This window comes from Nerophis ophidion, linkage group LG03 (genome assembly GCF_033978795.1).
Source record: "Nerophis ophidion isolate RoL-2023_Sa linkage group LG03, RoL_Noph_v1.0, whole genome shotgun sequence".
In the NCBI taxonomy this organism is placed as follows: Eukaryota; Metazoa; Chordata; class Actinopteri; order Syngnathiformes; family Syngnathidae; genus Nerophis; species Nerophis ophidion.
In genome coordinates this window covers 19,957,377-20,101,555 of record NC_084613.1, presented here as the reverse complement: position 1 = coordinate 20,101,555, position 144,179 = coordinate 19,957,377, and the positions used below count along the sequence as shown (strand labels likewise).

At 38.7% G+C, this 144,179-nt stretch overlaps 2 protein-coding genes, 1 long non-coding RNA gene and 26 other non-coding genes across 29 annotated transcripts in view; 3 read left to right on the top strand and 26 right to left on the bottom strand.

Annotated features, from left to right (window-relative positions):
- LOC133549285 (uncharacterized) overlaps nucleotides 1–2,551 on the top strand; it is a 5,770-nt gene extending 3,219 nt beyond the window's left edge. The window contains exon 2 of the mRNA XM_061894532.1: nucleotides 936–2,551. Coding sequence (XP_061750516.1) covers nucleotides 936–2,015 — 1,080 coding nt within the window. The 3' untranslated portion in view covers nucleotides 2,016–2,551. The remainder of the gene's footprint in view (nucleotides 1–935) is intronic.
- A 9,507-nt stretch (nucleotides 2,552–12,058) lies between these two features.
- Nucleotides 12,059–12,130, bottom strand: trnad-guc (transfer RNA aspartic acid (anticodon GUC)). Its single transcript has one exon. It is a non-coding gene; the product is annotated as a tRNA-Asp (tRNA).
- Nucleotides 12,131–18,701: 6,571 nt separating this feature from the next.
- Nucleotides 18,702–18,773, bottom strand: trnad-guc (transfer RNA aspartic acid (anticodon GUC)). Its single transcript has one exon. It is a non-coding gene; the product is annotated as a tRNA-Asp (tRNA).
- Nucleotides 18,774–34,491: 15,718 nt separating this feature from the next.
- On the bottom strand, nucleotides 34,492–34,563 carry trnad-guc (transfer RNA aspartic acid (anticodon GUC)). The gene has a single exon. It is a non-coding gene; the product is annotated as a tRNA-Asp (tRNA).
- A 604-nt stretch (nucleotides 34,564–35,167) lies between these two features.
- trnad-guc (transfer RNA aspartic acid (anticodon GUC)) lies at nucleotides 35,168–35,239 on the bottom strand. The gene has a single exon. It is a non-coding gene; the product is annotated as a tRNA-Asp (tRNA).
- A 6,066-nt stretch (nucleotides 35,240–41,305) lies between these two features.
- Nucleotides 41,306–41,377, bottom strand: trnad-guc (transfer RNA aspartic acid (anticodon GUC)). Its single transcript has one exon. It is a non-coding gene; the product is annotated as a tRNA-Asp (tRNA).
- An 839-nt stretch (nucleotides 41,378–42,216) lies between these two features.
- trnad-guc (transfer RNA aspartic acid (anticodon GUC)) lies at nucleotides 42,217–42,288 on the bottom strand. The gene has a single exon. It is a non-coding gene; the product is annotated as a tRNA-Asp (tRNA).
- Nucleotides 42,289–49,474: 7,186 nt separating this feature from the next.
- trnad-guc (transfer RNA aspartic acid (anticodon GUC)) lies at nucleotides 49,475–49,546 on the bottom strand. The gene has a single exon. It is a non-coding gene; the product is annotated as a tRNA-Asp (tRNA).
- A 1,012-nt stretch (nucleotides 49,547–50,558) lies between these two features.
- trnad-guc (transfer RNA aspartic acid (anticodon GUC)) lies at nucleotides 50,559–50,630 on the bottom strand. The gene has a single exon. It is a non-coding gene; the product is annotated as a tRNA-Asp (tRNA).
- A 154-nt stretch (nucleotides 50,631–50,784) lies between these two features.
- Nucleotides 50,785–50,856, bottom strand: trnad-guc (transfer RNA aspartic acid (anticodon GUC)). The gene has a single exon. It is a non-coding gene; the product is annotated as a tRNA-Asp (tRNA).
- Nucleotides 50,857–51,245: 389 nt separating this feature from the next.
- trnad-guc (transfer RNA aspartic acid (anticodon GUC)) lies at nucleotides 51,246–51,317 on the bottom strand. The gene has a single exon. It is a non-coding gene; the product is annotated as a tRNA-Asp (tRNA).
- Nucleotides 51,318–52,147: 830 nt separating this feature from the next.
- trnad-guc (transfer RNA aspartic acid (anticodon GUC)) lies at nucleotides 52,148–52,219 on the bottom strand. Its single transcript has one exon. It is a non-coding gene; the product is annotated as a tRNA-Asp (tRNA).
- Nucleotides 52,220–58,291: 6,072 nt separating this feature from the next.
- On the bottom strand, nucleotides 58,292–58,363 carry trnad-guc (transfer RNA aspartic acid (anticodon GUC)). Its single transcript has one exon. It is a non-coding gene; the product is annotated as a tRNA-Asp (tRNA).
- Nucleotides 58,364–59,961: 1,598 nt separating this feature from the next.
- Nucleotides 59,962–60,033, bottom strand: trnad-guc (transfer RNA aspartic acid (anticodon GUC)). Its single transcript has one exon. It is a non-coding gene; the product is annotated as a tRNA-Asp (tRNA).
- Nucleotides 60,034–67,552: 7,519 nt separating this feature from the next.
- trnad-guc (transfer RNA aspartic acid (anticodon GUC)) lies at nucleotides 67,553–67,624 on the bottom strand. The gene has a single exon. It is a non-coding gene; the product is annotated as a tRNA-Asp (tRNA).
- Nucleotides 67,625–67,778: 154 nt separating this feature from the next.
- On the bottom strand, nucleotides 67,779–67,850 carry trnad-guc (transfer RNA aspartic acid (anticodon GUC)). Its single transcript has one exon. It is a non-coding gene; the product is annotated as a tRNA-Asp (tRNA).
- Nucleotides 67,851–69,453: 1,603 nt separating this feature from the next.
- On the bottom strand, nucleotides 69,454–69,525 carry trnad-guc (transfer RNA aspartic acid (anticodon GUC)). Its single transcript has one exon. It is a non-coding gene; the product is annotated as a tRNA-Asp (tRNA).
- Nucleotides 69,526–78,211: 8,686 nt separating this feature from the next.
- On the bottom strand, nucleotides 78,212–78,283 carry trnad-guc (transfer RNA aspartic acid (anticodon GUC)). Its single transcript has one exon. It is a non-coding gene; the product is annotated as a tRNA-Asp (tRNA).
- Nucleotides 78,284–79,295: 1,012 nt separating this feature from the next.
- Nucleotides 79,296–79,367, bottom strand: trnad-guc (transfer RNA aspartic acid (anticodon GUC)). The gene has a single exon. It is a non-coding gene; the product is annotated as a tRNA-Asp (tRNA).
- A 1,603-nt stretch (nucleotides 79,368–80,970) lies between these two features.
- On the bottom strand, nucleotides 80,971–81,042 carry trnad-guc (transfer RNA aspartic acid (anticodon GUC)). Its single transcript has one exon. It is a non-coding gene; the product is annotated as a tRNA-Asp (tRNA).
- A 6,102-nt stretch (nucleotides 81,043–87,144) lies between these two features.
- LOC133548724 (uncharacterized) lies at nucleotides 87,145–89,075 on the top strand. Its single transcript, XR_009805923.1, has 3 exons — nucleotides 87,145–87,235; nucleotides 87,312–87,365; nucleotides 88,664–89,075. It is a non-coding gene; the product is annotated as an uncharacterized LOC133548724 (long non-coding RNA).
- A 652-nt stretch (nucleotides 89,076–89,727) lies between these two features.
- trnad-guc (transfer RNA aspartic acid (anticodon GUC)) lies at nucleotides 89,728–89,799 on the bottom strand. Its single transcript has one exon. It is a non-coding gene; the product is annotated as a tRNA-Asp (tRNA).
- Nucleotides 89,800–89,953: 154 nt separating this feature from the next.
- Nucleotides 89,954–90,025, bottom strand: trnad-guc (transfer RNA aspartic acid (anticodon GUC)). The gene has a single exon. It is a non-coding gene; the product is annotated as a tRNA-Asp (tRNA).
- A 2,376-nt stretch (nucleotides 90,026–92,401) lies between these two features.
- On the bottom strand, nucleotides 92,402–92,473 carry trnad-guc (transfer RNA aspartic acid (anticodon GUC)). Its single transcript has one exon. It is a non-coding gene; the product is annotated as a tRNA-Asp (tRNA).
- A 2,029-nt stretch (nucleotides 92,474–94,502) lies between these two features.
- On the bottom strand, nucleotides 94,503–94,574 carry trnad-guc (transfer RNA aspartic acid (anticodon GUC)). The gene has a single exon. It is a non-coding gene; the product is annotated as a tRNA-Asp (tRNA).
- A 154-nt stretch (nucleotides 94,575–94,728) lies between these two features.
- Nucleotides 94,729–94,800, bottom strand: trnad-guc (transfer RNA aspartic acid (anticodon GUC)). The gene has a single exon. It is a non-coding gene; the product is annotated as a tRNA-Asp (tRNA).
- A 1,997-nt stretch (nucleotides 94,801–96,797) lies between these two features.
- On the bottom strand, nucleotides 96,798–96,869 carry trnad-guc (transfer RNA aspartic acid (anticodon GUC)). Its single transcript has one exon. It is a non-coding gene; the product is annotated as a tRNA-Asp (tRNA).
- A 4,020-nt stretch (nucleotides 96,870–100,889) lies between these two features.
- Nucleotides 100,890–119,139, bottom strand: oaz2a (ornithine decarboxylase antizyme 2a). Its single transcript, XM_061893663.1, is given in 7 exon segments — nucleotides 100,890–101,652; nucleotides 102,019–102,104; nucleotides 106,205–106,377; nucleotides 108,524–108,604; nucleotides 108,606–108,672; nucleotides 118,926–119,050; nucleotides 119,107–119,139. Coding segments are annotated over 7 exon segments (696 nt in total). The 3' UTR covers nucleotides 100,890–101,521.
- A 24,978-nt stretch (nucleotides 119,140–144,117) lies between these two features.
- Nucleotides 144,118–144,179, top strand: part of trnad-guc (transfer RNA aspartic acid (anticodon GUC)) — a 72-nt gene continuing 10 nt past the window's right edge. The window contains exon 1 of the tRNA in view: nucleotides 144,118–144,179. This exon is cut by the window's right edge and continues 10 nt beyond it. This is a non-coding gene — a tRNA (tRNA-Asp).

Here is a 144,179-nt window from a genome sequence, read left to right as displayed (position 1 = left end):
CTCTCGTATTACCACTTGCACGGCTCCGCTCGCATCACAGGCAACGTTACCCATGATGCTACCTCTCTGCTCCGCGAGGGTGTATACGTATGTGACGTATGACGTGACAGTATGTGACGTATGTATAAAGGTGCGCTTACACTCTGTGAGAAGGAGAGACAACAAAGAACACAAAGAGCCTGTAGTGTAATGCCAGCAGCTAAAAGCAACTGCGTGAGAACGTATACTCGAATATCACGATATAGTCATTTCTATATCGCACGGAGACAAACTCGCGATATACCGAGTATATCGATATATCGAGTATATCGATATATCGCCCAGCCCTAATGGTTCGGTTAATTTTCGGTAGAGTAAGAAAAGAACAAAATATAAATTTTCTGGTTATTTATTTACCAAATTTGCAAACAATAGCTTTATCCTTTTAATGTTGGGAACACTATAATTCTGCCCAAAAATATAAATAGCTCTATCTGTGATGGATGTGAACCACCACTAGGCTTTGGAAGTGGGAGGAAGCCGGAGTACCCGGAGGGAACCCACGCAGTCACGGGGAGGACATGCAAACTCCACACAGAAAGATCCCGAGCCCGGGATTGAACCCAGGACTACTCAGGACCTTAGTATTGTGAGGCAGACGCATTAACCCCTCTTCCACTGTGCTGCCCGAAACTGGATTAATATACATAAATTAAAGATGCATCAATAATCTAATTTTAATCGATTCACAGGACCTGAATTGTAATCATAATCAAATCGTGAGGTGCCCAAAGATTCTGTTGTCTTGCGGGCCAAATTGAAGATGCCGGTGGTCCGCATTTGGCCCGTGAGCCGTGGTTTGGACACCTCAGCTCTAAGCAAACCAGATATACATTTTTAAAAAATTCTAATCAAATGGCTCGATTAATTGTCGCGGTATGTTTGTTGTCTTCCAGATGCTGTCGATGCTGCTAAAGAGCCGCCGCAGACCGAGCATCTGGGCTGTCCGTCGCTCCAACGAGTGGTGGGACCAGGTGGTGCCGGGCTTTACGCGCACGGAGTGGGTGCAACACTTCAGGATGTCGGAAGAGACCTTCCTCCACATCTGTGCCGAGCTGCATCCCGCCATGCAGAAGCGGGACACCAACTTCCGTGTGTGCGTCCCCGTGAAGAAGAGAGTGGCCATCGCTCTGTGGAAGCTGGCCACAAACAGCGAGTTCAAGAGCATCAGCCATCTTTTTGGCGTCAGCAAGACGACGGTATGCCGCTGCGTGCGGGAATTCTGCTCGGCCGCGTGCGCGCTGTTGCTACCGGAGCAGATCCGCTTCCCCAACGCGGACGAGCTCCGAGAAATGGCGGCCGGCGTGAAACAGAGTTGGGGGCTTCCGCAGTGCATCGGCGCCATCGACGCCGCCCACATTCCAATCATAGCTCCTACGGAGAGGCACGGCGACTACGTCAACGAGGCAGGCTGGCATTCCATCATCCTCCAAGGCGTCGTGGACGGACGAGGGCGGTTTTGGAGTGCTTGCGTCGGCACGGCGGGGAGTTTGGACGAGGAGGAAGCACTGAGGATGTCGTCCTTGTGGCAGGTGGCCGAGCAAGGGACCTTTTCCCCGCCATGCGCCAGGAACGTCGCCGGCGTGTCCGCGGGCTACTACATCCTGGGAGACGGCGCCTACCCGTCAAAGAGTTGGCTCCTGAAGCCGTTCCCCGACGACGATGGGCAGCTGACGGCGGCGCAGCAGACGTACAACGAGAAGGTGTGCAAGGCGCAAACGATGGCTACCGGCGCCTTCTCCCGACTGCGAGGCAGGTGGCGTTGCCTGACCAAGCGCAACGACAGCGACATCGAAGTGGTGAAGTCCATGGTCTTGACTTGCTGCGCGCTGCACAACCTGTGCGAGCGCCGCGAGGAGGAGTACTGCCAGGAATGGGATGCTCACGTGGCCCGCGCCCGCTCCTGCGCGAACGGCGGCAAGCGACGACGAGGAAGAAGGCGAGAACGTACGTGTTGCTCTGATGCGCTTTTTTAGCAACGCGTCACTTTAAAAACAACAAACATTGTTGGATTACGTCAGTGGTTTTAACCATAGGGCCGGGGTCCAAATCTATGTTTCTGCATTATTATTTAGTTAGAATTGATTTAATTTAGCATTGCTTAATTGTATGTGAATGTATTAGTCATCAGTTTTTATTGTTCTTTTCTTTTAAAGTATATTTAATTAGTATTAAATCTTCTAATTAACCTGACTTAAGCTTTGATGATAATCTTTGTGATGAACACATTCTTAAAAATAATTTGACAAGGTTTATCCTGTCAAACTGTAAGTAGGTTAGATATACTTATTGAAGGTTAAGAACCCGGGGATTACGTAACCTCCTGAGAGCCAGTTTATAGTAATTTTGTCAGCAAAACAACGCACAAAATGTCCGACAGATTACTGACTCAACATCAACGCGGGCTTGGGGTTGTTTTTGTTTTCAAAAATAAGATAATGTGCTTTTGTCTTCTAGTGCCCTTTTTTGCCACGGGAACGTATTTTTTGGAACTAAAACATTTAATGCTGTGCTCCTGCTGTGATATTGTTTTCAATGGTTGAAAAACAACATTTAGTAGAACCTCGATTTACGAAACGTCTCTATTTGCCAACTTTTCTATTTACGCCTCTGTGTGCAAATCATGTCTCGGTTTTACGAACGATTCATTCGTTCATTTCCTGTCACGCCTGGAGGCAAAAAGCAGGGCCCAGCAGTTTTGGGGAGGCGGAGCTGTCACGCCAAATTTCTTCCCCCTACAAAAACCTTCCCCCCGGCAGACATTTGGCGTGACAGCCCCTCTAATGCCTGAAGGACCCCAATGAGGGTGGAAGGACCTTAAAGCAGCCCACACAGCTGCCTGTTTTAAAAGCATTATAATTGGCTGATTGTCATTGGTGAAAAATAACGGTGAGGAAAAAATATTAGCATTCCAGCATGCTAACCTTTCAAGCTATTTTTGCTTCGCTAATTTGGCAGCTGTAACCCTTAAGAGTCATATAACTTGCTTAAAGCAGCCCACACAGCTGCCTGTTTTAAAAGCATTATAATTGACTGATTGTCGTTGGTGAAAAATAACGGTGAGGATAAAATATTAGCATTCCAACATGCTAACCTTTCGAGCTATTTTTGCTTCGCTAATTTTGCAGCTGTAACCCTTAAGAGTCATATAACTTGCTTAAAGCAGCCCACACAGCTGCCTGTTTTAAAAGCATTGTTATTGGCTGATTGTCATTGGTAAAAAATAACGGTGAGGAAAAAATATTAACATTCCAGCATGCTAATCTTTCAAGCTATTTTTGCTTCGCTAATTTTGCAGCTGTAACCCTTAAGAGTCATATAACTTGCTTAAAGCAGCCCACACAGCTGCCTGTTTTAAAAGCATTATAATTGGCTGATTGTCATTGGTAAAAAATAACGGTGAGGAAAAAATATTAGCATTTCAGCATGCTAACCTTTCAAGCTATTTTTGCTTCGCTAATTTTGCTGCTGTAACCGTTAAGAGTCATATAACTTGGTATTATTACGCCCTCATTGGGGTCCTTCAGGCATTAGAGGGGCTGTCGCGCCAAATGTCTTCCGGGGGGAAGGTTTTTGTAGGGGGGGAAGACATTTGGCATGACAGAGCCCTCCACGTGGCTTGCTGCTCAGTACAGTACTAGTCGCTTCTCAGCGCTTCAGCGTGCGTGTCATCTCTGTGTTTTGTCTACTTTGCTAACTCATGAGTCCCAAAAAGACAACAGACCAGCGTCGAAAGACAAAGGGAATTGCTGTGAAGTTTAAAAAAAACAAAAAAAAAACAAGACTATTTCAAAGGAGTACATTTGAAGAATTTCAAGAATTTACAAGCAGGCTTTGTACCTAATTGTGATGAGTTTTGACATTTCTGAAAAAATACGCCAAAGAAGTATTATTTCAGAGCGGCGGTGAAGACTACCTCTCGTTCAGTGGTGTGTCTGTCAAGGTGCACACGGACCTTCCCCCTGATCCCTCCCTCTCTCTGCTCCTTTCTCGTCAGCTATTCCTCCGCCGATGGTAATGTAAGTGGATTTTAATGGTTGTTCCAGGTACTGATTTTTGTGATTTGTGATTGTTTGTGAGGGCACCAAAGGGACGGCTGTGTGTGTGTGTGTGCGTGTTGGCAGAGCAGTGCCGAACATACAGGACAGTTTGGCTTGTCGTTGTTGTTTTGGCTCGTTAATAAAGAGAAAGTTGATCCATTACACCCTTGTTTATGTTTGTTTGATATGCAGTACTGTATATCACTTTATATTGTGTTCTCTAAGTATACACACTTTCACTAAAATATGGACTTTCGTCAAAGCCAGAACCCATTATTCATATTTACATTGTTTTCTTATGGAGAAGTTTGCTTCACTATACAAACTTTACGATTTTCCTCATTAAGATTAATTGTAGAATTTTGATGACATGTTTTAAATACGTTAAAATCCAATCTGCACTTTGTTGGAATATATAACAAATTGGACCAAGCTATGATTCTAACTAAGACAAATCATTATTTCTTCTAGATTTTCCAAAACAAAAATTTTAAAAGAAATTCAAAAAATATATATGAAGATACAGGTGATGGAATTCCTGCTGGGCATTGCTGCCTGACGCACCTCCTCCAGTGCCTTTGACAGGTGTGCTGTGACACCCCACTGAACACCTCTGTGGGCATAAATGGGTCATCAGCTGGGGACCACCATTCATTAACGTTTCGCTCCTTTAACCCCAGAACGTCTCATGGTGGCGGAGCGATGGCAGGGATGTCTCTCTGCCACCCCCTGCTGACGCCCTAGTTGTTTGGACCCCAACTCTTATTGTTCCTCCTTAGCCACAGCCAGAAGCTGCCTTTGTCCGCCTCCTCCGCCAGCTCTTTCATGGCTTTCCGATGCCCCGCTCCAGAAGCTGCCTTTGTCCGCCTCCTCCGCCAGCTCTTTCATGGCTTTCCGATGCCCCGCTCCTGTGCATCCAATGTCTCGGAGAAGGCGGGCAGTTGAGGAACCAACGAAGCCCCTACACCCCACTTCCACAGGGCAGATGATGGCTTTCCAGCCAGCCTCCCTGCACTCTGCTGCCAGGTCAGAGTACTTGGCTCGCTTCCGCTCATAAGCAGCCTCCAACCCTCCCTCCCATGGGACAGTGAGCTCGACCAGAAGAACCGTCTTGCAAGCCTCTGACCAGAAGACCAGGTCTGGCTGTAGCGATGTTTCGACGATCTCCCTGGGGAACTGGAGCTGCTTCCCCAGGTCAACCCTCATGCTCCACTCATTTCCTGGTGAGAGAAGTCTCGCTGTAGATCTCTGGTGGGGGGGTTTGGCACCCTCTCCAGCCCTTGCGAACTGGATCCGATGTTTGGCTGGAACGGAAGGTCTGCTATTCGCCTCCTTTCTGCAGGTCTCTGACACCTCTGCCAGCTTCCTCAAGACTTGGTCGTGTCGCCATCTATAGCGGCCTTGCGATAACGCTGTCATGCAGCCTGACAGGATGTGCTGGAGGTTTGCATTGATGGTGTTGCAGAGGGGACAGGTCTCCTCGGCACCAAACCATTGGTGGAGGTTTTGGGGACAAGGCAAGGTGTCGTACGTTGCTCTGATCAGGAAGCTGAGCCTGGCTTGGGGGATCTTCCACAGGTCAGACCAGGACATCGACCTGTCTGTGAGACATTCCCACGATGTCCAATGACCTTGCTGGCCCTGGGACACCGCTTTGATGTTTAGGCGTTCCTGCTCAGTTCTTGCCACCACCATGGCTCTCCGGTCTTTTTTGGAAGCTTTTGACCAGAACAAGGGAGCCTTGCCACTACCAAGGCCTGCTCTGCCTTCCTGAACTCTGCCGACCACTTCACGGTCCTTCAGCCTGCAGATTACCGTGTCGACCTCTTCTTGGGCTTTACACTTTCTCCCTGTTCTTATCTGGGTGCCCGCTGCTCTCACCAGCTGGTCAGTGGATTCCCTCAGCTCCAGCACCAGCCGAGCCTTCTCTTGCTTGTATCCCAGGCGGATGGATCGCAGTGGTAGTTGAAGCGAGTTCCTACCAAAGAGGCCTACGTCTGAGAGGCACCTTAGTAGTCCCAGCCACTTTCTGATGAACAAGTTTGCCAGTCCATCCATCTTGCTTACCACTGAGGAGGGGATTTCGCTCATCTTCAGTGGCCACATCACCCTTGGGTACAGAATGAACTGGTAACACCATAGCTTGTACTTCCCAGGGAGTTGGCTTTGGTTGATCTTGGCCATGCCATCTGCAAGCTGCTTCCTCACCGTCTCCCCCATCTGCCTGTCAGAGAGCTCTGCTGTGTAGGTGCGACCCAGGCTACGAAGAGGTTGATCTGCCAGCAATGGGATGTTCTCACCACCTGCGACAAAGATGGTGTTGTCACTTCTGACTCTTTTCCTGATCGACAGACTACGTGATTTGGAGGGTTTGATCTTCATCCTCGCCCAGCCCACAAGCTCGTCGATCCTCTACAGCAGTCTTGTTGTACATGCTGCTGTCTGAAGTATGTTGGTGATATCATCCACGTAGCCTCTCACTGCTGGTAGCCTCTTTCCGGAAGGCAGTTTCACTCCTCCGACCATCTTCCTAGCCCCTATGAGGATGATCTCGAAGACTGCAACGAACAGGATGGGCGAGATTGAACATCCCATGGCGATGCCTACTTGCAGCTGTTGCCAGCCTGTTGTGAAGTCCTGATGAGTGCAGCACAACTGGAGGTCTCCAAAATACTTGGCTACCAGGGCTCTGATGGAGACTGGTACATGGAAGTAGTCCAGGGCAAACTCGATGAGATGGTGGGGGACAGACCCGTATGCGTTGGCAAGGTCCAACCACACGACATGCAGGTCACCTCTCTCTCTCTTCGCCCTTTGGATCTGCTCCCATATTACTGCAGAGTGTTCCACACAGCCTGGGAAGCCTGGCACGCCTGCCTTCTGGCAGCTGGTGTCAATGTACCCGTTGCTTGTGAGGTAGCTGATCAACCTCTTGGCCAGGATGGAGAAGAAAATATTTCCCTCGACATTTAGGAGGGAGATGCTCCTGAGCTGGCTGATCGTACTGGAGTTCTGCTCCTTTGGGATGAAAACTGTAACTGCTCTTTGCCATTCTGAAGGGATGCCTTGTTTTTTCCAGGCCACTCTCAGCAGGTTCCAGAGATGTTTCAGGACCCCTGGGCAGTACTTGTACAGCTTGTATGGTATTCCATTGGGGCCTGGGACTGAGGCAGCTCTTGCTTTCCGGACAACATCTGCCACCTCGCTGAGTTTGGAGAGGGCAGCATTAAAGAGGAAGGCTGGGGGAGCTGGGCGAGGAACATAACCAGGGGATCCCAGCGGAGTTGACTTTACTGGGTCACTGTACTGTTCCTTGAAGTAATTTTTCAGCTCAGGTTTGGTAATAACCAGCTTTCCGCGTCTCTTGTCCTCTAACAGCTGTCTGGCATTCTTGAAGGGATTTTTGAAGAAGTTGCTCCTCTCTTTCTCCTTCCGCCTTCTGCGTATGCGAATGCGCTCAGCCCTCCGTAGGCTGGCAAGATCTTTCCTCACCTCATCCCACAGTGGCTTCAGGCCCTCCTTCTCCTCCTTGCTTGCCTTCCTCCACTGGTTCCGGAGTTGACGCCGCCTCTTCACCAACTGCTCGATTTCTCTCTCTCTCCTTCTTTTCTGCCTTGGGCCAGGTTTTCGCTTTTCAGCAGCTACTCCAAATCTGCCTCTGCATTCGTCGTACAGGATGTCTCCAATGCGGTTCAGCTTGGTTTCTACCTGGCCACGCAATGAGTGCTCCAGGATAAGGCTGATATCCTTGTCCAGCTTCTGCCAGACCGCAACTTCGTTTGCTTTAGGCCATTTGACCAGCTGCCTCCTTCCAGGTTCTTTCCTCTCTGTTCTCTGGCTTTGCTCCTGGTTGTTGGGGTTGCTTTGTGTTCTGTGTGCGTCTTCGTCAGTGCCACTCTCAGAGGCATTGGTGTCCACCAAGGGCCCTCCTGTGTCCTCCGCCTGCCTTTCCTCAGCAACGGTGGATCCCTCAGCACTGTGGTTTGCCACCTGGCTTTGGGTTCCTCTTGTCTGACCTGCGGTTGCAGTGCAATTTTGCTGATGGCGTCCCTCTTTGCACTTTTTCCTTCCCTGATGGATACGCAAACCTCTGAAGGTGGTCACCTTCTCCCACCCACACCTGCATCTTCTCATGATCCTATACTCTTTGTCGGTGTCCGTTCCAGTCGTTACCAAGAAATCCGTCTGATTTGGCCTTTCTTCCACCCCGCCTCTCGTAGGGCCATCGGGTTGTTTTTCCTTATTTGTCTTCGTAGTAAGTTTAGGGTGTCCCTTTTACAGGACTAGTGGGTGAGGTAACTAACCTTCCACTCCCAGTGCAGACTTTCCTGCAATCATCCAGTCTTTCCTGGTTGTCTTCCAGACTTCCCTGGATGCCAACTGCCCTTTCACAGTAGTCACTGGATGCTTCCAGATTGAAATATGAAGATACAGGTGATGGAATTCCTGCTAGGCATTGCTGCCTGACACACCTCCTCCAGTGCCTTTGACAGGTGTGCTGTGACACCCCACTGAACACCTCTGTGGGCATAAATGGGTCATCAGATGGGGACCACCATTCATTAACGTTTCGCTCCTTTAACCCCAGAACGTCTCATAGTGGCGGAGCGATGGCAGGGATGTCTCTCTGCCACCCCCTGCTGATGCCCTAGTTGTTTGCACCCCAACTCTTATTGTTCCTCCTTAGCCACAGCCAGAAGCTGCCTTTGTCCGCCTCCTCCGCCAGCTCTTTCATGGCTTTCCGATGCCCCGCTCCTGTGCATCCAATGTCTCGGAGAAGGCGGGCAGTTGAGGAACCAACGAAGTCCCTACACCCCACTTCCACAGGGCAGATGATGGCTTTCCAGCCAGCCTCCCTGCAGTCTGCTGCCAGGTCAGAGTACTTGGCTCTCTTCCGCTCATAAGCAGCCTCCAACCCTCCCTCCCATGGGACAGTGAGCTCGACCAGAAGAACCGTCTTGCAGGCCTCTGACCAGAAGACCAGGTCTGGCCGTAGCGATGAATGAAATAAGATTTAAATTTGATTCTACAGATTTTCCCGAACATTTTTATTTTTATTTTAATCATAATACATTTGACGAAATAGTTCACAAATATATTTCGTCGAAAAAACAGAAGCTAAAATGAAGAATTGAATTAAAATGTATTTATTATTCTTTACAATAAAAAAGATTTGCTTGAACATTGATTTAAATTGTCAGGAAAGAAGAGGAAGGAATTTAAAAGGTACATGTGTTTAAAAATCCCAAAATCATTTTTAAGGTTGTAAATTTTTCTCTAAAATTATCTTTCTGAAAATTATAAGAAGCAAAGTAAAAACTAAATTAATTTATTTAAACAAGTGAAGACAAGGTCTTTAAAATATTTTCTTGGATTTTCAAATTCTATTTGAGTTTTGTCTCTCTTTGAATTAAAAATGTCGAGCAAAGCGAGACCAGCTTGCTAGTAAATTAATCCAATTTAAAAAATAGAGGCAGCTCACTGGTAAGTGCTGATATTTGAGCTATTTTTAGAACAGGCCAGCGGGCGACTCATCTGGTCCTTACGGGCTACCTGGTGCCCGCGGGCACCGCGTTGGTGACCCCTGATGTAAACAAACTACGGTGAGTTCAAGGACCGCCAAAATTAGTAGGACAAAACGGCGCTCACCAAATACTGGAATCAGTGAAGCATGTTTAATATAAACAACAGTGTGCTTTATAACAATTAGGGATGTTTGTGTCATTCTTGTCCTACAGAAACCATATTAAAACAAAATATGTGTTTTTCCATTTGTCATATGGAGAGAGCCGACCCCCGACCTATGTGAACCGCCTACTTCCGGTTGCCAACCGTTTAAGTTTCCCCCACTTCTGTGTTCAAACTATCTAAGATTACATCTTTCTGAGCTGCCGCACAGAGAAAAGAGGCAAGTTTCAAAAGGGATGTTTTGGTGGGATGTGTGGTGTCACTCACCTGGTAAGTAGCAGCACGGCAGCCACTCTATCTTTTCCTCAATCGTTGTGTTCGCGCTCGTGTGTGGGCACGCGCAGTGGGCAGGTCCAGCCGTGATTGACAAGCAGGAAAGCCAATCAGAGCAACGCAAAATTGTTTTGCAAAGCCGAAGTAGTTTATTTATTTATATTTATTTATTTATTTTTATTGAACAACAAACATACACTTGTAATTCACACAAGAGTCGAGGCACTTTCAACAAAAAGGAAAGAAAACAAAATCAAATACAGTATTGAATATTAATAAATAATAATAAAAAACTTTAAATTGTTTCAACAAAGATATCAATATAAGGGCTTTTGTACTCTTAATCATTCTCCAGGATTTGATTGCTCATAATAAACCATTAAGCCAATTAGAAAATGTAGGCCTTACTTTCATAAATTCCAAGGCTGCACTTGTATTTAGTGGTTAGAGTGTCCGCCCCTGCCCTGTGATGAGGTGGCGACTTGTCCAGGGTGTACACCGCCTTCCGCCCGATTGTAGCTGAGATAGGCTCCAGCGCCCCCGAATTGAAAAATGGATGGATGGATGGAGTGTCCGCCCTGAGATCGGTAGGTTGGGAGTTCAAACCCCGGCCAAGTCATACCAGAGAATATAAAAATGGGACCCATTACCTCCCTGCTTGGCACTCAGCATTAAGGGTTGGAATTGGGGTTTGAATCCCCAAAAATGATTCCCGGGCGTGGCCACCGCTGCTGCCCACTGCTCCCCTCACCTCCCAAGGGGTTATCAAGGGTGATGGGTCAAATGCAGAGAATAAAGACGAGACATGTTTATGTTAAACATATTCAGTGGGGTTTTTTTTTGCTTATATTTTTGGTTTAAGAAATTAAACTTCAAGCAAGCTGCAAAACAGCGTTTTTATATCAGCGCTCTGTTTAAAGGCCTACTGAAATGAGATGTTATTATTTAAACGGGGATAGCAGGTCCATTCTATGTGTCATACTTGATCATTTCGCCATATTGCCATATTTTTGCTGAAAGGATTTAGTAGAGAACATCGACGATAAAGTTTGCAACTTTTGGTGCTGATAAAAAAGCCTTGCCTGTAGCGGAAGTAACAGACGATATGCGTGTGACGTCACGGGTAGTGGAGCTCCTCACATCTGAACATTGTTTACAATCATGGCCACCAGCAGCGAGAGCGATTCGGACCGAGAAAGCGACGATTTCTCCATTAATTTGAGCAAGGATGAAAGATTCGTGGATGAGGAAAGTGAGAGTGAAGGACTAGGAAAAAAAAAAAATACTATACAGTGGGAGCGATTCAGATGTTATTAAACAAATATACTAGGATAATTCTGGAAAAACCCTTATCTGCTTATTGTGTTACTAGTGTTTTAGTGAGATTATATGGTCGTACCTGTACAACCTGAAGGTCGGCCCCGTACCTTTCTTCAGCACCAGTCGACGGGTGGTGGCGATGCCCATCTCTGCCCTTTGAAAAGGACCCTCTTCAAAACAAGATCTTTCGAATTGATCGCTGCATAATACACTGTAATTTGTATGTGTGGTCCAATCCAACCGTGTTCTTCTTTGACGTCTCCACTATTCATTGAACAAACTGCAAAAAATTCAGCAACACAAATGTCCAGAATAATGTGGAATTATGCGATGAAAAGAGACGACTTATAGTTGTGACGGTGCTGGAATAAAATGTCCTCTACAATGCGTGACGTCACGCGCACGCATCATCATACCGTGACGTTTTAGCATGATACTTCCCCGCCAAATTTAAAATTGCAATTTAGTAAACTAAACCGGCCGTATTGGCATGTGTTGCAATGTTAATATTTCATCATTGATATATAAAGTATCAGACTGCGATGATCGGTAGTAGTGGGTTTCAGTAGGCCTTTAAGTGGCCAAAGCCACCAAATCCTGGTCTTTTTATTAATTCTTGTCGTCACAGTGCGTCAAACTTAAAGGATCAAAGATTGTTTATTTTGTCTATACATGCAAGACTAACGGAAATAAAAAGACTCCCCGTCGGGGAATCGAACCCCGGTCTTCCGCGTGACAGGCGGAGATACTGTCCACTATACTAACGAGGACATGATGAACTTTATGAATATGTAAATAGGACACATGTTTCTTTTAAACATATTTATAGTATGTGTTGTTTCTTATAATATTGCCTTAAGAGATACAACTTAACAAATTATGTTTTATTATTTATTCTGTTTATGTAAGACGTTCAGAAAAGAACTTCCCGTCAGGGAATCGAACCCCGGTCTTCCGCGTGATAGGCGGAGATACTGTCCACTATACTAACGAGGACGTGATGAACTCTACGAATGCGTAAATAGGACACATGTTTCTTTCAAACATATCTATAGTATGTGTTTTTTCTTATAATTTTGCCTTAAAAAATACAACTTAACAAATGATCTTTTATTATTTATTCTGTGTATGTAAGACGTTCAGAAAATAACTCCCCGTTAGGGAATCGAACCCCGGTCTACCGCGTGACAGGCGGAGATACTGTCCACTATACTAACGAGGATATGATGAAGTGTACGAATATGTAAATAGCAGTCATGTTTCTTTTAAACATATTTATAGTCTGTGTTTTTTCTTATAATTTTGCCTTAAGAATTACAATTGAACAAATTATATTTTATTATTTATTCTGTTTATGTAAGACGGTCAGAAAAGAACTCCCCGTCGGGGAATCGAATCCCGGTCTTCCGCGTGATAGGCGGAGATACTGTCCACTAGAGGTGGGTAGTAAAGCGCTACAGTTACTCCGTTACATCTACTTGAGTAACTTTTGGGATAAATTGTACTTCTAAGAGTAGTTTTTATGCAACATACTTTTACTTTTACTTGAGTATATTTATAGAGAAGAAACGCTACTTTTACTCCGCTCCATTTATCTGCAATCAGGTCGCTACTCACTACTTTTTTTTAATCGATCTGTTAATGCACGCTTTGTTTGTTTTGATTTTGTCAGACAGGCATTCAATGTAGGAACTATGCATGCCTGGGTTTCACCAATCACATGCAGTCACTGGTGACGTTGGACCAATCAAACAGAACCAGGTGGTCACGTGACCGTCATACGTAGAACCCGACATGTTGAAAAACGTATTGGAGTGTTACCATTTAGTGGTCAACTGTACGGAATATGTACTGTAATGTGCAATCTACTAATAAAAGTTTCAATCTATCAATGAATCAATCAAAAGTGTAAACGAAAAAAGACACTTTTTATTTCAACCGTATATCCAACCCTAAGCCTAAAGACTGATCGCACAGTTCCTGTCTTCACAATAAAAGCGCCGCTCCATCGCGCCTGCGCTGACAAAATAAGAGTCTCCGAAAGCCAGAGCAAACAAGCTAGCAAGCTACGGAGTTTGCCGCCAATGTATTTCTTGTAAAGTGTATAAAAACGAATATGGAAGCTGGACAAATAAGATGCCAAAAACCAACGACTTTCATGTGGTATTAGACAGGAAGGAAGAACTTTTTTTCTCCTCCATTTGAAAACCGGGACGTTATATGCACTACTGTCAGGTAATACACCAACTTATATTTTTGTCTTCATTAAAGATAGGAATCTATATGTTAAACATGCATGTATATTCATTAAAACACATTTAACATGTGAACAAAAAAGGCAAAATAAATAAATATAAATTATATACTGTATATATAAAGGTATGTATATATATGATATGTGTGTATGTATATATGAGGTAGATCACCTCGACTTGGTCATTTATTAAGTAATTGATAAACGTTGAAAATCTTATTGGGGTGTTACCATTTAGTGGTGAATTGTAGGGAATATGTACTGTACTGTGCAATCTACTAATACAAGTTTCAATCAATCAATCAATGCCTACTGAGCCTATGGTGCTGTTAAGTTATCGTGGCTCAATTTGCCTTAATTTTTATTTTATTTTAATTAGATTCGATTAGATTAGATAGTACTTTATTTATTCCGTCAGGAGAGTTCCTTCAGGAAAATTACAATTTTCAGCACAATCCCATTCAAGATCAGACAAACATTACAGGTTACAGGGAGACAGAACAGGATCGCTGGCGGGTCTGCCGGCTTCCAGCGCCCCTTACAAAAAAGATGACATACAGGTAAACAAGTGTGTGTGTGTGTGGGAGGGGGGGGGATAGAAGATTAAAATAAGATAAAAAAAATAAAAAATCGGTCTTAGCCTAGGCCCTGGAGTGGGGGTGCAGACTGAGGCCAAGGGAAAAAAACAACTCATAGCCATAGTACACATCCCTCTTACATGTGTGTAAGAGAGAAACATCAAACATCAAAGAAGACAGAGGACATTAAAGACATTAAAGCAGCAGATACAACCAGACACTTCTAAATACAGCTATGAATAAAAAGTAAAAGAAACATATCCACTGTGGTGGCCTCTGCGGTGTTCCACGCCATCGTCCGCTGGGGAGGAGGGAGCATGGCCAGAGACAGAAGCAGATCCAACAAAGCAACCAAGACAGCCGACTCCACTCTCGGCCAGTGTCCAGTCCGCATGGATGAGCGAGGATACGTCCAAGGTGACTGAGGTGTCCGACACCTGCTCACCCAGTCAAGACACCGCGGAGCCTCTCCGTCCCAGCGCTCAGTGCTAGCTCCGCAGCCCTGTACCCTCATCCGCATCTCCTCCAGTCCCTCCAAACAGACTCTGGTGTAGCAGAGACCCTGCAGCTGGTCTCCATGGCCAAAAGGCTCCCGGGAGGCAGATCCAGAAGTCCACAAAAAAAGCACCACAGAGGTCACGAAAGTGCCACCCCTTGTCACACAGTCCCAAAGGGTCCCAGACCAAAATGCAAAAAAATATAATAACACATGAAAACAAGAGGGAAACACAAGAGCACAGAGCTCCTGCCTACAGCAGCCACTACAGCAGCGCCATCTTGGAAAAAAAAAAGTTTTATTATTTAATATATAATATTGTTTTAGTTGCTTAAGAGATACTCCTGGCTGTGAATTTGCTCATTGCTATTTTTATGTTTTTGTGCATTATTTGTTGCCGTAATCATTAAACAAACAGGTTACTCATCAGTTACTCAGTACTTGAGTAGTTTTTTCCCAACATACTTTTTACTTTTACTCAAGTAAATATTTGGGTGACTACTTCTTACTTTTACTTGAGTAATAAATCTCTAAAGTAACAGTACTCTTACTTGAGTACAATTTCTGGCTACTCTACCCACCTCTGCTGTCCACTATACTAACGAGGACATGATGAACTTTATGAATATGTAAATAGGACACATGTTTCTTTTAAACATATTTATAGTCTGTTTTTTCTTATAATTTTGCCTTAAGAATTACAACTTAACAAATGATCTTTTATTATTTATTCTGTTTTTGTAAGATGGTCAGAAAAGAACTCCCAGAAGTCCCCGTCGGGGAATCGAATATAATTTTGCCTTAAAAAGTATAGCTTAACAAATGATCTTTTATTATTTATTCTGTAAGACGTTCAGGAAAGAACTCCCCGTCGGGGAATCGAACCCCGGTCTTCCGCGTGACAGGCGGAGATACTGTCCAATATACTAACGAGGATGACGAGGCTTCCGTGTAAAATTAGTCATATTTTTGGTATCACCGCAAAACAGGGGTGTCAAACTCTAATACAGAGTGGGACAAAATTTAAAACCGAACAAAGTCGCGGGCCGAGGTTGAACAAATGAACCTTTTAATAGGGACCCAAACAAGATTAGTCACATGTAATGTTTTCAATGTAGGTGTAGAAATAATGTATTTATATATTTATTTTGTATTTTATGTCATTCTCTTGTTTTGTTTGCATGGCTCAAAATAAACCATTCATTCATTCATTCATTCATTCATTCATACATAAAATAGACAACAGCGCACATACTACTTAGTATGGTAATTGATTGCTACTGTATTCACTCCATTAACAATGAGCACATGGCTAATTAATATGGTAATTTATTCACGTGTGGATCGAGACTTCAGTTGAGAGAGAGAGAGGGAGAGAGGATGAGAACCACTGCGTGAGGCAGGTAACGTTAGCCAACAACAATTTGTTAATTATATTATTTTGATTTTGATTTGACTCAAACTGTAACTCCTAGATGGATATCAGAAAGTTATTCGCCCGCAGCAGAGAAGCAGCAGGAATGAGAGATGTAAGTGAAGTCCTAGCTAGCTAGGCAACATCATTGTCTTAAGTTGATGCTAAGTTAGCTAACTTTATTCCTTGTATCAAGACAAACATATTCATTTGCTGTACGAGCTGTCGGGGGAATTTCCAATGAACATCAATCAATCAATCAATGTTTACTTATAAAGCCCTAAATCACTAGTGTCTCAAAGGGCTACACAAACCACTACGACATCCTCGGTAGGCCCACATAAGGGCAAGGAAAACTCACACCCAGTGGGACATCGGGGAACATGAAACATCATGTTGGTTATTGTCTGCTGGTTCTGCATCAATGATGATTTGGAGTCAGCATGTGTGAGTTGAGTGCTTCTCAAATGGTTTATCTTCAGGAAGAAAAACATTTTTCCATATCATCAAGTCGTGAGCCAAATGTTTAAATCATTCAAGTTTATTTCACAGAAAAATAGCACAGTAGACTTGTCCTGTTAATCGGTGTGACTTTGACTAAAATAATCTTGTTTTGTCACCAGAAAAATGGCTACAGCTAAAGCATCTGGTTTTGTTTCCAGAAAAATATTAACATTTCTGTATTTGTTTTCAGAAAGATGGCTGAAAATATCGGGGTTTTTTTGCCCCATTTAGATTTTAAAAAAATATATTTCCATGTCTGTCCTGAGTCCTCCTCCAACTTGTTAGTCGGTTTGCCTTTTGCTAAAATACACACTAATAGTGACTAGAAAAATGGCTAAAAATATCTGTTTTTGTTGCCACAATTGTTTTTTTTTCCCCCTAAACTTTTTTTTTTCATGCACACATCTGACTGCGACTCACTGAAAATGACACACAATCCACTTTTATGTCACGACCCAGCAGTTGGGAACCACTGGTCAACTGTATAACAGTTACTGTAATATTTCCATGTCTGTCCAGAGTGATTGACCACTTTGCAAAAATGAAAAGGAGACGTTACAGTTTACTTCTCAGAAAATGATTCCCTGAACAGACACACAACAGTTGTTCATTTATTCTACTACTGTGGCTTTATTGTTTTGTGTATATTTTATAGTTTTGTGTATCTGAAATAGGATTAGCCACATTGCCATAAATGGAAATTAAATAATATAAAAAACCCAGAGATGTAGGAGTGCTTTATTTTTTGTTTTACTTTTGTAGATGTTATATTTGCAGATGATTACTGCAATATATATTTCAAAAAGATTTTTGCTTTTACCAGTAGCAGTTTATAAGTCTGGAGTAAAAAAAAGTGCACAAGTAGGTCAAATGCATTAGTTAATTTCAGGTGGTTCATCAAATATCCATACAACATAATCTGATATGATTTCATAGTTTAAAGCACTATTTATGTATTTTTTATGATAAATAAGTGCTAAAAATGTTTTTGCTTGCGCGCTTTGCATGCTCACATGAATAATTTTTGCCCCAGGTGTGCCCCAGTACAGTATTAGGTCTAGTGACGCCCCTGGTGTGACGTCATGGGTTGTGGAGCTCCTCACCTCTGAACATTGGTTACAATCATGGCCACCAGCAGCGAGAGCGATTCGGACCGAGAAAGCGACGATTTTTCCATTAATTTGAGCGAGGATGAAAGATTTGTGGATGAGGAATGTGAGAGTGAAGGACTGGGGGAAAAAAAAGACTATATAGTGGGAGCGATTCAGATGTTATTAAACAAATATACTAGGATAATTCTGGAAAAACCCTTATCTGCTTATTGTGTTACTAGTGTTTTAGTGAGATTATATGGTCGTACCTGTACAACCTGAAGGTCGGCCCCGTACCTTTCTTCAGCACCAGTCGACGGGTGGTGGCGATGCCCATCTCTGCCCTTCAAAAGGGACCCTCTTCAAAACAAGATCTTTCGAATTGATCGCTGCATAATACACTGTACTTTGTATGTGTGGTCCAATCCAACCGTGTTCGCTTGACCGCTCTGTTCCATAGTAATGCTTCACTGTCATCTTTCGGGACTGTAAACAATGAAACACCGGCTGTGTTTGTGTTGCTAAAGGCGGCCGCAATACACCTACAGCTTTCTTCTTTGACGTCTCCACTATTCATTGAACAAACTGCAAAAAAATTCAGCAATACAAATGTCAAGAATACTGTGGAATTATGCGATGAAAAGAGACGACTTATAGCTGTGACGGTGCTGGAATAAAATGTCCTCTACAATGCGTGACTTCACGCGCACGCGTCATCATACCGTGACGTTTTAGCATGATACTTCCCCGCCAAATTTAAAATTGCAATTTAGTAAACTAAACCGGCCATATTGGCATGTGTTGCAATGTTAATATTTCATCATTGATGTATAAACTATCAGACTGCGATGATCGGTAGTAGTGGGTTTCAGTAGGCCTGTAAGTGGCCAAAGCCACCAAATCCTGGTCTTTTTATTAATTCTTGTCGTCACAGTGCGTCAAACTTAAAGGATCAAAGATTGTTTATTTTGTCTATACATGCAAGACTAACGGAAATAAGAAAACTCCCCGTCGGGGAATCGAACCCCGGTCTTCCGCGTGACAGGCGGAGATACTGTCCACTATACTAACGAGGACATGATGAACTTTATGAATATGTAAATAGGACACATGTTTCTTTTAAACATATTTATATTCTGTGTTTTTTCTTATAATTTTGCCTTAAGGAATACAACTTAACAAATGATCTTTTATTATTTATTCTGTGTATGTAAGACGGTCAGAAAAGAACTCCCCGTCGGGGAATCGTCCGCGTGACAGGCGGAGATACTGTCCACTATACTAACGAGGACGTGATGAAGTGTATGAACATGTAAATAGGACAGAGGTTTCTTTTAAACATATTTATAGTCTGTGTTTTTTCTTATAATTTTACCTTAAGAAATACAACTTAAGAAATTATCTTTTATTAATTATTCTGTGTATGTAAGACAGTCAGAAAAGAACTCCCCGTCGGGGAATCGAACCCCGGTCTTCGGCGTGATAGGCGGAGATACTGTCCACTATACTAACGAGGATATGATTAAACCCATGAATATGTAAATAGGACACATGTTTCTTTCAAACATATTTATTGTCTGTGTTTTTTCTTATAATTTTGCCTTAAGAAATACAACTTAACAAATGATCTTTTATTATTTATTCTGTGTATGTAAGACAGTCAGAAAAGAACTCCCCGTCGGGGAATCGAACCCCGGTCTTCCGCGTGACAGGCGGAGATACTAGAGAATTTAAGGGGACACGTTTAGTCAAAAGTGATTTATGACCCCTCATAAATCAATGATTTATGACCCCTCAAGGTCAAAGGTCAATGATTTATGAGGGGTCAAGTTCAAAGGTAAATGATTTATGAGGGGTCAAGGTCAAGGGTCAAAGTCAAAGGTCAGGGTCAAGGTCAAGGGTCAAAGTCAAAGGCCAGGGTCAAGGTCAAGGGTCAAAGTCAAAGGTCAGGGTCAAATGTCAAGGTCAAGTGGGTGTGGCTTACCCGGAAGAGGGTGGAGTTAAGACCTGCGGTGGGAGTGGTTAAACCAGGAAGAGGGTGGAGTTTTAAACAGAAAGAGGGCAGAGTTAAGACCTGCGGTGGGAGTGGTTAAACCAGGAAGAGGGTGGAGTTAAGACCTGACGAGGGAACAAAGGAGGGTTCAGTTTTTTAAGAAAGCAATGTCATCTGAGCAGCATGTGACCATATATTTGATAGTTTAAATGTTTACGATCGTTTGAAACAACTTCCAGATTTCGATGTATTGATGGCTGGGAATGTTACGTGTGGAGATGTGGACACGCACGCACTTCACACACACACACACACACACACACACACACACACACACACACACACACACACACACACACACACACACACACACACACACACACACACACACACGTAGAGGAGGGGTACAAAAGGGCGGTGTAAGGCTTAGTCATTATTTGGAGCTTTATACGTTAGCATAAAGACTTTGTTCGATTCGGTCATGATTAGTGAAACGCCTGTGTCGATTTATAAAAATAATAAAACTTACATTGACGCTCCGCAAAAAAGTCGAGTGTTTCTGAATCGTATTCAGATGCCGCCGACCGAGTCTTTGCGTGAGAAATGGGACTTGGAAGCGTACGGGATGGAGGGATCTTTTGGATTTGTATTCAGATACGAAATGGGGGATATCTGCTTATTTCAGCTAAAAGAAAGAAGAGACGGAAGCCCTTTCTCGATATTTTCATCGTTATCTACCGTGGATTGGGAAGTTTTTGTTACGTGTGGAGATGTGGACACGCACGCACTTCACACACACACACACACACACACACACACGTAGAGGAGGGGTACAAAAGGGCGGTGTAAGGCTTAGTCATTATTTGGAGCTTTATACGTTAGCGTAAAGACTTTGTTCGATTCGGTCATGATTAGTGAAACGCCTGTGTCGATTTATAAAAATAATAAAACTTACATTGACGCTCCGCAAAAAAGTCGAGTGTTTCTAAATCGTATTCAGATGCCGCCGACCGAGTCTTTGCGTGAGAAATGGGACTTGGAAGCGTACGGGATGGAGGGATCTTTTGGATTTGTATTCAGATACGAAATGGGGGATATCTGCTTATTTCAGCTAAAAGAAAGAAGAGACGGAAGCCCTTTCTCGATATTTTCATCGTTATCTACCGTGGATTGGGAAGTTTTTGGTGGACACGCACACACACGCACACACACGCACACACACGCACACACACGCACACACGCACACACGCACACACGCACTCACGCACACACGCACACACACACACACAGACACACACACACACACACACACACATTCGTACGCACACATCGTTAAGACCAGAAGAGGGGACAAAGGAGGGTTCAGTTTTTTAAGAAAGCAATGTCATCTGAGCAGCATGTGACCACCCATCTGACAGTTTAAATGTTTACGATCGTCTGAAACAACTTCCATACCTCACGAAAACATATTTAAACAGATGGAAAAAACTATCGCAGAACACAGTGTCACGTAGCAACTGGTCTTTACGGTCGTTTGAAACAACAGGTCAGTTTGGGGGACAAAGGAGGGTTCAGTTTTTACTGACTACCCATCTGACAGTTTAAATGTTTACGATCGTCTGAAACAACAGGACACGCACGCACGCACACACGCACGCACGCACGCACGCACACACACACACACACACACACGCACATACACACACACACACACACACACCATTACCTCTGCTTTACCATGTTATTAGACATTGGTTTAACTCCATTTAAGCATTTAAACGTTAAAAGCATTGCACTTGTACGACGTTGTAATACTTTTTTTTTTACAGCCGATGACGACGAAGTGAAAGACGATGAACTTTGCTTAAACGATCTTACAAAGTTGGAAGATGATTATCGAGGTGTGTTTAAACCTTCAAATTATTTAATATTATGTGTATTCATTATTTAGTTTCATAGAGGATTTGCCGTAAGATCCTAACGCGATCGTTTTAACACAATCGCAGTCTGGTGAGTCAAATGATTCTCATTTTACAAGAAAAAAAACATGCGGTATACAATACATATATACATATATTTACTTACAGATTTTCCGTTTACATCTCCGGCTCGCTCGTCTCCCTTAAAGCTGGCGGGTCCGTCAACGGCCGTTCCAGGCAGAGGAGAAGGCTTGATTGCGCCAAAGACTCCAGACATCGAATCCTTGCTCCGAGGGGAAATCATCGAAAACGACGGTGAATGTCCGACAGGCACCCGCTGTAAGTTTTTCTCGTTTTCTGTAAGCTTTTTAAGATTCTCAGGAGCTTTAAAGAGCTCCTCTCACTCTAATGTCTTTCGCTCAAATGAATTTCGCGCCTAAGGGGAATGGGCGGGGACTGATTCCGGAGGTGGGCGGTTGTTTCCGCCAAGCAACCTTCTGGTTGAAATGGAGTGTGGATCAAGATGGATCCCTACTCTATATTCTTTTATTTAACCCAATGTTTTTTAAATACGTGTATAATGCTTTATATCCTATGTGTTGTGAATTCCATCCTACAATATCTTCCAAGGAACCCAAAGAAATGTTACCACACCTCCCGCTTTATTTATTCTATAGATTGCCTGAACTATTTCATAAACTAAATCTTGTCTTGTTTCTGATGCTATGTTTTTTATGCTCGTCAATGCACTGTTGGACTGCGAGCACACAATTACTTTCCTTGCTTTGTTTTCCTCTATCCAGTTAACTGCCATATAAATTGCTACCAATTCCCCCGTAAAAACAGATAGTTTATCACTGATTATTTTATTTAATACTATGTTTCCTTGTGGGATAACTGCTACAGCTCTTACCTTTATTTTTTTTTATATAGTTTTTGATGCATCCGTATATATCATATCTCAATCCATTTTTCTATCCGGTAACTATTTAAATTTCTATTCTTTAGTAATTGCATGTTTTTTTTTGGGTTATCAAACATCCACGGTGGTATTGCAGGCATTGGTACTGTAGGACTAACTTTAATATTGTCAATTTTAACTTTATTACATATGTCTCCTATAATCCACCCAAAACTATTCTTTTTTGTTTTCTCTTTTTCTTGGCAGATTGGTAGCACTGGACAAGTCGGATATCCTTGCTTGGATCCTTTTAAAGTTGCCCGATAAACTGCTGAGAGTTGATCTCTCCTCTTGTCCAAAGGTTTTTCGTTCATTTTTACTTGTAATACTGGCACTAGGGTTGATGTAGTAGCTCCACAACATAACCTTAAAGCCTGTGACTGGATCCGGTCTATTTTCCCAAGTCATGTTTTTGAAGCAGATTGGTAAATAATGCATCCGTAATCAATAACAGATGGAATTAAAGTTATAAATATATACATGTATTGTTTTCAACGTTAACCTATCAGCCCCCCAATCATTACCCCTCAAAGACCTCATTATATTTAACACCTTTTTACTTTTTCCCCTATTTTTTTATTTTCCGGAAGGAACACTCCTGAAGGAATAAATAAAGTACTATCTAATCTAATCTAATCAAATCTATTTTGCTGATGTGGGTTGACTAGTTCATATTTTTATCAAACCATATTCCTAAATATTTAAATACTTGTACCTCTTCTATATTTTCACCTTAGAGTTTTTATTTGGAGCTTGTTTGGTACTTTTGTCTTTGTAAAATGTATGACTTTTGTCTTTCCAACAGAGAATCTTAAACCTCAAGCCGTTCCCCAGTCTTGAACATTATTTACCACTTTGTTAGTTTTTTGATTATTTCTTTTGACTCTAAATAATATACTAGTCTTTCATTAATCTTTTTTTTTTTTCCATTACTTTTCCCCAAATTTATAATTTCCTGCCTCTTCCGGGTCTTACCCTGACTTGCATATTGGAATTGTTACCGCTAATTTTCCCCTCTGCCGGTCATTCTCCTTCTTCATATATCCTGTCATATCATTTCAAGACCACTTCTTTGACGATGCCACCTAAGTTTTTGATCATTTGATAACCCGCTAGGTCTTTCCCCGGTGACGTATTTTTAACCTTTTTCAAAATTCGAACCATTTCATTCAAAGAAAATGTCATATCCATAGTGTTGGTAAAGCTATTAACGTTGTCTTCCATCATTTCCCCAATATTTAAACTCATTGTTTTTTCTCTCTTTTGTTTTTCCACATTTCTCAAATTATCATTACTGTGCACTTTAACAAATGTTTTTGCTAAAGGTTCTGCTGTTTCTTTACCCGTGACTACATCTTCTTTGATAAATGTGGCACATCATCCTCTTTACCCTTCATTCCTATCTTTACGAATCGTTATATATCCTTTTATTATAAAGTTTAATTTTGGCTTCAGCCCTGTTTCTTGAATACAAATTATACGTGGTTTAGTTTTCATATTTTTAATATATCCCTTTAATTCATGTTCGGTTGCTATCAAACTTCTGACATTCCACCGGACAATTAACAGGGTGTTGGAATGTGGTAACATGACTCCGTCACGTCTACTCTCCGTAGTACAGCTTGCACCCGGTACCAAGATAGTTCTTTCAACAACTTTGATGCTGCTTTGACAATTATTTTGATCTTCTCAGTCTTATTTTTACTTTCATTTTGTATCAAAGCTGAGTTGTGCTCTCTGGTTTATTTTGCAAATGAACCGACAGAACATGATCATGTACAAGACTCGCCTACCCACAATGCACTGCAGCCCAACGCTCCTGGTCGGATGTTTTTTTCGGGGTTCATGGAGAGATGCGGTAAAGAGTGGTAGCCAAGACACACGGTCACACACGGTCACACACGGTCACACTCGGCAATTATTTTGACCTGGGGAGCAGATATAGAGGAAAAAATGTGTCTGGGGCCGGGATATCTGATTTTCAGGTACAAAAAACTTCACAATGACACAAAATAAACACAACAGTTAAACCTCACACTAAAAACAAGACATTGACTTGTACGTTCAAAAGACAGAATAGAACAAGTCAAGACATGCAATGCCATCTACAAAATGTTATGTAAATGTTAGTCATTACACACGCGGCTATGGTTTTGATGTATTTGTTACAGACATGTTTACGTCAAGTAACATCACATGGTTCCATTTGCACCTTTCAACAAATCTGAAAAGGAATATTAAGAAGTAAAACTTATATTTAATCCTACCTCTTCTCCGAGCACACGGTGACTGTACATACGGGTCAAAAAATGTTGACCTAATTCAGCATTTCTCAAAGTGTGGGGAATAGAGACATGACAGGTGGGGCGCGAGGAAAGGGAGGAAATTGTTTATTTTTGATTTTTTTTTACTATGCTTTCATTTTCTATACACACTGTAAATCACTTTGTGATTCTGTCTGTGAAATCCGCCGTATAAATAAATGTAAATTACTTATTTTTCCTGTAGGCTTTAAATTTCTCGGCAGGAGCGAAAGTTTGACAGACATAGCAACAGTAACTTTCGCAGGCAGGGCTAAGAGGAACAAACTTTCGCGCGGATGGGTAGCAGGCTAATGTGCGAACCACAATTACACAAAATGGATACATTTGCAACTCGCACCTCAAAGGTCTGCGGAGAAACAAAAATATGACGGGTCTAATCAACCAAAAAGTCAACCTAAAAGAAAATATGGCGAAGGGTATCTTGCTCTTGGATTCACGGCAGCGGAGGTGGGGGCAGAGGAGAGACCCCTGTGTGTTCTTTGTCTAAAACGGCTAGCAGCAGACAGCATGAGACCCAACAAAGTAAAGAGACAACTCGAGACCACACATGATGTCCAATAAATTGTTTTGTTGGGGCGATGGGGGTAGGTGGGCCTTGAGTCTAAAGTGGGGATGACAGAAAAATAAAAAGTTTGAGAAGCCCTGACCTAATTGTACGGATCTCACTTTAAACGGCAAACCGATCATTTAAATGTTTTCACTTTGAATATGAAACGAGGAGTAAAATGTACAATATTATCAATTATTTCACAAGGACATGTTTTAAGGATATTGTACAGTATAATTAAATCTAAAATGAATGTGATCACTTTCAGGATCATTTTATTTTTAGCCAGTAAACAACTGTTATGTACTTTTGAATCGGGTTTTCCCCTTTAAATAACAAAAATTATAGAATTTTACAATATTCATTATTATTAAATATTAAATGTGCCAACTAGTTTTACGGCATACATCATTCCCCCTTTACCCATTTGTTAAAAAGACGAAAGTTGATGCGAACGCCTACGTGCTGTCAGAAAACTAAAAGAAGAAGAATGCCTTTGTGCAATTACTGCTATCCTGGCACAAGTTATAAAACAAACAAAGTTACCAAATTTTTTTTCTGAGGAGACAAAACGAAAAAGAAAGAAAAATAATAAATCAATCAATAAAATGCATCAGTCAAATAGTACAGGCAACTTCGTTAACATGGAGCCACAGACAATTTCATTCAAAAAGTCCCAATTGCTAACATAAAGATACAACAACAAATAAAGGCAAAGAAGGCCTAGTAGGTAATTACAACAACAGACAAAGTATTAAAAATGTCGGTCCAATAACTGCACAGGGATGGGCAGAGCCAAAACATGTGTAGCAAGTAAGCTGGAGACTGTTGACACTGAAATAAGGCTATATGTGGCACAGATACAAGATTTATAAACTCTACTTAAAGCCCCACTTAAGAATTTTCAGTTTTGGTTTATATTGGCCGCACCAGTGAACCAAAGCGATGGCGTTTTCCCAAAAGGAAAACCACATTTACCATGAGGACTAGCGCATATAGCGTCCAACTGACACGATAATGCCACAATGATTCTGTATTACTGAACTTTCCACAGTAGGAACCTACATTCGTTTTCTACCACTTATTCCCTTTTGGGGACGTGGGGGTCGCTGGCGCCTATCTCAGCTACAATCGGGTGGAAGGAGGTGTACACCCTGGACAAGTCGCCCCCTCATTGCAGGGTCAACATAGATAGACGGACAACATTCACACCAACCTACATATTTTACTCAAACCTTATATTTGCAGTTTGAAGTCACTGCATTGTTTTTTCCTTGTACAGTTCTTTTGAGTTTGTTGCGTGGTTGGTCAGTGTGGAACTGCAAAGTATCGCGCTGGTGGGTATTTATTGCTACCACACAAATTTCCAGTAGCTAAAATTAGTATTATTATTCTGATTTGAGCATTGAAAGTCACTTACTAGTTTAGCAGGAACAGATCCAAAGCAGCATTGGTCTAAAATCTCTTGTCTTTTGACCTCACGCAAGCTAGTGAAAGTCGTGCCATTGTTGATCCTTGATTGTCCCTCCCTTTTTCTTTTTTTTTTTGAAAACCCGATTCAAAAGTACATAACAGTTGTTTACTGGCTAAAAATAAAAGGATCCTGAAAGTGATCACATTCATTTTAGATTTAATTATACTGTACAATATCCTTAAAACATGTCCTTGTGAAATAATTGATAATATTGTACATTTTACTCCTCGTTTCATATTCAAAGTGAAAACATTTAAATGATCGGTTTGCCGTTTAAAGTGAGATCCGTACAATTAGGTCAGGGCTTCTCAAACTTTTTTTTTTTCTGTCATCCCCACTTTAGACTCAAGGCCCACCTACCCCCATCGCCCCAACAAAACAATTTATTGGACATCATGTGTGGTCTCGAGTTGTCTCTTTACTTTGTTGGGTCTCATGCTGTCTGCTGCTAGCCGTTTTAGACAAAGAACACACAGGGGTCTCTCCTCTGCCCCCACCTCCGCTGCCGTGAATCCAAGAGCAAGATACCCTTCGCCATATTTTCTTTTAGGTTGACTTTTTGGTTGATTAGACCCGTCATATTTTTGTTTCTCCGCAGACCTTTGAGGTGCGAGTTGCAAATGTATCCATTTTGTGTAATTGTGGTTCGCACATTAGCCTGCTACCCATCCGCGCGAAAGTTTGTTCCTCTTAGCCCTGCCTGCGAAAGTTACTGTTGCTATGTCTGTCAAACTTTCGCTCCTGCCGAGAAATTTAAAGCCTACAGGAAAAATAAGTAATTTACATTTATTTATACGGCGGATTTCACAGACAGAATCACAAAGTGATTTACAGTGTGTATAGAAAATGAAAGCATAGTAAAAAAAAATCAAAAATAAAAAATTTCCTCCCTTTCCTCGCGCCCCACCTGTCATGTCTCTATTCCCCACACTTTGAGAAATGCTGAATTAGGTCAACATTTTTCGACCCGTATGTACAGTCACCGTGTGCTCGGAGAAGAGGTAGGATTAAATATAAGTTTTACTTCTTAATATTCCTTTTCAGATTTGTTGAAAGGTGCAAATGGAACCATGTGATGTTACTTGACGTAAACATGTCTGTAACAAATACATCAAAACCATAGCCGCGTGTGTAATGACTAACATTTACATAACATTTTGTAGATGGCATTGCATGTCTTGACTTGTTCTATTCTGTCTTTTGAACGTACAAGTCAATGTCTTGTTTTTAGTGTGAGGTTTAACTGTTGTGTTTATTTTGTGTCATTGTGAAGTTTTTTGTACCTGAAAATCAGATATCCCGGCCCCAGACACATTTTTTCCTCTATATCTGCTCCCCAGGTCAAAATAATTGCCGAGTGTGACCGTGTGTGACCGTGTGTGACCGTGTGTCTTGGCTACCACTCTTTACCGCATCTCTCCATGAACCCCGAAAAAAACATCCGACCAGGAGCGTTGGGCTGCAGTGCATTGTGGGTAGGCGAGTCTTGTACATGATCATGTTCTGTCGGTTCATTTGCAAAATAAACCAGAGAGCACAACTCAGCTTTGATACAAAATGAAAGTAAAAATAAGACTGAGAAGATCAAAATAATTGTCAAAGCAGCATCAAAGTTGTTGAAAGAACTATCTTGGTACCGGGTGCAAGCTGTACTACGGAGAGTAGACGTGACGGAGTCATGTTACCACATTCCAACACCCTGTTAATTGTCCGGTGGAATGTCAGAAGTTTGATAGCAACCGAACATGAATTAAAGGGATATATTAAAAATATGAAAACTAAACCACGTATAATTTGTATTCAAGAAACAGGGCTGAAGCCAAAATTAAACTTTATAATAAAAGGATATATAACGATTCGTAAAGATAGGAATGAAGGGTAAAGAGGATGATGTGCCACATTTATCAAAGAAGATGTAGTCACGGGTAAAGAAACAGCAGAACCTTTAGCAAAAACATTTGTTAAAGTGCACAGTAATGATAATTTGAGAAATGTGGAAAAACAAAAGAGAGAAAAAACAATGAGTTTAAATATTGGGGAAATGATGGAAGACAACGTTAATAGTTTTACCAACACTATGGATATGACATTTTCTTTGAATGAAATGGTTCGAATTTTGAAAAAGGTTAAAAATACGTCACCGGGGAAAGACCTAGCGGGTTATCAAATGATCAAAAACTTAGGTGGCATCGTCAAAGAAGTGGTCTTGAAATGATATGACAGGATATATGAAGAAGGAGAATGACCGGCAGAGGGGAAAATTAGCGGTAACAATTCCAATATGCAAGTCAGGGTAAGACCCGGAAGAGGCAGGAAATTATAAATTTGGGGAAAAGTAATGGAAAAAAAAAAAGATTAATGAAAGACTAGTATATTATTTAGAGTCAAAAGAAATAATCAAAAAACTAACAAAGTGGTAAATAATGTTCAAGACTGGGGAACGGCTTGAGGTTTAAGATTCTCTGTTGGAAAGACAAAAGTCATACATTTTACAAAGACAAAAGTACCAAACAAGCTCCAAATAAAAACTCTAAGGTGAAAATATAGAAGAGGTACAAGTATTTAAATATTTAGGAATATGGTTTGATAAAAATATGAACTAGTCAACCCACATCAGCAAAATAGATTTGATTAGATTAGATTAGATAGTACTTTATTTATTCCTTCAGGAGTGTTCCTTCCGGAAAATAAAAAAATAGGGGAAAAAGTAAAAAGGTGTTAAATATAATGAGGTCTTTGAGGGGTAATGATTGGGGGGCTGATAGGTTAACGTTGAAAACAATACATGTATATATTTATAACTTTAATTCCATCTGTTATTGATTACGGATGCATTATTTACCAATCTGCTTCAAAAACATGACTTGGGAAAATAGACCGGATCCAGTCACAGGCTTTAAGGTTATGTTGTGGAGCTACTACATCAACCCTAGTGCCAGTATTACAAGTAAAAATGAATGAAAAACCTTTGGACAAGAGGAGAGATCAACTCTCAGCAGTTTATCGGGCAACTTTAAAAGGATCCAAGCAAGGATATCCGACTTGTCCAGTGCTACCAATCTGCCAAGAAAAAGAGAAAACAAAAAAGAATAGTTTTGGGTGGATTATAGGAGACATATGTAATAAAGTTAAAATTGACAATATTAAAGTTAGTCCTACAGTACCAATGCCTGCAATACCACCGTGGATGTTTGATAACCCAAAAGAAAACATGCAATTACTAAAGAATAGAAATTTAAATAGTTACCGGATAGAAAAATGGATTGAGATATGATATATACGGATGCATCAAAAACTATATAAAAAAAAATAAAGGTAAGAGCTGTAGCAGTTATCCCACAAGGAAACATAGTATTAAATAAAATAATCAGTGATAAACTATCTGTTTTTACGGGGGAATTGGTAGCAATTTATATGGCAGTTAACTGGATAGAGGAAAACAAAGCAAGGAAAGTAGTTGTGTGCTCGCAGTCCAACAGTGCATTGATGAGCATAAAAAACATAGCATCAGAAACAAGACAAGATTTAGTTTATGAAATAGTTCAGGCAATCTATAGAATAAATAAAGCGGGAGGTGTGGTAACATTTCTTTGGGTTCCTTGGAAGATATTGTAGGATGGAATTCACAACACATAGGATATAAAGCATTATACACGTATTTAAAAAACATTGGGTTAAATAAAAGAATATAGAGTAGGGATCCATCTTGATCCACACTCCATTTCAACCAGAAGGTTGCTTGGCGTAAACAACCGCCCACCTCCGGAATCAGTCCCCGCCCATTCCCCTTAGGCGCGAAATTCATTTGAGCGAAAGACATTAGAGTGAGAGGAGCTCTTTAAAGCTCCTGAGAATCTTAAAAAGCTTACAGAAAACGAGAAAAACTTACAGCGGGTGCCTGTCGGACATTCACCGTCGTTTTCGATGATTTCCCCTCGGAGCAAGGATTCGATGTCTGGAGTCTTTGGCGCAATCAAGCCTTCTCCTCTGCCTGGAACGGCCGTTGACGGACCCGCCAGCTTTAAGGGAGACGAGCGAGCCGGAGATGTAAACGGAAAATCTGTAAGTAAATATATGTATATATGTATTGTATACCGCATGTTTTTTTTCTTGTAAAATGAGAATCATTTGACTCACCAGACTGCGATTGTGTTAAAACGATCGCGTTAGGATCTTACGGCAAATCCTCTATGAAACTAAATAATGAATACACATAATATTAAATAATTTGAAGGTTTAAACACACCTCGATAATCATCTTCCAACTTTGTAAGATCGTTTAAGCAAAGTTCATCGTCTTTCACTTCGTCGTCATCGGCTGTAAAAAAAAAAGTATTACAACGTCGTACAAGTGCAATGCTTTTAACGTTTAAATGCTTAAATGGAGTTAAACCAATGTCTAATAACATGGTAAAGCAGAGGTAATGGTGTGTGTGTGTGTGTGTGTGTGTGTGTGCGTGTGTGTGTGTATGTGTGTGTGTGTGTGTGTGTGTGTGCGTGCGTGCGTGTGTGCGTGCGTGCGTGTCCTGTTGTTTCAGACGATCGTAAACATTTAAACTGTCAGATGGGTAGTCAGTAAAAACTGAACCCTCCTTTGTCCCCCAAACTGACCTGTTGTTTCAAACGACCGTAAAGACCAGTTGCTACGTGACACTGTGTTCTGCGATAGTTTTTTCCATCTGTTTAAATATGTTTTCATGAGGTATGGAAGTTGTTTCAGACCATCGTAAACATTTAAACTATCAGATGGGTGGTCACATGCTGCTCAGATGACATTGCTTTCTTAAAAAACTGAACCCTCCTTTGTCCCCTCTTCTGGTCTTAACGATGTGTGCGTACGAATGTGTGTGTGTGTGTGTGTGTGTGTGTGTGTGTGTGTGTGTGTGTGCGTGTGTGCGTGAGTGCGTGTGTGCGTGTGTGCGTGTGTGTGTGTGTGTGCGTGTGTGTGCGTGTGTGTGCGTGTCCACCAAAAACTTCCCAATCCACGGTAGATAACGATGAAAATATCGAGAAAGGGCTTCCGTCTCTTCTTTCTTTTAGCTGAAATAAGCAGATATCCCCCATTTCGTATCTGAATACAAATCCAAAAGATCCCTCCATCCCGTACGCTTCCAAGTCCCATTTCTCACGCAAAGACTCGGTCGGCGGCATCTGAATACGATTTAGAAACACTCGACTTTTTTGCGGAGCGTCAATGTAAGTTTTATTATTTTTATAAATCGACACAGGCGTTTCACTAATCATGACCGAATCGAACAAAGTCTTTACGCTAACGTATAAAGCTCCAAATAATGACTAAGCCTTACACCGCCCTTTTGTACCCCTCCTCTACGTGTGTGTGTGTGTGTGTGTGTGTGTGTGTGTGTGTGTGTGTGTGTGTTTGTGAAGTGCGTGCGTGTCCACATCTCCACACGTAACATTCCCAGCCATCAATACATCGAAATCTGGAAGTTGTTTCAAACGATCGTAAACATTTAAACTATCAAATATATGGTCACATGCTGCTCAGATGACATTGCTTTCTTAAAAAACTGAACCCTCCTTTGTTCCCTCGTCAGGTCTTAACTCCACCCTCTTCCTGGTTTAACCACTCCCACCGCAGGTCTTAACTCTGCCCTCTTTCTGTTTAAAACTCCACCCTCTTCCTGGTTTAACCACTCCCACCGCAGGTCTTAACTCCACCCTCTTCCGGGTAAGCCACACCCACTTGACCTTGACATTTGACCCTGATCTTTGACTTTGACCCTTGACCTTGACCCCTCATAAATCATTTACCTTTGAACTTGACCCCTCATAAATCATTGACCTTTGACCTTGACCCCTCATAAATCATTGACCTTTGATTTATGAGGGGTCATAAATCACTTTTTGACTAAAGGTGTCCCCTTAAATTCTCTGATACTGTCCACTATACTAACGAGGAAAAGCTGAACCTCATGAATATGTAAATAGGACACATGTTTCTTTCAAACATATCTATAATATGTGTTTTTTCTTATAATTTTACCTTAAAAAATCCAGCTTAACAAATTATCTTTTATTAATTATTCTGTTTATGTAAGACGGTCAGAAATGAACTCCCCGTTAGGGAATCGAACCCCAGTCTTCCGCGTGACAGGCGGAGATACTGTCCACTATACTAACGAGGACATGATGAACTTTATGAATATGTAAATAGGACACATGTTTCTTTTAAACATATTTATAGTCTGTGTTTTTTCTTATAATTTTGCCTTAAGAAATACAACTTAACAAATCATCTTTTATTATTTATTCTGTGTATGTAAGACGTTCAGAAAAGAACTCCCCGTTGGGGAATCGAACCCCGGTCTTCCGCGTGACAGGCGGAGATACTGTCCACTATACTAACGAGGACATGATGAACCTTATGAATATGTAAATAGGACACATGTTTCTTTTAAACATATTTATAGTCGGGCGATGCCCATCTCTGCCCTTCGAAAGGGACCCTCTTCAAAACAAGATCTTTCGAATTGATCGCTGCATAATACACTGTACTTTGTATGTGTGGTCCAATCCAACCGTGTTCGCTTGACCGCTCTGTTCCATAGTAATGCTTCACTGTCATCTTTCGGGACTGTAAACAATGAAACACCGGCTGTGTTTGTGTTGCTAAAGGCGGCTGCAATACACCTACAGCTTTCTTCTTTGACGTCTCCACTATTCATTGAACAAACTGCAAAAAATTCAGCAACACAAATGTCCAGAATACTGTGGAATTATGCGATGAAAAGAGACGACTTATAGCTGTGAACGGTGCTGGAATAAAATGTCCTCTACAATGCGTGACGTCACGCGCACGCGTCATCATACCGTGACGTTTTAGCAGGATACTTCCCCGCAAAATTTTAAATTGCAATTTAGTAAACTAAACCGGCCATATTGGCATGTGTTGCAATGTTAATATTTCATCATTGATGTATAAACTATCCGACTGCGATGATCTGTAGTAGTGGGTTTCAGTAGGCCTGTAAGTGGCCAAAGCCACCAAATCCTGGTCTTTTTATTAATTCATGTCGTCACAGTGCGTCAAACTTAAAGGATCAAAGATTGTTTATTTTGTCTATACATGCAAGACTAACGGAAATAAGAAGACTCCCCGTCGGGGAATCGAACCCCGGTCTTCCGCGTGACAGGCGGAGATACTGTCCACTATACTAACGAGTACATGATGAACTTTACGAATATGTAAATAGGACACATGTTTCTTTTAAACATGTTTATAGTCTGTTTTTTTTCTTATAATTTTGCCTTAAAAATACAACTTAACAAATGATCTTTTATTATTTATTCTGTGTATATAAGACGGTCAGAAAAGAACTCCCCGTAGGGGAATCGAACCCCGGTCTTCAGCGTGACAGGCGGAGATACTGTCCACTATACTAACGAGGATATGATGTAGTTCATGAATATGTAAATAGGACACATGTTTCTTTCAAACATATTCATAGTCCGTGTTTTTTCTTATAATTTTGCCTTAAGAAATACAATTTAATAAATGTAATAAATGATCTTTTATTATTTATTCTGTGTATGTAAGACGTTCAGAAAAGAACTCCCCGTCGGGGAATCGAACCCCGGTCTTCCGCGTGACAGGCGGAGATACTGTCCACTATACTAACGAGGATATGATGTAGTTCATGAATATGTAAATAGGACACATGTTTCTTTCACACATATTTATAGTATGTGTTTTTTCTTATAATTTTGCCTTAAGAATTAATATTTAACAAATGATCTTTTATTATATATTCTGTGTATGTAAGACGGTCAGAAAAGAACTCCCCGTCGGGGAATCGAACCGCAGTCTTCCACGTGACAGGCAGAGATACTGTCCACTATACTAACGAGGACGTGATGAAGTGTATGGATATGTAAATATGACACGTTTCTTTCGAACATATTTATAGTCTGTGTTTTTTCTTATAATTTTGCCTTAAAAAATACAGCTTAACAAATTATCTTTTATTATTTATTCTGTGTATGTAAGACGGTCAGAAAAGAACTCCCCGCCGGGGAATCGAACCCCGGTCTTCAGCGTGACAGGCGGAGATACTGTCCACTATACTAACGAGGACATGATGAACCTCATGAATATGTAAATAGGACACATGTTTCTTTTAAACATATTTATAGTCTGTGTTTTTTCTTATAATTTTGCCTTAAAAAATACAACTTAACACATTATCTTTTATTATTTATTCTGTGTATGTAAGACGTTCAGAAAAGAACTCCCCGTGGGGGAATCGAACCCCGGTCTTCCGCGTGACAGGCGGAGATACTGTCCACTATACTAACGAGGATATGATGAAGCCTGAAATGTGTTTGTCATTCTTGTTTGGTGTGGGTTCACACTGTGGCGCATGTTTGGAACAGTGTTAAAGTTGTTTATACGGACACCCGCAGTTTGACCTGTATGGCTGTTGACCATGGGAAGGGTTGGCAAGTAAGAGTATTAGCGGTGAATGCGGTGTTACAGCGGCTGGCCAGCTCTAATTCTAATTTGATATTGCCTCAAGGGCCAAATTAAATTACACGGCGGGCCAAATTTGGCCCGCGGGCCAGAGTTTGACACCCATGCCGTAAATGATACAATGATTCTCTTTCATGTTTGACCATTAAAACATTGTACATGTTAGGCGGGCACTCTTACAACCCCCGGGAAAAATGATGGAATCAATCAGCAGACTTGTAGGATGTTCGTTGAGTTGTTTAATGTGGTTTAAATAAAAATATAATTCAAAGCTTTCAAGATATTTGCATTGTGTGTCTCTGCTTGATTCTTTTGATGATGGTGGGTCCAGGGGCTTCGCCAGACATATTTCACTGGGGCACGTGGCCCACTGTTGATCTGCAGTGCCCCAGTAAAACTTTCACCAATAAAAAAAAAAACGCTTCAGAGTTTTAAGTCTACAAACGATAATTATACAAATTTTGTATCCACCCTAAATAATGAACTTGCAAAATTAAAAACATGGTTAGATATAAACATATTATCCCTTAATTTAAAGAAAACAAAAGTTATGTTATTCGGCTATTCCAATCCAGGACCAGCAATAAATATAGATGGCGTGATTCTAGAAACGGTGTCAGAAATTAAATTCTTAGGAGTCACTATTGATAATAAATCAAGCTGGAAACCACACATAAGACATATACAAAGCAAAATCTCCAAAACCATCTCTATTATCAATAAATCCAAATTCTTCTTAAATTACACAGCTGTGCATGTATTATATTGTTCATTGGTCTTGCCATATCTAAATTACTGCATAGAAATCTGGGGCAACAACTACAAAACTTCACTACATCCCCTGGTTACACTCCAAAAATGTGCAATAAGAATTCTACACAAGTTGGGATATTGTGACCACACAAATATTTTATTTTTACAATCTAAATTATTAAAACTGCCTGATCTAGTTGATTTTAATACAGCTCAATTACTATTTAAAGCGAACTTGCACGGCAGCTCCCTCCATCAGTGTGTGAATGTGTGTGTGAATGTGTGTGTGAATGGGTAAATGTGGAAGTAGTGTCAAAGCGCTTTGAGAACCTTGAAGGTAGAAAAGCGCTATACAAGTACAACCCATAAAAAGGTTCTACTTGCCAATATTCAAATACATTTTAAACACAGAGAAGGAGTTCATAATCTAAGGGGGTGTAGTATCTTTACTATTCCAACAGTAAGAACTACGAGGAAAAGTTTGTTTGTGTCTGTGCATGGAGTGAAACTTTGGAACGGATTGGATGTGGGGCTCAAGCAATGTCCAAATGTCCATCAGTTCAAAACAAGATACAAAAAAATGGTATGGGCAATGAATATGAATGTGAACATGGATGCCTAAGTGTTAAACTCCATCACTGGCTAATAATGATTATTATTATTATTATTATTGTTGTTGTTATTATCATCGTCATCATCATCTTCATTATTTTATATGTATTATTGTCATCATTTATTGTCATTGCTATTGCTATTGTTCATATTGTTATTATTATTGTTATCATTATCGTTATTATTATTGTTTAGTCATTGTTGATATTATCATCATTATTATTATTACTTCTATGACGTCACCCAACTAGTTAAACTATATGAATTCGGGCTCCAGTACTCTGGAATGCCCTCCCGGTAAAAGTTCGAGATGCCACCTCAGTAGAAGCATTTAAGTCTCACCTTAAAACTCATTTGTATAGTCTAGCCTTTAAATAGACTCCCTTTTTAGACCAGTTCATCTGCCATTTCTTTTCTTTTTTCTCCTATGTCCCACTCTCCCTTGTGGAGGGGGTCCGGTCCGATCCGGTGGCCATGTACTGCTCGCCTGTGTATCGGCTGGGGACATCTCTGCGCTGCTGATCCGCCTCCGCTTGGGATGGTTTCCTGCTGGCTCCGCTGTGAACGGCACTCTCCCTGCTGTGTCGGATCCGCTTTGGACTGGACTCTTGCGACTGTGTTGGATCCATTATGGATTGAACTTTCACAGTATCATGTTAGACCCGCTCGACATCCATTGCTTTCTTCCTCTCCAAGGTTCTCATATTCATCATTATCACCGACGTCCCACTGAGTGTGAGTTTTCCTTGCCTTTATGTGGGCCTACCGAGGATGTCATAGTGGTTTGTGTTGTGGTTTGTGCAGCCCTTTGAGATACTAGTGATTTAGGGCTATATAAGTAAACATTGATTGATTGATTGATTGCTCAATAAGAGGAATACATTGAATTGTGTGTGTGTGTGTGTGTGTGTGTGTGTGTGTGTGTGTGTGTGTGTGTGTGTGTGTGTGTGTGTGTGTGTGTGTGTGTGTGTGTGTGTGTGTGTGTGTGTGTGCAAACAATCCTATATGCAGTTTGATTAATACTAATATTCTGCAAATGTAAAAACAAATATGGATTCTGACTAAAGAATTGGTGGCGATGGTAATTAAGAAAAGGGATTTGGGTACACTATCTGGAGTACAGGGCAGGCGAGTGGGGGATCTTATGTTCGTGGATAACTCCTCTGGCAGGGGGCTCCCCTCGTCTCTTTTAATGCACAACATAGGACACATAGCAAGAGTGGTCCTCAGGTCCTGTTGATCAGGAGCAGTAGCTCCACAGCCACAGATCCACTTTTAACCACTAATATCACAGTCAAAATGAAAGCTTGTTCCCATAGGCACCATAAACTGTTAATAATGTTTAGACAAAAGTGTATATTATATATACTATTATATATATATAGTATTTATATAGGTGTGTGTGTGTGTGTGTGTGTGTGTGTGTGTATATATATATGTATATGTATGTATATGTATGTATATATATATATATATATATATATATACATATATATATATATATATATATATATATATATATAAATTGTATATATGTGTGTGTGTATGTGTGTGTATATATGTGTGTGTACATATGTATATATGTAAGTGTGTGTGAATTTAAATGTATTATATATAGATAATATATAGCATCCACGCAGCAACCACTGAACTGAATTATATTATATATATCATTGTATTATATATTGTATATATATATTGTATATGTATAGGGGTGGGACCTAATAAGTTTACTTCTTCCTACTCCCTTTTGAGCCAATCTTGACATCTACAAAAGATTAGTCACATGTAATGTTTTCAATGTAGGTGTAAAAATAATGTATTTATATATTTATTTTGTATTTTATGTCATTCTCTTGTTTTGTTTGCATGGCTCAAAATAAACCATTCATTCATTCATTCATACATAACAGACAACAACGCATATACTACTTAGTATGGTAATTGATTGCTACTGTATTCACTCCATTAACAATGAGCACATGGCTAATTAATATGGTAATTTATTCACATGTGGATCGAGACGTCGGTTGAGAGAGAGAGAGAGAGAGGATGAGAACCACTGCGTGAGGTAGGTAACGTTAGCCAACAACAATTTGTTAATTACAATATTTTGATTTTGATTTGACTCAAACTGTAACTCCTGGATGGATATCAGAAAGTTATTGGCCCGCAGCAGAGAAGAGGCAGAGAGGAATGAGAGATGTAAGTGAAGTCCTAGCTAGCTAGGCAACATCATTGTCTTAAGTTGATGCTAAGTTAGCTAACTTTATTCCTTGTATCAAGACAAACATATTCATTTGCTGTACGAGCTGTCGGGGGAATTTCCAATGAACATGAAACATCATGTTGGTTATTGTCTGCTGGTTCTGCATCAATGATGATTTTGAGTCAGCATGTGTGAGTTGAGTGCTTCTCAAATGGTTTATCTTCAGGAAGAAAAACTTGTTTCCATATCATCAAGTCGTGAGCCAAATTTTTAAATCATTCAAGTTTATTTCACAGAAAAATAGCACAGTAGACTTGTCTTGTTAATCGGTGTGACTTTGACTAAAATAATCTTGTTTTGTCACCAGAAAAATGGCTACAGCTAAAGCATCTGGTTTTGTTTCCAGAAAAAATAGTAACATTTCTGTATTTGTTTTCAGAAAAGAAATACAGAAATGGCTGAAAATATTGGGTTTTGTTGCCCCATTCAGATTTTTAAAAAATATATTTCCATGTCTGTCCTGAGTCCTCCTCCAACTTGTTAGTCGGTTTGCCTTTTGCTAAAATACTCACTAATAGTCACTACAAAAATGGCTAAAAATATCTGGTTTTGTTGCCACAATTTAATTTTTTTCTCCCTAAACTTTTTTTTTTCCATGCACACATGTGACTGCGACTCACTGAAAATGACACACAATCCACTTTTATGTCACGACCCAGCAGTTGGGAACCACTGGTCAACTGTATAACAGTTACTGTAATATTTCCATGTCTGTCCAGAGTGATTGACCACTTTGCAAAAGTGAAAAGGAGACATTACAGTTTACTTCTCAGAAATTGATTCCCTGAACAGACACACAACAGTTGTTCCTTTATTCTACTACTGTGGCTTTATTCTTTTGTGTATATTTTATAGTTTTGTGTATCTGAAATAGGATTAGCCACATTGCCAGAAATGGAAATTAAATAATATAATAGAACCCAGAGATGTAGGGGTGCTTTATTTTTTGTTTTACTTTTGCAGATTCATTGCTCTTCCTTTTTGCTTTTACCAGTAGCAGTTTAGAAGTCTGGAGTAAAAAAGTGCACAAGTAGGTCAAATGCATTAGTTAATTTCAGGTGGTTCATCAAAGATCCATACAACATAATCTGATATGATTTCATAGTTTAAAGCACTATTTATGTATTTTTTATGATAAATAAGTGCTAAAAATGTTTTTGCTTGCGCGCTTTGCACGCTCACATGAATTATTTTTGCCCCAGGTGTGCCCCAGTACAGTATTAGGTCTAGTGACGCCCCTGGTGTGACGTCATGGGTTGTGGAGCTCCTCACATCTGAACATTGTTTACAATCATGGCCACCAGCAGCGAGAGCGATTCGGACCGAGAAAGCGACGATTTTTCCATTAATTTGAGCGAGGATGAAAGATTCGTGGATGAGGAAAGTGAGAGTGAAGGACTGGGGGAAAAAAAGACTATATAGTGGGAGCGATTCAGATGTTATTAAACAAATATACTAGCATAATTCTGGAAAAACCCTTATCTGCTTATTGTGTTACTAGTGTTTTAGTGAGATTATATGGTCGTACCTGTACAACCTGAAGGTCGGCCCCGTACCTTTCTTCAGCACCAGTCGACGGGTGGTGGCGATGCCCATCTCTGCCCTTCGACAGGGACCCTCTTCAAAACAAGATCTTTCGAATTGATCGCTGCATAATACACTGTACTTTGTATGTGTGGTCCAATCCAACCGTGTTCGCTTGACCGCTCTGTTCCATAGTAATGCTTCACTGTCATCTTTCGGGACTGTAAACAATGAAACACCGGCTGTGTTTGTGTTGCTAAAGGCGGCCGCAATACACCTACAGCTTTCTTCTTTGACGTCTCCACTATTCATTGAACAAACTGCAAAAAATTCAGCAACACAAATGTCCAGAATACTGTGGAATTATGCGATGAAAAGAGACGACTTATCGCTGTGACGGTGCTGGAATAAAATGTCCTCTACAATGCGTGATGTCACGCGCACGCGTCATCATACCGTGACGTTTTAGCATGATACTTCCCCGCCAAATTTAAAATTGCAATTTAGTAAACTAAACCGGCCATATTGGCATGTGTTGCAATGTTAATATTTCATCATTGATGTATAAACTATCAGACTGCGATGATCTGTAGTAGTGGGTTTCAGTAGGCCTGTAAGTGGCCAAAGCCACCAAATCCTGGTCTTTTTATTAATTCTTGTCGTCACAGTGCGTCAAACTTAAAGGATCAAAGATTGTTTATTTTGTCTATACATGCAAGACTAACGGAAATAAAAAGACTCCCCGTCGGGGAATCGAACCCCGGTCTTCCGCGTGACAGGCGGAGATACTGTCCACTATACTAACGAGGACATGATGAACTTTATGAATATGTAAATAGGACACATGTTTCTTTTAAACATGTTTATAGTCTGTGTTTTTTCTTATAATTTTGCCTTAAGAAATACAACTTAACAAATGATCTTTTATTATTTATTCTGTGTATGTAAGACGTTCAGAAAAGAACTCCCCGTCGGGGAATCGAACCGCGGTCTTCCGCGTGACAGGCGGAGATACTGGCCTCTATACTAACGAGGATATGATGAAGCTCGTGAATATGTAAATAGGACACGTTTCTTTCAAACATATTTATAGTCAGTGTTTTTTCTTATAATTTTGCCTTAAAAAATACAACTTAACAAATGATCTTTTATTATTTATTCTGTGTATGTAAGACGTTCGGAAAAGAACTCCCCGTCGGGGAATCGAACCCCGGTCTTCTGCGTGACAGGCGGAGATACTGTCCACTATACTAACGAGGATATGATGAAGCACATGAATATGTAAATAGGACACATGTTTCTTTCAAACATATTTATAGTCCGTGTTTTTTCTTATAATTTTGCCTTAAGAAATACAATTTAATAAATGTAATAAATGATCTTTTATTATTTATTCTGTGTATGTAAGACGGCCAGAAAAGAACCCCCCGTCAGGGAATCGAACCCCGGTCTTCCGCGTGACAGGCGGAGATACTGTCCACTATACTAACGAGGACGTGATGAAGTGTATGAATATGTAAATAGGACACATGTTTCTTTTAAATATATTTATAGTATGTGTTTTTTCTTATAATTTTGCCTTAAGAATTACAATTTAACAAATGATATTTTATTATATATTCTGTGTATGTAAGACGGTCAGAAAAGAACTCCCCGTCGGGGAATCGAACCCCGGTCTTCCGCGTGACAGGCGGAGATACTGTCCACTATACTAACGAGGACGTGATGAAGTGTATGGATATGTAAATATGACACGTTTCTTTCGAACATATTTTTATTTCCGTTAGTCTTGCATGTATAGACAAAATAAACAATCTTTGATCCTTTAAGTTTGACGCACTGTGACGACAAGAATTAATAAAAAGACCAGGATTTGGTGGCTTTGGCCACTTACAGGCCTACTGAAACCCACTACTACAGATCATCGCAGTCTGATAGTTTATACATCAATGATGAAATATTAACATTGCAACACATGCCAATATGGCCGGTTTAGTTTACTAAATTGCAATACTATACTAACGAGGATATGATAAATCTCATGAATATGTAAATAGGACACATGTTTCTTTTAAACATATTAATAGTCTGTGTTTTTTCTTATAATTTCGCCTTAAAAAATACAACTTAACAAATGATCTTTTATTATTTATTCTGTGTATGTAAGACGGTCAGAAAAGAACTCCCCGTCGGGGAATTGAACCCCGGTCTTCCGCGTGACAGGTGGAGATACTGTCCACTATACTAACGAGGATATCATGAATCTCATGAATATGTAAATAGGACACATGTTTCTTTTAAACATATTTATAGTCTGTGTTTTTTCTTATAATTTTGCCTTAAGAAATACAACTTAACAAATTATATTTTATTATTTATTCTGTGTATGTAAGACGTTCAGAAAAGAACTCCCCGTCGGGGAATCGAACCCCGGTTTTCCGCGTGACAGGCAGAGATACTGTCCACTATACTAACGAGGATATAAAGATGCTCATGAATATGTAAATAGGACACATGTTTCTTTCAAACATATTTATAGTATGTGTTTTGTCTTATAATTTTGCCTTAAAAAATACAGTTTAACAAATTATCTTTTATTAATTATTCTGTTTATGTAAGACGGTCAGAAACGAACTCCCCGTCGTGACAGGCGGAGATACTGTCCACTATACTAACGAGGATATGATGAAGCTAATGAATATGTAAATAGGACACATGTTTCTTTCAAACATATCGATAGTATGTGTTTTTTTTTATAATTTTGCCTTAAAAAATCCAGTTTAACATATTATCTTTTATTATTTATTCTGTTTATGTAAGACGGTCAGAAAACAACTCCCCGTCGGGGAATCGAACCCCGGTCATCCGCGTGACAGGCGGAGATACTGTCCACTAACGAGGAAGCCGTAAACTCAATGTAAAGTTAGTGATATCTTTGGTATCACCGCAAATCAGGGGCGTCAAACTCCAATACAGCGTGGGCCAAAATTTAAAACCGAACAAAGTCGCGGGCCGAGGTTGAACAAATGAACCTTTTAATAGGGACCCAAACAAGTTTTGCAATAAATATTGAACAAGCAAGGCTTATATAACTTTAGAGTGACATGCACAATCGAGTTTCAAATAATAATAATAATCAAAAAATATCAATGGCATATCCAAATTTAAATATAAATTGAATACCTATTGTCGGCGGCGGGGTTGAGGTGGACGGGGTTTGGTGATAGCAAGGGTTGTATATTGTAGCTTCCAGGAAGAGTTAGTGCTGCAAGGGATTCTGGGTATTTTTTCTGTTGTGTTTATGTTGTCTTACGGTGCGGATTTTCTCCCGAAATGTGTTTGTCATTCTTGTTTGGTGTGGGTTCACACTGTGGCACATATTTGTAACAGTGATAAAGTTGTTTATACAGCCACTCTCAGTTTGACCTGTATGGCTGTTGACCATCGGGAGGGTTGGCAAGTAAGAGTATTAGCGGTGAATGCGGTGTTACAGCGGCTGGCCAGCTCTAATTCTAAATTGATATTGCCTCAAGGGCCAAATTAAATTACACGGCGGGCCAAATTTGGCCCGCGGGCCAGAGTTTGACACCCATGCCGTAAATGATACAATGATTCTCTTTCATGTTTGACCATTAAAACTTTGTACATGTTAGGCGGGCACTCTTACAACCCCCGGGAAAAATGATGGAATCAATCAGCAGACTTGTAGGATGTTTGTTGAGTTGTTTAATGTGGTTTAAATAAAAATATAATTCAAAGTTTTTGAGATATTTGTATTGTGTGTCCCTGCTTGATTCTTTTGATGATGCTGGGTCCAGGGGCGTCGCCAGACATATTTCACTGGGGCACGTGCCCCACTGTTGATCTGCAGTGCCCCAGTAAAACTTTCACCAATAAAAAAAAAAAAACGCTTCAGAGTTTTAAGTCTACAAACGATAATTATACAAATTTTGTATCCACCCTAAATAATGAACTTGCAAAATTAAAAACATGGTTAGATATAAACAAATTATCCCTTCATTTAAAGAAAACAAAAGTTATGTTATTCGGCTATTCCAATCCAGGACCAGCAATAAATATAGATGGCGTGATTCTAGAAACGGTGTCGGAAATTAAATTCTTAGGAGTCACTATTGATAATAAATTAAGCTGGAAACCACACATAAGACATATACAAAGCAAAATCTCCAAAACCATCTCTATTATCGATAAATCCAAATTCTTCTTAAATTACACAGCTGTGCATTTATTATATTGTTCATTGGTCTTGCCATATCTAAATTACTGCATAGAAATCTGGGGCAACAACTACAAAACTTCACTACATCCCCTGGTTACACTCCAAAAACGTGCAATAAGAATTCTACACAAGGTGGGATATTGTGACCACACAAATATTTTATTTTTACAATCTAAATTATTAAAACTGCCTGCTCTAGTTGATTTTAATACAGCTCAATTACTATTTAAAGCGAACTTGCACGGCAGCTCCCTCCATCAGTGAGTGAATGTGTGTGTGAATGTGTGTGTGAATGGGTAAATGTGGAAGTAGTGTTAAAGCGCTTTGAGTACCTTGAAGGTAGAAAAGCGCTATACAAGTACAACCCATAAAAAGGTTCTATCTGCCAATATTCAAATACATTTCAAACACAGAGAAGGAGTTCATAATCTAAGAGGCTGTAGTATCTTTACTATTCCAACAGTAAGAACTACCAGGAAAAGTTTGTGTGTGTCTGTGCATGGAGTGAAACTTTGGAACGGATTGGATGTGGGGCTCAAGCAATGTCCAAATGTCCATCAGTTCAAAACAAGATACAAAAAAATGGTATGGGCAATGTATATGAATGTGAACATGGATGCCTAAGTGTTAAACTCCATCACTGGCTAATAATGATTATCATTATTATTATTATTGTTGTTGTTATTATCATCGTCATCATCATCTTCATTATTTTATATGTATTATTGTCATCATTTATTGTCATTGCTATTGCTATTGTTCATATTGTTATTATTATTGTTATCATTATCGTTATCATTATTGTTTAGTCATTGTTGATATTATCATCATTATTATTATTACTTCTATGACATCACCCAACTAGTTAAACTATATGAATTAGTATCAATAAGAGGAATACATTGAATTGTGTGTGTGTGTGTGTGTGTGTGTGTGTGTACAGACAATCCAATTTCGTTGTTCTTGCAATAATGACAATAAAACTCTATTCTATTCTATTCTATTCTATATGCAGTTTGAGTAATACTAATATTCTGCAAATGTAAAAACAAATATGAATTCTGACTAAAGAATTGGTGCCGATGGAAACTAAGAAAAGGGATTTGGGTACACTATCTGGAGTACAGGGCAGGCGAGTGGGGGATCTTATGTTCGTGGATAACTCCTCTGGCAGGGGGCTCCCCTCGTCTCTTTTAATGCACAGCATAGGACACATAGCAAGAGTGGTCCTCAGGTCCTGTTGATCAGGAGCAGTAGCTCCACAGTCACAGATCCACTTTTAACCACTAAAATCACAGTCAAAATGAAAGCTTGTTCCCATAGGCACCATAAACTGTTAATAATGTTTAGACAAAAGTGTATATTATATATACTATCATATATATATAGTATTTATATAGGTGTGTGTGTGTGTGTGTGTGTGTGTGTGTGTGTGTGTGTGTGTGTGTGTGTGTGTGTGTGTGTGTGTGTGTGTGTGTGTGTGTGTGTGATGGACATATGTGTATTTTGGGTATATGCATTTGTGTATGTATGTGATTATGAGTGTATGTGTATGTATGTATGTGTGTATATATATATATATATATATATATATATATATGTATATGTATCTATATGTATATATATATATATAAATTGTATATATGTGTGTGTACATATGTATATATGTAAGTGTGTGTGAATTTAAATGTATTATATATAGATAATATATAGCATCCACGCAGCAACCACTGAACTGAATTATATTATATATATCATTGTATTATATATTGTATATATATATATTGTATATGTATAGGGGTGGGACCTAATAAGTTTACTTCTTCCCACTCCCTTTTGAGCCAATCTTGACATCTACAAAAGATTAGTCACATGTAATGTTTTCAATGTAGGTGTAAAAATAATGTATTTATATATTTATTTTGTATTTTATGTCATTCTCTTGTTTTGTTTGCATGGCTCAAAATAAACCATTCATTCATTCATTCATACATAACATAGACAACAGCGCATATACTACTTAGTATGGTAATTTATTGCTACTGTATTCACTCCATTAACAATGAGCACATGGCTAATTAATATGGTAATTTATTCACATGTGGATCGAGACTTCGGTTGAGAGAGAGAGAGAGAGAGAGAGAGAGAGAGAGAGAGAGACAGAGAGGATGAGAACCACTGCGTGAGGTAGGTAACGTTAGCCAACAGCAATTTGTTAATTACATTATTTTGATTTTGATTTGACTCAAACTGTAACTCCTAGATGGATTTAAGAAAGTTATTCGCCTGCAGCAGAGAAGCAGCAGGAATGAGAGATGTAAGTGAAGTCCTAGCTAGCTAGGCAACATCATTATCTTAAGTTGATGCTAAGTTAGCTAACTTTATTCCTTGTATCAAGACAAACATATTCATTTGCTGTACGAGCTGTCGGGGGAATTTCCAATGAACATGAAACATCATGTTGGTTATTGTCTGCTGGTTCTGCATCAATGATGATTTTGAGTCAGCATGTGTGAGTTGAGTGCTTCTCAAATGGTTTATCTTCAGGAAGAAAAACATGTTTCCATATCATCAAGTCGTGAGCCAAATGTTTAAATCATTCAAGTTTATTTCACAGAAAAATAGCACAGCAGACTTGTCTTGTTAATCGGTGTGACTTTGACTAAAATAATCTTGTTTTGTCACCAGAAAAATGGCTACAGCTAAAGCATCTGGTTTTGTTTCCAGAAAAAATAATAACATTTCTGTATTTGTTTTCAGAAAACAAATACAGAAATGGCTGAAAATATTGGGTTTTGTTGCCCCATTTAGATTTAAAAAAAATATATTTCCATGTCTGTCCTGAGTCCTCCTCCAACTTGTTAGTCGGTTTGCCTTTTGCTAAAATACTCACTAATAGTCACTAGAAAAATGGCTAAAAATATCTGGTTTTGTTGCCACAATTGTTTTTTTTTCTCCCTAAACTTTTTTTTTTCATGCACACATGTGACTGTGACTCACTGAAAATGACACACAATCCACTTTTATGTCACGACCCAGCAGTTGGGAACCACTGGTCAACTGTATAACAGTTACTGTAATATTTCCATGTCTGTCCAGAGTGATTGACCACTTTGCAAAAATGAAAAGGAGACGTTACAGTTTACTTCTCAGAAAAGGATTCCCTGAACAGACACACAACAGTTGTTCATTTATTCTACTACTGTGGCTTTATTGTTTTGTGTATATTTTATAGTTTTGTGTATCTGAAATAGGATTAGCCACATTGCCATAAATGGAAATTAAATAATATAAAAGAACCCAGAGATGTAGGAGTGCTTTATTTTTTGTTTTACTTTGGTAGATGTTAAATTTGCAGATGATTACTGCAATATATATTTAAAAAAGATTTTTGCTTTTACCAGTAGCAGTTTATAAGTCTGGAGTAAAAAAAAAGTGCACAAGTAGGTCAAATGCATTAGTTAAATTCAGGTGGTTCATCAAAGATCCATACAACATAATCTGATATGATTTCCTAGTTTAAAGCACTATTTATGTATTTTTTATGATAAATAAGTGCTAAAAATGTTTTTGCTTGCGCGCTTTGCACGCTCACATGAATTATTTGTGCCCCAGGTGTCCCCCAGTACAGTATTAGGTCTGGTGTGACGTCATGGGTTGTGGAGCTCCTCACATCTGAACATTGTTTACAATCATGGCCACCAGCAGCGAGAGCGACTCGGACCGAGAAAGCGAGGATTTTTCCATTAATTTGAGCGAGGACGAAAGATTCGTGGATGAGGAATGTGAGAGTGAAGGACTGGGGGGGGGAAAAAAAGACTATACAGCGGGAGCGATTCAGATGTTATTAAACAAATACACTAGGATAATTCTGGAAAAACCCTTATCTGCTTATTGTGTTACTAGTGTTTTAGTGAGATTATATGGTCGTACCTGTACAACCTGAAGGTCGGCCCCGTACCTTTCTTCAGCACCAGTCGACGGGTGGTGGCGATGCCCATCTCTGCCCTTCGAAAGGGACCCTCTTCAAAACAAGATCTTTCGAATTGATCGCTGCATAATACACTGTAATTTGTATGTGTGGTCCAATCCAACCGTGTTCGCTTGACCGCTCTGTTCCATAGTAATGCTTCACTGTCATCTTTCGGGACTGTGCACAATGAAACACCGGCTGTGTTTGTTTTGCTAAAGGCGGCCGCAATACACCTACAGCTTTCTTCTTTGACGTCTCCACTATTCATTGAACAAACTGCAAAAAATTCAGCAACACAAATGTCCAGAATACTGTGGAATTATGCGATGAAAAGAGACGACTTATAGCTGTGACGGTGCTGGAATAAAATGTCCTCTACAATGCGTGACGTAACGCGCACGCATCATCATACCGTGACGTTTTAGCATGATACTTCCCCGCCAAATTTAAAATTGCAATTTAGTAAACTAAACCGGCCGTATTGGCATGTGTTGCAATGTTAATATTTCATCATTGATGTATAAACTATCAGACTGCGATGATCGGTAGTAGTGGGTTTCAGTAGGCCTGTAAGTGGCCAAAGCCACCAAATCCTGGTCTTTTTATTAATTCTTGTCGTCACAGTGCGTCAAACTTAAAGGATCAAAGATTGTTTATTTTGTCTATACATGCAAGACTAACGGAAATAAAAAGACTCCCCGTCGGGGAATCGAACCCCGGTCTTCCGCGTGACAGGCGGAGATACTGTCCACTATACTAACGAGGACATGATGAACTTTATGAATATGTAAATAGGACACATGTTTCTTTTAAACATATTTATAGTCTGTGTTTTTTCTTATAATTTTGCCTTACGAAATACAACTTAACAAATTATCTTTTATTATTTATTCTGTGTATGTAAGACGGTCAGAAAAGAACTCCCCGTCGGGGAATCGAACCACGGTCTTCCGCGTGACAGGCGGAGATACTGTCCTCTATACTAACGAGGACGTCGAAGCTACTGCGTCAAGTTAGTGATATCTTTGGTATCACCGCAAATCAGGGGTGTCAGACTCCAATACAGAGTGGGCCAAAATTTAAAACCGGACAAAGTCGCGGGCCGAGGTTGAACAAATGAACCTTTTAATAGGGACCCAAACAAGTTTTGCATTAAATATTGAACAAGCAAGGCTTATATAACTTTATGGTGACATGCACAATCGAGTTTCAAATAATAATAATAATCAAAAAATCTCAATGGCATATCCAAATTTAAATATAAATTGAATGCCTATTGTCGGTGGCAGGGTTGAGGTGGAAAGGGTTTGGTGAAAGCAAGGGTTGTATATTGTAGCTTCCAGGAATAGTTAGTGCTGCAAAGGATTCTGGGTATATTTTCTGTTGTGTTTATGTTGTGTTACGGTGCGGATTTTCTCCCGAAATGTGTTTGTCATTCTTGTTTGGTGTGGGTTCACACTGTGGCGCATATTTTTAACAGTGTTAAAGCTGTTTATACGGCCACCCTCAGTTTGACCTGTATGGCTGTTGACCATCGGGAGGGTTGGCAAGTAAGAGTATTAGCGGTGAATGCGGTGTTACAGCGGCTGGCCAGCTCTAATTCTAATTTGATATTGCCTCAAGGGCCAAATTAAATTACACGGCGGGCCATAATTTGGCCCGCGGGCCTGAGTTTGACACCCATGCCGTTTTTTTCTTATAATTTTGCCTCACGAAATACAACTTAACAAATGATCTTTTATTATTTATTCTGTGTATGTAAGACGGTCAGAATAGAACTCCCCGTCGGGGAATCAAACCCCGGTCTTCCGCGTGACAGGCGGAGATACTGTCCACTATACTAACGAGGATTTGATGACTTTTAAAAATATGTAAATAGGACACATGTTTCTTTTCAACATATTTTCGGTCTGTGTTTTTTCTTATAATTTTGCCTTAAGAATTACAATTTAATAAATAATCTTTTATTATTTTTTCTGTGTATGTAAGACGGTCAGAAAAGAACTCCCCGTCGGGGAATCGAACCCCGGTCTTCCACGTGACAGGCGGAGATACTGTCCACTATACTAACGAGGATTTGATGACTTTTAAGAATATGTAAATAGGACACATGTTTCTTTTCAACATATTTTTGGTCTGTGTTTTTTCTTATAATTTTGCCTTAAGAATTACAATTTAATAAATAATATTTTATTATTTATTCTGTGTATGTAAGACGGTCAGAAAAGAACTCCCCGTCGGGGAATCGAACCCCGGTCTTCAGCGTGACAGGCGGAGATACTGTCCACTATACTAACGAGGATATGATGTAGTTCATGAATATGTAAATAGGACACATGTTTCTTTCAAACATATTCATAGTCCGTGTTTTTTCTTATAATTTTGCCTTAAGAAATACAATTTAATAAATGTAATAAATGATCTTTTATTATTTATTCTGTGTATGTAAGACGTTCAGAAAAGAACTCCCCGTCGGGGAATCGAACCCCGGTCTTCCGCGTGACAGGCGGAGATACTGTCCACTATACTAACGAGGATATGATGTAGTTCATGAATATGTAAATAGGACACATGTTTCTTTCACACATATTTATAGTCTGTGTTTTTTCTTATAATTTTGCCTTAAGAATTAAAATTTAACAAATGATCTTTTATTATATATTCTGTGTATGTAAGACGGTCAGAAAAGAACTCCCCGTCGGGGAATCGAACCGCAGTCTTCCACGTGACAGGCAGAGATACTGTCCACTATACTAACGAGGACGTGATGAAGTGTATGGATATGTAAATATGACACGTTTCTTTCGAACATATTTATAGTCGGTGTTTTTTCTTATAATTTTGCCTTAAAAAATACAGCTTAACAAATTATCTGTTATTAATTATTCTGTTTATGTAAAACGGTCAGAAAAGAATTCCCCGTCGGGGAATCGAACCCTGGTCTTCCGCGTGACGGGCAGAGATACTGTGCACTACACTAACGAGGACATGATGACGTGTATGAACATGTAAACAGGACACATGTTTCTTTTAAACATATTTATAGTGTGTGTTTTTTCTTATAATTTTGCCTTAAGAATTACAATTTAATAAATGATCTTTTATTATTTATTCTGTGTATGTAAGACGGTCAGAAAAGAACTCCCCGCCGAGGAATCGAACCCCGGTCTTCAGCGTGACAGGCGGAGATACTGTCCACTATACTAACGAGGACATGATGAACCTCATGAATATGTAAATAGGACACATGTTTCTTTTAAACATATTTATAGTCTGTGTTTTTTCTTATAATTTTGCCTTAAAAAATACAACTTAACACATTATCTTTTATTATTTATTCTGTGTATGTAAGACGTTCAGAAAAGAACTCCCCGTGGGGGAATCGAACCCCGGTCTTCCGCGTGACAGGCGGAGATACTGTCCACTATACTAACGAGGATATGATGAAGCCTGAAATGTGTTTGTCATTCTTGTTTGGTGTGGGTTCACACTGTGGCGCATGTTTGGAACAGTGTTAAAGTTGTTTATACGGACACCCGCAGTTTGACCTGTATGGCTGTTGACCATGGGAAGGGTTGGCAAGTAAGAGTATTAGCGGTGAATGCGGTGTTACAGCGGCTGGCCAGCTCTAATTCTAATTTGATATTGCCTCAAGGGCCAAATTAAATTACACGGCGGGCCAAATTTGGCCCGCGGGCCAGAGTTTGACACCCATGCCGTAAATGATACAATGATTCTCTTTCATGTTTGACCATTAAAACATTGTACATGTTAGGCGGGCACTCTTACAACCCCCGGGAAAAATGATGGAATCAATCAGCAGACTTGTAGGATGTTCGTTGAGTTGTTTAATGTGGTTTAAATAAAAATATAATTCAAAGTTTTCGAGATATTTGCATTGTGTGTCTCTGCTTGATTCTTTTGATGATGGTGGGTCCAGGGGCGTCGCCAGACATATTTCACTGGGGCACGTGGCCCACTGTTGATCTGCAGTGCCCCAGTAAAACTTTCACCAATAAAAAAAAAAACGCTTCAGAGTTTTAAGTCTACAAACGATAATTATACAAATTTTGTATCCACCCTAAATAATGAACTTGCAAAATTAAAAACATGGTTAGATATAAACATATTATCCCTTAATTTAAAGAAAACAAAAGTTATGTTATTCGGCTATTCCAATCCAGGACCAGCAATAAATATAGATGGCGTGATTCTAGAAACGGTGTCAGAAATTAAATTCTTAGGAGTCACTATTGATAATAAATCAAGCTGGAAACCACACATAAGACATATACAAAGCAAAATCTCCAAAACCATCTCTATTATCAATAAATCCAAATTCTTCTTAAATTACACAGCTCTGCATGTATTATATTGTTCATTGGTCTTGCCATATCTAAATTACTGCATAGAAATCTGGGGCAACAACTACAAAACTTCACTACATCCCCTGGTTACACTCCAAAAATGTGCAATAAGAATTCTACACAAGTTGGGATATTGTGACCACACAAATATTTTATTTTTACAATCTAAATTATTAAAACTGCCTGATCTAGTTGATTTTAATACAGCTCAATTACTATTTAAAGCGAACTTGCACGGCAGCTCCCTCCATCAGTGTGTGAATGTGTGTGTGAATGTGTGTGTGAATGGGTAAATGTGGAAGTAGTGTCAAAGCGCTTTGAGAACCTTGAAGGTAGAAAAGCGCTATACAAGTACAACCCATAAAAAGGTTCTACTTGCCAATATTCAAATACATTTTAAACACAGAGAAGGAGTTCATAATCTAAGGGGGTGTAGTATCTTTACTATTCCAACAGTAAGAACTACGAGGAAAAGTTTGTTTGTGTCTGTGCATGGAGTGAAACTTTGGAACGGATTGGATGTGGGGCTCAAGCAATGTCCAAATGTCCATCAGTTCAAAACAAGATACAAAAAAATGGTATGGGCAATGAATATGAATGTGAACATGGATGCCTAAGTGTTAAACTCCATCACTGGCTAATAATGATTATTATTATTATTATTATTGTTGTTGTTATTATCATCGTCATCATCATCTTCATTATTTTATATGTATTATTGTCATCATTTATTGTCATTGCTATTGCTATTGTTCATATTGTTATTATTATTGTTATCATTATCGTTATTATTATTGTTTAGTCATTGTTGATATTATCATCATTATTATTATTACTTCTATGACGTCACCCAACTAGTTAAACTATATGAATTCGGGCTCCAGTACTCTGGAATGCCCTCCCGGTAAAAGTTCGAGATGCCACCTCAGTAGAAGCATTTAAGTCTCACCTTAAAACTCATTTGTATAGTCTAGCCTTTAAATAGACTCCCTTTTTAGACCAGTTCATCTGCCATTTCTTTTCTTTTTTCTCCTATGTCCCACTCTCCCTTGTGGAGGGGGTCCGGTCCGATCCGGTGGCCATGTACTGCTCGCCTGTGTATCGGCTGGGGACATCTCTGCGCTGCTGATCCGCCTCCGCTTGGGATGGTTTCCTGCTGGCTCCGCTGTGAACGGCACTCTCCCTGCTGTGTCGGATCCGCTTTGGACTGGACTCTTGCGACTGTGTTGGATCCATTATGGATTGAACTTTCACAGTATCATGTTAGACCCGCTCGACATCCATTGCTTTCCTCCTCTCCAAGGTTCTCATATTCATCATTATCACCGACGTCCCACTGAGTGTGAGTTTTCCTTGCCTTTATGTGGGCCTACCGAGGATGTCATAGTGGTTTGTGTTGTGGTTTGTGCAGCCCTTTGAGATACTAGTGATTTAGGGCTATATAAGTAAACATTGATTGATTGATTGATTGCTCAATAAGAGGAATACATTGAATTGTGTGTGTGTGTGTGTGTGTGTGTGTGTGTGTGTGTGTGTGTGTGTGTGTGTGTGTGTGTGTGTGTGTGTGTGTGTGTGTGTGTGTGTGTGTGTGTGTGTGTGTGTGCAAACAATCCTATATGCAGTTTGAGTAATACTAATATTCTGCAAATGTAAAAACAAATATGGATTCTGACTAAAGAATTGGTGGCGATGGTAATTAAGAAAAGGGATTTGGGTACACTATCTGGAGTACAGGGCAGGCGAGTGGGGGATCTTATGTTCGTGGATAACTCCTCTGGCAGGGGGCTCCCCTCGTCTCTTTTAATGCACAACATAGGACACATAGCAAGAGTGGTCCTCAGGTCCTGTTGATCAGGAGCAGTAGCTCCACAGCCACAGATCCACTTTTAACCACTAATATCACAGTCAAAATGAAAGCTTGTTCCCATAGGCACCATAAACTGTTAATAATGTTTAGACAAAAGTGTATATTATATATACTATTATATATATATAGTATTTATATAGGTGTGTGTGTGTGTGTGTGTGTGTGTGTGTGTGTATATATATATGTATATGTATGTATATGTATGTATATATATATATATATATATATATACATATATATATATATATATATATATATATATATATATAAATTGTATATATGTGTGTGTGTATGTGTGTGTATATATGTGTGTGTACATATGTATATATGTAAGTGTGTGTGAATTTAAATGTATTATATATAGATAATATATAGCATCCACGCAGCAACCACTGAACTGAATTATATTATATATATCATTGTATTATATATTGTATATATATATTGTATATGTATAGGGGTGGGACCTAATAAGTTTACTTCTTCCTACTCCCTTTTGAGCCAATCTTGACATCTACAAAAGATTAGTCACATGTAATGTTTTCAATGTAGGTGTAAAAATAATGTATTTATATATTTATTTTGTATTTTATGTCATTCTCTTGTTTTGTTTGCATGGCTCAAAATAAACCATTCATTCATTCATTCATACATAACAGACAACAACGCATATACTACTTAGTATGGTAATTGATTGCTACTGTATTCACTCCATTAACAATGAGCACATGGCTAATTAATATGGTAATTTATTCACATGTGGATCGAGACGTCGGTTGAGAGAGAGAGAGAGAGAGGATGAGAACCACTGCGTGAGGTAGGTAACGTTAGCCAACAACAATTTGTTAATTACAATATTTTGATTTTGATTTGACTCAAACTGTAACTCCTGGATGGATATCAGAAAGTTATTGGCCCGCAGCAGAGAAGAGGCAGAGAGGAATGAGAGATGTAAGTGAAGTCCTAGCTAGCTAGGCAACATCATTGTCTTAAGTTGATGCTAAGTTAGCTAACTTTATTCCTTGTATCAAGACAAACATATTCATTTGCTGTACGAGCTGTCGGGGGAATTTCCAATGAACATGAAACATCATGTTGGTTATTGTCTGCTGGTTCTGCATCAATGATGATTTTGAGTCAGCATGTGTGAGTTGAGTGCTTCTCAAATGGTTTATCTTCAGGAAGAAAAACTTGTTTCCATATCATCAAGTCGTGAGCCAAATTTTTAAATCATTCAAGTTTATTTCACAGAAAAATAGCACAGCAGACTTGTCTTGTTAATCGGTGTGACTTTGACTAAAATAATCTTGTTTTGTCACCAGAAAAATGGCTACAGCTAAAGCATCTGGTTTTGTTTCCAGAAAAAATAGTAACATTTCTGTATTTGTTTTCAGAAAAGAAATACAGAAATGGCTGAAAATATTGGGTTTTGTTGCCCCATTCAGATTTTTAAAAAATATATTTCCATGTCTGTCCTGAGTCCTCCTCCAACTTGTTAGTCGGTTTGCCTTTTGCTAAAATACTCACTAATAGTCACTACAAAAATGGCTAAAAATATCTGGTTTTGTTGCCACAATTTAATTTTTTTCTCCCTAAACTTTTTTTTTTCCATGCACACATGTGACTGCGACTCACTGAAAATGACACACAATCCACTTTTATGTCACGACCCAGCAGTTGGGAACCACTGGTCAACTGTATAACAGTTACTGTAATATTTCCATGTCTGTCCAGAGTGATTGACCACTTTGCAAAAGTGAAAAGGAGACATTACAGTTTACTTCTCAGAAATTGATTCCCTGAACAGACACACAACAGTTGTTCCTTTATTCTACTACTGTGGCTTTATTCTTTTGTGTATATTTTATAGTTTTGTGTATCTGAAATAGGATTAGCCACATTGCCAGAAATGGAAATTAAATAATATAATAGAACCCAGAGATGTAGGGGTGCTTTATTTTTTGTTTTACTTTTGCAGATTCATTGCTCTTCCTTTTTGCTTTTACCAGTAGCAGTTTAGAAGTCTGGAGTAAAAAAGTGCACAAGTAGGTCAAATGCATTAGTTAATTTCAGGTAGTTCATCAAAGATCCATACAACATAATCTGATATGATTTCATAGTTTAAAGCACTATTTATGTATTTTTTATGATAAATAAGTGCTAAAAATGTTTTTGCTTGCGCGCTTTGCACGCTCACATGAATTATTTTTGCCCCAGGTGTGCCCCAGTACAGTATTAGGTCTAGTGACGCCCCTGGTGTGACGTCATGGGTTGTGGAGCTCCTCACATCTGAACATTGTTTACAATCATGGCCACCAGCAGCGAGAGCGATTCGGACCGAGAAAGCGACGATTTTTCCATTAATTTGAGCGAGGATGAAAGATTCGTGGATGAGGAAAGTGAGAGTGAAGGACTGGGGGAAAAAAAGACTATATAGTGGGAGCGATTCAGATGTTATTAAACAAATATACTAGCATAATTCTGGAAAAACCCTTATCTGCTTATTGTGTTACTAGTGTTTTAGTGAGATTATATGGTCGTACCTGTACAACCTGAAGGTCGGCCCCGTACCTTTCTTCAGCACCAGTCGACGGGTGGTGGCGATGCCCATCTCTGCCCTTCGACAGGGACCCTCTTCAAAACAAGATCTTTCGAATTGATCGCTGCATAATACACTGTACTTTGTATGTGTGGTCCAATCCAACCGTGTTCGCTTGACCGCTCTGTTCCATAGTAATGCTTCACTGTCATCTTTCGGGACTGTAAACAATGAAACACCGGCTGTGTTTGTGTTGCTAAAGGCGGCCGCAATACACCTACAGCTTTCTTCTTTGACGTCTCCACTATTCATTGAACAAACTGCAAAAAATTCAGCAACACAAATGTCCAGAATACTGTGGAATTATGCGATGAAAAGAGACGACTTATCGCTGTGACGGTGCTGGAATAAAATGTCCTCTACAATGCGTGATGTCACGCGCACGCGTCATCATACCGTGACGTTTTAGCATGATACTTCCCCGCCAAATTTAAAATTGCAATTTAGTAAACTAAACCGGCCATATTGGCATGTGTTGCAATGTTAATATTTCATCATTGATGTATAAACTATCAGACTGCGATGATCTGTAGTAGTGGGTTTCAGTAGGCCTGTAAGTGGCCAAAGCCACCAAATCCTGGTCTTTTTATTAATTCTTGTCGTCACAGTGCGTCAAACTTAAAGGATCAAAGATTGTTTATTTTGTCTATACATGCAAGACTAACGGAAATAAAAAAACTCCCCGTCGGGGAATCGAACCCCGGTCTTCCGCGTGACAGGCGGAGATACTGTCCACTATACTAACGAGGACATGATGAACTTTATGAATATGTAAATAGGACACATGTTTCTTTTAAACATGTTTATAGTCTGTGTTTTTTCTTATAATTTTGCCTTAAGAAATACAACTTAACAAATGATCTTTTATTATTTATTCTGTGTATGTAAGACGTTCAGAAAAGAACTCCCCGTCGGGGAATCGAACCGCGGTCTTCCGCGTGACAGGCGGAGATACTGGCCTCTATACTAACGAGGATATGATGAAGCTCGTGAATATGTAAATAGGACACGTTTCTTTCAAACATATTTATAGTCAGTGTTTTTTCTTATAATTTTGCCTTAAAAAATACAACTTAACAAATGATCTTTTATTATTTATTCTGTGTATGTAAGACGTTCGGAAAAGAACTCCCCGTCGGGGAATCGAACCCCGGTCTTCTGCGTGACAGGCGTGGATACTGTCCACTATACTAACGAGGATATGATGAAGCACATGAATATGTAAATAGGACACATGTTTCTTTCAAACATATTTATAGTCCGTGTTTTTTCTTATAATTTTGCCTTAAGAAATACAATTTAATAAATGTAATAAATGATCTTTTATTATTTATTCTGTGTATGTAAGACGGCCAGAAAAGAACCCCCCGTCAGGGAATCGAACCCCGGTCTTCCGCGTGACAGGCGGAGATACTGTCCACTATACTAACGAGGACATGATGAATTTTATGAATATGTAAATAGGACACATGTTTCTTTTAAACATATTTATAGTATGTGTTTTTTCTTATAATTTTGCCTTAAGAATTACAATTTAACAAATGATATTTTATTATATATTCTGTGTATGTAAGACGGTCAGAAAAGAACTCCCCGTCGGGGAATCGGACCGCAGTCTTCCACGTGACAGGCAGAGATACTGTCCACTATACTAACGAGGACGTGATGAAGTGTATGAATATGTAAATAGGACACATGTTTCTTTTAAATATATTTATAGTATGTGTTTTTTCTTATAATTTTGCCTTAAGAATTACAATTTAACAAATGATATTTTATTATATATTCTGTGTATGTAAGACGGTCAGAAAAGAACTCCCCGTCGGGGAATCGAACCACGGTCTTCCGCGTGACAGGCGGAGATACTGTCCACTATACTAACGAGGACGTGATGAAGTGTATGGATATGTAAATATGACACGTTTCTTTCGAACATATTTTTATTTCCGTTAGTCTTGCATGTATAGACAAAATAAACAATCTTTGATCCTTTAAGTTTGACGCACTGTGACGACAAGAATTAATAAAAAGACCAGGATTTGGTGGCTTTGGCCACTTACAGGCCTACTGAAACCCACTACTACAGATCATCGCAGTCTGATAGTTTATACATCAATGATGAAATATTAACATTGCAACACATGCCAATATGGCCGGTTTAGTTTACTAAATTGCAATACTATACTAACGAGGATATGATAAATCTCATGAATATGTAAATAGGACACATGTTTCTTTTAAACATATTAATAGTCTGTGTTTTTTCTTATAATTTTGCCTTAAGAAATACAACTTAACAAATTATATTTTATTATTTATTCTGTGTATGTAAGACGTTCAGAAAAGAACTCCCCGTCGGGGAATCGAACCCCGGTTTTCCGCGTGACAGGCGGAGATACTGTCCACTATACTAACGAGGATATAAAGACGCTCATGAATATGTAAATAGGACACATGTTTCTTTCAAACATATTTATAGTATGTGTTTTGTCTTATAATTTTGCCTTAAAAAATACAGTTTAACAAATTATCTTTTATTAATTATTCTGTTTATGTAAGACGGTCAGAAACGAACTCCCCGTCGTGACAGGCGGAGATACTGTCCACTATACTAACGAGGATATGATGAAGCTAATGAATATGTAAATAGGACACATGTTTCTTTCAAACATATCGATAGTATGTGTTTTTTTTTATAATTTTGCCTTAAAAAATCCAGTTTAACATATTATCTTTTATTATTTATTCTGTTTATGTAAGACGGTCAGAAAACAACTCCCCGTCGGGGAATCGAACCCCGGTCATCCGCGTGACAGGCGGAGATACTGTCCACTAACGAGGAAGCCGTAAACTCAATGTAAAGTTAGTGATATCTTTGGTATCACCGCAAATCAGGGGCGTCAAACTCCAATACAGCGTGGGCCAAAATTTAAAACCGAACAAAGTCGCGGGCCGAGGTTGAACAAATGAACCTTTTAATAGGGACCCAAACAAGTTTTGCAATAAATATTGAACAAGCAAGGCTTATATAACTTTAGAGTGACATGCACAATCGAGTTTCAAATAATAATAATAATCAAAAAATATCAATGGCATATCCAAATTTAAATATAAATTGAATACCTATTGTCGGCGGCGGGGTTGAGGTGGACGGGGTTTGGTGATAGCAAGGGTTGTATATTGTAGCTTCCAGGAAGAGTTAGTGCTGCAAGGGATTCTGGGTATTTTTTCTGTTGTGTTTATGTTGTCTTACGGTGCGGATTTTCTCCCGAAATGTGTTTGTCATTCTTGTTTGGTGTGGGTTCACACTGTGGTACATATTTGTAACAGTGATAAAGTTGTTTATACAGCCACTCTCAGTTTGATCTGTATGGCTGTTGACCATCGGGAGGGTTGGCAAGTAAGAGTATTAGCGGTGAATGCGGTGTTACAGCGGCTGGCCAGCTCTAATTCTAAATTGATATTGCCTCAAGGGCCAAATTAAATTACACGGCGGGCCAAATTTGGCCCGCGGGCCAGAGTTTGACACCCATGCCGTAAATGATACAATGATTCTCTTTCATGTTTGACCATTAAAACTTTGTACATGTTAGGCGGGCACTCTTACAACCCCCGGGAAAAATGATGGAATCAATCAGCAGACTTGTAGGATGTTTGTTGAGTTGTTTAATGTGGTTTAAATAAAAATATAATTCAAAGTTTTTGAGATATTTGTATTGTGTGTCCCTGCTTGATTCTTTTGATGATGCTGGGTCCTGGGGCGTCGCCAGACATATTTCACTGGGGCACGTGCCCCACTGTTGATCTGCAGTGCCCCAGTAAAACTTTCACCAATAAAAAAAAAAAAACGCTTCAGAGTTTTAAGTCTACAAACGATAATTATACAAATTTTGTATCCACCCTAAATAATGAACTTGCAAAATTAAAAACATGGTTAGATATAAACAAATTATCCCTTCATTTAAAGAAAACAAAAGTTATGTTATTCGGCTATTCCAATCCAGGACCAGCAATAAATATAGATGGCGTGATTCTAGAAACGGTGTCGGAAATTAAATTCTTAGGAGTCACTATTGATAATAAATTAAGCTGGAAACCACACATAAGACATATACAAAGCAAAATCTCCAAAACCATCTCTATTATCGATAAATCCAAATTCTTCTTAAATTACACAGCTGTGCATTTATTATATTGTTCATTGGTCTTGCCATATCTAAATTACTGCATAGAAATCTGGGGCAACAACTACAAAACTTCACTACATCCCCTGGTTACACTCCAAAAACGTGCAATAAGAATTCTACACAAGGTGGGATATTGTGACCACACAAATATTTTATTTTTACAATCTAAATTATTAAAAATGCCTGCTCTAGTTGATTTTAATACAGCTCAATTACTATTTAAAGCAAACTTGCACGGCAGCTCCCTCCATCAGTGTGTGAATGTGTGAGTGAATGTGTGTGTGAATGGGTAAATGTGGAAGTAGTGTTAAAGCGCTTTGAGTACCTTGAAGGTAGAAAAGCGCTATACAAGTACAACCCATAAAAAGGTTCTATCTGCCAATATTCAAATACATTTCAAACACAGAGAAGGAGTTCATAATCTAAGGGGGTGTAGTATCTTTACTATTCCAACAGTAAGAACTACCAGGAAAAGTTTGTGTGTGTCTGTGCATGGAGTGAAACTTTGGAACGGATTGGATGTGGGGCTCAAGCAATGTCCAAATGTCCATCAGTTCAAAACAAGATACAAAAAAATGGTATGGGCAATGTATATGAATGTGAACATGGATGCCTAAGTGTTAAACTCCATCACTGGCTAATAATGATTATCATTATTATTATTATTGTTGTTGTTATTATCATCGTCATCATCATCTTCATTATTTTATATGTATTATTGTCATCATTTATTGTCATTGCTATTGCTATTGTTCATATTGTTATTATTATTGTTATTATTATTGTTATCATTATCGTTATCATTATTGTTTAGTCATTGTTGATATTATCATCATTATTATTATTACTTCTATGACATCACCCAACTAGTTAAACTATATGAATTAGTATCAATAAGAGGAATACATTGAATTGTGTGTGTGTGTGTGTGTGTGTGTGTGTGTGTACAGACAATCCAATTTCGTTGTTCTTGCAATAATGACAATAAAACTCTATTCTATTCTATTCTATTCTATATGCAGTTTGAGTAATACTAATATTCTGCAAATGTAAAAACAAATATGAATTCTGACTAAAGAATTGGTGCCGATGGAAACTAAGAAAAGGGATTTGGGTACACTATCTGGAGTACAGGGCAGGCGAGTGGGGGATCTTATGTTCGTGGATAACTCCTCTGGCAGGGGGCTCCCCTCGTCTCTTTTAATGCACAGCATAGGACACATAGCAAGAGTGGTCCTCAGGTCCTGTTGATCAGGAGCAGTAGCTCCACAGTCACAGATCCACTTTTAACCACTAAAATCACAGTCAAAATGAAAGCTTGTTCCCATAGGCACCATAAACTGTTAATAATGTTTAGACAAAAGTGTATATTATATATACTATCATATATATATAGTATTTATATAGGTGTGTGTGTGTGTGTGTGTGTGTGTGTGTGTGTGTGTGTGTGTGTGTGTGTGTGTGTGTGTGTGTGTGTGTGTGTGTGTGTGTGTGTGTGTGATGGACATATGTGTATTTTGGGTATATGCATTTGTGTATGTATGTGATTATGAGTGTATGTGTATGTATGTATGTGTGTATATATATATATATATATATATATGTATATGTATCTATATGTATATATATATATATAAATTGTATATATGTGTGTGTACATATGTATATATGTAAGTGTGTGTGAATTTAAATGTATTATATATAGATAATATATAGCATCCACGCAGCAACCACTGAACTGAATTATATTATATATATCATTGTATTATATATTGTATATATATATATTGTATATGTATAGGGGTGGGACCTAATAAGTTTACTTCTTCCCACTCCCTTTTGAGCCAATCTTGACATCTACAAAAGATTAGTCACATGTAATGTTTTCAATGTAGGTGTAAAAATAATGTATTTATATATTTATTTTGTATTTTATGTCATTCTCTTGTTTTGTTTGCATGGCTCAAAATAAACCATTCATTCATTCATTCATACATAACATAGACAACAGCGCATATACTACTTAGTATGGTAATTTATTGCTACTGTATTCACTCCATTAACAATGAGCACATGGCTAATTAATATGGTAATTTATTCACATGTGGATCGAGACTTCGGTTGAGAGAGAGAGAGAGAGAGCGAGAGAGAGAGAGAGAGACAGAGAGGATGAGAACCACTGCGTGAGGTAGGTAACGTTAGCCAACAGCAATTTGTTAATTACATTATTTTGATTTTGATTTGACTCAAACTGTAACTCCTAGATGGATTTAAGAAAGTTATTCGCCTGCAGCAGAGAAGCAGCAGGAATGAGAGATGTAAGTGAAGTCCTAGCTAGCTAGGCAACATCATTGTCTTAAGTTGATGCTAAGTTAGCTAACTTTATTCCTTGTATCAAGACAAACATATTCATTTGCTGTACGAGCTGTCGGGGGAATTTCCAATGAACATGAAACATCATGTTGGTTATTGTCTGCTGGTTCTGCATCAATGATGATTTTGAGTCAGCATGTGTGAGTTGAGTGCTTCTCAAATGGTTTATCTTCAGGAAGAAAAACATGTTTCCATATCATCAAGTCGTGAGCCAAATGTTTAAATCATTCAAGTTTATTTCACAGAAAAATAGCACAGCAGACTTGTCTTGTTAATCGGTGTGACTTTGACTAAAATAATCTTGTTTTGTCACCAGAAAAATGGCTACAGCTAAAGCATCTGGTTTTGTTTCCAGAAAAAATAATAACATTTCTGTATTTGTTTTCAGAAAACAAATACAGAAATGGCTGAAAATATTGGGTTTTGTTGCCCCATTTAGATTTAAAAAAAATATATTTCCATGTCTGTCCTGAGTCCTCCTCCAACTTGTTAGTCGGTTTGCCTTTTGCTAAAATACTCACTAATAGTCACTAGAAAAATGGCTAAAAATATCTGGTTTTGTTGCCACAATTGTTTTTTTTTCTCCCTAAACTTTTTTTTTTCATGCACACATGTGACTGTGACTCACTGAAAATGACACACAATCCACTTTTATGTCACGACCCAGCAGTTGGGAACCACTGGTCAACTGTATAACAGTTACTGTAATATTTCCATGTCTGTCCAGAGTGATTGACCACTTTGCAAAAATGAAAAGGAGACGTTACAGTTTACTTCTCAGAAAAGGATTCCCTGAACAGACACACAACAGTTGTTCATTTATTCTACTACTGTGGCTTTATTGTTTTGTGTATATTTTATAGTTTTGTGTATCTGAAATAGGATTAGCCACATTGCCATAAATGGAAATTAAATAATATAAAAGAACCCAGAGATGTAGGAGTGCTTTATTTTTTGTTTTACTTTGGTAGATGTTAAATTTGCAGATGATTACTGCAATATATATTTAAAAAAGATTTTTGCTTTTACCAGTAGCAGTTTATAAGTCTGGAGTAAAAAAAAAGTGCACAAGTAGGTCAAATGCATTAGTTAAATTCAGGTGGTTCATCAAAGATCCATACAACATAATCTGATATGATTTCCTAGTTTAAAGCACTATTTATGTATTTTTTATGATAAATAAGTGCTAAAAATGTTTTTGCTTGCGCGCTTTGCACGCTCACATGAATTATTTGTGCCCCAGGTGTCCCCCAGTACAGTATTAGGTCTGGTGTGACGTCATGGGTTGTGGAGCTCCTCACATCTGAACATTGTTTACAATCATGGCCACCAGCAGCGAGAGCGACTCGGACCGAGAAAGCGAGGATTTTTCCATTAATTTGAGCGAGGACGAAAGATTCGTGGATGAGGAATGTGAGAGTGAAGGACTGGGGGGGGGAAATAAAGACTATACAGCGGGAGCGATTCAGATGTTATTAAACAAATATACTAGGATAATTCTGGAAAAACCCTTATCTGCTTATTGTGTTACTAGTGTTTTAGTGAGATTATATGGTCGTACCTGTACAACCTGAAGGTCGGCCCCGTACCTTTCTTCAGCACCAGTCGACGGGTGGTGGCGATGCCCATCTCTGCCCTTCGAAAGGGACCCTCTTCAAAACAAGATCTTTCGAATTGATCGCTGCATAATACACTGTAATTTGTATGTGTGGTCCAATCCAACCGTGTTCGCTTGACCGCTCTGTTCCATAGTAATGCTTCACTGTCATCTTTCGGGACTGTGCACAATGAAACACCGGCTGTGTTTGTTTTGCTAAAGGCGGCCGCAATACACCTACAGCTTTCTTCTTTGACGTCTCCACTATTCATTGAACAAACTGCAAAAAATTCAGCAACACAAATGTCCAGAATACTGTGGAATTATGCGATGAAAAGAGACGACTTATAGCTGTGACGGTGCTGGAATAAAATGTCCTCTACAATGCATGACGTAACGCGCACGCATCATCATACCGTGACGTTTTAGCATGATACTTCCCCGCCAAATTTAAAATTGCAATTTAGTAAACTAAACCGGCCGTATTGGCATGTGTTGCAATGTTAATATTTCATCATTGATGTATAAACTATCAGACTGCGATGATCGGTAGTAGTGGGTTTCAGTAGGCCTGTAAGTGGCCAAAGCCACCAAATCCTGGTCTTTTTATTAATTCTTGTCGTCACAGTGCGTCAAACTTAAAGGATCAAAGATTGTTTATTTTGTCTATACATGCAAGACTAACGGAAATAAAAAGACTCCCCGTCGGGGAATCGAACCCCAGTCTTCCGCGTGACAGGCGGAGATACTGTCCACTATACTAACGAGGACATGATGAACTTTATGAATATGTAAATAGGACACATGTTTCTTTTAAACATATTTATAGTCTGTGTTTTTTCTTATAATTTTGCCTTACGAAATACAACTTAACAAATTATCTTTTATTATTTATTCTGTGTATGTAAGACGGTCAGAAAAGAACTCCCCGTCGGGGAATCGAACCACGGTCTTCCGCGTGACAGGCGGAGATACTGTCCTCTATACTAACGAGGACGTCGAAGCTACTGCGTCAAGTTAGTGATATCTTTGGTATCACCGCAAATCAGGGGTGTCAGACTCCAATACAGAGTGGGCCAAAATTTAAAACCGGACAAAGTCGCGGGCCGAGGTTGAACAAATGAACCTTTTAATAGGGACCCAAACAAGTTTTGCATTAAATATTGAACAAGCAAGGCTTATATAACTTTATGGTGACATGCACAATCGAGTTTCAAATAATAATAATAATCAAAAAATCTCAATGGCATATCCAAATTTAAATATAAATTGAATGCCTATTGTCGGTGGCAGGGTTGAGGTGGAAAGGGTTTGGTGAAAGCAAGGGTTGTATATTGTAGCTTCCAGGAATAGTTAGTGCTGCAAAGGATTCTGGGTATATTTTCTGTTGTGTTTATGTTGTGTTACGGTGCGGATTTTCTCCCGAAATGTGTTTGTCATTCTTGTTTGGTGTGGGTTCACACTGTGGCGCATATTTTTAACAGTGTTAAAGCTGTTTATACGGCCACCCTCAGTTTGACCTGTATGGCTGTTGACCATCGGGAGGGTTGGCAAGTAAGAGTATTAGCGGTGAATGCGGTGTTACAGCGGCTGGCCAGCTCTAATTGTAATTTGATATTGCCTCAAGGGCCAAATTAAATTACATGGCGGGCCATAATTTGGCCCGCGGGCCTGAGTTTGACACCCATGCCGTTTTTTTCTTATAATTTTGCCTCACGAAATACAACCTAACAAATGATTTTTTATTATTTATTCTGTGTATGTAAGACGGTCAGAATAGAACTCCCCGTCGGGGAATCGAACCCCGGTCTTCCGCGTGACAGGCGGAGATACTGTCCACTATACTAACGAGGATTTGATGACTTTTAAAAATATGTAAATAGGACACATGTTTCTTTTCAACATATTTTCGGTCTGTGTTTTTTCTTATAATTTTGCCTTAAGAATTACAATTTAATAAATAATCTTTTATTATTTATTCTGTGTATGTAAGACGGTCAGAAATGAACTCCCCGTCGGGGAATCGAACCCCGGTCTTCCACGTGACAGGCGGAGATACTGTCCACTATACTAACGAGGATTTGATGACTTTTAAGAATATGTAAATAGGACACATGTTTCTTTTCAACATATTTTTGGTCTGTGTTTTTTCTTATAATTTTGCCTTAAGAATTACAATTTAATAAATAATATTTTATTATTTATTCTGTGTATGTAAGACGGTCAGAAAAGAACTCCCCGTCGGGGAATCGTCCGTGTGACAGGCGGAGATACTGTCCACTATACTAACGAGGACGTGATGAAGTGTATGAACATGTAAATAGGAGACATGTTTCTTTTAAACATATTTATAGTCTGTGTTTTTTCTTATAATTTTGCCTTAAAAAATACAACTTAACAAATCATCTTTTATTATTTATTCTGTGTATGTAAGGCGTTCAGAAAAAAACTCCCCGTCGGGGAGTTAGGGTTAGGGTTATACTAACGAGGACATGATGAACTTTATGAATATGTAAATAGGACACATGTTTCTTTTAAACATATTTATAGTCTGTGTTTTTTCTTATTATTTTACCTTAAGAAATACAACTTAACAAATTATCTTTTATTAATTATTCTGTGTATGTAAGACGGCCAGAAAAGAACCCCCCGTCAGGGAATCGAACCCCGGTCTTCCGCGTGACAGGCGGAGATACTGTCCACCATACTAACGAGGATATGATTAAACCCATGGCTATGTAAATAGGACACATGTTTCTTTCAAACATGATTATAGTCTGTGTTTTTTCTTATAATTTTGCCGTAAGAAATACAACTTAACAAATCATCTTTTATTATTTATTCTGTGTATGTAAGACGGTCAGAAAAAAACTCTCCGTCAGGATACTGTCCACTATACTAACGAGGATATGATGAACCTCATGAATATGTAAATAGGACACATGTTTCTTTCAAACATATCTATAGTATGTGTTTTTTCTTATAATTTTTCCTTTAAAAATCCATCTTAACAAATTATCTTTTATTAATTATTCTGTTTATGTAAGACAGTCAGAAAAGAACTCCCCGTCAGGGAATCGAACCCCGGTCTTCCGCGTGACAGGCGGAGATACTGTCCACTATACTAACAAGGACATGATAAACTTTATGAATATGTAAATAGGACACATGTTTCTTTCAAAGTCTGTGTTTTTTCTTATAATTTTGCCTTAAGAAATACAACTTAATAAATGATCTTTTATTATTTATTCTGTGTATGTAAGACGGTCAGAAAAGAACTCCCCGTCGGGGAATCGTCCACGTGACAGGCGGAGATACTGTCCACTATACTAACGAGGACGGGATGAAGTGTATGAACATGTAAATAGGACACACGTTTCTTTTAAACATATTTATAGTCTGGGTTTTTTCTTATAATTTTGCCTTAAAAAATACAACTTAACAAATCATCTTTTATTATTTATTCTGTGTATGTAAGACGGTCAGAAAAAAATCCCCGTCAGGATACTGTTCACTATACTAACGAGGATATGATGAACCTCATGAATATGTAAATAGGGCACATGTTTCTTTCAAACATATCTATAGTATGTGTTTTTTCTTATAATTTTGCCTTAAAAAATCCAGCTTAACAAATTATCTTTTATTAATTATTCTGTTTATATAAGACGTTCAGAAAAGAACTCCCCGTCAGGGAATCGAACCCCGGTCTTCCGCGTGACAGGCGGAGATACTGTCCACTATACTAACGAGGATGTCGAGCCTTCCGTGTAAAATTAGTGATATTTTTGGTATCACCGCAAAACAGGGGTGTTAAACTCTAATACAAAGTGGGCCAAAATTTTAAACCGAACAAAGTCGCGGGCCGAGGTTGAACAAATGAACCTTTTAATAGGGACCCAAACAAGATTAGTCACATGTAATGTTTTCAATGTAGGTGTAGAAATAATGTATTTATATATTTATTTTGTATTTTATGTCATTCTCTTGTTTTGTTTGCATGGCTCAAAATAAACCATTCATTCATTCATTCATTCATTCATACATACATAAAATAGACAACAGCGCACATACTACTTAGTATGGTAATTGATTGCTACTGTATTCACTCCAGTAACAATGAGCACATGGCTAATTAATATGGTAATTTATTCACATGTGGATCAAGACTTCAGTTGAGAGAGAGAGAGAGAGAGAGAGAGAGAGGGAGAGGATGAGAACCACTGCGTGAGGTAGGTAACGTTAGCCAACAACAATTTGTTAACTATATTATTTTGATTTTGATTTGACTCAAACTGTAACTCCTAGATGGATATCAGAAAGTTATTCGCCCGCAGCAGAGAAGAAGCAGGAATGAGAGATGTAAGTGAAGTCCTAGCTAGCTAGGCAACATCATTGTCTTAAGTTGATGCTAAGTTAGCTAACTTTATTCCTTGTATCAAGACAAACATATTCATTTGCTGTACGAGCTGTCGGGGGAATTTCCAATGAACATGAAACATCATGTTGGTTATTGTCTGCTGGTTCTGCATCAATGATGATTTTGAGTCAGCATGTGTGAGTTGAGTGCTTCTCAAATGGTTTATCTTCAGGAAGAAAAACATTTTTCCATATCATCAAGTCGTGAGCCAAATGTTTAAATCATTCAAGTTTATTTCACAGAAAAATAGCACAGTAGACTTGTCTTGTTAATCGGTGTGACTTTGACTAAAATGATCTTGTTTTGTCACCAGAAAAATGGCTACAGCTAAAGCATCTGGTTTTGTTTCCAGAAAAATATTAACATTTCTGTATTTGTTTTCAGAATGATGGCTGAAAATATCGGGGTTTTTTTGCCCCATTTAGATTTTTTAAAAATATATTTCCATGTCTGTCCTGAGTCCTCCTCCAACTTGTTAGTCGGTTTGCCTTTTGCTAAAATACACACTAATAGTCACTAGAAAAATGGCTAAAAATATCTGGTTTTGTTGCCACAATTGTTTTTTTTTCTCCCTAAACTTTTTTTTTTCATGCAGACATCTGACTGCGACTCACTGAAAATGACACACAATCCACTTTTATGTCACGACCCAGCAGTTGGGAACCACTGCTCAACTGTATAACAGTTACTGTAACATTTCCATGTCTGTCCAGAGTGAAAAGGAGACGTTACAGTTTACTTCTCAGAAAATGATTCCCTGAACAGACACACAACAGTTGTTCATTTATTCTACTACTGTGGCTTTATTGTTTTGTGTATAATTTATAGTTTTGTGTATCTGAAATAGGATTAGCCACATTGCCATAAATGGAAATTAAATAATATAAAAAACCCAGAGATGTAGGGGTGCTTTATTTTTTGTTTTACTTTTGTAGATGTTATATTTGGAGATGATTACTGCAATATATATTTAAAAAAGATTTTTGCTTTTACCAGTAGCAGTTTATAAGTCTGGAGTAAAAAAAAAGTGCACAAGTAGGTCAAATGCATTAGTTAATTTCAGGTGGTTCATCAAAGATCCATACAACATAATCTGATATGTGTGGTCCAATCCAACCGTGTTCGCTTGACCGCTCTGTTCCATAGTAATGCTTCACTGTCATCTTTCGGGACTGTGCACAATGAAACACCGGCTGTGTTTGTTTTGCTAAAGGCGGCCGCAATACACCTACAGCTTTCTTCTTTGACGTCTCCACTATTCATTGAACAAACTGCAAAAAATTCAGCAACACAAATGTCCAGAATACTGTGGAATTATGCGATGAAAAGAGACGACTTATAGCTGTGACGGTGCTGGAATAAAATGTCCTCTACAATGCGTGACGTAACGCGCACGCATCATCATACCGTGACGTTTTAGCATGATACTTCCCCGCCAAATTTAAAATTGCAATTTAGTAAACTAAACCGGCCGTATTGGCATGTGTTGCAATGTTAATATTTCATCATTGATGTATAAACTATCAGACTGCGATGATCGGTAGTAGTGGGTTTCAGTAGGCCTGTAAGTGGCCAAAGCCACCAAATCCTGGTCTTTTTATTAATTCTTGTCGTCACAGTGCGTCAAACTTAAAGGATCAAAGATTGTTTATTTTGTCTATACATGCAAGACTAACGGAAATAAAAAGACTCCCCGTTGGGGAATCGAACCCCGGTCTTCCGCGTGACAGGCGGAGATACTGTCCACTATACTAACGAGCACATAATGAACTTTATGAATATGTAAACAGGACACATGTTTCTTTTAAACATATTTATAGTCTTTGTTTTTTCTTATAATTTTGCCTTACGAAATACAACTTAACAAATGATCTTTTATTATTTATTCTGTGTATGTAAGACGGTCAGATAAGAACTCCCCGTCGGGGAATCGAACCACGGTCTTCCGCGTGACAGGCGGAGATACTGTCCACTATACTAACGAGGACGTTGAAACTTTCGTGTAAAATTAGTGATATCTTTGGTATCACCGCAAATCAGGGGTGTCAAACTCCAATACAGAGTGGGCCAAAATTTAAAACCGAACAAAGTCGCGGGCCGAGGTTGAACAAATGAACCTTTTAATAGGGACCCAAACAAGTTTTGCATTAAATATTGAACAAGCAAGGCTTATGTAACTTTAGAGTGACATGCACAATCGAGTTTCAAATAATAATAACAATCAAAAAATATCTATGGCATATCCAAATTTAAATATAAATTGAATGCCTATTGTCGGCGGCGGGGTTGAGGTGGACAGGGTTTGGTGATAGCAAGGGTTGTATATTGTAGCTTCCAGGAAGCGTTAGTGCTGCAAGGGATTCTGGGTATTTTTTCTGTTGTGTTTATGTTGTGTTACGGTGCGGATTTTCTCCCGAAATGTGTTTGTCATTCTTGTTTGGTGTGGGTTCACACTGTGGCGCATATTTTTAACAGTGTTAAAGTTGTTTATACGGCCACCCTCAGTTTGACCTGTATGGCTGTTGACCATCGGGAGGGTTGGCAAGTAAGAGTATTAGCAGTGAATGCGGTGTTACAGCGGCTGGCCAGCTCTAATTCTAATTTGATATTGCCTCAAGGGCCAAATTAAATTACACGGCGGGCCAAATTTGGCCTGCGGGCCAGAGTTTGACACCCATGCCGTAAATGATACAATGATTCTCTTTCATGTTTGACCGTTAAAACATTGTACATGTTAGGCGGGCACTCTTACAACCCCCGGGAAAAATGATGGAATCAATCAGCAGACTTGTAGGATGTTCGTTGAGTTGTTTAATGTGGTTTAAATAAAAATATAATTCAAAGTTTTTGAGATATTTGTATTGTGTGTCCCTGCTTGATTCTTTTGATGATGGTGGGTCCAGGGGCGTCGCCAGACATATTTCACTGGGGCACGTGCCCCACTGTTGATCTGCAGTGCCCCAGTAAAACTTTCACCAATAAAAAAAAAAAGCTTCAGAGTTTTAAGTCTACAAACGATAATTATACAAATTTTGTATCCACTTGCAAAATTAAAAACATGGTTAGATATAAACAAATTATCCCTTAATTTAAAGAAAACAAAAGTTATGTTATTCGGCTATTCCAATCCAGGACCAGCAATAAATATAGATGGCGTGATTCTAGAAACGGTGTCAGAAATTAAATTCTTAGGAGTCACTATTGATAATAAATTAAGCTGGAAACCACACATAAGACATATACAAAGCAAAATCTCCAAAACCATCTCTATTATCAATAAATCCAAATTCTTCTTAAATTACACAGCTGTGCATTTATTATATTGTTCATTGGTCTTGCCATATCTAAATTACTGCATAGAAATCTGGGGCAACAACTACAAAACTTCACTACATCCCCTGGTTACACTCCAAAAACGTGCAATAAGAATTCTACACAAGGTGGGATATTGTGACCACACAAATATTTTATTTTTACAATCTAAATGATTAAAACTGCCTGCTCTAGTTGATTTTAATACAGCTCAATTACTATTTAAAGCAAACTTGCATGGCAGCTCCCTCCATCAGTGAGTGAATGTGTGTGTGAATGGGTAAATGTGGAAGTAGTGTCAAAGCGCTTTGAGTACCTTGAAGGTAGAAAAGCGCTATACAAGTACAACCCATAAAAAGGTTCTACTTGCCAATATTCAAATACATTTCAAACACAGAGAAGGAGTTCATAATCTAAGGGGGTGTAGTATCTTTACTATTCCAACAGTAAGAACTACCAGGAAAAGTTTGTGTGTCTGTGCGTGGAGTGAAACTTTGGAACGGATTGGATGTGGGGCTCAAGCAATGTCCAAATGTCCATCAGTTCAAAACAAGATACAAAAAAATGGTATGGGCAATGTATATGAATGTGAACATGGATGCCTAAGTGTTAAACTCCATCACTGGCTAATAATGATTATTATTATCATTATTATTGTTGTTGTTATTATCATCGTCATCATCATCTTCATTATTTTATATGTATTATTGTCATAATTTATTGTCATTGCTATTGCTATTGTTCATATTGTTATTATTATTGTTATCATTATCGTTATCATTATTGTTTAGTCATTGTTGATATTATCATTATTATTATTATTACTTCTATGACATCACCCAACTAGTTAAACTATATGAATTAGTATCATTAAGAGGAATACATTGAATTGTGTGTGTGTGTGTGTGTGTGTGTGTGTGTGTGTGTGTGTGTGTGTGTGTGTGTGTGTGTGTGTGTGTGTGTGTGTGTGTGTGTGTGTGTGTGTGTACAGACAATCCAATTTCGTTGTTCTTGCAATAATGACAATAAAACTCTATTCTATTCTATTCTATTCTATATGCAGTTTGAGTAATACTAATATTCTGCAAATGTAAAAACAAATATGAATTCTGACTAAAGAATTGGTGCCGATGGAAACTAAGAAAAGGGATTTGGGTACACTATCTGGAGTACAGGGCAGGCGAGTGGGGGATCTTATGTTCGTGGATAACTCCTCTGGCAGGGGGCTCCCCTCGTCTCTTTTAATGCACAGCATAGGACACATAGCAAGAGTGGTCCTCAGGTCCTGTTGATCAGGAGCAGTAGCTCCACAGTCACAGATCCACTTTTAACCACTAAAATCACAGTCAAAATGAAAGCTTGTTCCCATAGGCACCATAAACTGTTAATAATGTTTAGACAAAAGTGTATATTATATATACTATCATATATATATAGTATTTATATAGGTGTGTGTGTGTGTGTGTGTGTGTGTGTGTGTGTGTGTGTGTGTGTGTGTGTGTGTGTGTGATGGACATATGTGTATTTTGGGTATATGCATTTGTGTATGTATGTGATTATGAGTGTATGTGTATGTATGTATGTGTGTATATATATATATATATATATATATATATATATGTATATGTATCTATATGTATATATATATATAAATTGTATATATGTGTGTGTACATATGTATATATGTAAGTGTGTGTGAATTTAAATGTATTATATATAGATAATATATAGCATCCACGCAGCAACCACTGAACTGAATTATATTATATATATCATTGTATTATATATTGTATATATATATATTGTATATGTATAGGGGTGGGACCTAATAAGTTTACTTCTTCCCACTCCCTTTTGAGCCAATCTTGACATCTACAAAAGATTAGTCACATGTAATGTTTTCAATGTAGGTGTAAAAATAATGTATTTATATATTTATTTTGTATTTTATGTCATTCTCTTGTTTTGTTTGCATGGCTCAAAATAAACCATTCATTCATTCATTCATACATAACATAGACAACAGCGCATATACTACTTAGTATGGTAATTTATTGCTACTGTATTCACTCCATTAACAATGAGCACATGGCTAATTAATATGGTAATTTATTCACATGTGGATCGAGACTTCGGTTGAGAGAGAGAGAGAGAGAGAGAGAGAGAGAGAGAGCGAGAGAGAGACAGAGACAGAGAGGATGAGAACCACTGCGTGAGGTAGGTAACGTTAGCCAACAGCAATTTGTTAATTACATTATTTTGATTTTGATTTGACTCAAACTGTAACTCCTAGATGGATTTAAGAATGTTATTCGCCTGCAGCAGAGAAGCAGCAGGAATGAGAGATGTAAGTGAAGTCCTAGCTAGCTAGGCAACATCATTGTCTTAAGTTGATGCTAAGTTAGCTAACTTTATTCCTTGTATCAAGACAAACATATTCATTTGCTGTACGAGCTGTCGGGGGAATTTCCAATGAACATGAAACATCATGTTGGTTATTGTCTGCTGGTTCTGCATCAATGATGATTTTGAGTCAGCATGTGTGAGTTGAGTGCTTCTCAAATGGTTTATCTTCAGGAAGAAAAACATGTTTCCATATCATCAAGTCGTGAGCCAAATGTTTAAATCATTCAAGTTTATTTCACAGAAAAATAGCACAGCAGACTTGTCTTGTTAATCGGTGTGACTTTGACTAAAATAATCTTGTTTTGTCACCAGAAAAATGGCTACAGCTAAAGCATCTGGTTTTGTTTCCAGAAAAAATAATAACATTTCTGTATTTGTTTTCAGAAAACAAATACAGAAATGGCTGAAAATATTGGGTTTTGTTGCCCCATTTAGATTTAAAAAAAATATATTTCCATGTCTGTCCTGAGTCCTCCTCCAACTTGTTAGTCGGTTTGCCTTTTGCTAAAATACTCACTAATAGTCACTAGAAAAATGGCTAAAAATATCTGGTTTTGTTGCCACAATTGTTTTTTTTTCTCCCTAAACTTTTTTTTTTCATGCACACATGTGACTGTGACTCACTGAAAATGACACACAATCCCCTTTTATGTCACGACCCAGCAGTTGGGAACCACTGGTCAACTGTATAACAGTTACTGTAATATTTCCATGTCTGTCCAGAGTGATTGACCACTTTGCAAAAGTGAAAAGGAGACGTTACAGTTTACTTCTCAGAAAAGGATTCCCTGAACAGACACACAACAGTTGTTCATTTATTCTACTACTGTGGCTTTATTGTTTTGTGTATATTTTATAGTTTTGTGTATCTGAAATAGGATTAGCCACATTTCCATAAATGGAAATTAAATAATATAAAAGAACCCAGAGATGTAGGAGTGCTTTATTTTTTGTTTTACTTTTGTAGATGTTAAATTTGCAGATGATTACTGCAATATATATTTAAAAAAGATTTTTGCTTTTACCAGTAGCAGTTTATAAGTCTGGAGTAAAAAAAAAGTGCACAAGTAGGTCAAATGCATTAGTTAAATTCAGGTGGTTCATCAAAGATCCATACAACATAATCTGATATGATTTCCTAGTTTAAAGCACTATTTATGTATTTTTTATGATAAATAAGTGCTAAAAATGTTTTTGCTTGCGCGCTTTGCACGCTCACATGAATTATTTGTGCCCCAGGTGTCCCCCAGTACAGTATTAGGTCTAGTGACGCCCCTGGTGTGACGTCATGGGTTGTGGAGCTCCTCACCTCTGAACATTGGTTACAATCATGGCCACCAGCAGCGAGAGCGACTCGGACCGAGAAAGCGAGGATTTTTCCATTAATTTGAGCGAGGACGAAAGATTCGTGGATGAGGAATGTGAGAGTGAAGGACTGGGGGGGGGGAAAAAAGACTATACAGCGGGAGCGATTCAGATGTTATTAAACAAATATACTAGGATAATTCTGGAAAAACCCTTATCTGCTTATTGTGTTACTAGTGTTTTAGTGAGATTATATGGTCGTACCTGTACAACCTGAAGGTCGGCCCCGTACCTTTCTTCAGCACCAGTCGACGGGTGGTGGCGATGCCCATCTCTGCCCTTCGAAAGGGACCCTCTTCAAAACAAGATCTTTCGAATTGATCGCTGCATAATACACTGTAATTTGTATGTGTGGTCCAATCCAACCGTGTTCGCTTGACCGCTCTGTTCCATAGTAATGCTTCACTGTCATCTTTCGGGACTGTGCACAATGAAACACCGGCTGTGTTTGTTTTGCTAAAGGCGGCCGCAATACACCTACAGCTTTCTTCTTTGACGTCTCCACTATTCATTGAACAAACTGCAAAAAATTCAGCAACACAAATGTCCAGAATACTGTGGAATTATGCGATGAAAAGAGACGACTTATAGCTGTGACGGTGCTGGAATAAAATGTCCTCTACAATGCGTGACGTAACGCGCACGCATCATCATACCGTGACGTTTTAGCATGATACTTCCCCGCCAAATTTAAAATTGCAATTTAGTAAACTAAACCGGCCGTATTGGCATGTGTTGCAATGTTAATATTTCATCATTGATGTATAAACTATCAGACTGCGATGATCGGTAGTAGTGGGTTTCAGTAGGCCTGTAAGTGGCCAAAGCCACCAAATCCTGGTCTTTTTATTAATTCTTGTCGTCACAGTGCGTCAAACTTAAAGGATCAAAGATTGTTTATTTTGTCTATACATGCAAGACTAACGGAAATAAAAAGACTCCCCGTCGGGGAATCGAACCCCGGTCTTCCGCGTGACAGGCGGAGATACTGTCCACTATACTAACGAGGACATGATGAACTTTATGAATATGTAAATAGGACACATGTTTCTTTTAAACATATTTATAGTCTGTGTTTTTTCTTATAATTTTGCCTTACAAAATACAACTTAACAAATTATCTTTTATTATTTATTCTGTGTATGTAAGATGGTCAGAAAAGAACTCCCCGTCGGGGAATCGAACCACGGTCTTCCGCGTGACAGGCGGAGATACTGTCCTCTATACTAACGAGGACGTCGAAGCTACTGCGTCAAGTTAGTGATATCTTTGGTATCACCGCAAATCAGGGGTGTCAGACTCCAATACAGAGTGGGCCAAAATTTAAAACCGGACAAAGTCGCGGGCCGAGGTTGAACAAATGAACCTTTTAATAGGGACCCAAACAAGTTTTGCATTAAATATTGAACAAGCAAGGCTTATATAACTTTAGAGTGACATGCACAATCGAGTTTCAAATAATAATAATAATCAAAAAATATCAATGGCATATCCAAATTTAAATATAAATTGAATGCCTATTGTCGGTGGCAGGGTTGAGGTGGAAAGGGTTTGGTGAAAGCAAGGGTTGTATATTGTAGCTTCCAGGAATAGTTAGTGCTGCAAAGGATTCTGGGTATATTTTCTGTTGTGTTTATGTTGTGTTACGGTGCGGATTTTCTCCCGAAATGTGTTTGCCATTCTTGTTTGGTGTGGGTTCACACTGTGGCGCATATTTTTAACAGTGTTAAAGCTGTTTATACGGCCACCCTCAGTTTGACCTGTATGGCTGTTGACCATCGGGAGGGTTGGCAAGTAAGAGTATTAGCGGTGAATGCGGTGTTACAGCGGCTGGCCAGCTCTAATTCTAATTTGATATTGCCTCAAGGGCCAAATTAAATTACACGGCGGGCCATAATTTGGCCCGCGGGCCTGAGTTTGACACCCATGCCGTTTTTTTCTTATAATTTTGCCTCACGAAATACAACTTAACAAATGATCTTTTATTATTTATTCTGTGTATGTAAGACGGTCAGAATAGAACTCCCCGTCGGGGAATCGAACCCCGGTCTTCCGCGTGACAGGCGGAGATACTGTCCACTATACTAACGAGGATTTGATGACTTTTAAAAATATGTAAATAGGACACATGTTTCTTTTCAACATATTTTCGGTCTGTGTTTTTTCTTATAATTTTGCCTTAAGAATTACAATTTAATAAATAATATTTTATTATTTATTCTGTGTATGTAAGACGGTCAGAAAAGAACTCCCCGTCGGGGAATCGTCCGTGTGACAGGCGGAGATACTGTCCACTATACTAACGAGGACGTGATGAAGTGTATGAACATGTAAATAGGAGACATGTTTCTTTTAAACATATTTATAGTCTGTGTTTTTTCTTATAATTTTGCCTTAAAAAATACAACTTAACAAATCATATTTTATTATTTATTCTGTGTATGTAAGGCGTTCAGAAAAAAACTCCCCGTCGGGGAGTTAGGGTTAGGGTTATACTAACGAGGACATGATGAACTTTATGAATATGTAAATAGGACACATGTTTCTTTTAAACATATTTATAGTCTGTGTTTTTTCTTATTATTTTACCTTAAGAAATACAACTTAACAAATTATCTTTTATTAATTATTCTGTGTATGTAAGACGGCCAGAAAAGAACCCCCCGTCAGGGAATCGAACCCCGGTCTTCCGCGTGACAGGCGGAGATACTGCCCACTATACTAACGAGGATATGATTAAACCCATGGCTATGTAAATAGGACACATGTTTCTTTCAGACATAATTATAGTCTGTGTTTTTTCTTATAATTTTGCCGTAAGAAATACAACTTAACAAATCATCTTTTATTATTTATTCTGTGTATGTAAGACGGTCAGAAAAAAACTCTCCGTCAGGATACTGTCCACTATACTAACGAGGATATGATGAACCTCATGAATATGTAAATAGGACACATGTTTCTTTCAAACATATCTATAGTATGTGTTTTTTCTTATAATTTTTCCTTTAAAAATCCATCTTAACAAATTATCTTTTATTAATTATTCTGTTTATGTAAGACAGTCAGAAAAGAACTCCCCGTCAGGGAATCGAACCCCGGTCTTCCGCGTGACAGGCGGAGATACTGTCCACTATACTAACAAGGACATGATAAACTTTATGAATATGTAAATAGGACACATGTTTCTTTCAAAGTCTGTGTTTTTTCTTATAATTTTGCCTTAAGAAATACAACTTAATAAATGATCTTTTATTATTTATTCTGTGTATGTAAGACGGTCAGAAAAGAACTCCCCGTCGGGGAATCGTCCACGTGACAGGCGGAGATACTGTCCACTATACTAACGAGGACGGGATGAAGTGTATGAACATGTAAATAGGACACACGTTTCTTTTAAACATATTTATAGTCTGGGTTTTTTCTTATAATTTTGCCTTAAAAAATACAACTTAACAAATCATCTTTTATTATTTATTCTGTGTATGTAAGACGGTCAGAAAAAAATCCCCGTCAGGATACTGTTCACTATACTAACGAGGATATGATGAACCTCATGAATATGTAAATAGGGCACATGTTTCTTTCAAACATATCTATAGTATGTGTTTTTTCTTATAATTTTGCCTTAAAAAATCCAGCTTAACAAATTATCTTTTATTAATTATTCTGTTTATATAAGACGTTCAGAAAAGAACTCCCCGTCAGGGAATCGAACCCCGGTCTTCCGCGTGACAGGCGGAGATACTGTCCACTATACTAACGAGGATGTCGAGCCTTCCGTGTAAAATTAGTGATATTTTTGGTATCACCGCAAAACAGGGGTGTTAAACTCTAATACAAAGTGGGCCAAAATTTTAAACCGAACAAAGTCGCGGGCCGAGGTTGAACAAATGAACCTTTTAATAGGGACCCAAACAAGATTAGTCACATGTAATGTTTTCAATGTAGGTGTAGAAATAATGTATTTATATATTTATTTTGTATTTTATGTCATTCTCTTGTTTTGTTTGCATGGCTCAAAATAAACCATTCATTCATTCATTCATTCATTCATACATACATAAAATAGACAACAGCGCACATACTACTTAGTATGGTAATTGATTGCTACTGTATTCACTCCAGTAACAATGAGCACATGGCTAATTAATATGGTAATTTATTCACATGTGGATCAAGACTTCAGTTGAGAGAGAGAGAGAGAGAGAGAGAGAGAGAGAGAGAGAGGGAGAGGATGAGAACCACTGCGTGAGGTAGGTAACGTTAGCCAACAACAATTTGTTAACTATATTATTTTGATTTTGATTTGACTCAAACTGTAACTCCTAGATGGATATCAGAAAGTTATTCGCCCGCAGCAGAGAAGCAGCAGGAATGAGAGATGTAAGTGAAGTCCTAGCTAGCTAGGCAACATCATTGTCTTAAGTTGATGCTAAGTTAGCTAACTTTATTCCTTGTATCAAGACAAACATATTCATTTGCTGTACGAGCTGTCGGGGGAATTTCCAATGAACATGAAACATCATGTTGGTTATTGTCTGCTGGTTCTGCATCAATGATGATTTTGAGTCAGCATGTGTGAGTTGAGTGCTTCTCAAATGGTTTATCTTCAGGAAGAAAAACATTTTTCCATATCATCAAGTCGTGAGCCAAATGTTTAAATCATTCAAGTTTATTTCACAGAAAAATAGCACAGTAGACTTGTCTTGTTAATCGGTGTGACTTTGACTAAAATGATCTTGTTTTGTCACCAGAAAAATGGCTACAGCTAAAGCATCTGGTTTTGTTTCCAGAAAAATATTAACATTTCTGTATTTGTTTTCAGAATGATGGCTGAAAATATCGGGGTTTTTTTGCCCCATTTAGATTTTTTAAAAATATATTTCCATGTCTGTCCTGAGTCCTCCTCCAACTTGTTAGTCGGTTTGCCTTTTGCTAAAATACACACTAATAGTCACTAGAAAAATGGCTAAAAATATCTGGTTTTGTTGCCACAATTGTTTTTTTTTCTCCCTAAACTTTTTTTTTTCATGCAGACATCTGACTGCGACTCACTGAAAATGACACACAATCCACTTTTATGTCACGACCCAGCAGTTGGGAACCACTGCTCAACTGTATAACAGTTACTGTAACATTTCCATGTCTGTCCAGAGTGAAAAGGAGACGTTACAGTTTACTTCTCAGAAAATGATTCCCTGAACAGACACACAACAGTTGTTCATTTATTCTACTACTGTGGCTTTATTGTTTTGTGTATAATTTATAGTTTTGTGTATCTGAAATAGGATTAGCCACATTGCCATAAATGGAAATTAAATAATATAAAAAACCCAGAGATGTAGGGGTGCTTTATTTTTTGTTTTACTTTTGTAGATGTTATATTTGGAGATGATTACTGCAATATATATTTAAAAAAGATTTTTGCTTTTACCAGTAGCAGTTTATAAGTCTGGAGTAAAAAAAAAGTGCACAAGTAGGTCAAATGCATTAGTTAATTTCAGGTGGTTCATCAAAGATCCATACAACATAATCTGATATGTGTGGTCCAATCCAACCGTGTTCGCTTGACCGCTCTGTTCCATAGTAATGCTTCACTGTCATCTTTCGGGACTGTGCACAATGAAACACCGGCTGTGTTTGTTTTGCTAAAGGCGGCCGCAATACACCTACAGCTTTCTTCTTTGACGTCTCCACTATTCATTGAACAAACTGCAAAAAATTCAGCAACACAAATGTCCAGAATACTGTGGAATTATGCGATGAAAAGAGACGACTTATAGCTGTGACGGTGCTGGAATAAAATGTCCTCTACAATGCGTGACGTAACGCGCACGCATCATCATACCGTGACGTTTTAGCATGATACTTCCCCGCCAAATTTAAAATTGCAATTTAGTAAACTAAACCGGCCGTATTGGCATGTGTTGCAATGTTAATATTTCATCATTGATGTATAAACTATCAGACTGCGATGATCGGTAGTAGTGGGTTTCAGTAGGCCTGTAAGTGGCCAAAGCCACCAAATCCTGGTCTTTTTATTAATTCTTGTCGTCACAGTGCGTCAAACTTAAAGGATCAAAGATTGTTTATTTTGTCTATACATGCAAGACTAACGGAAATAAAAAGACTCCCCGTCGGGGAATCGAACCCCGGTCTTCCGCGTGACAGGCGGAGATACTGTCCACTATACTAACGAGCACATAATGAACTTTATGAATATGTAAACAGGACACATGTTTCTTTTAAACATATTTATAGTCTTTGTTTTTTCTTATAATTTTGCCTTACGAAATACAACTTAACAAATGATCTTTTATTATTTATTCTGTGTATGTAAGACGGTCAGATAAGAACTCCCCGTCGGGGAATCGAACCACGGTCTTCCGCGTGACAGGCGGAGATACTGTCCACTATACTAACGAGGACGTTGAAACTTTCGTGTAAAATTAGTGATATCTTTGGTATCACCGCAAATCAGGGGTGTCAAACTCCAATACAGAGTGGGCCAAAATTTAAAACCGAACAAAGTCGCGGGCCGAGGTTGAACAAATGAACCTTTTAATAGGGACCCAAACAAGTTTTGCATTAAATATTGAACAAGCAAGGCTTATGTAACTTTAGAGTGACATGCACAATCGAGTTTCAAATAATAATAACAATCAAAAAATATCTATGGCATATCCAAATTTAAATATAAATTGAATGCCTATTGTCGGCGGCGGGGTTGAGGTGGACAGGGTTTGGTGATAGCAAGGGTTGTATATTGTAGCTTCCAGGAAGCGTTAGTGCTGCAAGGGATTCTGGGTATTTTTTCTGTTGTGTTTATGTTGTGTTACGGTGCGGATTTTCTCCCGAAATGTGTTTGTCATTCTTGTTTGGTGTGGGTTCACACTGTGGCGCATATTTTTAACAGTGTTAAAGTTGTTTATACGGCCACCCTCAGTTTGACCTGTATGGCTGTTGACCATCGGGAGGGTTGGCAAGTAAGAGTATTAGCAGTGAATGCGGTGTTACAGCGGCTGGCCAGCTCTAATTCTAATTTGATATTGCCTCAAGGGCCAAATTAAATTACACGGCGGGCCAAATTTGGCCTGCGGGCCAGAGTTTGACACCCATGCCGTAAATGATACAATGATTCTCTTTCATGTTTGACCATTAAAACATTGTACATGTTAGGCGGGCACTCTTACAACCCCCGGGAAAAATGATGGAATCAATCAGCAGACTTGTAGGATGTTCGTTGAGTTGTTTAATGTGGTTTAAATAAAAATATAATTCAAAGTTTTTGAGATATTTGTATTGTGTGTCCCTGCTTGATTCTTTTGATGATGGTGGGTCCAGGGGCGTCGCCAGACATATTTCACTGGGGCACGTGCCCCACTGTTGATCTGCAGTGCCCCAGTAAAACTTTCACCAATAAAAAAAAAAAAGCTTCAGAGTTTTAAGTCTACAAACGATAATTATACAAATTTTGTATCCACTTGCAAAATTAAAAACATGGTTAGATATAAACAAATTATCCCTTAATTTAAAGAAAACAAAAGTTATGTTATTCGGCTATTCCAATCCAGGACCAGCAATAAATATAGATGGCGTGATTCTAGAAACGGTGTCAGAAATTAAATTCTTAGGAGTCACTATTGATAATAAATTAAGCTGGAAACCACACATAAGACATATACAAAGCAAAATCTCCAAAACCATCTCTATTATCAATAAATCCAAATTCTTCTTAAATTACACAGCTGTGCATTTATTATATTGTTCATTGGTCTTGCCATATCTAAATTACTGCATAGAAATCTGGGGCAACAACTACAAAACTTCACTACATCCCCTGGTTACACTCCAAAAACGTGCAATAAGAATTCTACACAAGGTGGGATATTGTGACCACACAAATATTTTATTTTTACAATCTAAATGATTAAAACTGCCTGCTCTAGTTGATTTTAATACAGCTCAATTACTATTTAAAGCAAACTTGCATGGCAGCTCCCTCCATCAGTGAGTGAATGTGTGTGTGAATGGGTAAATGTGGAAGTAGTGTCAAAGCGCTTTGAGTACCTTGAAGGTAGAAAAGCGCTATACAAGTACAACCCATAAAAAGGTTCTACCTGCCAATATTCAAATACATTTCAAACACAGAGAAGGAGTTCATAATCTAAGGGGGTGTAGTATCTTTACTATTCCAACAGTAAGAACTACCAGGAAAAGTTTGTGTGTCTGTGCGTGGAGTGAAACTTTGGAACGGATTGGATGTGGGGCTCAAGCAATGTCCAAATGTCCATCAGTTCAAAACAAGATACAAAAAAATGGTATGGGCAATGTATATGAATGTGAACATGGATGCCTAAGTGTTAAACTCCATCACTGGCTAATAATGATTATTATTATCATTATTATTGTTGTTGTTATTATCATCGTCATCATCATCTTCATTATTTTATATGTATTATTGTCATAATTTATTGTCATTGCTATTGCTATTGTTCATATTGTTATTATTATTGTTATCATTATCGTTATCATTATTGTTTAGTCATTGTTGATATTATCATTATTATTATTATTACTTCTATGACATCACCCAACTAGTTAAACTATATGAATTAGTATCATTAAGAGGAATACATTGAATTGTGTGTGTGTGTGTGTGTGTGTGTGTGTGTGTGTGTGTGTGTGTGTGTGTGTGTGTGTGTGTGTGTGTGTGTGTGTGTGTGTGTGTGTGTGTGTGTGTGTACAGACAATCCAATTTCGTTGTTCTTGCAATAATGACAATAAAACTCTATTCTATTCTATTCTATTCTATATGCAGTTTGAGTAATACTAATATTCTGCAAATGTAAAAACAAATATGAATTCTGACTAAAGAATTGGTGCCGATGGAAACTAAGAAAAGGGATTTGGGTACACTATCTGGAGTACAGGGCAGGCGAGTGGGGGATCTTATGTTCGTGGATAACTCCTCTGGCAGGGGGCTCCCCTCGTCTCTTTTAATGCACAGCATAGGACACATAGCAAGAGTGGTCCTCAGGTCCTGTTGATCAGGAGCAGTAGCTCCACAGCCACAGATCCACTTTTAACCACTAAAATCACAGTCAAAATGAAAGCTTGTTCCCATAGGCACCATAAACTGTTAATAATGTTTAGACAAAAGTGTATATTATATATACTATCATATATATATAGTATTTATATAGGTGTGTGTGTGTGTGTGTGTGTGTGTGTGTGTGTGTGTGATGGACATATGTGTATTTTGGGTATATGCATTTGTGTATGTATGTGATTATGAGTGTATGTGTATGTATGTATGTGTGTATATATATATATATATATATATATATATATATATATATATGTATATGTATCTATATGTATATATATATATAAATTGTATATATGTGTGTGTACATATGTATATATGTAAGTGTGTGTGAATTTAAATGTATTATATATAGATAATATATAGCATCCACGCAGCAACCACTGAACTGAATTATATTATATATATCATTGTATTATATATTGTATATATATATTGTATATGTATAGGGGTGGGACCTAATAAGTTTACTTCTTCCCACTCCCTTTTGAGCCAATCTTGACATCTACAAAAGATTAGTCACATGTAATGTTTTCAATGTAGGTGTAAAAATAATGTATTTATATATTTATTTTGTATTTTATGTCATTCTCTTGTTTTGTTTGCATGGCTCAAAATAAACCATTCATTCATTCATTCATACATAACATAGACAACAGTGCATATACTACTTAGTATGGTAATTTATTGCTACTGTATTCACTCCATTAACAATGAGCACATGGCTAATTAATATGGTAATTTATTCACATGTGGATCGAGACTTCGGTTGAGAGAGAGAGAGAGAGAGAGAGAGAGAGAGAGAGCGAGAGAGAGACAGAGACAGAGAGGATGAGAACCACTGCGTGAGGTAGGTAACGTTAGCCAACAGCAATTTGTTAATTACATTATTTTGATTTTGATTTGACTCAAACTGTAACTCCTAGATGGATTTAAGAAAGTTATTCGCCTGCAGCAGAGAAGCAGCAGGAATGAGAGATGTAAGTGAAGTCCTAGCTAGCTAGGCAACATCATTGTCTTAAGTTGATGCTAAGTTAGCTAACTTTATTCCTTGTATCAAGACAAACATATTCATTTGCTGTACGAGCTGTCGGGGGAATTTCCAATGAACATGAAACATCATGTTGGTTATTGTCTGCTGGTTCTGCATCAATGATGATTTTGAGTCAGCATGTGTGAGTTGAGTGCTTCTCAAATGGTTTATCTTCAGGAAGAAAAACATGTTTCCATATCATCAAGTCGTGAGCCAAATGTTTAAATCATTCAAGTTTATTTCACAGAAAAATAGCACAGCAGACTTGTCTTGTTAATCGGTGTGACTTTGACTAAAATAATCTTGTTTTGTCACCAGAAAAATGGCTACAGCTAAAGCATCTGGTTTTGTTTCCAGAAAAAATAATAACATTTCTGTATTTGTTTTCAGAAAACAAATACAGAAATGGCTGAAAATATTGGGTTTTGTTGCCCCATTTAGATTTAAAAAAAATATATTTCCATGTCTGTCCTGAGTCCTCCTCCAACTTGTTAGTCGGTTTGCCTTTTGCTAAAATACTCACTAATAGTCACTAGAAAAATGGCTAAAAATATCTGGTTTTGTTGCCACAATTGTTTTTTTTTCTCCCTAAACTTTTTTTTTTCATGCACACATGTGACTGTGACTCACTGAAAATGACACACAATCCACTTTTATGTCACGACCCAGCAGTTGGGAACCACTGGTCAACTGTATAACAGTTACTGTAATATTTCCATGTCTGTCCAGAGTGATTGACCACTTTGCAAAAATGAAAAGGAGACGTTACAGTTTACTTCTCAGAAAAGGATTCCCTGAACAGACACACAACAGTTGTTCATTTATTCTACTACTGTGGCTTTATTGTTTTGTGTATATTTTATAGTTTTGTGTATCTGAAATAGGATTAGCCACATTGCCAGAAATGGAAATTAAATAATATAAAAGAACCCAGAGATGTAGGAGTGCTTTATTTTTTGTTTTACTTTTGTAGATGTTAAATTTGCAGATGATTACTGCAATATATATTTAAAAAAGATTTTTGCTTTTACCAGTAGCAGTTTATAAGTCTGGAGTAAAAAAAAAGTGCACAAGTAGGTCAAATGCATTAGTTAAATTCAGGTGGTTCATCAAAGATCCATACAACATAATCTGATATGATTTCCTAGTTTAAAGCACTATTTATGTATTTTTTATGATAAATAAGTGCTAAAAATGTTTTTGCTTGCGCGCTTTGCACGCTCACATGAATTATTTGTGCCCCAGGTGTCCCCCAGTACAGTATTAGGTCTAGTGACGCCCCTGGTGTGACGTCATGGGTTGTGGAGCTCCTCACCTCTGAACATTGGTTACAATCATGGCCACCAGCAGCGAGAGCGACTCGGACCGAGAAAGCGAGGATTTTTCCATTAATTTGAGCGAGGACGAAAGATTCGTGGATGAGGAATGTGAGAGTGAAGGACTGGGGGGGGGAAAAAAAGACTATACAGCGGGAGCGATTCAGATGTTATTAAACAAATATACTAGGATAATTCTGGAAAAACCCTTATCTGCTTATTGTGTTACTAGTGTTTTAGTGAGATTATATGGTCGTACCTGTACAACCTGAAGGTCGGCCCCGTACCTTTCTTCAGCACCAGTCGACGGGTGGTGGCGATGCCCATCTCTGCCCTTCGAAAGGGACCCTCTTCAAAACAAGATCTTTCGAATTGATCGCTGCATAATACACTGTAATTTGTATGTGTGGTCCAATCCAACCGTGTTCGCTTGACCGCTCTGTTCCATAGTAATGCTTCACTGTCATCTTTCGGGACTGTGCACAATGAAACACCGGCTGTGTTTGTTTTGCTAAAGGCGGCCGCAATACACCTACAGCTTTCTTCTTTGACGTCTCCACTATTCATTGAACAAACTGCAAAAAATTCAGCAACACAAATGTCCAGAATACTGTGGAATTATGCGATGAAAAGAGACGACTTATAGCTGTGACGGTGCTGGAATAAAATGTCCTCTACAATGCGTGACGTAACGCGCACGCATCATCATACCGTGACGTTTTAGCATGATACTTCCCCGCCAAATTTAAAATTGCAATTTAGTAAACTAAACCGGCCGTATTGGCATGTGTTGCAATGTTAATATTTCATCATTGATGTATAAACTATCAGACTGCGATGATCGGTAGTAGTGGGTTTCAGTAGGCCTGTAAGTGGCCAAAGCCACCAAATCCTGGTCTTTTTATTAATTCTTGTCGTCACAGTGCGTCAAACTTAAAGGATCAAAGATTGTTTATTTTGTCTATACATGCAAGACTAACGGAAATAAAAAGACTCCCCGTCGGGGAATCGAACCCCGGTCTTCCGCGTGACAGGCGGAGATACTGTCCACTATACTAACGAGGACATGATGAACTTTATGAATATGTAAATAGGACACATGTTTCTTTTAAACATATTTATAGTCTGTGTTTTTTCTTATAATTTTGCCTTACGAAATACAACTTAACAAATTATCTTTTATTATTTATTCTGTGTATGTAAGACGGTCAGAAAAGAACTCCCCGTCGGGGAATCGAACCCCGGTCTTCCGCGTGACAGGCGGAGATACTGTCCACTATACTAACGAGGACGTCGAAGCTACTGCGTCAACTTAGTGATATCTTTGGTACCACCGCAAATCAGGGGTGTCAGACTCCAATATAGAGTGGGCCAAAATTTAAAACCGGACAAAGTCGCGGGCCGAGGTTGAACAAATGAACCTTTTAATAGGGACCCAAACAAGTTTTGCATTAAATATTGAACAAGCAAGGCTTATATAACTTTATGGTGACATGCACAATCGAGTCCATCCATCCATCCATTTTCTACCGCTTATTCCCTTTTGGGGTCGCGGGGGGCGCTGGCGCCTATCTCAGCTACAATCGGGCGGAAGGCGGGGTACACCCTGGACAAGTCGCCACCTCATCGCAGGGCGCACAATCGAGTGTCAAATAATAATAATAATCAAAAAAATATCAATGGCATATCCAAATTTAAATATAAATTGAATGCCTATTGTCGGTGGCAGGGTTGAGGTGGAAAGGGTTTGGTGAAAGCAAGGGTTGTATATTGTAGCTTCCAGGAATAGTTAGTGCTGCAAAGGATTCTGGGTATATTTTCTGTTGTGTTTATGTTGTGTTACGGTGCGGATTTTCTCCCGAAATGTGTTTGTCATTCTTGTTTGGTGTGGGTTCACACTGTGGCGCATATTTTTAACAGTGTTAAAGCTGTTTATACGGCCACCCTCAGTTTGACCTGTATGGCTGTTGACCATCGGGAGGGTTGGCAAGTAAGAGTATTAGCGGTGAATGCGGTGTTACAGCGGCTGGCCAGCTCTAATTCTAATTTGATATTGCCTCAAGGGCCAAATTAAATTACACGGCGGGCCATAATTTGGCCCGCGGGCCTGAGTTTGACACCCATGCCGTTTTTTTCTTATAATTTTGCCTCACGAAATACAACTTAACAAATGATCTTTTATTATTTATTCTGTGTATGTAAGACGGTCAGAATAGAACTCCCCGTCGGGGAATCGAACCCCGGTCTTCCGCGTGACAGGCGGAGATACTGTGCACTATACTAACGAGGATTTGATGACTTTTAAAAATATGTAAATAGGACACATGTTTCTTTTCAACATATTTTCGGTCTGTGTTTTTTCTTATAATTTTGCCTTAAGAATTACAATTTAATAAATAATCTTTTATTATTTATTCTGTGTATGTAAGACGGTCAGAAAAGAACTCCCCGTCGGGGAATCGTCCGTGTGACAGGCGGAGATACTGTCCACTATACTAACGAGGACGTGATGAAGTGTATGAACATGTAAATAGGACACATGTTTCTTTTAAACATATTTTTGGTCTGTGTTTTTTCTTATAATTTTGCCTTAAAAAATACAACTTAACAAATCATCTTTTATTATTTATTCTGTGTATGTAAGGCGTTCAGAAAAAAACTCCCCGTCGGGGAGTTAGGGTTAGGGTTATACTAACGAGGACATGATGAACTTTATGAATATGTAAATAGGACACATGTTTCTTTTAAACATATTTATAGTCTGTGTTTTTTCTTATTATTTTACCTTAAGAAATACAACTTAACAAATGATCTTTTATTATTTATTCTGTGTATGTAAGACGGTCAGAAAAAAACTCTCCGTCAGGATACTGTCCACTATACTAACGAGGATATGATGAACCTCATGAATATGTAAATAGGACACATGTTTCTTTCAAACATATCTATAGTATGTGTTTTTTCTTATAATTTTTCCTTTAAAAATCCATCTTAACAAATGATCTTTTATTAATTATTCTGTTTATGTAAGACAGTCAGAAAAGAACTCCCCGTCAGGGAATCGAACCCCGGTCTTCCACGTGACAGGCGGAGATACTGTCCACTATACTAACGAGGACATGATGAACTTTATGAATATGTAAATAGGACACATGTTTCTTTCAAAGTCTGTGTTTTTTCTTATAATTTTGCCTTAAGAAATACAACTTAATAAATGATCTTTTATTATTTATTCTGTGTATGTAAGACGGTCAGAAAAGAACTCCCCGTCGGGGAATCGTCCGCGTGACAGGCGGAGATACTGTCCACTATACTAACGAGGACGTGATGAAGTGTATGAACATGTAAATAGGACACACGTTTCTTTTAAACATATTTATAGTCTGTGTTTTTTCTTATAATTTTGCCTTAAAAAATACAACTTAACAAATCATCTTTTATTATTTATTCTGTGTATGTAAGACGGTCAGAAAAAACTCCCCGTCAGGATACTGTCCACTATACTAACGAGGATATGATGAACCTCATGAATATGTAAATAGGGCACATGTTTCTTTCAAACATATCTATAGTATGTGTTTTTTCTTATAATTTTGCCTTAAAAAATCCAGCTTAACAAATTATCTTTTATTAATTATTCTGTTTATATAAGACGTTCAGAAAAGAACTCCCCGTCAGGGAATCGAACCCCGGTCTTCCGCGTGACAGGCGGAGATACTGTCCACTATACTAACGAGGACATGATGAAATTTATGAATATGTAAATAGGACACATGTTTCCTTCAAAGTCTGTGTTTTTTCTTATAATTTTGCCTTAAGAAATACAACTTAAAAAATCATCTTTTATTATTTATTCTGTGTATGTAAGGCGTTCAGAAAAGAACTCCCCGTCGGGGAATCCAACCCCAGTCTTCCGCGTGACAGGCAGAGATACTGTCCACTATACTAACAAGGACGTGATGAATATCATGAATATGTAAATAGGACACATGTTTCTTTCAAACATATTTATAGTTTGTGTTTTTTCTTATAATTTTGCCTTAAGAAATACAACTTAACAAATTATCTTTTATTAATTATTCTGTTTATATAAGACGTTCAGAAAAGAACTCCCCGTCAGGGAACCGAACCCCAGTCTTCCACGTGACAGGCGGAGATACTGTCCACTATACTAACGAGGACATGATGAACTTTATGAATATGTAAATAGGACACATGTTTCTTTCAAAGTCTGTGTTTTTTCTTATAATTTTGCCTTAAGAAATACAACTTAACAAATCATCTTTTATTATTTATTCTGTGTATGTAAGACGGTCAGAAAAGAACTCCCCGTCAGGGAATCGAACCCCGGTCCACTATACTAACGAGGACGTGATGAATCTCATGAATATGTAAATAGGACACATGTTTCTTTTAAACATATTCATAGTCTGTGTTTTTTCTTATAATTTTGCCTTAAGAAATACAACTTAACAAATCATCTTTTATTATTTATTCTGTGTATGTAAGACGTTCAGAAAAAAACTCCCCGTCAGGATACTGTCCACTATACTAACGAGGATATGATGAACCTCATGAATATGTAAATAGGACACATGTTTCTTTCAAACATATCTATAGTCTGTGGTTTTTCTTATAATTTTGCCTTAAGAAATACAACTTAACAAGTTGTATTTGTATTGAAAGAAACATGTGTCCTATGTACATATTCATGGGGTTCATCATATCCTTGTTAGTATAGTGGACAGTATACAGTGGACAGGGAATAGAAGATTAAAATAAAATAAAAAAATAAAAAAATAAAAAATCGGTCTTAGCCTAGGCCCTGGAGTGGGGGTGCAGACTGAGGCCAAGGGAAAAGAACAACTCATAGCCATAGTACACATCCTTCTTACATGTGTGTAAGAGGGAAACATCAAACATCAAAGAAGACAGAGGACATTAAAGACATTAAAGCAGCAGATACAACCAGACACTTCTACATACAGCTATGAATAAAAAGTAAAAGAAACATATCCACTGTGGTGGCCTCTGCGGTGTTCCACGCCATCGTCCGCTGGGGAGGAGGGAGCATGGCCAGAGACAGAAGCAGATCCAACAAAGCAACCAAGACAGCCGACTCCACTCTCGGCCAGTGTCCAGTCCGCATGGATGAGCGAGGATACGTCCAAGGTGACTGAGGTGTCCGACACCTGCTCACCCAGTCAAGACACCGCGGAGCCTCTCCGTCCCAGCGCTCAGTGCTAGCTCCGCAGCCCTGTCCCCTCATCCGCATCTCCTCCAGTCCTTTCAAACAGACTCTGGTGTAGCAGAGACCCTGCAGCTGGTCTCCATGGCCAAAAGGCTCCCGGGAGGCAGATCCAGAAGTCCACAAAAAAAGCACCACAGAGGTCACGAAAGTGCCACCCCTTGTCACACAGTCCCAAAGGGTCCCGGACCAAAATGCAAAAAAATATAATAACACATGAAAACAAGAGGGAAACACAAAAGGATGACACAAGAGCACAGAGCAGAGCCACTACAGCAGCGCCATCTTGGGGAAAAAAAAGTATTATTATTTAATATATAATATTGTTTTAGTTGCTTAAGAGATATTCCTGGCTGTGAATTTGCTCATTGCTATTTTTATGTTTTTGTGCATTATTTGTTGCCGTAATCATTAAACAAACAGGTTACTCATTAGTTACTCAGTACTTGAGTAGTTTTTTACAACTTAACAAATTATCTTTTATTATTTATTCTGTTTTTGTAAGACGGTCAGAAAAGAACTCCCCGTCGGGGAATCGAACCCCGGTCTTCCGCGTGACAGGCGGAGATACTGTCCACTATACTAACGAGGATATGATGAAGTTTATGAATATGTAAATACGACACATGTTTCTTTTCAACATATTTTTGGTCTGTGTTTTTTCTTATGATTTTGCCTTAAGAATTACAATTTAAGAAATGATCTTTTATTATTTATTCTGTGTATGTAAGACGGTCAGAAAAGAACTCCCCGTCGGGGAATCGAACCCCGGTCTTCCGCGTGACAGGCCGAGATACTGTCCACTATACTAACGAGGATGTCGAACTGTTCCTGTAAAATTAGTGATATCTTTGATATCACCGCAAAACAGGGGTGTCAAACTCTAATACAGAGTGGGCCAAAATTTTAAACCGAACAAAGTCGCGGGCCGAGGTTGAACAAATGAACCTTTTAATAGGGACCCAAACAAGATTAGTCACATGTAATGTTTTCAATGTAGGTGTAAAAATAATGTATTTATATATTTATTTTGTATTTTATGTCATTCTCTTGTTTTGTTTGCATGGCTCAAAATAAACCATTCATTCATTCATTCATTCATTCATAACATAGACAACAGCGCATATACTACTTAGTATGGTAATTGATTGCTACTGTATTCACCCCATTAACAATGAGCACATGGCTAATTAATATGGTAATTTATTCACGTGTGGATCGAGACTTCGGTTGAGAGAGAGAGAGAGAGAGAGAGAGAGAGGATGAGAACCACTGCGTGAGGTAGGTAACGTTAGCCAACAGCAATTTGTTAATTACATTATTTTGATTTTGATTTGACTCAAACTGTAACTCCTAGATGGATTTAAGAAAGTTATTCGCCCGCAGCAGAGAAGAGGCAGCGAGGAATGAGAGATGTAAGTGAAGTCCTAGCTAGCTAGGCAACATCATTGTCTTAAGTTGATGCTAAGTTAGCTAACTTTATTCCTTGTATCAAGACAAACATATTCATTTGCTGTACGAGCTGTCGGGGGAATTTCCAATGAACATGAAACATCATGTTGGTTATTGTCTGCTGGTTCTGCATCAATGATGATTTTGAGTCAGCATGTGTGAGTTCAGTGCTTCTCAAATCTTCAGGAAGAAAAACAGTTTTCCATATCATCAAGTCGTGAACCAAATGTTTAAATCATTCAAGTTTATTTCACAGAAAAATAGCACAGTAGACTTGTCTTGTTAATCGGTGTGACTTTGACTAAAATAATCTTGTTTTGTCACCAGAAAAATGGCTACAGCTAAAGCATCTGGTTTTGTTTCCAGAAAAATATTAACATTTCGGTATTTGTTTTCAGAATGATAGCTGAAAATATCGGGTTTTTTTTGCCCCATTTAGATTTTTTAAAAATATATTTCCATGTCTGTCCTGAGTCCTCCTCCAACTTGTTAGTCGGTTTGCCTTTTGCTAAAATACTCACTAATAGTCACTAGAAAAATGGCTAAAAATATCTGGTTTTGTTGCCACAATTGTTTTTTTTTCTCCCTAAACTTTTTTTTTTCATGCACACATGTGACTGTGACTCACTGAAAATGTCCAGAGTGATTGACCACTTTGCAAAAATGAAAAGGAGACGTTACAGTTTACTTCTCAGAAAATGATTCCCTGAACAGACACACAACAGTTGTTCATTTAGTCTACTACTGTGGCTTTATTGTTTTGTGTATATTTTATAGTTTTGTGTATCTGAAATAGGATTAGCCACATTGCCATAAATGGAAATTAAATAATATAAAAGAACCCAGAGATGTAGGAGTGCTTTATTTTTTGTTTTACTTTTGTAGATGTTATATTTGCAGATGATTACTGCAATATATATTTCAAAAAGATTTTTGCTTTTACCAGTAGCAGTTTATAAGTCTGGAGTAAAAAAAAAGTGCACAAGTAGGTCAAATGCATTAGTTAATTTCAGGTGGTTAATCAAAGATCCATACAACATAATCTGATGTGATTTCATAGTTTAAAGCACTATTTATGTATTTTTTTAATGATAAATAAGTGCTAAAAATGTCTTTGCTTGCGCGCTTTGCACGCTCACATGAATTATTTGTGCCCCAGGTGTCCCCCAGTACAGTATTAGGTCTAGTGACGCCCCTGGGTGGGTCCGTCCCGCAGCCAAGCCAGTTTTGAACTACCACTTAGGCATTTTATTGGGAAAACTGTTAAAACTATTAAAACACACCGAAAAAGGCAAAACAGCATGAGGTTTGTTTGACATTTACATGAACGTAATAGTTACACAATGTGGAATTTTAGAAAGAACTCCCCGTCGGGGAATCGAACCCCGGTCTTCCGCGTGACAGGCGGAGATACTGTCCACTATACTAACGAGGATGTGCAAACACCGCTGTCTATTGTCAGGCATATCACGTCATCGCACAGCACTATTTATGACCGTGATTTCACCGCCTTAAATGCCTACTGAAATGAGATGTTCTTATTTAAACGGGGATAGCAGGTCCATTCTATCAGTCATACTTGATCATTTCGCGATATTGCCATATTTTTGCTGAAAGAATTTAGTAGAGAACATCCACGATAAAGTTCGCACCTTTTGGTCGATAATAAAAAACTCTTGCCTTTACCAGAAGTAGCAGACGATGTGTGCGTGACGACACGGGTTTAGGGCTCCTCACATCCTCTCATTCTTTATAATCATAGCCACCAGCAGCTAGAGCAATTCGGACCGAGAAAGCGATGATTTCCCCATTAATTTGAGCGAGGATGAAAGATTCGTAGATGAGGAAAGTTAGAGTGACGCACTTTGAAAAAAAAAAAAGGCGACAGCAGTGGGAGCGATTCAGATGTTATTAGACACATTTACTAGGATTATTCTGGAAAATCCATTATCTGCTTATTGTGTTACTAGTGTTTTAGTGAGATTATAAAGTCATACCTGAAAGTCGGAAGGGTGTGCTGACCGCCAGTGTCTCTGATGGAAGCCATGGAGGAGCCAAGAAAGTCGCAGCTGCCTATTTGACAGCTGCTGCAGGAAGAACGACACAAGCTCCGCTCATGTCTCCGGTAAGAGCCGACTTATTACCACAATTTTCTCACCGAAACCTGCCGGTCGACATGTGGTAGAGAAACATGTTCGCTTGACCGCTCTGTTCCATAGTAAAGCTTCACAACAAACAAAGAAACACCGTCTGTGTTTTGGTTGCTAAAGGCAGCTGCAATCCACCGCTTTCCACCAACAGCATTCTTCTTTGACGTCTCCATTATTTATTGAACAAATTGCAAAAGATTCAGCAACACAGATGTCCAAAATACTTTCCAAAATAGCCATGAGTGGTGCTGGGATAAAATGTCCGCTCCAACCAATAACGTCACAAGCACGCGTCATCATTCCGCCACGTTTTCAACAGGAAACTTTGCGGGAAATTTAAAATTGCAATTTAGTAAACTAAACCGGCCCGTATTGGCATGTGTTGCAATGTTAATATTTCATCATTGATATATAAACTATCAGACTGCGTGGTCGGTTGTAGTGGGTTTCAGTAGGCCTTTAAACGTGAATAGATACTTCAGTGCTAAAATAGATACATTTATTTGCCATTTAACCCATGTATGGTTTCAAAATAAATATTGTATTGAATAAAGTAGTTTTGTTTTATACTTACTATTTTAATTACATTTAGAAAAAATTATACAAAAACAAAACCATATGAACAGTGCGCGAAGATAACTTACGTAAAACAAGTTGACCTGGAAATGACGTAGTCTCCACGCATGAACTATCAGGTCTTCCGGTACCGAAGGAGTAGTGACGCAGTTATTTGTCAAAAAGACATTATGGTTCAGGTAAAAGTCACATTTGTTGGCCTCCTTTTGTCTGTGCTGACCTCTCCTGTTAGCAATCAAACAAACTTTCTGTAAATTTAATTTAAAAAAAGCACCTAAAGCCATAATATATTTTGTCCGATGTTTGTTGAACATTGACATCCACTCATTAAAAATGTGACTTTTTCAACAACAGAAACATTTTTATATTACAATTCTTTGTCAGATCAGTGATTCTCAAACAGTGGTACTTAAGCTCCATCTAGTCGTACACCACAAACTTGCCAACCTTGAGACCTCCGATTTCGGGTGGTGGGTGACGTGGTCGGGGGTGGAGCGGAGGCGTGGTTAAAAGTGGAGGAGTATAACTCACCAACTCGAGTATTTCATATATATATATACGTGTGTGTGTGTATGAAATACTTGACTTTCAGTGAATTCTAGCTATATACGTATATATATATAGTATATATATGTGTGTGTGTATGAAATACTTGTCTTTCAGTGAATTCTAGCTATATATATTTATTTTATTATATATATAAATAAAAGAAATAGTTGAAGTTCCGTCGGCACCTATCAAATACACATTAATAAAAACAAATACACATTAATAAAAACACAGTTGTTCTACTCACAGTACTGTGATTGCTGGTTACTAAAAAAAAAAACAACAACACTTACCTTTCACTATTTGAGTAACCTTTGTGCTGCCATTTGCGTATTGACGAGCGATCTCTGAATCCGGGAACATATATCACGGATTTGTTGTAGACATCCGCAAATGAGAACGGGATGTTGCTTCCAGCTATCAGCATAGCCATACTCAGCATAAGTTACACCATCGGGTCTTCATTTTGCGAGGTGGGCCATAATACTGGGTTGTGAACGATGCTGCGCTGCGGACGCTTCGTGCTTTGCTGACCGTTCATGGCTGAGTAGATCCGTTCGGCCGCCGTGTTCAATGGAGAAGTCTGTTCTGCAAAATTTACAAGCAACATACCCCTCCCCCTTCGAACTCTCCTGGATAAACTGAAATTCTTGTTTCTAATTGTTCTGGAACTTGCAAGCATATTTCTTCATTTTGTTCGTCGACGGTGTAATATATTGGGTTGGAGTCAATAACCAGGCGACGTGATGGAAGTTACGTCTCTTTACTGTGGGCTTCAGAACAGACTCCCTAATGCATGTTCCTTGACTGCACTTAAGGGTAGAATATATTTACATTCTATTCTATGTACAGTAGATGGCAGTATTGTCCTGTTTTAGAGGGTCACAACATTGCTGAGTCAGGTTCTCATGGAGCTGGAGGGGGCGTGGCCTCCAGCTCCACCTGGATTTCGGGAGAAAATCTGTCCCGGGAGGTTTTCGGGAGAGGCGCTGAATTTCGAGAGTCTCCCGAAAAATCCGGGAGGGTTGGCAAGTATGTCGTACACCAAAATAATCACTTGTTTTAGTTTCCTATATCTAAACAGTGTTACAGTTCAAGCTGTGTGTAAAGTTAATAAGCAAAAAAATATACATGTTACATAAAACCTTGATGCTGTTTTTTAATGAGAACTGGGGCTTACTATACTACTGTACTTAAATGTTGGTCATTATGGTGAGACCAAATTATTTTCTGTGCTTATCTTTAATAAAAGACAACTTCCACCCATTCATCTTCTTCCGCTTATCCGAGGTCGGGTTGTGGGCGCAGCAGCCTAAGCAGGGAACCCCAGACTCTCCTCTCCCCAGCCACTTTGTCCAGCTCTTCCCGAGGCGTTCCCAGGCCAGCCGGGAGACATAGTCTTTCCAACGTGTCCTGGGTCTTCCCCCTGGCCTCCTATCGGTCGAAACGTGCCCGAAACACCTCCTTAGTGAGGCGTTCGGGTGGCATCCTGACCAGATGCCCGAACCACCTCATCTGGCTCCTCTCCGTGTGGAGGAGCAGCAACTTTACTTTTGAGTTCCTCCCGGATGACAGAGCTTCTCACCCTATCTCTAAGGGAGAGCCCCGCCACCCGGCGGAGGAAACTCATTTCGGCCGCTTGTACCCGTGATCTTGTCTTTTGGATCATAACCCAAAGCTCATTACCATAGGTGAGGGTGGGAACGTAGATCGACCGGTAAATTGAGAGCTTTGCCTTCCGGCTCAGCTCCTTCTTCACCACAATGGATCCATACATTGTATGCATTACTGAAGACGCCGCACCGATCCGCCTGTCGATCTCACAAACCACCCTTGCCTCACTCGTGAACAAGACTCTTAGGTACTTGAACTCCTCCACTTGGGGCAGGGTCTCCTCCCCAACCCGGAGAGGCACTCCACCCTTTTCCGGGTGAGAACCATGGACTCTGACTTGGAGGTGCTGATTCTCATCTCGGTCGCTTCACACACTGCTGCTGCGAACCGATCCAGTGGGAGATGAAAATCCTGGCCTGATGAAGCCACCAGGACCACATCATCTGCAAAAAGCAGAGACCTGATCCTGCAGCCACCAACCCAGACCCCTCAAGTCCAGACTGCGTCGAGAAATTCTGTCCATAAAAGTTCTGAACAGAATCGGTGACAAAGGGATGACAACCTGACAGTTTTTCCCATGGTGTTTTTATTATCTCAACATTCCCTGCACCAAGGAAGGCCTGCACACAACGCACAAGCGTGGATTGGATGAAACAATAAATAACACGTCATATCAATGAAGCTCAATCAATCACACCTGGAAGACATGCAGAAACTAGAAGCAGCCTGCCCGAGCCAACGTGGAGCTAAAAATAGCGGGAGAAAGTTTGGATCAACATGGCGCTACGACAACAACAAGTGAGGGTACAATGGGGTCTTTGGCGTCGTGATCAAAGTGCTAAATGAAAAGTCTGCAGGACAATTCCTGCATGTATTGCATATATATGGTCATACCCTGAAGTGGTCTTTCTGGACACACACACCATAAGACTGAAAAGTAACAACTCTCCTGGTTAGGCACAAGAAGCTTCGTTAGAGTGCAGGAATATTTTGCGGACTACACTGACCCAAGACTTCTGAGGGACACATTCTGGAATGGACAACAGGAAGTTTGTCTTCTACGCGGTCAAGGTAGCATTTTATTGATAGAAAGGGGAAACATGACCGTCTATAAAAAGATTATAGTTCTATAGCCTCTCATCCGGGGGTTCGGGTGGGCGACTATCCCGAAGCAAGACAAGGCGGGCGGGGTAAGGGGTCACTCCTCGTCTGAGCTGCTGTTGTCCAGAGAGTAAACCATAAAAGCCAAGTCGGGCCGGGCCGGGACCGAGGGGTCACCTGGCTTCACCATCTCAAAGCCCATGTAGTGGAACGTCCGGATGATGGCCTCTGGAAGGCAAACAAACAGTAAGTTTCAAAGCGCACTTCCTTGACAGTTACAATGCTTTTCTAAGTACCATTGATTGTCACACACACACTAGGTGTGGCGAAATTATTCTCTGCATTCGACCCATCACCCTTGATCAACCCCTGGGAGGTGAGGAGAGCAGTAGGCAGCGGCGGTGCCGCGCCCGGGAATCATTTATGGTGATTTAACCCCCAATTCCAACCTTTGATGCTGAGTGCCAAGCAGGGAGGTAATGGGTCCCATTTTTAAAGTGTTTGGTATGACTCAGCCGGGATGTGAACTCATGACCTACCGATCTCAGGGCGGACACTCTAACCACTTTTACACACAATGAGGAGTTCACTTACGTCGATCTTCTCTGCCTTTACGGAACCACATGTAGACAAAGCTGGCCTTCAACTGCTCCTCTGCAAACTCCAGCAGGGCAGTGAGTCTGAAAGAAGCACACAAGACTTTTTTTAAAGTGGAACAATAAAATATTTACTTGTTTAGTGATTTTCCACCTTCAAGGTACTCAAAGCGCTTTCAAACTTAGTGTTTACAAAGTACAAAGAAGAAGAACCATGATAAACATTCTGAATCCATTTACTCCATCCATTCCTTCATTTTCAAAATAATCTTACTCATCTCACCATATGAAATGTAACTTCGGAATATTAATCTATTTTTATTGTGATTACTTACTACTTAGTATATTGTGACTAAATTGAGAACAGGAAATGAACAAATGTTATGTATAAAAAATGGGGTAGGATTAAATAAGCTCTGCTTCTTCCTACTCCTTTTCGAACATGTTGAAAAGAAAAACTGGAAAGTGTGATGTATCATGTTGTATGCTTGCATGTTCCAAATAAACTCAACACTATTTCCACATTCACACACTGACGGCGGGAGCTGCCATGCAAGGTGCTAACCACGACCCATTAGGAGCAAGGTTGAAGTGTCTTGCTCAAGGGCACAACAGACCAAAAATGATTCCCGGGCGCGGCACCGCTGCTGCCCACTGCTCCCCTCACCTCCCAGGGAGTGATCATGGGTGATGGGTCAAATGCAGAGAATAATTTCGCCACACCTAGTGTGTGTGAAACAATCATTGGTATCTTAACTTTTTTTTTTAAACGTGACGAGGTTGGTAGAAGGTGGGGATCGAACCAGGAACCCTCAGGCTACTGGCACGGCCACTCTCCTAACCGCGCCACCCCCGTCCCCATCTGTGTGATGTACTTAAATTACTCCTTGAAACCTAACACATACATTCATATTTTTTACCACTAATTTTTGTATTGATCATTAGCAGTATATCTATTCTTATTATTTATTTTACATTTACTATAATTAATATTTTCAAAAGTACTATTATCATAAAGTGTGTTGTGATTATATATATATATATATATATATACATATATATATACACACACACACACACACACACACACACACACACACACACAGTTAGTTATTATAGTATGATCGTATTACAATTTCACACATAATACAATTATAATAATGTTCAATTTTACCTTGTAAGTCCAAGATTACCCTTAAAAACAAAAAACCCGAGTAATTATGTAATGTAAAAACTATGTGGACAATAACTCTCAAGTGTAATGAACAAGAAAATATATTCTTATTTCACTGAACAGTATCCCTCCTGATGATATGTTTTGTAATGTATATATACCGGAATACAAGCTGCTACTTTTTTCCTACGTTTCGCACCCCGCGGCTTATAAAACGGTGCAGCTAGATTACGGATTTTTCTTTGCTGATGCAAATAGTTTAGGAAAAAAAAACATGCAAACACGCTGATAAGGTGTGTTATTTGTGCTATCGCGCCATCTTTTGGACCATTTTGTTCACTGCAGGTGCTGAAATTTAGTTTTTTCAAGTCAGTCTTCAAGCCATCCATAGCGTTCTGCTGATAAATATTCTTCATTCATCATTCCAAGATACATTTGTTGTAAGTTTTACAATATAACAATTCTTACATGTTAAAACCGCCCCATGTGTGATGTATAGGAGTGTTTTCATGCATATTTCTATGTGCTATCGTAATGTAATCCATCGAGCGCCATTACAATATGATAGCACGTACAAATATGCATGAAAACGCTCCTATAAATCCTGCCCGGGACGGTTTAGTAAGTAAGATTGGTTATATTGTAAAAGTTACGAATATTGCTTGGAGTGATGAATGAAGAATCCATACAAGTAAAAAGGCTTTGGAAGGCTAGAAGACGGAACAGTACTCCATATCGCAAACAAAAACACACCAGGTCAGTATTTTTGCTTTTTTTGAAACATTTTTCAAACTAGCCGCACCAGGGTTCAAAACAAAGAAAAAAAATGTTGACTTACAGGTCGGGATTTACTGTACATGTAATTAATTTTTTTTTTTGCAGACGCTGCCTCAGAGAAGAACGCACAAGAATTCCAATGCACCTGTGCAAATGGCAGTAGATCTATATCAAGTGACAAGCAAACCAATCTTGCAGACATGTTTGACCTACTTCATAACTACTGCTGCTATATGTTGGATGTTTTTCTTTTACTATATCGTGCTGTTTTTATGTTGAGGGACGGCGGATGGAAATTAAAATGTTTACTAAAATCTGGCAAATTTACACAACATCTTTTTATTATGGTGTTGAATCATGTGTACTGTCCCTTTAAATCAGGGGTCTCAGACATGAAAAAAAAAACGCGATTGCTTTGGGACAGATTCTGATATTTTTAGAGACATTTACTAGGATAATTCTGGGAAATCCCTTATCTTTCTATTGTGTTGCTAGTGTTTTAGTGAGTTTAACAGTACCTGATAGTCGGAGGGGAGTCTCCACGGGTGTGTTGACGCCAGCTATTGACGGCACAAGCTCAGCTTTTCTCCGGTAAGAAGCGACTTTTTAACCACAATTTTCTCACCGAAACCTGCTGGTTGACATTCCGTCGTGATACATGTTCGCTTGACGCTCTTGCGTACACGTCGTCATTACACAACGTTTTCAAGATGAAACTCCCGGGAAATTTAAAATTGCAATTTAGTAAACTAAAAAGGCCGTATTCGCATGTGTTGCAATAGTTAGTGAGGTCCGCGAGTTTTATATGAATGGTGCTTAACAGCGTTGTTTTATTTGGGTACAAAATGGCTCTTTCAACGTTCTGGGTTGCCTACCCCTGCGTCAGTGGAAAAGCGGCAAATGAGTGAAAGCGACAGAGACGTTGCCATGAAGACGAGGGTTTCCCTACATGATTGGCTGCAGTCACAATGAGACACCTGTCACTAAAACACTAGCAACACAATAGAAAGATAAGGGATTTCCCAGAATTAACATAGTAAATGTCTAAAAACGTTGGAATCCGTCCCAATGCAATCACGTTTTTTTTTTTCTCCCTAGTCCGTCGCTATCAATATCCTCAAACACAAATCTTTCATCCTCGCTCAAATTAATGGGGAAATTGTCATTTTCTCGGTCCGAATAGCACTTTTTGTTGGAGGCTCCCATTATAAACAATGTGAATATGTGAGGAGCCATCAAACATGTGACGTCATCGTCTGCGACTTCCGTTAGAGGCAGGGCTTTTCTCTTAGCACCGAAAGTTGCGAACTTTATCGTGGAGGTTCTCTACTAAATTCTTTCAGCAAAAATATGGCAATATCGCGAAATGATCAAGTATGACACATAGAATGGACCTGCTATCCCCGTTTGAATAAGAAAATCTCATTTCAGTAGGCCTTTAATAACTTTAATAAATACACTTTTGATCAAATGACTTAGTTGTGATTTCCCTCTCTGCATCAAAGTTTAAAAGTAGCCTATATGAATGCAGTATGAAAAAGAATGTTTTAATGTATACACATATCATCATACTGCTGTGATTATATGCATCAAGTTTTCATTCAAGGCCAAGGCAAAATATCGTAATATATATCGTATATCGCGATATGGCCTAAAAGTATCGCGAAATTAAAAAAAGGCAATAGCGCCCAGCCCTACCAAGGAGTATGCAACATTTTTTTTTTTTTTTAAGAAAACTTTTCTTGCGGCCCAGCATCACCCAGACTCTGCATCCAGTGGCCCCCAGGTAAATTGAGTTTGAGACCCCTGCTTTAAATAAACAATTCATGCGGGCGGCATGGCGTAGTGGGTAGAGCGGCCGTGCCAGAAACCTGAGGGTTGCAGGTTCGCTTCCCACCTATGGACATCAAAGTCGCTGCCGTTGTGTGCCTTGGGCAGGACACTTCACCCTTTGCCCCCGGTGCCGCTCACACCGGTGAATGAATGATGAATGAATGATTGATTGGTGGTAGTCGGAGGGGCCGTAGGCGCAAACTGGCAGTCAGTCTACCCCAGGGCAGCTGTGGCTACAGATGTAGCTTACCACCACAAGGTGTGAATGAATGATGGGTACCCACTTCTCTGTGAGCGCTTTGAGTATATAACAATAGAAAAGCGCGATATAAATCTAATCCATTATTATTATTATTATTATTATCATGTGTTCTGTGCGAAACAAGAGAAGAACGTTTACCCTTCCTTGCTTCCTTCGGCCAGCGACCCAGCGGGGATCTCCAGGAAGAGGCTGTCCTCCGACAAGGCACTCTCCCAAAAGGCCGAGCGGCGCTCGCTCAGCTGGTAGTGGAAGTGAAGGAATTGGGGGTTCCCGTTCACCTCCGCGGTTTGTGTCACGGTCAACTTCTCATCCTGATGGACACAAGATTTAGTGTGAGTCACCAGAGCGCTTTAAGACAGGCACAGCGCGGCCTGTCCCACCTCACAGTACATGCAACCGGTACTTTCCTTTTTTATTATTATTATTAATATTATGCCCTGTGATGAGGTGACAACTTGTCCAGGGTGTAAATTGCCTTCCGCTTAATTAAGCTGAGATAGGCTCCAGCAGCTCCCGCGACCCCGAAAAGGACAAGCAGTAGAAAATGGATGGATTATTATTATTATTATTATGATGAACATGTTGACGTGAATGAACAATGAATCATTTTCCAAGTTCTCACACGGCTGATAGTGTTTTCTTCTTGGTATCTGATGAATTCACACAATAAACTTTTCTATCTTGTCTGATCCCACAACCGCTAATCAATCGCATGTCTGCGGTTCCTTTATGCACGCGTGCACAACACCAACTCCTGCTCTATTTTAATATCAACATTAAACGACGGAAGGAAACAAATTCAATAACTCAGAGCGGCGGTCAATTTAAAGTCTTAGATTGTTTCCACGGCAACGGCTCCTCTGCTGGTTCATCTCGATAAAATTGTGGAGTATTGCCGCTCGCAAATACCTCACACCCTCAAGTCAGGGTTGTGACTAAATGTTTTAATTGTATTTCGATACTTTTCACAATAAAAGGGGAACACAAAAATTGCCAATATTGGCTTTATTCTAACGGAAAATCTTCGGGTACATTAAACATATGTTTCTTATCAATTTTGTCCTTAATTAAAATTGTGAACATACTAGACAACTTGTCTTTTAGTAGAAAGTAAGCAAACAAAGGCTCCTAATTTGGCTGCTGACATCTGCAGTAAAATTGTGTCATTTATCATTCTATTATTTTGTCATCATTATGAAGGACAAGCGGTGGAAAATTTATATTTTAGTTGTACCATTATTAATCTGGTTGATTGGTAACACTAAATTGGCCCTAGTGTGTGAATGTGAGTGTGAATGTTGTCTGCCTATCTGTGTTGGCCCTGTGATGAGGTGGCGACTTGTCCAGGGTGTACCCGCCTTACGCCCAATTGTAGCTGAGATAGGCGCCAGCGCCCCCCACGATCCCAAAAGGGAATAAGCGGTAGAAAATGGATGGATGGATGGATGGCATTATTAATGTACTTGTTCATTTACTAGTAACATCTGCTTACTTTCTGTTTTAACATGCTCCATCTACAAAATGTAATCACTTATTCTTCTGTTTGATACTTTACATTAGTTTTGGGTGATACTACAAATTTTGGTATCGATCCAATACCAAGTAAGTAAAAGATCACACATTGGTCATATTCAAAGTCCTTATTAGTTTATAAATAATAAAAATGACGAGATTTTGTGATAAAAAAAAAATATTGTGGTATCGACTACATACAGCTTTTGTACTTGGTATCGTTCCAATAGATGTTTGTATAGATACACCCTATTTGTTTACATTCAGGAGCACTAGCTTGCTGTTAGCAGTTAGCTAGTGTATTCTCCTACGATGTGTTGTGAAGCATGTTTAGCTATTCCTCTTCCTGCAGGGATGATACTTGTAAGAAACAGTTTATTTGTGAACATGGAGGCAAGGATTAGCGTTTTAAAAGTAGCTAAAACACAGCGGAGGGACGTTAGCCTCTAGCTAGCGAGGACTCTGCAGTGCATTGCTCCACCTTCATCGTTAGTTTTAAAGCCAAAGTATAGTATGCCCGCTCTCCACACTGTTTCTGCTTGCAAGTGCTCTGTATGTGTGGTGACTCACAGGGGCCTCTGCTCAAATTACCCGCAATGCAACCGGTATTTTTCAAAAAGTAGTACAGTACATTTTTTAATTCACTAGTACCATGCTAATTTATTAGTGTACTGTACAACCCTACTGTGTGTCACATTAAAACTAACTATTTACAAATCACCATATTAATTATATAATAGTTGGCATGTGGATATGATGGGAAGAAAACTCAACGTAAACTAAATATTTATTTAATAATCCCGAACTGTTACCATAAAAGAAATGTTCCCAGGTATCACATAATTGTCCTTGAAATCAGGGACACTAAAAAGTTTCATCCCAAACCGAAAAGCCCGCAAAACATGAATTAGTCACACAATGCAAGTAAAACTTCTGACGAGTCACCTTGTGTAGCAGCACGTCGAGAGAGTGATCCCTGACCGTCCCTCGCCCACCCGGGATCTTTAGCTGTGGGTGAGGGGCATCAGGAGCACCACTGAGGCCCCGGAGGCTGAGGGATGGAGCTGGGCAACCACGACCCCGACAACCAGGAACTGCAGAGACAAGGACAGACCAGGAGGGGACGCTCGTGAGTCGATTTCAACTAAAATAGTTATTTTCCATCCCATGTGGATGTGAAGATGCTGTAATGAAGTAAACTTTTGTTTTAACATTGAAGATGCTAAAAGCGATCCGATCTAAGATAATATATGCTAACATATCAGAACCAAACATTAGCTGTGTGTCAGATGACAATAAGTTAGTGTAAATTATAAATCTATTTTTACAAAAGTCAATCGATCTTTATTTATATAGCCCTAAATCACAAGTGTCTCAAAGGGCTGCACAAGCCACAACAACATCAACAACATCCGCAGATCAGCACCCACATAAGGGCAAGGAAAAACTCACAACCCATGAGAAACCTTGGAGAGGACCGCAGATGTGGGTAACCCCCACTCCCCTCTAGGTGAGACCGGATCCAATGGACGTCCAGTGGGTCTGACATAATATTGTGAAAGTCCAGTCCATAGTGGCTTTAACATAATAGTGAAAAAGTCTATATAAAAATGATCTGCAGGTGGAACATAAATTCTTTCATTTATTTGGAACCCTACCAATTGATTTTACGCTGCCTGTTGACGCAGCACACCTGGTCTACCAGAGAATAAGATGTTGCAAAAGTGATCAGTGTTGTTGTTACAATTATCGGTATAGATAATGGTGGTGAAATTTTTGACTGAGTTTTCCGTTTCAAATGTTAGTGTACAATGGTGACACACAACTATGTTAACTTATGGCACAAAACAAACCCTTTTTTTTTGGGGGGGGGGGGGGGGGGGGGGGGGGGGGGCGGGTCTGCATAAGTCCCAAAAATGGGAAATCAAACCATGGCGAAGATATTTATAAAGCAATTTTGCCTTCCTCCGTACTTCCTCCAAACAAGCCGTTGGGAATTTGCCCAATTTTGTGACGTTTTCCCCAAGTCAGCATTGTCGCAGGACTAGGACTACACAACATGTAAGGAAGGCCAATCAATCCATAAATTGGCGGTGTCGACACCAAGGGTAATATTAGAATGTGGTCAATACCGAAGTGGATTAGGTCGATGTTTTGTAATATTTTTTTTTGTATGTTTTGTCTTTGCAAATTCAGGGTTAATAAGTCCCTAATAAGGACTTTGAGGGCAAAAAACAAAGGATTTAAATTAGTTGATAGTAGTTTTTGCTTAAGTTTAGTTATTGTGCACAATTCAGTTTTTCTCAAACAATTGTGTATAATAAAATGGACTAAAAGGAACTAGTTGAAATATTGTGTTATTGTTAAACCGTCAACAGCCCTCACCATAAATAAACACACAAAAAATGACAGTTAATATACGTGATTGGCATCGGCCCAACTCACCCAGGGATGATCGGTACCAGGATTGGCAGCATAAATCCCTGATCACATCTCTACAATTCATGGTAGATATTTTTTAATTCAAAACTTGGTTAAAAGATTTCAGTTCGGAGTACAAATAAGTTATGAGCACATTCAACAATACCGCAACAATATTACCCGATGATTTTGGTCACTATAACTGTGATAGGATAAATTCTTGATGTTGCATCCCTACACTTTATAAACATTTGTGTAAATTACTTTAATAAATTCAATCTGAGCATGTTTGGTATTTCAGCCTGCTGGTCAGTGGTTGGCGTTTAAATAAAATTACACAAAGTGTCGCTGCTTGCGTTACGTAGGTTAAATTCTTCAAGTACAGTAAAAAGTCAAACTGCTGTTCATTCTTTACAAGGCCAGACCAATTAAAACTGGTGCTGAACCTGAAACTCCGGTTTTAAGCTTTTTTCCACATAAAGTTCAAGCAGGAACAAGGTCGGCCAGAATGAGACAAACAGGGTTTTGGAGAAGCCACCTGTGATTTGCAGCGTTCTCGGAGGAACGTCCTGATGACGGGTACCGCACAAAAACATCACATGGTGTGGTGACACCTCTGCAAATAACCTGCCAGGCTTGAGTCGCCGTGGTGTTTGTGACATGGCGGTGGCGTGCTTGATAAAAGTAATAATAAGGTCACACTAATTAATCAATAACATTAAAAATTGCTCTAATAACCGATAAAAACCCCAAAACACTACGTACTGTGCTTTTGGTGGGTTAGGGTGAGCAAATCAAACGCTCATTTCTCCTACATGTGTGTAAGCTTGTCATAAACCTCCCCTGTGCTTGTAGTAGACAAACATGGTGTTGATCATGAGGGAATTCATGAGGGCAAAGTGAAGAGGACACATTTTATTTTTCACACGATATGGACCCATCAACAGTACACCGGAATGCTGCTGCTCGAGACGCGACTAGAATCAGGAAATATGACTGTGTCAGTCCAGTACGTACTTCTCTGCACTGACTTCCTGTTGCTCAAATGATTGACTTTTAAACCGCTCTCCTTGTTTTCAAGTCTTTTCATGGCCTTGAGCCAAAGTACATCTCTGACATGTTAGAACCATCTCAGGCTCTGAGAACCTCAGGGAGTGGTCTCCTGCTAGTGCCCAGAGTCAGGACCAAACATGGTGAAACTGTTTCAGATTCATGCTCCTAAAATCTGGAATACTCTCCCTGAAGATGTGAGATGGGCCTCAATGTTGGCAATGTTCAAATCCAGCCTGAAATCACTCTTATTTAATTATGCATATGACAATAGAACATATTTTATCTACAGCCTTTGAATGACCCAAAGGGAATAAGCGGTAGAAAATGGATGGATGATTGCATTTTCTGATTTTGATTATTTTCCTTTTTTTTCCCAAATTGCCTTGTGTAGCAATTGTGCTCTATAAATGAAATCGCCTTGCGAGTAATCAATTGTGACATCTCCACAACTGTAAGCTAAACATGTATTTGCTTCTTCCGGTTCATAAACCGAATAATACACAATGTTGGATATAGAAAACGTGCAAACCTTTTATTTCAAACAAATATTTAAATTCAACAATTTTGTGCATTTGCAAACAGCTAAAATTATGTACAAAACAAACTATAACCCGCTACCCAAGAATGTACAACAATTCTCAACTAAATATAAATATAACCTTAAACACATACCTTGTTTACCTTTTAAATTCCTTCCTCTTCTTTCATGACAATTTAAATCAATATTCAAGTTTTTTTTTTATTGTAAAGAATAATAAATACATTTTTATTTAATTCTTCATTTTAGCTTCTGTTTTGTGAAATATTTCTTTAAACTTATGATTAAAATTAAAAAAAAATACTCTGGCAAATCTAGAAAATCTGTAGAATCAAATTTAAATCTTATTTCAAAGTCTTTTGAATTTCTTTTAAAATTTTTGTTCTGTAAAATCTAGAAGAAATAATGAATTGGCTTTGATAGAAATACAGCTTGGTCCAATTTGTTATATATTCTAATAAAGTGCAGATTGGATTTTAACCTATTTAAAACATGTCATCAAAATTCTAAAATGAATCTTAATCAGGAAAAAATTATTAATGATGTTCCATAAATTATTTTTTTTATTTTTTTCAAAAAGATTCGAATTAGCTAGTTTTTCTATTCATTTTTTTCGGTTGAATTTTAAAGAGTCGAAATTGAAGATAACCTAGGTTTCAAAATGTTATTTTCATTTTTTTTTTGTGTTGTCTCCTTTTTTAAGCCGTTCAATTAAGTGTTTTTTTTTCATCATTTATTCTCTACAAAAAACCTTCCGTAAAAGGAAAAACAATGTACGTCGGGATGACAGACAGAAATACCCATTTTTTTTTATATATATAGATTTATTTATTAAAAGGTAAATTGAGCAAATTGGCTATTTCTGGCAATTTATTTAAGTGTGTATCAAACTGGTAGCCCTTCGCATTAATCAGTACCCAAGAAGTAGCTCTTGGTTTCAAAAAGGTTGGTGACCCCTGCTTTAGTGTATCAGTACGTGGAATCAATTAATGGAATGGATTAACCAAAGAGGCCCTTCCGCCCGATGGTAGCTGAGATAGGAACAAGCGCCCCCCGCAACTCCAAAGAGAATAAGCGGTAGTAAATGGATGGATGGATAGATTAACCAAAGAAATCAAACAAAGCACCAATATGATTCAGTTTGAGACTGTTCAAACTACAAGTGTTTATAACGTAAACAGGACAATAATTATGATGAACATCTTGAACCTTTTTTATTTTAAGATAAAGATGATTATGCATTTAATGTTATATTTATTTCTTCACTATTCAGTTACAGAGAACAAGGAAATGGGATAAAATTGCTATGGCATGAAAAAGGGTAGGATTAAGTAAGCTCAGTTTCTTCCTACTCCTTTTCGGACGTGCTGTAATGAAATAACTAGAAATATGTGATGCATTACCTTGCATCGTAAACCTATTCGAAATATACTGAAATTGAACTGAAATTATGATGAAAGCATGCGTCGTAACTGTTCACAAAACCCACGTTATTGCTCTAGCCGAGATGTAGCAAAAAAAATGGAAAAAAGGGCCTGAGAGATATATTAGCTTTGACATGTGGAGCTAAAAATGACTAACTTCATCACTCCTGACCAGATCATGCTACTCTTGTGTTTAATTTGCAGATAGTCTACATCAGGGGTCACCAACCTTTTTGAAACCAAGGGCCACTTCTTGGGTACTGATTAATGCGAAGGGCTACCAGTTTGATACACACTTAAATAAATTGCCAGAAATAGCCAATTTGCTCAATTTACCGTTAATAAATGAATCTATGTATATATAAAAAAATGGGTATTTCTGTCTGTCAATCCATCGTACATTTTTTTTTCCTATTACGGAAGATTTTTTTATAGAGAATAAATGATGAAAAAAACAATTGAACAGTTTAAAAGAGGAGAAAACACGAAAAAAATAAAAATGAAATTTTGAAACAGTTTATCTTCAATTTCGACTCTTTAAAATTCAAAATTCAACTGAAAAAAAATGGAGAAAATCTAGCTAATTCGAATCTTTTTGAAAAAATTTAAAAAAGAATTTATGGAACATCATTAGTAATTTTTCCTGATTAAGATTGATTTTAGAATTTTGATGACATGTTTTAAATAGTTTAAAATCCAATCTGCACTTTGTTAGAATATGTAACAAATTGGACCAAGCTATATTTCTAACAAAGCCAATTCATTATTTCTTCTAGATTTTACAGAATTTTTTTTTTAAGAGAAATTCAAAAGACTTTGAAATAAGATTTAAATTTGATTCTACAGATTTTCTAGATTTGCCAGAGTATTTTTTTTTTATTTTAATCATAATAAGTTTGAAGAAATATTTCACAAATATTCTTCGTCGAAAAAACAGAAGCTAAAATGAAGAATTAAATTAAAATGTATTTATTATTCTTTACAATAAAAAAATAAAAAATTGAATATTGATTTAAATTGTCATGAAAGTAGAGGAAGGAATTTAAAAGGTAAGTGTTTAAAAAACTTAAAATCCTTTTTAAGGTTGTATTTTTTAGCTCTAAAATTGTCTTTCTGAAAGTTATAAGAAGCAAAGTAAAAAAAATTCATGAATTTATGTAAACAATTGAAGACCAAATATTTAAAATATTTTATTGGATTTTCAAATTCTGTTTGAGTTTTGTCTCTCTTAAAATTAAAAATGTCGAGCATAGCGAGACCAGCTTGCTAGTAAATAAATTACATTTTAAAAATAGAGGCAGCTCACTGGTAACTGCTGCAATTTGAGCTATTTTTAGAAGAGGTCAGCGGGCTACTCATCTGGTCCTTACGGGCAACCTGGTGCCCGCGGGCGCCGCGTTGGTGACCCCTGGTCTACATTAAGGTGCATTAAAATAAACTTTAAAGAGGCCTTCTCTTTTATACTTTAGTCGACTCAATTTGCGGTAATTTTAGTTGGCTAAAATGCTGTAATTCCATTGACTAAAACTAAAAAAATTCGGATGCCTAAAATTAGACAAGCTAAAGTACATTTTCAAGAAAAGACTGACTAATACTAAATTTAAAAATGTTTTGTCCAATTAACACTGGTACAATCTGAAGTCTGACAGTCAACACCTGAATGACTCACATAACAAGTGGAATGTGATGTGGTCACATGACAGCATAACGGATGTTTCTCATTAAGTGAAATGTTGACAACAGTAGCCTTATTGTCAAATACTTTAAGAAACTTTGTAAGAGTCCATAGCAAAATATTCTGTTCACACCCTGACGATGTTATTGTTGTGACAACTCATCTCTGCTAAGACGAAAATGAAACAAAATATGTGCAGTGTGATGAATGTTGAAATACAAATGCAGCCGACAAGGAGAAACGGACGGGCAGGACACAGATGGCGGAAGGGATAAAGACGCTTGCTAACATAGCAAGAATTGTTTTTTCTTTTCCACTGGCAGACACAGGAGCCTGAGACTGACAGACTCGCCATCTTGTTTTGAAAGGCAACACTCGTCCTTTTGACATTTAGAACCCGCCCCCCGCCACTGCACCCCAACAGAATAAGTGAGCAGGTCATTCTAAAAACAGAATTTAGGTTAGGACACATGCAAGGCCTGGTTTGAGGACCACAAAAAGGTCAGGTGGGGTTACCACCGGCGAACGCCATCCTTCCTGGCGTCAAGACATGAAGTGAATCAGAATTGTGTAGAACAGGGGTCACCAACGCGGTGCCCGCGGGCACCAGGTAGCCCGTAAGGACCAGATGAGTCGCCCGCTGGCCTGTTCTAAAAATAGCTCAAATAGCAGCACTTACCAGTGAGCTGCCTCTGTTTTTTAAATTGTATTTATTTACTAGCAAGCTGGTCTCGATTTGCTCAACATGTTTAATTCTAAGAGAGACAAAACTCCAATAGAATTAGAAAATCCAAGAAAATATTTTAAAGACTTAGTCTTCACTTGTTAAAATAAATTCATTAATTTTTTTACTTTGCTTCTTACAACTTTCAGAAAGACACCTTTAGAGAAAAAAATACAACCTTAAAAGTGATTTTGCGATTTTTAAACACATACCTTTTTACCTTTTAAATTCCATCCTCTTCTTTCCTGACAATTTAAATCAATGTTGAAGTATTTTTTTTTTTTATTGTAAAAAATAATAAATTAATTTTAATTTAATTTTTCATTTTAGCTTCTGTTTTTTCGACGAAGAATATTTGTGAAATATTTCTTCAAACTTATGATTTAAATTCCCAAAACTTATTCTGGCAAAAAAAATCTGTAGAATCAAATTTAAATCTTATTTCAAAGTCTTTTTAATTTATTTTAGGATTTTTGTTCTAGAAAATCTAGAAGGAATAACGATTTGTCTTTGTTAGAATTATAGCTTGGTCCAATTTGTTATATATTCTAACAAAGTGCAGATTGGATTTTAACCTATTTAAAACATGTCATCAAAATTCTAAAATTAATCTTAATCAGGAAAAATTACTAATGATGTTCCATAAATTTTAATTTTTTCATAAAAATTTGAATTAGCTAGTTTTTCTCTTAATTTTTTTCGGTTGAATTTTGAATCGAAATGGAAGATAAACTATGTATCAAAATTTAATTTGAATTTTTTTCGTGTTTTCTCCTATTTTAAACCGTTCAATTAAGTGTTTTTTTCATCATTTATTCTCTACAAAAAACCTTCGTGAAAGGAAAAAAAATGTATGACGGAATGACAGACAGAAATACCCATTTTATTTATACATATAGATGTATTTATTAAAGGTAAATTGAGCTAATTGGCTATTTCTGGCAATTTATTTAAGTGTCTCTCAAACTGGTGGCCCTTCGCATTAATCAGTACCCAAGAAGTAGTTCTTGGTTTCAAAAAGATTGGTGACCCCTGCTGTAGAACATTAGGAGTTCGGAAGACAGCCAAGAGACTCATACACATCCAAAAAGGAAGGATGCAAAAAAGTTTGATTTCACAGTTAAGAAAATCTGGTAATCAGTAAGTAGAATATTATTGTAAAATCTACACGTTACCAATATTGCAAATGGAAAACCTGTACCACTGTTTCTTTTCTTTTTTTTTTTTTTTTATAACTGTGATAATTGAGGAGCCACTTTACCGTTAAAAAAATGTGGTACTATTTTTCCATTTTCAGTATAACTATACAACATACAAACTGTAGATTTTACAGTAAAAACTGGCAGCGCAGTCAAAATTTTGACGTAAATGGAAAAACACTATGACACATGCACTTGGGGATCGGTTGATTGGCAACACTAAATTGGCCCTAGTGTGTGAATGTGAGTGTGAATGTTGTCTGTCTGTCTGCGTTGGCCCTGTGATGAGGTGGCAACTTTTCCAGGGTGTGCCCCACCTTCCACCTAAATGCAGCTGAGATAGGCTCCAGCACCCCCCCACCACCCAAAAAGGGACAAGCGGTAGGAAAATGGATGGATGTTTCTATGGAAAACAATGGCAGTTTAGTCACCAGAATTTTTAATTTTAGGTAAAAGTATTTAATGTAGCTCAAAAACAAACAAAAGTGAGTGCCGCTTATTTATATTATGTTTATATAATCAGGAAATATGTCCCTGGACACATGAGGACTTTGAATGTGACCAATGTATGATCCTCTAACTACTTGGTATCGGGTTGATACTTAAATTTGTGGTTTCATCCAAAACAAATGTAAAGTACAGATGCGTGGATAGGCAATTATATCATCCGCAACCGCATCACTAATGTAGTCATCCACTCGAACCAACATTTTGTCAAAACCGCAACCACTCGCCACCTGCCCGTTGTTATATATCAGGGGTCGGCAACATTTACCACTCGAAGAGCTATTTTGACCTGTTGAAGACAACCATTCTCGCGAATATTTGCTGGTGCTCATCCAGATAACGAGCATAAGGGCGTGCTATGAAGCCTTTGACTTTGACGCCTTCTAAAACATGTGCAAACTGCTTGCCATTCCAGCAACGTGTTGTATTTGGCTTCCGCAGATACACGTACACGATTGAAAGGCAGACTGGGTGATACAGAGTACACTGATGGTTGTGATATAAACAACTTTAACACTCTTACTAATATGCGCAACACTGTGAAGCCAAACCAAACAAGAATGACAAACACATTTCGGGAGAACATCCTCACAGTAACTAACACAACAAACGCAACACAACAAATACCCAGGATCCTTTGCATCCATGATTATTCCTGACTATATTTTACACCCCCGCGCCCCCAACCCCGCCCACCTTACCGACGAACAGGGGGGGTTTGGTGCTAGCGGGGTGTATAATACAGTCGTCTGCTTTAACCGCATAATTACACATTATTTTGGACATCTGTGTTGCTGAATCTTTTGCAATTTGTTCAATTAATAATGGAGAAGTCACAGTAGAAAGATGGAGTTGGGAAGCTTTAGCCTTTAGCCACACAAACACACGGTGATTCCTTGTTTAAAATTCCCTGAAGTGAAACTTTACTATGGATCAGAGCGGTCAAGCGAACATGGATCCCAAACAAATGTCAACAAGCAGTTTTCTGTGAGAAAATTGTGGTAAAAAGTCGCCTCTTACCGGAGATCAGCTGGGCTCGCGCCGTCCATACAGCTGCCGTCGACTTCCCTCAGACAGACACTGGCCTCAAGACACCCGTGGGCACACCCCTCCGACTATCAGGTACTATTAAACTCACTAAAACACTCGCAACACAATAGAAAGATAAGGGATTTCCCAGACTTATCCTAGTAAATGTGTCTAAAAACATCTTTTAAGTTGATTTTTTTTTTTTTCCGTAGTCCTTCGCTATCAATGTCCTCAAACACTAATCTTTCATCCTCGCTCAAATTGATAGGGAAATTGTCATTTTCTAGGTCCGAATAGCTCTTACTGCTGGTGGCTCCCATTAAAAACAATGTGAATGTGTGTGGAGCCCTGACGTCACGTGCACATACTTCCGGTAAAGACAGGGCTTTTCTATTAGCGACCAAAAGTTGCGAACTTTATCGTCGATGTTCTCTACTAAATCCTTTCAGCAAAAATATGGCAATATCGCGAAATGATCAAGTACGACACATAGAATGGACCTGCTATTCCCGTTTAAATAAGAAAATCTAATTTCAGTAGGCCTTTAAGTAACTTTGTAAAAGTCCGTACCGATATTCTGTTCACACCCTGACAATGTAATTGTTGTGACAACTCATCTCTCTGCTAAGTCAAAAATGAAACAAAAGATGTGCAGTGTGATGAATGTTGAATTACAAAAGCAGCCGACAAGGAGAAACGGACGGGCAGGACACAGATGGCGGAAGGGATAAAGACGCTTGCCAACATAGCAAGAGCTGCTTCTTCTTTTTTACTGACAGACACAGGAGCCTGAGACTGACAGACTCGCCATCTTGTTTTGAAAGGCAACACTCGTCCTCTTGACATTTACAACCCACCCACCCCCGCCACTGCACCCCAAAAGAATAGGTGAGCAGGTCATTCTAAAAACAGAATATAGGTTAGGACACATGCAAGACCCGGTTTGAGGACGACAAACAGGTAAGGTGGGGTTACCACCGGCGAACGTCATCCTTCCTGGCGTCAAGACATGAAGTGAATCAGAAGAATTGTTTAGAACATTGAGAGTTTGGAAGACAGCCAAAAGACTCACACAGACCTAAACAGGAAGGACCGCATTGGATACTTCAAGACGACCATGAACAATTCTGAATAGCTTGGAAACATTCAACTTAAAATTTAATCATTGCATAAAAGCAGCTTTTGAAAATGATGGATTTTTTAATTTATTTTTTCAAACATCACAGTAAATGGGAAAACACTCGCCAGAATTTCACTGCAAAATTAATGATTTTTTTTATTACAACAAATGGAAAAACAGTACCATTTTTTTGTAAATTCTGGCAACTGAGCTGAAAGTTTACAATAAAATCTTCAATTGTTTTTACAGTGTATTAATGTAAATTGGAAAAAAAAAAAGTGCTCCTCTGTTTTTTTTAATTCTGGCAACTGAGCTGCCAGTTTTTTTCCACTGTAAAAAAAGTGTAGTGCCATTTTTCCATTTACAGTAATACACCATTAAAACAACAACTGTATATATTAAGACAAAAACAAACAAACTGGCAGCTCGGTGGACAAAATTTTACCGTAAAAAAAAGGTCGTTTTTTTCTATTTTCAGTGATATGCTGTAAAAACTACAGTACATTTTACCGTAAAATCATTGTAATTTTTTATAGTGTACAAATTGATGGATATCTTACATTGAAATCATAAATGAGCAGATTTTTAAGTATGTATTTTTATGCTGACAAAATTTTGGGGGAAAACATAATATAATATTTGTTGCAACATGATACTATAAAAGTAAAAAATATAAGCAATTTCATGCAGTACATGTATTGTTGGGCCTTGAGTTTGACACCTGAGTGTTAAAGGATCGAATCGACACGCGGTAACTTATGATATATTGCAGCCTTATGCGATAAAAATATGGGTTACAAAGGCTCCTAATTTTACTGCAGACATATGCCATAATATACAATTCTTTTTTTATGAATTTTGTCAAAACTATTATTATTCTACTTGGTAATTAACTGGCGTATCCACACTTCTTTTTTTAATGTAATAAGCACTTATTTTTCTGTTTTTACCAAGTAGTTACAGAGGGATAAATACTGCTCGTAACAATGCCGACACTTTACATTTTCAAGATAAATGAAGGATTTAAAATATGATGCCAATTATAATCAGACAAAAACAAGATGGCAGTGAAACAATACCAATTAAATAATTACATAATTTCCTACTATTGGCTGTGGTTTTACTTCTTTGGTGCTTGTCCTTACAGTCCTCCTACATCCAGGGACTTTTTTTCCTGAGTTGGTAAGCAATAACAAAGAAGACACTTTTTTTTTTTTTTAGAATATCCACCAAACTTGTTTACATTCAGGAGCTCTAGTTCACAGTTAGCATATCTTCCTGCGGTGTGTAATGTAGCATGTTTAATTAATCCTCGTCCTTCAGGGATGATGATGTTTTGGTGCCACGGCGGCAATCATTACTGACTTACAGTAGAAGTGGCTTTGCACTGTGGAAGGACATTAGTCCCTTTATTTGTTAGGAATGTTAAATTTTTCAGCAACTCGTGACTCAATCCCGATTCTTTGTGTGACGGTTCCATTCAGAATCTATTTAAACCACTTTTCAAATAACAGACAATACTCTTAGTATTAAGGAAGAAATCTATAAGCTAGAGCTAGACCAGGAGTTCTTAGCTTTTTTTTTCATTTTGGGGCTCAACTTTTCCAATTCATTGGGGCCTGAGGCCGACTCAAATATTAACACCGAATGAATAATCTGACTGTAGGTGTTAATATTCAATAATCATATCCAACCTACTTTCAGTGTACAACCTTGTCAAATGATCACAAAAAATATTATTTAATTAAAGCTGCAAGCAGTGATGGACGGGACCGATTGTAGAAGATGGATGGATGGATTATTACACAGAGAAAAAGTTGTATACACATGTATTATACATCAGTCTCATAGTAAACCCAGTTGTAAAGTGGCTTGGGCATTTTATAAGGACGCCTTGCTGTTGAGGTTTTCAGGACATGTAGGAGACCACGAGTAAGACCCAGGACACGCTGAAGAGACTGTCTCTTAGCAGGCCTGGAACCGCCTCGGGATCCCCCGGGAAGAGCTGGTGGAAGTGGCTGAGGAGTCTGGGCTTCCCTGATTGGGCTGCTGCCCCCGTGACACAAGCCCGGATAAGCGGTAGAAGATGGATGGATGGATTATTACTCAGAGAAAAAGTTGTATACACATGTATTATACATCAGTATCTTAGATTAGTTACAAACTCTTTCATCAACTTTTAATCAGAAGGTTCCAATCTCTTTCATGTGCTTATTTGAACACGACACGACAAACGGCCTCAGAGGAGATAATGTTTGAAAAAAAGCAAAATTTTTTACCCAACTTTTGTATTAAATGGGGAATTGCAAAATTCCTGTTGATTTTAGCTGGGGGTTGTCAGTGTATGAAATATAAGTTTAAGTCTAATATAGGTCTATAAGACCTACGTAGAGGTTTTTGTTTCATGTGTCTACGACAATCCCACTGGGAGTTAGAGGCAGTTTTGTGTGTGTTTTCTTCCTAGGGGGCGCTGGAGCTCAATTTTGAGTTTTGGGGTTTGTTTTTTGATTAGATTTTCGCCAGTCCTGATGTGTGTGTCCAATTTGGTGAGTTTTGAAGCATGTTAAGGGGGTCAAATTACAGCTCAAAGAGGCGGCGGTATAATAATAAAGAATAATAATAAAACACTACAAATTCAATAGGGTCCTCTGTCCCAAAGGGACATTGGTCCCTAATTAACAAACCTTAGGTTTAGGTCAGGCTAATTAGAAAAATAAATATTAACCAAAGACAATGCATAAGGAAGAGACTCAAATAACTGACAAAAAAGACATTTACATTTATTTGTGCTAAAACCAATAAATTAAATTATTTCATGAATCTCTTACCTAAACCGTCAATAAAATTAGAAGTGCAAATTAAAATACAGCTTCATCACATCAGTCAGCTTAAGAAACTTTAGCTCCAGACTTCTTCTGTTTAATTAAAATTGCCATTACTGCCATAAGTAGGGGGAAAGTGTATAATAACTGCTGCGGCCCATACGTACCACAGTTGAAAAACTGTGGGCCCTACGGTTAAGAAATACTGAGTTAGACAAACTGCTGAGAAAGTAATTTTGTATCAAAAGGTTCAATCAAGTAATCGTAAAATTGTAAACACATAAGCGAAAGTTGCGAGGCAGAATGCAAACCTTTGTATCGCTCCCATTTATCTGAACTCAATGGAATTTTCAACACTTGTAGATTTCAGCATATGGAAAGAATTTGACACGTTTGTATCTTAACTGACTTGAAATATTTACCATATTTGGCCAGTTATGAAATGTAGCACACTGTTCCAGTTAAATATAATGTGCACACACAAGTATGTATGATGCTGCAATCATGTCGGGACAGCCAGATGTGTGTGGGACGTTGCAAACATGACAGGACATGCCTGAATACATATCCCAATCTGATTCTACAGTTTCAATAGGTTGTACTTTGTTGGTCACGCATGACACACATTTGATACTAAACATTGAAGAATTGTAAACTCATGTTAGCTCAATTGAGTGTCATTAAACTGGGCGCGCACGCGCACACATGCACACACACGATGTCAGTGTGAACATTTCTTCTGACAGAAAATGATCACGGTTATTATTATCACGGAAATTTTAAATGTGCTCAAAATATTAAAAACTACTTATACTGATATCCTTTAACAATTTTTTTTTAAACACTTTCTAAATATATTCAGTACATGTACCTCAAGTAGAAAGCTGAATGTGCAGATGAAAGCAACACAAACATTATAAACAAAGTAATATGGCAGAAACAAAATACTATAAATTAAAAAAAAAAAGGAAACATTTGCAAGACGGCACCTTATTGATACAAGACGTAACTGTAACTGTGTCCATAAAGATAAAAATAGTGTTAATATATGAGGTCAAGTCTTATACCTGGGCTGCACGATTATGGACAAAATAATAATTAAGAAGATTTTAAATCAATATTGAAATCACGATTATTAATAAATAAATAAATGGGTTGTACTTGTATAGCGCTTTTCTACCTTCAAGGTACTCAAAGCGCTTTGACACTACTTCCACATTTACCCATTCACACACACATACACACACTGATGGAGGGAGCTGCCATGCAAGGCTCCAACCAGCACCCATCAGGAGCAAGGGTGAAGTGTCTTGCTCAGGACACAACGGACGTGACGAGGTTGGTACTAGGTGGGTATTGAACCAGGGACGCTCGGGTTGCGCACGGCCACTTTCCCCACTGCGCCACGCCGTCCCTAATCATGACTAATCACTATATTTGGTAAAGCAGTGTTGGGGTGTGAACACGACGCCACCATGTATATCTAATAAAATGCTCTACATTCTGGATCTATAAATTTAAAGACCAATACCGTATTTTTCGGACTATAAGTCGCAGATTTTTTTCATAGTTTCATAGTGCGACATATACTCCGAAACGACTTATGAGTGAAATTATTAAACACACTACTGTAAAATATCATTATTTATCTCATTCGAGGAAGACACCAAGAAAATGTCAGCAATCGTCACATACACGTTAACCAATAAGAATTTGGCGGGGGAGGGTCATGGCAGAAGTGCATTGTGGGTAATGGAATGCTAACTGCTATTAAAATGAAATGAATCATTTCATCGTTGATGGTAACTTATAAAAACTAAGAAGGGGTGAACAAAAATGGCACCGAAAAGGAAATCATGTACTGCAGATTACAATCTGGACGTAGTGAAATATGCAGCAGAAAACGACAAGAGGAAGCGGTGCATACCTTTGGAGTTGGCAGAGTTGTTTAGAAGAGACATCGAAGAATAAGATTTCATCGGATTTATGGATTAGGAGTGAGAGATTGTTTGGTAAACGTATAGCATGTTTTATATGTTATAGTTATTTGAATGACTCTTACCATAATATGTTACGTTAACATACCAGGCACGTTCTCAGTTGGTTATTTATGAGTCATATAACATACACTTATTCAGCCTGTTCACGATTCTTTATTTTAAATTGTCTTTCAAATGTCTATTCTTGGTGTTGGATTTTATCAAATAAATTTCCTCCAAAATGCAACTAATACTCCAGTGCGACGTATATATGTTTTTTTCCTTCTTTATTATGCATTTTCGGTCGGTGCGACATATACTCTGGAGCGACTTATAATTCGAAAAATACCGTATTTGTGTTTTTATTCATTAATAGTATCAGCGTGTCAGTTTGTTTTTTATTACACGATGCCTTTATCTGTAGTTTTACATTTTCACAAAAAGAGGTATTTTTTTAAGTTATGTACATGTACTTATGTATGTACATGTACATGCTGTATCAGGACAGTCTCTGAATCATCTAAATGTTCAGAGAATCTGGAGAAATCACTGCACGTAAGCGATGATATTACGGACTTTTGATCCCTCAGGCGGTACTGCATCAAAACCGGACAGTGTGTAAAGGATATCACCACATGGGCTCAGGAACACTTCATAAAACCACTGTCAGTAACTACAGTTGGTCGCTACATCTTTTAGTGCAAGTTAAAACTCTGCTATGCAAAGCCAAACCCGTTTACCAAAACTATCCTGAAACACCGCCGGCTTGGCTGGGCCTGAGCTCACCTAAGATGGACTGATGCAAAGTGGAAAGGTGTTCTGTGGTCTGACGAGTCCACATTTCAAATTATATTTGGAAACAGAGGACATGTTGTCCTCCAGAACAAAGAGGAAAATAACCATTCGGATTGTTATAGGCGCAAGTTCAAAAGCCATCATCTGTAACGGTATGGGGGTGTATTAGTGGCCAAAGCATGGGTAACTTACACATCTGTGAAGGCACCATTAATGCTGAGAGGTCCATGCAGGTTTGGTAGCAACATATGTTGTCATCCAAAGAACGTCATCATGGACGCCCGTGCTTATTTCAGCAAGACAAGTGTTACAACAGCGTGGCTTCGTAAAAAAACAGTGCGTGTACTTTCCTGGCCCGCCTGCAGTCCAGACCTGTCTTCCGTCGAAAATGTGTGGCACATTATGAAGCGCAAAATACGACAGCGGAGACCCCGGACTGTTGAACGACTGAAGCTCTACATAAAACAAGAATGGGAAAGAATTCCACTTTCAAAGCTTCAACAATTAGTTTCCTCAGTTCCCTAACGTTTGAGTGTTGTTAAAAGTAAAGGTGATGTAACACAGTGGTGAACATGTCCTTTCCCAACTACTTTGGCACGCATTGCAGCCGTGAAATTCTAAGTTAATTATTATTTGCAAAAAAAATAAAGTTTATGAGTTTGAACATCAAATATCTTGTCTTTGTAGTGAATTCACTTGAATATGGGTTGAAAAGGATTTGCAAATTATTGTATTCGTTTATATTTACATCTAACACAATTTCCAACTCATTGTCTTTTACAAACGGGATTTGTAAAAGACAATGCCGTTTGGCTAATGAAGATAAAGTCAAATAAAGAAGCTTTGTTCTTCAACAACAACCATGTACTTCAGTGCAACGGTTTGGCAAACAAACTTAAAGAGTGATACCTCACATCTAACACACACTCTTTGTGCATCATGGACAACTCAGCCAGCGTTCAATTCAATGAGATGACAAAACATTTTAGCTAGTATGGATGTTATTGGAACACTAACAAAGTTAGCAGTTTAATAAAAGATCAATGAACATCCCAGTAAAACTACAAACTTTATAAACAAGTTGTGACTACATTCCCGACACATCGCCTTATGCATGGTAACTCGGTCACAGCAGCTGACGGAAGGATGCCAGCTGCACGTTCAAAATTAAACTGCAACATCAAATATTGTTCTACTCTTTGCACTTTTAATCGCACACCGAGACTCCACAGAAGTAGAGGCGATTAAAACGAAGAGATCGGCTCCGTTAGCTCGGGGGGAACATTTTCAAAACATAGTCCATGAAGTCGCCGCCGTGTTTCCCCGAGCCGAACGGCTCAAATGCGCATGCGCAGACTCTGCGAGGCTTCAGTATTCACGAAGTAACCAGTTTCCTAAATGACGGCTTTTCGGTAAATAAAAATGTAAACGGTGTTACTAACCGTTTGGAATGCCGTGACCGCCCTTGACTTTTTACTTGTTAATGGAGTAGTGGTGTAACGGTATAATGATAGACAGCAGTAAAATTCCAGATGGTTAGTAACACCGTTTAAATTTTTATTTGCCGAAAACTGCCATAATGTCCATGTGACTTCCTATTTAATCCACAAAAAGTATTGATTTTTAATCAAGAATCGATTCTGAATCGAATAGTTACCCCCAAGAATCAAATCGAATCATGTGGCACCCAAAGACTCACAGCCCTAACTGTTACCATGGTTTTCTTATTTTGTCGTCTTTATTTCAGTAACAACTTGATATACAATACATACAAAAAGGTTATTCATGAATTCAATATTTATTTTTTCAAACTGTACGGATCCGTACTAAAACTAAATTATTGAAATCAAATCACAATACTGACAATTTATAGGTCTACAGGCATACTTGCCAACCTTGAGACCTCCGATTTCGGGAGGTGGGGGCGTGGTTAAGAGGGGAGGAGTATATTCACAGCTGTTGTGTGCGCAGTTGTGCACTGCACTTTCTAAAAGCCGTAGATGTTATTGTCACATATGCATGATTGATTGATTGAAACTTTTATTAGTAGATTGCACAGTACTTCAGTGGTCCCCAACCACAAGGAAAAAAAATAAAATAAAATAGAAACAAAAAAAAAAAAGTATTAAATCAACATAAAAAAACACAAAATATACATTATATAGCAATGTATATTAATACAGTCTGCAGGGATACAGTCCGTAAGCACACGTGATTGTATTTCTTTATGAAAAAATGTTTGTTTTTTTTAAATCCCCGTTTGTGAATGACTGAGCATTTCACGGAAGCTGTTTTTATACCCAATCATGGCACCCACCTGTTCCCAATTAGCCTGCACACACGTGGGATGTTCCAAATAAGTGTTTGATGAGAATTCCTCAACTTTATCAGTATTTATTGCCACCTTTCCCAACTTCTTTCTCACGTGTTGCTGGCATCAAATTCTACAGTTAATGATTATTTGCATTAAAAAAAAAAAAAAACGGGTTTATCAGTTTGAACATCAAATATGTTGTCTTTGTAGCATATACAATTGAATATGGGTTGAAAATGATTTTCAAATCATTGTATTCCGTTTATATTTACATCTAACACAATTTCCTGACTCATATGGAAACGGAGTTTGTATTATACAATATGTGCATTCCAGTTTTGTGAGCGCAGAGAAACAGTGCACAAACAGTTCAAATAAACAAGCAGCGCTCGTGAAAACACCCTCATTCTCCACATGCTAATCCCGCCCAATGTTACTTTGTTGTTTATTCCTGGCTCGTTTATTCTTGGCTCATTTCTAGCAGGAAGTGTAATACAATGATGGCTGTAAGACTTCCATTCCTACACTGATGTTCATATCAGTTTTATGCTGTTGTTGAAACCACTGTTGAACTTAAGTGTTTATAAAGTACAAGAAAGAACATTTTTGATAAACAAATAGATAATCATTTTCATCTCATTAATAAGTAAGTAACATTTTTCAACCAACTATTCATGGGAACTTTGTCATCTGTGAAATGGAAAAGTATGATTACAGCAGCACTAAGTAACTTTTTAACCTTCATAATGTATTTTCATAATGTTTGGGATGATAAAACTAGTGGAATGACACCTCTGTCATGGCCTGAGGGGGTCTGAATTGCTTTTACTGGCACGTAGCAACTTTGAGGAGGGTGGCACAAAAAACTACAAATGTGCTGACTTGCATTACGTTATAGGTCACTCCCCCATTTCACCATTCGTTAAAAGGATGGAAGGAAAAAAAGCATTGCTTTTCTGGTTGACCTATGACGTCACACTAGGTATTGCGGACCTTTACAACCAGTTTTAATTGATAGAGGAATAGATTAAAAATAGTACGTCTCTAATTTTATTTTTTGACATGTAAAAACCGACCGCATCAAGACATTTTCTGGGATTGGGCTTCAACATGACGCTACTACCAAGAATGAATTATGCTGGATACCGGTCCGATGCAAAGAAAGACCAACGGAGAGAGTGTTTTCGAAATAATTTTCGGACGCGGAATCAGAGAAATAAAACATTTGAATGTCTCGGAGTTTATTCACAAGTCTTTGTGGATTCATGCAAGGAGTTTAAAATCCAAAGAAAATGCTGTTCATGCCACGACTGACACGGTTCCACAGGAAAGTTCTGGAGTATCTTGCCAATTGTGCGGAAAGTTAATCAGTTTGAAGTGTACATATGCAGAATGAAGAGGTTTGTGTACGCTTTATTATTTGCCTTTAATATACCTAATTCATTATCTTTCATCTCATTTGTAAGTCCAAATTAACCCAGCACTTCCTTAGCTACCTTCTTAAATAAATATTTTTATTTTTTCAAACCATTGATTGCCCTTCAAAATGTTTTTTTTCTTTTCATTTATGAAGCAAGTGAACAGCCTCCACTTCATGACAATTGTTGCTACGTTTATATCTGCTTCCGACATGTATCCCGCACATTGAGACTGGGGTCCTGTCCAACCGCACACAAACCCTCAAGAGATCTGGTTTCCAATTGCATGATCCAGGTGTGTAAGTAAGACTTTTCAAACATCGAACACCATCGGATCAAGGTTTATTTCCATGGGTTATAAGAGGCTTATTTGAAAAATCTGACTAATTGGTGGCGGGGCTCTCCCTTAGAGATAGGGTGAGAAGCTCTGCCGTCCGGGAGGAGCTCAACGTAAAGCCGCTGCTCCTCCACATCGAGAGGAGCCAGATGAGGTGGTTCGGGCATCTGGTCAGGATGCCACCCGAACGCCTCCCTAGGGATGTGTTTAGGGCACGTCCAACTGGTAGGAGGCCACGGGGAAGACCCAGGACACGTTGGAAAGACTATGTCTCCCGGCTGGCCTGGGAACGCCTCGGGATCCCCCGGGAAGAGCTAGACGAAGTGGCTGGAGATAGGGAAGTCCGGGCTTCCCTGCTTAGGCTGCTGCCCCCGCGACCCGACCTCGGATAAGCGGAAGATGATGGATGGACTAATTTAGTGCTCGGACACGTACTGCCTGTCATATTCCTCCGAGTATAGACGCACAGCTTGTAGGTTTAATGTGCACAGTTGAGTATCTTAGTTGCTCAGAAAGTCATTTTTTTATACAACTTTAGAGATTGGGTTATATTTCATGATGGGGAAAGACGGTAAAATCTCTTGTTTCCATGTTAGCATTTAAGCCAGCAAACTAGGCTCGTCTGTTTGTGAGTTTCTTAAAGTGCAGTTATTAATTACGATTTTTTGATCATTTGAATTTGCCACGTAAAACTTTTATCACTGTTGTCATTAACACCAATAACGGCGTCATCCCTATTAGAGACCATCACAGAAGTGTGCAAATTCGAGATGTGGTCTCATTTTTCAGCATGCAGTTCCTGCGTCACAATGCAACCATGAGCTCAGGCAGTAAACAAAAGAGGCCTTACGTGGAAGGGGGTGTGTTGGTCTGGCCTCTATAAAACCTTGTGGGTGGTGCAAGGATGAAATGTTAAACCACTCCGCTGTTGGCCTCGTCAAACATTTATGGGTTGCAAAAAAAGAACCAAGAGCATAACACATCAGTACCAGGTGTAGTTGTGTCTCTCTTTCTATGATGAAAGTTTGTAAAATGTAACTGTGGGGAAGCCTTTGCAATACAGCACAAGGGCATGTGTTTATTAGCAAGTGTTTCCAATACATTCTCTTATTTGTGGCGGCCCATTACAAGTAGATTCATCACTACCTGTTCCCTCTTAGTCATTACCACATAACGCACTTGGTCTGCCAGAGAATAAGACAACGAAGCAGGAGGGATCAGTGTTGCCAACTTAGCAAGTTCTCGCGCCGCTCTTGATAATCTAAGAAACTATTTTCAATTTTCCTGAAGGAACTCTCCTGAAGGAATCAAAGTACCATCTATTGACAAATCTAATGTAGACCTTTGGAGAGTGTGACATGAAATCTCGAGTACTGTTGTGGCCTCCTCCCCCATCTAAAAAGCATTCTGTGAGACAACAATAAAAAGACAAAACCAGACGGAATTTAATTTGTGCTCAGGGTTTCCCCTATATGTAATTGATTGTGGCACCACGCCACGGAAAAATAAAGACCACCACACCTTAAAAATGTGGGTTTTTTTGAACGTGGAAACCAATTAAAGTAATATAATGTATAAACGGACCTGTATAGCCTAATTGTGCACTATTGACTACTGATGCAATGAAAATTCAGCCACCAAAATAAGACTGATCACCAAAACAGGATATTGGGATGACGTAAGCAATACGCACAAGATTGTCCAGAGTGAAGGCAGGATGTTTGCGACGAGGGGGTACTTTAAAACATCCAAGAAATACCCACGGACAGCGATCTACAAAATGTGCGATTAGCAAATAGTAAGAGAACAGTGGTGGCTTTTAAAGGAGAACAAATCTGGCGCCGCAGCACAAAGCAAGTGTGATGTCAGGCTTGCTGCAGCTCTCGCTGTTTGTCGCGGGCATCGAGCGACAGAAGTAAAGAGTCTCCAAAAACGAGTACAACCTCCAATAACACCAGATAAAGATGTTAAATTTGCTGCTAATTGCTTTTGACAAAGAAAGTCACAGGAAACTTTAAAAATAAATCTTAAAATATATTGTAGAATAAGCAGCAACAATCGAAAAATAGAGCAAAACGATATATAAAAATAAGTTAATACAAATGAACACAGATTTGTTTTTAAATGGATGTGTAACTTGTTTTTGGCCTTTTTAAAGAAAATTATCCTTTAAAATCATCGAATATTATGCAAATAATGACAATATTGGCAATTTTGTACAATAGTTCTAAATAGGGTGTGCGTAAAAAAAAAAAAAATTCTCATCGAATAGCGATTCTTATTTATGCTGATTCTAAAATCAATTCCATCCGTTTTCTACCGCTTGTCCCTTTCAGGGTCGCGGGGGGTGTGCTGGAGCCTATCTCAGCTGCATTCGGGCGGAAGGCGGCGTACACCCTGGGCGAGTCGCTACCTCATCACAGGGCCAACACGATTCAAGATTATCAAATAGTTTTTTTTAAGAATCAATCTGTAAAAATGTGCCTTTAGGCCATGTGTATTTGTTAATACATCCGCAACCAAAAATGTAGATATGTGACCTGTTGTGAAAAGGTTTTCTTATAATTACAGTTGTGATCAAAATTATTCAACCCCCACACAATTTTGGTGTTTTAGCAAGTTGGACATTTATTCCGTATTTTGTTTATAGTCGTATCAAATAAAGAATGTGTCAAATAGACAAATGCAACTTAAATTGTAACACTGTATTATACAAAATACCAAAAAATGACATTTTCCTTATCTCATTGACAAAATGATTCAACAGCCTAGTTACATGCATCTTTAGTACTTAGTAGAACACCCTTTGGCAGTAATGACATCCTTCAAACGTGATACATAACTGGACACAAGCTTCTTGCAACCATCTACAGGTATTTTAGACCATTCCTCTTGGGCAAAGGCCTACAGTTCATTCATATTCTTGGGCTTGCGTGCTGCAACTGCTTTCTTCAAGTCCCACCACAAGTTTTCTATAGGATTTAGGTCTGGCGACTGTGAAGGCCACTCCAGTCTTCCAGCCCTTTTTCTGCAACCACTCTGATGTTGATTTGGAGGTATGCTTGGGATCGTTGTCCTGTTGGAAGGTCCAACGTCTCCCAAGCCTCAGCTTCGTCATTGACTTCATGACATTTGCAGCTAATATATCCTGCTAGGAAATAGAATTCATAATGCCTTGAACGCGCTGGAGATTCCCGGTACCTGAGGCAGAGAAACAGCCCCAAAGCATGATTGACCCCCACCATGCTTAACAGTAGGCAGGGTGTTCTTCTCTTTGTAAGCTTCATTTTTTTCTCCTCCAAACATAACGTTGATTCATAGGCCCAAAGAGTTCCAGTTTTGTCTCATTACTCCATAGAACAGTTTTCCAAAACCTTTGGGGTTTGTCCAGATGATTTTTGGCATACTGGAGTCTTTTTTCTCTTGTGCCTGGTAGTCAGAAGTGGGGTGCGCCTGGGAGTTCTGGCATGGAGGCCTTCATCTCGTAGTGCGCGCCTTATTGTCTGGGACGAAACCTGCGTTCCCCCCTCTGCAATGTCCTGTTGTAGTTCCTCAGCTGTTACCCGGGGGTTTTTCACCACTGTACACACACAGCATCCTCTTTCTACCACGCCCAGGTAGTGTTTCCACTGTGCCTTTAGCTTTAAACTTGCAAATTATGCTCCCAACTGTGTCTCTCGGAATGTGTAATGTCATTGCTATTTTCTTATATTCATATCCTTTCTTATGAAGAGAAATTACCTCCTCTCTTGACTTTTTTGACCACTCCCTGGACTTCACCATGTTGCAAACACACCATTGACCATCTACAAGAAGCTGAACGTCACAGTCTTTTTCAATCAGTTTAATTGTTGCTCGTTATGGTTCTAATAACATCTACAGGTGTTTTTAACACCTGATTGAAAAGACCTTATTCAAATTCTGTTCTTAAGAGTTATGATCTTCAAGAGGTTAAATAATTTTGTCAATGAGATATTAAGAAAAATTTCCTTTTTTGGTATTTTGTAAAATACAGTGTTACAATTTAAGTTGCATTTGTCTATTTGACACATCCTTATTTGATATGACTATAAACAAAATACGGAATAAATGTCCAACTTGCTAAAACACCAAAATTGTGTGGGGGTTGAATAATTTTGATCACAACTGTATACCAATAATACATTACGAGAAGCGGTTTGAATCAGAAATCTTGTTGAAATAGAGAATCATTCTGAAGTCCATCCATTCATTTTTTTACCGCTTGTGCCTTTCGGGATTGCAGGGGGTCTAGAGCTTATCTCAGCTGCATTCAGGCGAAAGGCGGGGTACACCCTAGACAAGTCGTCACCTCATGTAATCATCAAATCGAACCGTTGGGTGCCCAAACACTCCCACTTCTAGGACTATTATGCAAACATCCCAACCCAAACAAACAGATTGCACTTCTGTAAGAGTAGAACATGCCCTAGAGTAGCATTAAACTACATTTGCACCGCCATCATGCAGGCCGTTAAACGAAACCTCAGCATACGTCACCAGGGTACAAAGGATTAAATGGTCCGCGTTCTGCTGAAAGGCGCCAATCAACAACAAATGGCGAGCGTGTTGGCATGCTGACGTCAAGCTAAAAGCAGCACTTAAAGCTGACAGTGTGATACGTTCAAGTCTGTTAGCCTCTTGTAGATAAATGCTCGCCTGGAGTGAAACAGAGGCCATCAAAGCATTGATGAACGCTGGAACGCAGTTGGGATGTTTGGCTGATGTGACGGAAAATCTTACAGCGACTCAGAACCAGAGCCTTACAGAAAATCCAGCAAAGGGATTCGTTTAGCCACGGTCAAGGAGGTTAGATAATAACATCTCTGGTACTGTTTGCATGCATATGTAGAAGTGGTTACATAAGACCAGATGTAGGCCAGCCGATGCCTTTTTGCTGACTTGGCAACAACTCTCACAGCCAACACGAGCGTTGGATGACATGCCAACACAACAGACCCTAAAACTATCTTTTTTCGTCTCTGGCAGTCTACATATTTATTATTCACCATTTGAACACGGATATCAGAGCGCCATTCTGCAGCCACAGTGAAAGCACTGTGCCTACTAGACTCATGACCCAGGCACACAACACTGATGGCTCACTGCCCGCGGACACACAACCAACACCATGCCTAAAAATATCAATACTGACAACAAACGCTATGTTGTTTGTGGTTGTCAGTTTGCGGCGTCTTGTGCTGACAAAATACTCACATCAATGACTTAAGTTTGTACTACGACTAGGCAATAAAACAATATCAATATGTATTACTATAGACACACAATCGATAGATAATAAATGCAATCGATCAAACGTTCTATATTTTTTTCTTCTCCGTCGGGAAGAGCAAAGTTGGTTGCATGAACAAGAGGCACTCGCTCTCTGGTAACAGAACAACACAGGAAGTAATCACTGATCGGTGGGCATTACCTTCTAACCTCCAATCAGGTAACAGTGTCAACTATTAGGTTTGGTTACGCCGTCTTGTCTTGCGGTTGATTCTTTGCATGGCTTGAGAAAAACGAAAAAATGAGTTCTGCAGAGAGCAAAAAAAATTGTGGATGAACAGGAAAGGTCCCCTCAACAGTATGTCACTTTTTTGGAGTTGTGCAGACCAATGTGGTTTGTAAATGATGCAAGTCACTTGTCCTCACCAAGATCCTTAATTCCACACCATCTTAGCCTAAACCTGCAGAAAATAGTTGTCAGGGTGATCCAAGTTTGCATTTTCACACTTTGCGCCATTGTGTTACACTATATTAACATTACTTATATATTCCTAAATGCTGCACCTTCATTTAAAGAGGTTATTGTTAAGTGTTTAATGTGAATTTACAATTTAGTTTACATTGATTGTTTTCTATGGTTGTGTTGACATTTCCTTTCCTTCTTGATGGCTGAGGGGATTATAATTAAGTTAAGTTAAAGTACCAATGATTGTCACACACACACAAAAGGTGTGGTGAAATTTGTCCTCTGCATTTGAGCCATCCCCTTGTTCACCCCGTGGGAGGTGAGGGGAGCAGTGGGCAGCAGCGGTGCCACGCCCGGGAATCATTTTTGGTGATTTAACCCCCAATTCCAACCCTCTAATCAGAAAAGGGTTACATTTAAAATAAAAAAAATTACATTTCATATATTTTTTTCTTGTTCCTTATTTGACAAGTTATTATTTTAATGGCTGAATTCATGCGGACCAACAAAGATCCAAGCATCAAGGAAATATATGACCTAATGCTGTTGCTAGCCCAGTGATATATTTGCATAACTGCACAGTACTTTGGAAACCGGATGTTTTTCTTTGTTTTTACAGTGAATGACAGGACAGTACACGAATGGTAATTATGTAAAACAAAATGCAATGGGAAAATGCTAAATAAAGAAGCAGCAATCACATTAACTCTGCTAAACAAATGCTATGAAATAAAAAAATGCAGCAAATGCCAAAAACACACACAAAACCCACCAAAAACTTGGTGAGCGGCTGCATCGCTACTGAGCTGGTGAAAATTACTCTAGACTATAAATGCTGCCTTTTACCTGGATAGTAGAAAGATGTGGCCATAAACCGAGGAGATGGTCAACTTTGACATTCAACTTGTGAGAAAGACACTCGTTTGCGGAGACTTTTAGTTTTCCTCCTGGTGGATTTTCTTTGATTCTTCCTCTGAACGAGAAGATGTGAACATACTATCAATTGTCATCCCAGTAAGTGGAAACATTGTACAGTAAAGTGTTTATTATGTTGGCAGTTTGTATTTCTTGTTTAGCACTTAGCAATACTGCTACATGATGCTTAGTGTTTCATTAAAGCTGGTTCTGCTTAGCACACAGCTTCTAAAACTTGTAGTTTGTCAATATATTCAGGTTCAAAAAATAAGATTTGGATTATTGTTTATTGCGTAGTAATCAATGTTGCCTATCATGAAGTCCGCCATGGTTAGTAGTATTGTTTTTGAAGAGAATAGCGAATGTTGTGATGAGTCCGTAAAATCAATAAGCCTTCATCCATCCATTTCTAACGATTGTCCCTTTTGCATTAGGGTACACCTTGGACAAGTCGCCTACTGATCGCAGGGCCAACACAGATAGACAACATTCAAACCCACATTCACACACTCAGGCCAATTTAGTGTTGCCAATCAACCTATCCCCAGGTGCATGTCTTTGGGAGGTGGGAGGAAGCCAGTACCCAGGGGGAACCCACGCAGTCACAGGGAAAACATGCAAACTCCACTTAGAAAGATCCCGAGCCCAGGATCAAACCCATGTATATAAAATGTCGATGGATTTATAAGCGGAATAATGCGACTGCCGGGCTTCACGGTGGCAGAGGGGTTAGTGCGTCTGCCTCACAATACGGGCTTCACGGTGGCAGAGGGGTTAGTGCGTCTGCCTCACAATACGAAGGTCCTGCAGTCCTGGGTTCAAATCCAGGCTCGGGATCTTTCTGTGTGGAGTTTGCATGTTCTCCCCGTGAATGCGTGGGTTCCCTCCGGGTACTCCGGCTTCCTCCCACTTCCAAAGACATGCACCTGGGGATAGGTTGATTGGCAACACTAAATTGGCCCTAGTGTGTGAATGTGAGTGTGAATGTTGTCTGTCTATCTGTGTTGGCCCTGCGATGAGGTGGCGACTTGTCCAGGGTGTACCCCGCCTTCCGCCCGATTGTAGCTGAGATAGGCGCCAGCGCCCCCCGCGACCCCGACAGGGAATAAGCGGCAGAAAATGGATGGATGGATGGATGGATGCGACTGCCATGAGGCCCTTTTCCACAAAATGTTGAGGAAGTTTTGGTTCCTGGAACCTCTGGTTCCTCTAGAAGTGTGTGGTTTACGTTTCAAACAGCAATATTCAATGACAACTTTAAAACAAATGTGTACATGAATTGATTAACGTGGACCCCGACTTAAACAAGTTGAAAAACTTATTCGGGTGTTACCATTTAGTGGTCAATTGTACAGAATATGTACTGTACTGTGCAATCTACTGATAAAAGTATCAATCAATCAAACATCAGTGGTGAGGGTAAAACTGTGGAATTCTCTTTACAATGAGATAAAAGATTGTAAAAATATATTCCAATTAAAAAATATATATAAAGATAGAACAATAAGATCATATGGACAGCCATAAGTGTTTACATCTTGCTTTTTACTTATTTTTTTTGTCTGGCTTTGTATTTGCTTTGTATCATTCCATGAGGTGTAGATTATTATTATTTTCTCTGTTTGGTTTATACTTTATGAAGTTTTGCACTTGTTGTGTTTTTCTTGTGTTTTATGATTGTTTCATTACATTTGGATGTATTTGTTGGTTTAAATGATATCCATGAAGTAAGACTATGTATTATGTCAAAGGGGGCAGTAAGATTTTTCTTCATCCTGATCCTTCTGAGGCATTGTTGTGTGAATTTAAAATTGTATAATCGAGGTATAATTGTCTATCGATCAAAGATGCACATTAATGAAGGAGATAAATAAAAATTTAATGGATGAAAAAATTATTCTAATAACTTATATGCATACCATGATTAGCATGTTTATACAGTTCTCAAAACATCTACGGTGGCTGACAGGGTTGATTGAGTCTTAAAGAGCCGCACACAGAAATTAATCAGAAAATCACAAAAAAATAAAATAAATCAAATGAAAGCGGAAGATGCCGTACGATGCTCTGTATTCTCAGAAGTGATGACAAACATTTTTTGTAAATTTGCTGGTTATGTTTGACTTTTAGCTTCAAAGATGACACATATTGTCTTTAGCCTTACTGGCTCATGAAGTTTCAAAAGACCAGAATTAATAAATAATATGTTAGTGTGTTCTAAGTCAGTGTTTTTCAACCAGTGTGCCGTGAGATACAGTCTGGTGTGCCGTAGGAGATGAGCTAATTTCACCTATATGTATTAAAAATATTTTTTTGCAAACCAGTAATTATAGTCTGCAAATGATATGTTGTTGTTGAGTGTTGGTGCTGTCTAGAGCTCGGCAGAGTAACCGTGTAATACTCTTCCATATCAGTAGGTGGCAGCCGGTAGCTATTTGCTTTGTAGATGTGGGAAACAGCTGGAGGCAGTGTAAAAGTAAAAAAGGTGTGTAATGCTTAAACCAAAAATAAACAAAAGGTGAGTGCCCCTTGGAAAAGTCATTAAAGCTGAGGGAAGGCTATGCAGAACGAAACTACAAATGAACTGGCTACAATGTAAACAAAAACAGAATGTGGCGCAAAGGCAATGTACATCCGAACATGACATGACAATCAACAATGGCCCCACAAAAAATAACATCTGAAATATTCTTGATTGCTAAAACAAAGTAGATCCGGGAATTGTCGCTCAAATGAAGACATGAAACGGCTACAGAAAAATACCAAAATAGTAGAAAAAGCCACCAAAATAGGAGCGCAAGACAAGAACTAAAACACTACACACAGGAAAGCAGCAAAAAAAAGTCAAAATAAGTCAGGGCGTGATCGGACAGGTGGTGGGTGACAATACATCTACTTTGAGACAAGAGCTATGGTGATGCATGCTTAATATGGTTTAAAGTCATACCCGACAACGACTTTTTACTGTCAACAGTTTCATTTTTGAATCATTTCTGCTGGCAGTGTGCCTCTGCATTTTTCAGCGCAAAAAATGTACCTTGGCTCAAAAAAGGTTGAAAAACACTGTTCTAAGTAATGTACTTTGTGAATAATCCTTATAGCTCTTTTCTGTAGTTGATATAATGCCTTTATTTTACTCTTGTATGTGTTCCCCCACACTTCCACACAGTAGCTTATATATGGCAATATATGTGCGCAATACAATATACGCATTGCCCAATAATCTAACACAGGGGTGTCAAATGTACGGCCCGGATCAGTCCCGCGAACAGGTTTTATCCGGCCCGCGGGATGAGTTTGCTAGGACCCTATTGTATTTCTAAGGTTTTATTATTATTATTATTCCGCCGCCTCTTTGAGCTGTAATTTGACCCCCTTAACATGCTTCAAAACTCACCAAATTTTACACACACATCAGGACTGGCGAAAATTGCCATCTAATAAAAAAACAAACCCCAAAACTCAAAATTGCACTCTAGTGCCCCCTAGGAAAAAACACTGACAAAACTGCTTGTAACTTTCGTTAGGAATGTCGTAGAGACATGAAACAAAAGTATACAAATTAACCTGAAATTTTTGAATGAAAGAGACAGCTCTTCTACATGTGTTTACTGGATGTTGCAATAGCAATTCTTTGTATCTCTGATGATGGTACATATGTACAAAATAAACCACATGATGTTAGTACATCAATCAAGGAAAATGATCAAACTACATACATGGCATACTGTAACTAGATATTTATATTTTTTTATCTTGATTGAAAATGAACACCATTGAGTTGACTGATGAATATTATCACATCATTCATTAAGAAAATATAAATAACGACAAATAAAGATAGAATACTATTAACCGCAACATGTAAGTGTAAAAAAACAACATTATGATTCGTCCATTTACAGAATGTGCTTCTTCTATTTTTAAACACAAAAAAACAATCTGAAGGTGTCTTTATTCTTAAGTTATCGTGCAGGGATTTTACCAGTCCGGCCCACTTGGGAGTAGATGTGGCCCCCTATCTAAAATGAGTTTGACACCCCTGATCTAAAACATATTTTACCTTGTTTAATATAAAAATACTCTTAGACATCTTTTTCCGTACATGTGCAATATGAGATTCCCATGTCAGACCATCATCCAGCATCACTCCTAAAAACCCTTTCAATATCAATTCCATCTAAAAAAACATAAAACAGATCAAAAAGTTAGCTCATACTCTGCCTACAAACAAACCATAACGCGAGTCATCGTCATAAAACACATAAAATAACACAGATGACGAAATATTGACTTTCACAAATGCAAATTTGAAACAATTTAAACATGGAAACATTCAATGTGCTCGACATTAACCGGAAGTCATGTTACCTAATATTTACAAATACTCAATATATTGAGTGTTTGTAAATATTAGCAATTATAATTCCTTGCATTGTGATTCAACGGTCGTTGCTCGGCCTGAAATTAATATTTAGCGACATAAGAAGGTAAATATTTTTCCAGGTAAAGAGTGAAGACGAAGCTAAAGAGAGCTACAATTAGCATGAAAAGATGAGGCTTCCCTACCTTTGCTCTGTTTTCAACATGACAGCCTTTTCACGTCCTTGGGAAACGTTTTTAACAAAAAAGACGCTCAGGAAAGTTCACCATCCGGCAGGAAGAACGAAATCCTCGAAGCAGAGTCTGTGGCTGTTCGTTTATTTTTGCCTTTTTTTAAAACAGGTACAAAGTTGGCTGTGATCATCGCTCGACTGCCGCTGGGGATCTGCTGGGCTGAGTGGCAAGAGCCGCTATTTAAATGGCAGGAGCCGCCGCAATGCCTTGTGGGTAGTATATCCGCCCCACGCACGAAACTGCAAATACTGGTTGTATTGACTTACATAATAATTTAGAATATATATATCCATCAATTTTATACTGCTTGTCCCTTCGTAATATATATATATATATACATATATATATATATATATATATATATATATATATATATATATTAGATTATCCAGAGAATAGTGCTCGATACCGTGGTAGAGCGCAATATGTATGTGTGGGAAAGGTTCCCTCAATCATCAGATTTTTTTTGGATTTTTTTTCCTGATGATTGAGGGAACCCCTCATGAAACAGTTCTGTAGAGATGAAGTAGTCTTGTGACTTTTCCCACACATACATACATATATATATATATATATATATATATATATATATATATATATATATATATATATATATATATACATATATATATATATGTATATATATATATATATATATATATAGTCACAGATGACCATGATAATTTACGCTCTTGAGTCAGACACTTATTTCGATTTGATGTTTAATTTTTTATTTTTTTTTATTTTGTAATGGTGCTTTAATTATTATTAATATTTTATTTTTATTTTATTTTTTTAAATAGTTTTGTCATCCTATTTTACTCAATTATTTGTAATATCTTTTCAGTTTTGATGAATGTTGTAATTATACAATGTACTTGTTTAATTATAATTTTCCCATTTTAACTTGATGTTTTGTTGATACGGTATATTCAGGTTTGTTGACAACGCCTAGCATGACTGTACAATCCAATTCTTGAGTGACAGTCCCTGTTGCACTTTGCACAAATATGTGTAGAGACTTCGTCCCGCTCCTGCTGTGTAATGGTATTTGCAGTACATTTCCTCTTGTCGCTCTTCTCCTCTGCGAGCTGGCCTCTCCTCAAATCAGCCTCTGCAATACCCCGTCCAACCGCTCTCTCTCTCTATATGTCATTGAGCAAGACGCTTTCCCCTTGCTCCTGATGGGTCCTAGTTAGCGCCTTGCATGGCAGCTCCTGCCATCAGTGTGTGAATGGGTGAATGTGGAAATAGTGTCTAAGCGCTTTGAGTTCCTTAAAAAGGTAGAAAAGTGTTATACAAGTACCATTTGTTGATAAATGGCTTTGGCTTTGCATAGTAGAGTTTTAACTTGCGCTTACAGATGTAGTGACCAACTGTAGTTACTGACAGGGGTTTTCTGAAGTGTTCCTGAGCTCATGTGGTGATATCCTTTACACTCTGCTGTCGCTTTTTGATGCAGTACCACCTGAGGGATCATAGGTCCATTATATTATTGCTTACGTGCAGTGATTTCTCCAGATTCTCTGAACCTTTTTATATTGCGTACCGTAGAGGGTGAAATCCCTAAAACTGTTCGATAATTTGCTCACGCATTTGTTCACAAAGTGGTGACCCTCGCCTAATCCTTTTTTGTGAATGACTGAGCATTTCATGAAAGCTGATTTCATACCCAATCATCAATCAATCAATCAATGTTTACTTATATAGCCCTAAATCACTAGTGTCTCAAAGGGCTGCACAAACCACAACACAAACCACCACGACATCATCAGTGGGCCCACATAAGGGCAAGGAAAACTCACACCCAGTGGGACGTCGGTGACAATGATGACTATGAGAACCTTGGAGAGGACGAAAGCAATGGATGTCGAGCGTGTCTAACATGATACTGTGAAAGTTCAATCCACAGTGGAACCAACACAGCCGCGAGAGTCCAGTCCAAAGTGGATCCAACACAGCAGAGGGAGTCCCGTTCACAGCGGAGCCAGCAGGAAACCATCCCAAGCGGCGCAGGGATGTCCCAGCCGATACACAGGCGAGCGGTCCATCATGGGTCCCAACTCTGGACGAGCAGTTCATCCTGGGTCCCGACTCTGGACAGCCAGTACATCAGCCATTGCCACCGGATCGGACCGGACCCCCTCCACACGGGAGAGTGGGACATAGGAGAAAAAGAAAAGAAACGGCAGATCAACTGGTCCAAAAAGGGAGTCTATCATGGCACCCACCTGTTCCCAAATACTCTGTTCACCTGTGGGGTGTTCCAAATAAGTGTTTGATGAGCATTCCTCAACTTTCTCAGTCTTTTTTGCCACTAGTGATTTAGGGCTATATAAGTAAACATTGATTGATTGATTGACTTGTGACAACTTTTTTGAAACATGTTGCAGGCATCAAATTCCAAATGAGCTAATATTTGCAAAAACTAACAACGTTTTCTAGTTTAAGTGTTAAATATCTTGTCTTTGCAGTCTATTCAACTGAATATAGGTTGAAATAGCGAATTATTGTATTCTGTTTTTATTTACCATTTACACAACGTGCCAACTTCATTGTTTTCGGGTTTTTGAATGAATGAATGAATGAATGAATGAATTGTTTATTTTGAGCCATGCAAACAAAACAAAAGAATGACATAAAATACAAAATAAATATATAAATACATTATTTTTACACCTACATTGAAAACATTACATGTGACTAATCTTTTGTAGATGTCAAGATTGGCTCAAAAGGGAGTGGGAAGAAGTAAACTTATTAGGTCCCACTCCCATACATATACAATATATATATATACAATAATATATATAAAATAATTCAGTTCAGTGGTTGCTGCGTAGATGCTATATATTATCTATATATAATACATTTAAATTCACACACACTTACATATATACATATGTACACACACATATATACACACACATATATACAATTTATATATATATATATAAATATATATATATATACACACACATATATATATATATATATATATATATACACATACATACATACACATACACACATAATCACATACATACACAAATGCATATACCCGAAATTTAATTTGGCCCTTGAGGCAATATCAAATTAGAATAAAAGCTGGCCAGCCGCTGCAACACCGCCTTCACCGCTAATACTCTTACTTGCCAACCCTCCCGATGGTCAACAGCCATACAGGTCAAACTGAGGGTGGCCGTATAAACAACTTTAACACTGTTACAAATATGCGCCACAGTGTGAACCCACACCAAACAAGAATGACAAACACATTTCGGGAGAAAATCTGCACCGTAACACAACATAAACACAACAGAAAAAATACCCAGAATCCTTTGCAGCACTTACTTTTCCTGGAAGCTACAATATACAACCCTTGCTATCACCAAACCCCGTCCACCTCAACCCCGCCGCCGACAATAGGCATTCAATTTATATTTAAATTTGAATATGCCATTGATATTTTTTGATTATTATTATTATTTGAAACTCGATTGTGCATGTCACTATAAAGTTATATAAGCCTTGCTTGTTCAATATTTAATGCAAAACTTGTTTGGGTCCCTATTAAAAGGTTCATTTGTTCAACTTCGGCCCGCGACTTTGTTCGGTTTTAAATTTTGGCCCACTCTGTATTGGAGTCTGACACCCCTGATTTGCGGTGATACCAAAGATATGACTAATTTTACTCGGAAGCATCGACGTCCTCGTTAGTATAGTGGACAGTATCTCCGCCTGTCACGCGAAAGACCGGGGTTCGATTCCCCGACGGGGAGTTCTTTTCTGACCGTCTTACATACACAGAATAAATAATAAAAGATCATTTGTTAAGTTGTATTTCTTAAGGCAAAATTATAAGAAAAAACACGTACTATAAACATGTTTGAAAGAAACATGTGTCCTATTTACATATTCATTAGTTACATCACATCCTCGTTAGTATAGTGGACAGTATCTCCGCCTGTCACGCGGAAGACCGGGGTTCGATTCCC